The 132,462-nt window shown below is 32.2% G+C and overlaps 5 protein-coding genes and 1 long non-coding RNA gene across 8 annotated transcripts; 1 reads left to right on the forward strand and 5 right to left on the reverse strand.

Moving 5' to 3' along the window:
* Window positions 1-5,637: 5,637 nt before the first annotated feature.
* Window positions 5,638-15,527, reverse strand: LOC143085420 (uncharacterized). The gene is made up of 4 exons (XR_012981334.1): window positions 15,393-15,527; window positions 8,548-8,578; window positions 6,868-6,966; window positions 5,638-6,054 (listed from the first exon to the last, which is right to left on the reverse strand). It is a non-coding gene; the product is annotated as an uncharacterized LOC143085420 (long non-coding RNA).
* A 23,063-nt stretch (window positions 15,528-38,590) lies between these two features.
* LOC143085421 (toll-like receptor 10) lies at window positions 38,591-44,053 on the reverse strand. 2 transcript variants are annotated; one of them, XM_076261750.1, is made up of 2 exons: window positions 43,958-44,053; window positions 38,591-42,081 (listed from the first exon to the last, which is right to left on the reverse strand). In XM_076261750.1, exon 2 carries the CDS (start codon window positions 42,057-42,059, stop codon window positions 39,912-39,914), a length of 2,148 nt encoding a protein of 715 aa, XP_076117865.1. In that variant the 5' UTR covers window positions 42,060-42,081; window positions 43,958-44,053; the 3' UTR covers window positions 38,591-39,911. The 2 variants fall into 2 exon arrangements, with proteins under 2 accessions (XP_076117865.1, XP_076117866.1); XM_076261751.1 differs by lacking the exon at window positions 43,958-44,053 and adding an exon at window positions 43,570-43,754.
* A 5,638-nt stretch (window positions 44,054-49,691) lies between these two features.
* On the reverse strand, window positions 49,692-55,483 carry LOC143085422 (toll-like receptor 4). Its single transcript, XM_076261752.1, has one exon. It carries the CDS (start codon window positions 55,373-55,375, stop codon window positions 53,240-53,242), a length of 2,136 nt encoding a protein of 711 aa, XP_076117867.1. The 5' UTR covers window positions 55,376-55,483; the 3' UTR covers window positions 49,692-53,239.
* A 5,872-nt stretch (window positions 55,484-61,355) lies between these two features.
* LOC143085423 (toll-like receptor 6) lies at window positions 61,356-64,436 on the reverse strand. The gene is made up of 2 exons (XM_076261754.1): window positions 64,314-64,436; window positions 61,356-63,870 (listed from the first exon to the last, which is right to left on the reverse strand). The coding sequence occupies exon 2, from the start codon at window positions 63,846-63,848 to the stop codon at window positions 61,701-61,703; it is 2,148 nt and encodes a 715-aa protein (XP_076117869.1). The 5' UTR covers window positions 63,849-63,870; window positions 64,314-64,436; the 3' UTR covers window positions 61,356-61,700.
* A 6,657-nt stretch (window positions 64,437-71,093) lies between these two features.
* On the forward strand, window positions 71,094-92,431 carry LOC143085424 (kelch-like protein 8). Its single transcript, XM_076261755.1, has 8 exons — window positions 71,094-71,286; window positions 84,066-85,121; window positions 85,447-85,590; window positions 87,234-87,345; window positions 87,796-87,964; window positions 88,364-88,523; window positions 89,360-89,561; window positions 89,980-92,431. Exons 2-8 carry the CDS (start codon window positions 84,143-84,145, stop codon window positions 90,101-90,103), a joined length of 1,890 nt encoding a protein of 629 aa, XP_076117870.1. The 5' UTR covers window positions 71,094-71,286; window positions 84,066-84,142; the 3' UTR covers window positions 90,104-92,431.
* Window positions 92,432-104,185: 11,754 nt separating this feature from the next.
* Window positions 104,186-117,037, reverse strand: LOC143085425 (membrane progestin receptor alpha-like). Of its 2 annotated transcripts, none has more exons than XM_076261756.1 (2): window positions 116,951-117,037; window positions 104,186-105,552 (listed from the first exon to the last, which is right to left on the reverse strand). In XM_076261756.1, exons 1-2 carry the CDS (start codon window positions 117,002-117,004, stop codon window positions 104,542-104,544), a joined length of 1,065 nt encoding a protein of 354 aa, XP_076117871.1. In that variant the 5' UTR covers window positions 117,005-117,037; the 3' UTR covers window positions 104,186-104,541. The 2 variants fall into 2 exon arrangements, with proteins under 2 accessions (XP_076117871.1, XP_076117872.1); XM_076261757.1 differs by lacking the exon at window positions 116,951-117,037 and adding an exon at window positions 110,459-110,560.
* Between the last annotated feature and the right edge of the window lie 15,425 nt (window positions 117,038-132,462).

Consider the following 132,462-nt stretch of genomic DNA (forward strand, 5'->3'; position numbering starts at 1 on the left):
TTTTTAGCTAAATCTACAAATTTTATTAGAAATTATGATTTTTTATTGCAATAGATTAATATGCTACTTGATGCATAGTATAATTACTGACTTATAAAAAAAAAGATAAATACGACATACGACTTATTAAAGAACCATCTTTATTCAAAATTATTTTAATTTCATGTGTACTAGTCATTATATATATGGTTGTTAACTACATCTTTTGAAAGGTTAATGCATCTGGAATGATTAGATTATAAAGCAATACGAATGTCGTTTTGTGAAATTTTGAGACGTTGTCAGCTGAATCTGTATGCTATCAATATTTAAAAAATAATCATATTTAAATGAAATAAAATGACAAAAACTAATGCCGACAACTTCAAATATTAACAAATATGTTTTAAATTGACTGGGATCCCTAGATGTATATCTCTAGAATATATAAGAAACAAATTATCAGATATTGGTATTTTTCATCAAAAGCTTAGGAAGATAGCACTGGGATAAAGGACAAAACTAGTTAGTAGGTTGAAAAAAAAAACTTTTCAAAACATTAATTGTTGATTTAACAAACACGGTATATTCAATTTGTGTCAGTGGTGTATTCCAAACGCGGTTAACTCGTCTTAGTTTTGGGTCTCTAATAAACATGATCGTTTTTATAGGTTACGGGATGCTTAACCAAGTACAAACTGAAGCAATGCAACAAAAAAGATAACTGGCATCAGGGGAAGAAAATAATGACAGATTGACGGAAAATTTTAAATATTGAAAATAAGAGTTATGTTCTTTTTTAATGTTTTATGATAGTTTGCTAGAGGGATTATGCTTAATATGCGCATGCTGAAGATCTAAATCTTTCAAACAGTTTAATTGAAGTCTGGAGCTGTCATGTCGTTAACTGTTAATATCTTATGTATCATTGTCATTTTGTTTAGTTTCCTTTGTTACCTATTCTGATATTGGACTCGGACTTCTTTTAAACTGAAATTAACTGTGTGTATTGCTGTGTGTGTTTTTCTACTTTTTTTTAGATAGCATGAGATCTCACAAAAAAATGTTTAAACAAGACGCATTTTTGCGCCTGTTCCAACTCAGGAGCCTCTGGTCATTGTTGGACTTGTATGATTTTTAATTTTAGTTTATTTATATAATTCAGAGTTGAGTGTGACGCCCACTATCACTTAGCAAGTTCACATTGTTATTTAGGGTCCAGCTGAAAAACGCCTCAGGGTGTGGGATTATCTCGCTGTGTTGAAGTGGCCTTTGGCTGTTTTCTGCTTTTCGGTCGATTTGTTGTCTCTTTGGCACATTCCGCATTTCCATTCTCGATTTTATTATACTCATTTGGAAAATCTTTAAAAAAATACTTTTTCTCACACCAATACATCAACAAAGAGCAAAACTCAAAGTGCACAGTCAGCTATAATGTATGCAAAAATGTAAAAAGCCCCGACCTGACAAATCTTAAACAGTTCAATCGAAAAATGTAATGGGCTGCATTATATACAAAACACAATGTTATAGTACAAAAAAATATAAAATGTACAGCAACAAACGACAACCACAATAATACAGAATTAATTTCCATTCGTTTGATGTGTTTCCGCCTTTGATTTTGTTTTGTTATAAAGAATTTCCGTTTCGAATTTTCCTTGGAGTTTGGAATTTTTGCTATATTTACGTTTAGCTATTACGTTTACTCTGGATCTAACAAATTTCTTGTATAATAAAACGTTATGTTCGAGGTATATGTCAATAGAGAGATATCAGTCCTACAATACAAAAACCCTTAAACATCAAATGTAACAGTTTTATAAATATATTTACCAGCTACAAACTGAGACAGGGATACATGTATATATGGCATAGTATTACTACATGTCTTCTATTGCATTAAAAGTCATCAAAAACAGGAAGATATCACTGGGATAAAGGACAATAAAATTGAGAATGGAAATGGGGAATGTGCCAAAGAGACAACAACCCGACTATATGAAAAAAACAACAGCAGAAGGTCACCAACAGGTCTTCAATGTAGCGAGAAATTCCCGCACCCGGAGGCGTCCTTCAGCTGGCCCCTAAACAAATATATACTAGTTCAGTGATAATGTGAACGCCATACTAATTTCCAAATTGTACACAAGAAACTAAAATTCAAATAATACAAGACTAACAAAGGCCAGAGGCTCCTGACTTGGAACAGGCGCAAAAATGCGGCGGGGTTAAACATGTTTGTGAGATCTCAACCCTCCCCCTATACCTCTAGCCAATGTAGAAAAGTAAACGCATAACAATACGCAAATTAAAATCCAGTCCAAGAGAAGTCCGAGTCTGATGTCAGAAGATGTAACCAAAGAAAATAAACAAAATGACAATAATACATAAATAACAACAGACTACTAGCAGTTAACTGACATGCCAGCCCCAGACTTCCATTAAACTGACTGAAAGATTATGTCTTCATCATATGAACATCAGGCACAATCCTTCCCGTTAGGGGTTTAGTATCATATCATCATAACATATATGAGAGGAACATAACCCGTGTCATGCCAACAACTGGTTTTTGAATAAATGTGTTTAGTTCCGATGCAAAGACCCTATAAGTGAATCAATATTTACGCCAAAATATGCAATCTTTAATGTCCTAACAACAGTATCGTAACTATATCCCTTCTTAATAAGTCTATTCAAAGGTTTTGTTAGTTTTTGAGGTGAATACTGACACCTTTGTGCTTTATAAAGAATATTTCCATAAAAAATTGGATGTGAAATACCTGAACGTATAAGAAGTCTGCATGTTGAGCTATATTTACGAATGATGTCCTTATACCGATGATAAAATTTAGTAAATGTTTTGACTAGTTTGTGATATCGAAAACCCTGGTGTAATAATTTTTCAGTAATACATAAATTTCTCTCGTTAAAATCTTAAACATTGTTACATACACGAGCGAATCGTACAAGTTGAGATATATAAACACCGTAAGATGGTGACAAGGGAACGTCACCATCTAAAAATGGATAATTAACGGTAGGAAATAAAAAATCATCTCTTTTATCATAAATTTTAGTATTCAGCTTTCTGTTAGTGATATAGATATCAAGATCGAGGAAAGGACAGTGGTCATTGTTAGTTTTAGCTTTATTTAAAGTAAGTTCAGCAGGATAAATTTCTTTAATATACATACTGAAGTCGTCATTATTGAGAGCAAAAATATCATCGAAATATCTAAAAGTATTATTAAATTTGTTTATCAGATGTTGTTTCGATGGGTCTTTGCTTATTTTTGTCATAAATTGTAACTCATAGCAATACAAAAACAGGTCCGCAATAAGTGGTGCACAGTTAGTCCCGATTGGAATTCCGATAATCTGACGATATACGGAATTCCCAAAGCGAACAAAAATGTTATCTAGTAAAAATTCAAGGGCATATATAGTATCAAAGCATGTCCAATTGACATAGTTTTTTTTGTTTATTGCTACTAAAAAATGACCTAAAAAAGTTTAAACATATATATTCACATTCTGACTTTTTTAATGCCCATTTAATTAGGTGTGTGAATTTCTTCTTAATGAGAATGTGAGGCAATGTGGTATATAGGGTAGAAAAATCAAAACTTTGAACAGATTCAAAATCACCAATATAAGCATGCAATTTATCAAGTACTTCCAACGAGTTCTTGACACTCCAAAAGTAATTAATTCCACTATTTTCGAAGGGCTTATTTGAACAATTTATTATCAGATTTTTAATTGTACCAAGTGTGCTGGTTAGAAGAATAGACAATTTAGTAGTGGAACAATGGCTTGAAGACGAAATAAATCTATATTTGTAAGGTGTTTTGTGTAGCTTCGGAAGCCAGTACATAGTTGGGACTTTCATTGTATTTGGCGCTGCTTGTAAAGCGGTAGCTAAAAGTTTATGTTTGTTACAGATGTCGTTTTCTGAAAATGGAGTCAGTTGGAATGTTGGTGAATTAGTGATTTCTTTTTTCAGAACCTCAATGTAAAATTTACGTCAAACAATAATAATGTTATTAGCAGCTTTATCGGCCGGGACAAATACAAATTTCATGGCTAGTTCTTTTAGTTTATGTTTGATACGAGAAATAGGTTTTTGTGGTTATTGTTAATAATAAAGTGTTCTTTAAAATGTTGAATACGTATATCAACTATCTTCATTACTGAATTAAAAAAAGAGTCCAAAGATTTTTTGTCAGCTTTTTCCCGTTTTATTCATTTCATACAGTAAGTATGGAGTGAGTCGTGGATGATATTACGAATATATATATATTTGATATTACAAAACTAGTTAGTAGGTTGAAAAAATACTTTTCAAAACATTAATTGTTGATTTAACAAACACACAATTTGTGTCATTGGTGTATTCGGAACGCGGTAAACTCGTCTTAGTTTTAGGTCTCAAATAGTAAATGATCGTTTTTATAGGTTGACGGTATGTTTAACCAAGTACAAACTAAAGCAATGCAACAAAAAAAAGTTAACTTAAATCAGCGGAACAAAAATAATGACAGATTGACTGAATATCTTAAATATAGATAATACGGGTGATGTTCTTTTTATATGTTTTATGATTGTTTGCTAGAGGAATTATGCTTAATGACATAAATCTTTCAATCAGATTAATTGAAGTCTGGAGCTGTCATGTCGTTAACTGCTAATAGACCTTTGTTAATTTATGTATCATTGTCATTTTACTTAGTTTCCTGTGTTACCTATTCTGACATTGGACTCGCACTTCTTTTAAATTGAGATTAACCGTGTGTATTGCTGTGTGTTTTTTAGCATAGCATGAGATCTCACAAAACAGGCTTAAACTAGACAGAATTTTGTTTTGCGCCTGTCCCAAGTCAGGATCCACTGGCCTTTGTAAATCTTGTATGATTTTTAATTTTAGTTTATTTATATAATTCAGAGTTGAGTTTGACGTCCGCTATAACTGAACTAGTACACAATTTTATTGAGGGGCCAGCTGAAGAACCCCTCAGGATACGAGATTGTCTTGCTCTGTTGAAGACCCATTGGTGGCCTTTGGCTGTTTTCTGCTCTTTGGTAGGGTTGTTATATTTTTGATACATTCCGCATTTATTTCCATTCTCAATTTTATTATATTCAATTAGCAAAAAACTTCAAAAATACTTTTTCTCACAACAATACTTCAACAAAGACACAAATGGAAGTTTTTAACGACCTTGACTGGCTATACAGCCCTTGCATGGTCGGTATTCAACAAAGAGCAAAACCGATTTTGCACAGTCAGCTATATTGTATACAAAAATGTTAACGGCCCGACATGACAATTTTTAAACAGTTCAATAGAAAAAAGTAATGGCCTGCTTTATATACAAAACAATATTATAGTACCAAAAAAATGTACAGCAACAAACGACAACCAGAATAATACAGAATTATTTTCCATTCGATTGATGTGTTTCCGCTTTTGACTTTGCCTTGTGGTAAAGGAACTCCCGTTTGGAATATTCCTTGGAGTTTGATGTTTTTGCTGTATCTAGTTATTGTTATTACTCTGGATCTAACATATTTCTTGTATAGTATAACGTTAGATTGTAGATATATGTCAATAGACGGACATCAGCCCTACAATAGGAAAACCATAAAACATCAAATGTAACCGTTTTATTGATATATTTACGAGCTGCAAACTGATACAGTGATATACATCATAGTATAATTACATGTTTTCTATTGCATGATAAGTCTAATTTATTAAATTTAAAAATATACATCTTGTACTTCAATAATCTATAACTACATTTTTAACTAATTCTATCCGTTTTATATACAGCAAGAGTTTAAAATCAGGGCTGTGGTATAGTTATTTTGTAAATTTGTATAATTTTACTTATTAGAATCGTACTGATTTTAATGATACAGGTCAATTGATAAACTGATAAATAAGTAATCCAGTACAATTTTAACTATTTGTAATTTGTCTCCTTCTGTCGATCTTCGGTTAATTCTTCAAATGATTGCTGTGAAACGTACATCATGCACTACTTTATTCCGGTTATGTTGTCGCTGAAGAAAACGAAATCAAATCCATTTAATTGTTGATGTGTATTGGTACGATCTGTGTAATGCATGTTTGCACTGGTTTTTACAAATGCAATAACATGTATTGATGTTAGCATGGTTAGAGTACTTTGACAGTTTTAAACTGTTTCAAACCATAATAGTGACTTGTTTTGACAGATACTACATCAATTATATAAACACATTCAAGTCGCGATTTATTCTACTCGTAATTAGCGTAGACCGAAAAAGACAAGATTGATTAATATTGCGGAGAAAACTTCTTAAATGGTGTCAAATCAAGGTGAGTTTACAGGTAAGATCCAGACAGAAGAAAATCGAAATGGCGTCAAATTTCGAAGGACAAAAGGTAGAGGTTCTAACTGAAAATATAGTTGCAACATGTCAATATTCTTTTAACTATACATATGTACTGGTATTTAATAATATTACAAATTAATTTATAATTGTTTCCCGTTTAAATCATACAAAAGATAAGTCAACAACTTATCTACCGTTGTTTGTGTTTGTTTTTTTGTTTGTTTGTTTTGTTTTTTTTTTTTTGTATGTGAGAGTTATTTTTAGATAGGAAATTGGAGAATCTTGATTTGGTTTAGTCCATGGTTGCCAGTGAGACAACTATTCACCCAAGTTCAATAGCATATTCTTATTTTAATTCATTATTGTTTGAGTAAATAATTGACTGTCCTTTCTCAGAACACTTCAAAAACAATTATTATAAAAGATAAAAGGGGACTAAATTGTGCAATGTTATACCATTTGTGATTTTATTGCAGCATTTATAGAAATTATTAATACCTTCATTTTTTGACAGAGCATTTCCAAATAACAATAACGCTGACAACTGCAATTAGAGCAACGCCGGCAACGCATCCAACAACAATCCCAGCTATTTCTCTACAAATAGAAGCTAAAGGCTTGTGAATGTTTATCACTCTCAATGTTGGTCACGTCCTAACAAGTAAGACACGTATTGCAGGTTTGGAGATATTTTGAAACAATAAAAACGTATATCGTTTAAGTTGATAGTATATAAAAAAACACAAGAAAACTAAACAAGTATTACTCGATTTATTTCACTTGACTGGGCGGAGTTTAACCGATTCGCTCACAATAAACCAGTCCGTCTACAGAAAGGTGTTTTAGGATAAACCCATCAATAAAGTCCAGTCATTGTTTTGTAAATTCCTTTGATGACAGTGAAAGGTGATTAGAAATCAGTAATAATTATAACAGCAATCATTCCTATCACACACATCTTCAAATAGACTGTCCTTATTCAAATTAAAACATAAGCTCCGCCCGATCAGTTGAAATAACATTGGTAATAATGCCTGTATATATTTATCTTTTAGCGAATGAGTTGTCATCTTGATTTCAATTTTCTTATTTGTTCGGTCTCGTAAACGTATTTATGTAAAATATTCCAGGACAATTGAGAGGTGTTTGATGTAGCTTTACATACATTACCCACCCAAAACGGATTTTTTTTTCTTGTGTGGTTTTAATTCCCATTTCAAAATCTGACGTTTTTATACATCCACATAACCAACCAGATTCTAGATCGTATGAATTGTGCTGCCATGGTAGGAGTTCCTATCCATGTTAAACTTTAGATTCTAGACTCCGAGCTCCCGTTTTCGGTGAGTACCACGCTCTTTGCACGTTAAATATCCTTCTCGACAAGCTCTTTCTGAGTGGTTATAAGTGATCGGTTGTTTTGCATAATTATTTCATTTGGGTTTTGGCTTTGATCATATGTTTTTGTGGTTTATACTTTATCTATTTGGTAATTTGGTTTTCATGGTCCAACTTTTGTCTAAAATCTGTTAGTACTTTGATGAGTTGAGCCTTTACAATTATTTGTTATAGTGTGTCCTTTTGTCAACGTATATTTGTTCCGCCTAACAGAAGTTCAAGTGGAAACTTTGTAATAAAATATGTCATTATATCAGTTCCTGTTGGAACAAATATTATATATACCATTTATTCCGTTAGGAACATATACTGTAATATTTGTTCCTGTGGAAATAATTTTCCATAATATATTTTCCATTTTGGAACTTATATTATGAAGGAACTTCTATTCCGTGACACTTTCAGCCGTATTGTTACACAACTGTCTTAAGTTAAGGTGAAGATTGGCGCCATATAAAACGTTCAAATCCGATGTATTTGTTTGCTACTATCCTAAGTCACGAACTTAATGTTTAATGGTTGTCGCTTGTTGATGTGGTTCTCGTTTCTCGTTTTTATATACTTTAGACCGTTGGTTTTCCTGTTTGAATGGTTTTACATTAGTCATTTGTGGTGCCCTTTATAGCTTACTGTCCGGTGTGATCCACGGCTCCGTGTTGAAGGTCGTCCTTTGACCTATAATGGTTTACTTTTACAAAAATTTTACTTGGGTAGAGAGTGTTATACTTTCTCAATATTGTAATATACACACTGATTATACAATTTATCAAGTATGCTTACCCTTTTGACAAACCTTCCTCTTCAACTTTAACTGTTAATGAATAGATAGATGTAAATGAACATTTTATAATGTAATCATAGTAATTTACAATATTCATGATTGTCGGTTCCAACAAAATGTTTTATTTGTATCAATATTTATGACATTGTACAATTAAACGCTAGCAATATCAATACGTAAATATGATAGCAGAGGCTGGAAATGAACATAGCGCGACTGGGTACGTCAAGAAGGTAAGAGCCTCAGGTAATGCATTTACCTGTAATTACGTAAACCCACTTGAAATGACACCCAAGAAATAGGGCACCATTGGTAAACAGGTCAAATAACTATACTTATCTTCTGGTATGCATAAAGATTGAATACAACAAAAACAGGTGTCCTTTAGATTACAAATAGCAATGAACAACCATATTCCTAAAAAGAAAATATCGAAAAAGAAGTATAATAAATGGGAAAAGTATTCAAATAAGAGAGACAAATGAATGATAGTTATAGGGAGTATACTAAAGCTAGAAACAAGGCAAAATCAACTGTAATTAGAGAAAGTAAAAACCGTGAAAAAGACATTGCTAAATCAGCAAAGACAAATTGTAAAAATTTATGGTCATATATTTACTCAAAGTGAAAGTCGAAAAGTGGTATTTCTGAACTTCACGATAAAAGAGTTGGCAAAACGTTTATTGCAAGCAATGATGATGATAAGGCTGAAATACTTGCCGAATTTTTCACAAGTGAATTTACTAAAGAAGATGATGAGGATGAAACTTATTAAGTACGTCTAGTGATGAAGTCTTTCAACCAAAAGAAATAACAAATTACTTAAAAACAGGTCGTTACATACAAACGTTCACCTAAATTGTCCCAGTCAATGGATGAATTTAATATGTCAATCAATGGCCACAGCCACACTGTTTTGAATTTCATTCTACGTCAAAGTCATCAGGGCCTGACCAGGTACATCCTAAAGATTTATATGAACTTGCAGATATAATTGACATTCCACTTTGTATCATTTTCAATAGTTCATTTTCATCCGGTATTGTACCAGAAGGTTGGAAAATTGGTCAGATAACAGTTGTTTAAAAAGGGAGATAAAAAGCTTGCGTCGAACTACAAACCAGTTAGCCTTACAATTATTATATGCAAGAGCATGGAAAATTAATAAGAAAGAGAATTGTTGACCATATGAACAAATACGGCCTATTTAGTGATAGACAATTTGGATTAATTGGGGGACGATCAACAGGATTACAACTATTAAAAGTACTAGACCATTGGACTGAAGTTCTAGATAATGAAGGATCTATTGATGCTATCTACACTGATATTATGAAGGCCTTCGATAAGGTTCCACATAAGCGTTTAATTAACAAGCTAAGATCGTATGGAATTAGTAACCAAACATGTAACTGGGTCCAGAACTTCTTACATGGTAGAAAGCAAAGAGTACAAGTTAATGGAAATTACTCACAGTGGCATAATGTAACTAGTGGCATACCACAAGGGTCAGTTCTCGGACCAATACTGTTTGTTCTTTTTATAAACGATTTACCCTTATGTGTGGACTCTGAAGTATTTATGTTCGCAGACGATACAAAATTATATATATATGAGATATACAAACTCCAAATGATATAGACATAGTTCAACAAGACATAGACAAGTTGTTCAGATGGAGTGAGAAATGGCTGTTACGGTTCCACCCTGATAAATGCAAAGTGCTGCCAATATTCACGACACAAACGAAGAACCAAGATGGGAGATACAAGATGCCAACATATGATGGTTCAGAAACAGCTCTTGAAACTATGGAATGTGAGAAAGATGTAGGTGTAAACATAGATTCTAAGCTTACATTTGACAAGCATATACAAACACAGGTTAACAAAACCAACCAACTAGTAGGACTAATCCGTAGGTCATTTAAGTACTAAGACTACAAGAGTTGTTGTTTACTATTCAAAGCACTAACTAGACCCCATCTTGAGTATGTCAGCAGTGTTTGGAGTCCGTATAAGAAAAAGGATATTGAATCAGTTGAAAACGTACAAAGACGGGCTACAAAAATGCTCCCGAACTTGGAAGATCTATCATACGAAGACAGATTAAAACTCTTGAAATTACCAACACTTAGAAATCGTAGACTACGAGGCGACATGATCGAGACGTACAAGATTCCAATAACATCTATGATGAAAGGACATCAAGTGGTATTTTCACATTAAGTAGTTCAACAACAAGAGGGCATTCATTGAAGTTAGTCAAGAACAGGAGTAGGCTGGATGTTAGAAAGTATTAGTTTACCAACAGAGTAGTGGAAGTCTGGAACAGTTTTCCTGAGACCATTGTAACTGCCAAAAACGTTAAAACATTCGAACGAAGACTAGATAAATATTGGAAAGAACATCCTATGATTTTTGACTACACAGTAGATTACAACTTCACGATCGGAGGTAGCACAGTAATCAACAGTGATAGTGACAGTGAAATAGAGCCAAATATAGAGGAGCAAGCTGATCTCCTGCGTTTGGAAACACTTAGGTAGACTTAGGTAGGTACTGATTCCTTTGTGGTAAGAATACACAAACTATTCGATTTCACTTTATTCTATAGAAGGTTTTTGTTTCTTGATTCATTTATTCAAAAAGGCATTATAACATTTGAAAATCTATCGTTGGCCTAATTTTTTGTACCGCATTTGGCACAACTATATGGATCTTCAGAAAGTGTGATGCATGCATATAAGGGGATGTTTACCCATAAAAAAAACTGGTCTAATATGGTCCAATTCTGGTTATTTCAGTTCCATCATTTCCTCTTTTAAACCGGCGAATTACATTTCCGCCATTACCATAACATTAAAGCGTAACAAACGTTACGTTTAAACTATGATCCCTTGTTTTAGTCGAAGTCCCCTTCTCACTACGGAGAAGAAATATATATGCCTTGAGGAATTAAGTGGTTTCTAATGTTTGCTTAATAAGTATTTTTTTTTTTTTTTTTAGTAATTAAATTTAATATAATATATATATATATTGAAAACGACGAAAATGTTCAAGACAACAACTAAAGACATATTTGTACGAATTATCTATTATATTAACTTGTATAACCTATAATAAATGCGCGCAAATATAAAAACAATTATTCCAAAAGCACACAAATGTTATGAGCTTTTTAAAACGCAGAAACAATCAGAAGGAGCTTGGCCCTTACGGAAAAGATGTTTCACAGATGACGTTGGACTTACAACAATAGTCTTAGTTATAATACCGCCCTCTTTATCTCAATTGAGACATCTCCCGTGAATATGATTTTTATCTCAGAATTTGATTTTGTTGTTTGTTTGAATTTTGTTTTTTTTTTTTTTATTTTGGGAGGGGGGCTCAGTCTTTAGTTTTCTTTTGTGTGTTTCATGAGCTGTTTATTTTCCTCACTTTTTGTTTTTGCACAGTTTCAATGTAGAGGATCCTTAAACTCATGATGTGTGATTTGTTCCTTTAAATATTGTCTTCTGCTTCTGTAGTTCGCCTCGTATCCATCATCAGTATTCTTCCTTCTCATAAAAGATGTCTGTGCATTCGACACTATGCCAAACTTTTCTAACTGATCGTACCAAGAAGGCATACATATAATAAAATTGAGAATGAAAATGGAGAATGTGTCAAAGAGACAACAACCCGACCATAGAACAGACAAAAGCAGAAGGTCACCAATATGTCATTAATGCAGCGAGTAATTCCCTCACACGGATGCGTCCTTCAGATGTTGTCAGTGATAATGAACGTCATACTAAACCTCAAATTGTACACAAGAATCTAAAATTAAAAATAGTACAAGACTAAAAGGGCAGAGGCTCCTGACTTGCATTTTCATTTTTACGGAAAATGACAATAAAACGGTAAATTGTCAGTGTCCAAAACTTTTTTAGAATTTCCCTAAAAGTGAAGGCTGAAAGCCAAATAAAACAATGGCCAAGGATGTATAAGACCCGAAACATGTGAAAAGTTTTATATTCAAAAAGGACATAAGATAATAGCAAAACCCATTCAAGGTTAACTTTGCCTCCAGATTTGGATAATGAATCAAATCGGATTATCTCCCGTCAATCAGAAAAAAATGGTTATCGTTCAGTCATAGATTATTCGTTAAAATGTATTATGTATTCAGTTTAATGGTTCTCTGAATTTGATTTGTTTGGCATTAAGTTATCACTGTGTCTTCCAACGGGTATGGGGTTCTAAGGCTTTTTTTTATGTTTTTAAATAAAGGCAACAGTAGTATCCCGCTGTTCAAAACTCATAAATCCATGGACAAAAAACAAAATCGGGGTAACAAACTAACACCGAGGGAAACGCATTAAATATAAGAGGAGAACAACGACACAACACTAAAATATAACACACACAGAAACGGACCAAGCATCAGACAAAATCCCACGAGAATAACAAATAAACCATCAAAACCAAATACATGAATTTGGGATAGACAAGTACCGTGACACGTCTTATCGCAATGTGAAATTATACTCAATTATCGGCATAAGCCAATTAGCTAAACAGTAATGAAACCTAATTTGAATTTAACCAAATTTGATACATGTATGTCTCTTGATACAAACCACATCAATAATGTCCATTTTAAAAGCATGTTTGATGTGTGTATCTCACTGCTTTGAGATGAGTAAGTTTGTGTTTGGTATAAATTCTAAGAATTTTTTATTGCTGCTTACAAAACGAAGCAGTCCCAATGTTAAATCTTGTATCATGTATCAAAAAAATGTATACTATATCAAATATTAATGCTAGATGTGTTCTTTATTATCAGTGTAAGTAATTTAAAACATGTAGAACAGGATTCGCATATCTTTTCAGAACATCTGAGATCACTCTAAGGTTTTTGGGTTGTTTTTTTTTTTTTTTTTTTTTTTTTTTTTTTTTTTTTTTTTTTTTTTTTTTGTGTTGTGATTTGTGTACTGCTCCTTGTACTGGTGCTTGTCTTTTAGCCATTGCGTTTTCAAATATAGATATGAAGATGTAATAGAATATCTTTTATTTCCATAAGAGGTACCCTCAAGGGGCATAGTGCATATACATTCATGACAATATATAGTTACAAACAATTACAAATACAATAAAGCAAAACAACAAAACAGTATGCTTTAAAAAGTTAGACATTTTAAATATTACTTGCAATATGAGCGTCAATGAGACAACTTTACATCCAAGTCACAATGTGTTAAATGTAAGCAATAAGTATAAGAGATCAAAGTACGACCTTCAACACGGAGACTTGGCTCCCACCGAACAGCAAGCTATGAAGGGCCCCAAAATTACTTTTGTTATAAAAACAATTCTAACAGACAAACTAACGATCTAATCTGTATAAAAACAAGAAACGAAAAACATTGACGAACTATACTAACAAACGACAACCACTGTACAGCAGGCTCCTGAACAGTTTGTTTTCGACTGATAAGTTTGAATGTCCCTGTGATATCTTTCGCCTCTTTTTAAATGTGTGTTGCACAAGTTGGCAAAACCTGGACGATAGTGAGTGAACATGAAATGTTTACGACTACGGTAGCTGTGTTCCCTGATGCTTGAAACCAGATAAAAAATAAATAACAACAAAACATGACATTAGAATTTTCAAAAGTTCCTTAAAGGGATGTGATAATACTGTTTTTTATAGGTATTTTGTGTTGTTGATGATGATAGCCTTATTAACACCATGTTGCTATTCCTTTCTGAACATGCGTTTTACTTGAATATCTTTAAGGTACTTCTTAAGGTCAAGTTAAAGTTAAAAAAAACAGGCAAAAGATACAAAGCACATTTGCAGTTTTCTTACTTGAGTTGACGTACACAACACAATCCTTAATTAAATGAAGTATGATCTTTATTTAAATCATGATTTTGTATAAATGTCTTCTTGAATTAGAATGCATCGGGGTTTTTTTTTTTCGAAGTTTGAGAATCTGAATAACTCTTGACCATTTTATTCCATTTTTACTCCGACCTGACTTAATTTTGTTTGAAAAGGAAATTCTACACCTGTCATATTACTTATGTTATACGATTTTCAAATGCTATAAATATTTACAACTACATTGTAGAAGATAGGCAAACAGCACTCAATCAAACACTTTTGTTTCTTAAATAGCGACATTTTACAACATTCCGCTACTGTCTAAATACAGTCAGTAAAACTATAAGTAGTACACATATTTTGATCTGTATGTATGTCTGAATTTATTGATGTCATGCACTTTCTGTATACCATTTCGACTGCAAAGGTTTGACTTCTGGCACTTGTTTTTTTCCATAGGAAGATCGACTATACATATGTTGTATAATATGGAAAGTCGACCTTCCCATGGATAGAAACACGTACTAGTGCCTGTGGGTTTGGGAGAATAAAGATATATATAAAACTTCTTTATGTTCAATAATTGACAGTTTGAAGGTATCAAAATCTGTCAGCTTGAACGACTATACTCTATTAAAATAAAAACATAATACTCAAAGTTAATCCCATTTGATAACAAAAGATATCGTCCTTTAGTTTTTTCAATATTTGACGGTGGTATTCTAAATGGTAAATCATTTTCGATTTTACAAGCTTCACTTCACTACGTTCGGATTGGAAGTCCGCTTACGATTTTGAGAATATGGAATCAGGAATCCAGACTTGGTGGTATTCAGTATTTTCTTCCATCAATTTTCGTATCTTAAATTCTGTTGGAAAACATGTCATTTTAACAACGAAAACAACTAGAAATCACAACACACGAAGAAAAGCAAAAAATGAAAATATGAATAAATTAATTATAGCTCACCTGTTTCACAATTTGTACCGGTATACCCTGAATCACAGGAACACGTGTATGTCGATGATGTCGGTTCCGTACAAGAGCCACCATTTTGGCAGGGCGTGGCGAAACATGGACCTATTATAATTGAGAGATTTTTAATATGACTATATTGCTGAAATTAACCCGTGTTAAATAAGAATGTTAGGCTTTATTTTACAAATATTATTGAACTGTCCAAAAGTCTATATAAAGTTCTATAGATATCGTCAAATAATAGATCAAAAGAAGAACACTGTACATGTTTTGATTCGTTCTTCTAAGAAATTATAAATTCTTTAGAATTCGTTTCTTTTTCTTTCGAATATTTATTCTATTTGATCATTTTTCAACTATTCATTGATAAGATTTTTGTTATTATTATTACATGTATTAACTATTACTATTACACAGAAAAATAAGGTAAATGAACAAAAAATGGTTAGAGAGATTAAAGTACATGGATTCCAGTCAATATTTGGCTGTGGCGCATTGCAGTGCATAGGCGCAAATTTTTGCTAGATCCAATCTTTCATTTGAGCCAAAATGTTATATTTCATTACGTCATTTAGCATAAAATGGAGAAAAAATAAAATACTCATTGCGACATTGTAAATAAGACTCTATTTAGTATACATGCGTAAATCCAAGGCATTGCTTACGTATCTTGTGTCAAACAACCTCTTGGTTTTACTTCAGTGTAAAAGAAGGACGAAAGATACCAGAGGGACAGTGCTGCCTTTTACGTTTTGTGATCTCGTTTGTTTAGGTGTTATACCACCAATTACTCCCGCAAATTTAGAACGTATAAAGTAGGCCTACTCGAACAAAAAATAGTGCATTTGATGTCATTGTTTACTTAAACTAAATTGGCAAAAATGAAACTTTTGGTGAAAGAGTAATATATTAAGACCATTTTGAGCTAAAATTTACTTGTTGATGAGTTTGCATTCAAAATTGAGGATTAATGCTCTCCATAGTATACTAATTTAAGATTTCCAGAAAACCAGGGGTTATTTTTAGTGGTACCTCTATTCGAAAGACCTTTTCTTTTTTGTATGATTTTAAACATCTGTTGAAAATTGGCATGTAGAAAGCTGATACATGTACGATTCAGGATATACCTGGTTTCTATGAAGGTAAACTTAAGGTAAAATATTTAGAAAGCTGTGAAAATTGTAAAATTTGGTTAAACAGATAGGGACTTTTAATTGGTGGTATGACACCTTTATATTTAGCATTATAATGAAAAGCCTCTTATTGACATCTTGTATAGTGTATAGTGCTTTCATTATGGTTACCACGACTGATATCAGAGAAATATGTTTATAAGCAATCAAAAACTGTGTTTTAGAGTCATTATCAAAAGACTTTAAGTCTCTTTTGAATACTATCAAAGCTCTTATTCTTGTTATCTCTGTTATGATGGGAACGTATTAATTGTAAAAACAACCGTGCAAACACTGAATTGTCACCGCGCTTAAGTACGTCCATTATTCACTTTCCATTATTCAAAATTCAATAATGAATAATGAAATAGTTCATTAATCACTATGCAATGTTAAGTGATGAATAATGAATTATGAAATAGTATGTTTCAGTTTTCAAGTTAAAAAGTGAATAATGTAATATTGTGATACTGTGATACTATATCCCGTATTTCTGAATTCGTCATTCTGGTGTTATCTAACAAAATTAATATTCAAATTAATATCAGAAAATAATCAAAACACTCTTTAAATTTTTTACTTTATTTATTTATTTAGTTTTGGAGGGTAAACTAGTGGGTTTCCCTATCTACATGTATCTTTAACAAAAAATCCTTGGTTGAATGTAAGGACGACCTGAATACCAAAACATATATATATGGCACTCATACCACAACTTCCTATATCAATTTAAAAAAATAAAATGCTTTACGTTGTCCTTTTTTATTTTCACTTTACCTTTGCTGTTCCTGATCTCCAGATTATATATAACATGTCGATTGTGCCGCAATGACCATTAGATGGGTTAAGAAGGACCTAAATGCCAAAATAAATGGGAGACGGATTTATATATTTTTTCCAAACCCATATTTGAACTTCATGTAACATTGTAATATTTCATTCTTGTAATTTTTCATTAATAAATACTGTTTAAACTAACGCATATAAGAGTAGTGCCGAAGGACCTAAATACTTTTTTTGAAAAACGCGTGAACATTAAGAAATAGCTTATTTTGAATAATGGAATGGACTGCTGCGACCCATAATTAAGGAAAACTTTATACGTCATTTGAAAGTCTATTAATAGAGGAACAAAATGGTTATAAACAATATGTGCCGCAATGACAATTAGAGGGGTTATGGAGGACCTAGATGCCAAATTTTGAAGAATGGAATGGATATTTTGTCTAATGATCATTGCGGCACATATTGTTTATTATCATCTTGTTACTCTATTACGAAAGCCGAGAAGGATCATTCATAATTCAGAATTCAAAACTCGCAAATCAAGAAAGATAATCCTGTTTTATTGCAGTTGCAATCCAAACACAACAAATATTGTCTTAATCAGGTTAATTGATCTTATAAAATATACCGTAGATTAATAATATAATTGTGCACAAACAAACATTATAACACTTTACAAAGGATATGCCGACATTTTGTCAGACAAGTGAAACATTTCTTGTTATCAATTTACTCCGGGAGAGAGAGATATCGAGTGTCACTTTAATCCTTATTCGATTGTTTTTTTTTTTCTCTCCTTCTTTTCATGACTTGAGAATCTTTCATAATATAAAAATAAGAAGATGTGGTATGATTGCCAATGAGACAACTCTCCACAAGAGACAAAAATGACTCAGAAATGAACAACTAGTAGGTCAAAGTATGGCCTTCATCAATGAGTAAAACCCATATCACATAGTCAGCTATAAAAGGCCCCGAAATGATAAATGTGAAACGCATATTACAAGAGTAACGAAGGACTTAAATATCGAAATACGCGTGAACATTGAGAAATAACTTATTTTGAATAATGGAATGGACTGTTGCAACCCGTCAGTTCCTAGTTAAGGGGAAAATTATACACCAATTAAAGCTGATTGATAGAGGAATGAACTGAATGTGAACGACATTTGCCACAATGACCATTAGAGCGGTTACGGAGGATCTAAATGCCAAAATACGCGTGAAAATTAAGAAATAGATAATTTTGAATAATGAAATAGATATTTTGAATAATGGAATGGACTGCTTGGACCCTTCAGACTCTAATTACAGATATATATTATATCTCAATCGAAAGCTTATCAAGAGAGGAACAAAAGGTATATAGTCAATATATTCCGCAACGCATATTAGAGGAGTAACAAAGGACTTAAACATCTAAATACGCGTGAACATTGAGAAATCGCTTATTATGAATAATGGAATGGACTGCTGCAACCCGTCAGTTCCTAATTAAGGAAAAAATTATACACCAATTAAAGCTGATTGATAGAGGAATAAACTGAGTATGAACGATATTTGCCACAATGACCATTAGAGCGGTAACGGAGGACCTAAATGCCAAAATACGCGTGAAAATTAAGAAATAGACAATTTTGAATAATGAAATAGATATTTTGAATAATGGAATGGACTGCTAGGACACTTCAGTCTCTAATTACAGATATATATTATTTCTCAATCGAAAGCTTATCAAGAGAGGAACAAAAGGTATATAGTCAATATGTTCCGCACCGCATATTAAAGGAGTAACTAAGGACTTAAACATCGGAATACGCCTGAACATTGAGAAATATTCAATTTTGCATAATGAAATGGATATTTTGAATAATGGAATAGACTGCTATGACCCTTCAGCCCCTAATTACAGATATATATATTATATCTCAATCGAAAGCTTATCAAGAAAGGAACAAATTTAAAAGGTATATAGTCAATATGTTCCGTAACGCATATTAGAGGAGTAACGAAGGACTTAAATATCGAATTACGCGTGCAAATAAAGACATAGCCAATTTTGAATAATGGAATGGACTGCTGCAACCCGTCAGCTCCTAATTAGGAAAAAAATATACACCAAATTAAAGCTTATGGATGGAGGAATAAACTGAGTATAATCGATATGTGCTGCAATGACCATTACAGAGGTTACAGAGGACATAAATTCCAAAATAGGCGTGAAAGAAATAACCAATTTTGAATTAAGAAATGGATATTTTAAATAATGGAATCGACTGCTGCGACCCTTCAGCCCCTATTCATAGATATACCCAATTCGAAAGCTTATCAAGAGAGGAACAAAAGGTATATAGTCAATATGTTCCGCAACGCATATTAGAGGAGTAACGAAGGACCTAAACGTCGAAATACGCGTGAACATTGAGAAATAGCTTATTTTGAATAATGAAATAGACTGTTGCAACCCTTCAGTCCCTTCAAAAAAAATTATACAACAAAAAAGCTTATTGATTGAGGAATAAACTGAGTATGAACGATATTTGCTGCAATGACCATTAGAGCGGTTACGGATGACCTAAATGCCAAAATATGCGTGAAAAAATTACACACCAAATTAAAGCTTATTGATAGAGGAATAAACTGAGTATAAACAATTTGAGCCGCAATGACCATCAGAGGGGTTACGGAGGAACTAAATGCCAAAATACGCTTGAAAATGAAGAAATAGCCAATTTTGAATAATGAAATGGATATTTTTAATAATGGAATAGACTGCTATGACCCTTCAGCCCCTAATTACAGATATATATTATACCTCAATCGAAAGATTATCAAGAGAGGAACAAAAGGTATATAGTCAATATGTTCCGCAACGCATATTACAGGAGTAACGAAGGACCTAAACATCGAAATACGCGTGAACATTGAGAAATAGCTTATTTTGAATAATGGAATGGACTGCTGCAACCTATCAGCTCCTAATTAGGGAAAAAATTAGACACCAAGTAAAGCTGATTGATAGAGGAATAAACTGAGTATGAACAACATTTGCCGCAATGACCATTCGAGCGGTTACGGAGGACCTAAATGCCAAAATACGCGTGAAAATTAAGAAATAGCCAATTTTGAATAATGAAATGGATATTTTGAATAATGGAATGGGCTGCGACCTTTTAGCCCCTATTTATAGATATACCTAATACCTCATTCGAAAGCTTATTAAAAGAGGAACAAAAGGTATATAGTCAATATGTTCCGAAACGCATATTAGAGGAGTAACGAAGGACCTAAACATCGAAATACGCGTGAACATTGAGAAATAGCTTATTTTGAATAATGGAATGGACTGCTGCAACCCGTCAGTCCATAATTAAGGGAAATATCACACACCAAATTAAAGCTTATTGATAGAGGAATAAACTTAGTATAAACAATATGAGCCACAATGACCATTAGAGGAGTTACGGAGGACGCAAAGGGTAACTGGGGAATATAAATATGGTGCCTTTGATCTTCCCCGAAATAAGCCACAATTCGGATAAAATGCATATGGGTGGGTATAGACTTTAAGGTAATTATGATAACCAAAATGACCAATCAGTTAGATTTTGGAACAGTAGAGAGACTGTAATGGTCGAGGAAATTAAGCATCATCCTTATAACTTAAAAATAAAAATAAAAGCATAATCGAAGAAAGCAAACCAGTAAATATTCAGAATTACCTCTTCATCTTTATATGTCCACATAAAGAAAACTGTAAATTTACTTATCACATTTTCATTGTATACACATATTCTTTAGCCTTAATTTAACTCTATTGTAATCAACGACCCATTTTCTACATTTGAAAATGCCTGTACCAAGTCAGGAATATGACAGTTTTTGTCCATTCCTTTTTGATGCGTTTTGTTATTTGATTTTGCCATGTGATTATGGACTTTCCCAATTGATCTTCCTCTAAGTTCAGTATTTTTGTGATTTTACTTTTTTTGGACCCAACTCTGAGATTCAGGTCACAAGCCTATAATCCATTGATTGTTTTTGATTGCTGTCTATATCAAAAAGAAGATGTGGTATTGAGATAACTCTTTACAAGAGACCAAACGACACAAAAATTATCAACTATAGGTCACTGTACGGCCTTCAACAATGAGCAAAGCCCATACCGCATAGTTACCTATTAAACACATCGAAATGACAAATGTAAAACAATTTAAACGAGAAAACTAACGGCCTAATTTATTCACTAAAAAGTAAACGAAAAAAGTAACCACTGAATTACACGCTCCTTGCTTCGGACAGGCACATACAGAATATGGCACGGAATTAAACCTGTAAGCGGGCACCGAACCCGCCCCCTAACCGTATTAATGTCGTATGGTAAACACTATCATAAGAAATCGTACGTTTGTATCTGTATACTCAGCCTTATTTGCATCTGTCGAGTTATTGTATTTTTTTTACCAATTTACCTTTCCGTATACATAAGGATTTTTTTACATGTACAAAATACCTCCAAGCGTGTTTCGACAATACAATGGATATTATGGGTTGCTGTCTGCATGTTATGGTGGTAAATAATTTTTTTAAACATGCATATTGGTTAAAATCATATCAAAGCATAATTAAATACATGCAAAATTAATTGACAAATGCAATATTGTCGCAACGAAGCGTACAGTATAAAAAGGTGTAATGACAACGAAGCGTACACAACATGAAAATAAAAGACACTTTAAAACGTGTATTTTTCTGTTTCTAGATACAATATAAACCTACGATCTTTATTAGTTTGTTAATCTAAATTATGAAATTTTCAAAAATGAATGTTTTAAAAACTATGAGGCACGAGAAATATTAAGTCTTGAATATTTAAAAATACCAAGCACGTTTTATCATCGATATCGTCGTGCGTTATTTTTTTATGTTTGTATATAAAAATGTCACATATTTTAAAAACCTTTTAGTAAGTAATGAGTATTATGACTAAGAAAGTATTGGAACAAAATATCCGAAGAAAAGATATTGGATTTTCTTTAAAAGTATTAATTCTTTACTGTCTGAACTCAGTGGTTCACGGAGTGTTCGATCGAACGCGTCAACGTTCGGTTTCATCTGTATCGGGGTTATATGGGGTGATTTATAAATCATTGTGTTCTCATGTATGCATTTGATACGGTGCATTTGTTATGGATATATTTCAGACTCCATTTATGAAATAAGATCTATAGAACAGAGAATTTAGATTTTTTTTTTGTGTATCAATAAAATGTAGATTCAAATATGTTTCACTTCAAACGATAAAGTAAAACTTCTTCAAAACTTATATATAATGTATAGTTCGGCGTCCGCAAAAAAAAAAAAAAAAGCCAAGGAGAGTGTGTAACTCTTCTTCACAAATACGTATTTCATTGAATCTCGATATTTATCATGTTTATAATTTTTCTAACAATGACATTCTACCTCCATAAGCCTGGAAATGTCATGTCGGGTCACAATTTTAAGATATAAATATAGGTACCATATATTAGTAAATATTATATAAAAATGGCTACATTGTTTTAGACAAACATAGCACACCCCTACCAAAACAAATCGAAATTAACCCCTCCACCCAGATTAAAATTGATAATTTCAAGATTAAAGTTGGAAATTGCAAGATTAAAGTTGATAATTCCAAGATTGAAGTCGGCAATTTGAAAAAAAAAGATGACCCTAATACGCTTTCGTAATAAACGGAATTACATAAGTAAATGCAAAAGTATCTAGATTCTTCCGTTGAAAAACTAAGTTATTATAAGAGATTTGTTGTTGTTTGCTTAACCTCCAGTGGTAAATATTTCATGCATATTTTAAACTTTACGAAAAAGCGATGATTTCAATTTTTCCATTGTTAACGTTCCATTTCAGTGAAGCGACTTTCCAGCTGTAGTAGTATAGGGCTCGGGTTTCCTTTCCTATTTTCTTGAAAGAGGGTTGCTACTTGCAAGGACGCTGTGTTACCAAGGGTTTCAAATGGTAAAGTTGGATATATCCCTATGAAGGTTTAACGGACCCTTTTCCTAGTTTCAATGGGTGCGTGTTCTTAACAAAGTTTCTAAAATAGCTTTCAGTAGTATATTAAAGTGTAATGTGCGATCTTTTTTTGCTTTCGTAAGCACGGGGAATCAAAATAGATTAATGTAGGATTTTTGAGTTTTGAGTTTTGAGTTTTGAATTTTGAATTTTGAATTTTGAATTTTGAAAGATCCTTCTCGGCTTTCGTACTCTACCAATAGGCTTTCACATGGCGTATAAAGTTTTTCTTAATTAGGGGCTGATGGGTCGCAGAAGTTCATTCCATTATTCAAAATAAGCTATAATTTCTTAATGTTCACGCGTATTTCGATTTTTGGGTTTTTCGTTACTCCTCTAATATACGTTGCGGAACATATTGACTATATACCTTTTGTTCCTCTATTGATAAGTTTTCGAATGAGACATAAGGTATATCTGTAAGTAGGGAGTAAAGGGTCCCAGCAGTCCATTTCAGTATTCAAAATATCCATTCCAGTATTCAAAATTGGCTATTTCTTAACTTTCTTTCGTATTTTGGCATTTAAGTTCTCCGTAACCCTTCTAATGGAAATTGCGGCACAATCGACATGTTATATCTTTAATCAGAGAATGAAGAACTGCAAAGGTAAAGTGAAAATAAAAAAAATAAAACGTAGAGTATTTTCTATATATACATGGATGTTTTGGTACATGTATTTAGGTCGTCCATACATTGAACCATGGAATTTCTGTTAAAATAGTAGGGAACCCCGTCCTCCGAAACTATATAAATACATAAAATTAAAAATTACTTAACATTGAGTAGTGAATACTGAACTATTTCATTATTTATTATTGAATTTTGCATAATGAAAAATGAATAATGGACGTACATTTTTACTTCAGCGCGGTTGAAATGTCTCGGAAAATATATTTATAATTTTATTATTGCATGTACTGTAGACATTTCGTGAAAAGACAAGTAATTTTAAATATGATATTAAATAGAATTTCGTAATATAGTTGTTACAATTTCTGTGTTAGTCGTGTATCATGTGCAAATAATTAAGAAGTGGTAATTAAAAAAGTAAATATTCTCACTTAATTATACAAAATCTTACCCGGTAGTGGGCTTCCACATAAAGTTGTTTTATAAAACAATGAAAATAAAGCAAAATAAATTATTAAATGCATCACAACTTTTAACACTGATCTGGTATTTTAGCACTTAACAAATATACTTATAACGTAGAAAATTTCAATCCAGCTGTTAGCTTTTATGGTAACTGGTCTTCCATGCGTGTTATAAGTTTTTTTATAATGTCCAACCAAAATTTGTGAAGTAGGCGAAGCAATCTTCTATTAAGCGGCTTATGTTGTGTGCTTTAAAGAACAAGATGATGCGTGTATTGACTAGAATTGATACGACTGTTATTTTAATATTCATGCATGTGTAATTAGAGAGAAATGTCAGTACATTGTTTTATAAGATAAGTTTCTTGTCTCTAATACGTTTAATAAAGTATTCTAATTTTGTTTTTTGTTGTGTTTTTTTTTTTTTGTCATACAAACGTTGTTATTTGTATCTGAATAGAGCATACATTGTACGATTTATCTGGTTATATGTTTTACAGTACATTCGATCTGCGTACCTAAGATTCAATAGCAATGACGCGTCGGTCACTGTTACATATACAAAGAAGGTACTTATTTAAAAATCATTTCATACAAATTGTCTCGCTGCATTAAAGACCCATTTGAGTCCTTCGGCTGTTGTCTCCTCTTTGGTCTGGTTGTTATCTCTTTTACACATTCCCCATTTTACATTCTCAATGTTGTATAGTACAAATCAAACATCAAACAATTGCAGTGCCGCAATTTAAAAAAAAAGTTGTATATTTGTAGAGAAACAGACACCGGCAATGTCTTTTGCCAACAACAAAAAAATCATTGAAAAAACAACATTCCTTTTCATACAAAAATATTCACAAAAACACATTTTTGTTAATTTAATTAAACATAGGATCATACGAAAGTCTCTCTTAAAATATTGTTTTTAAATCTCATCTTGATGAGCTAGTTCTGTGATGGTATTTAAAGTAATATATAAACAAAGATGTGGTATGATTGCCAATGAGACAACTCTCCACAAGAGACCATGTGACACAGAAATTAACAACTATAGGTCACCGTACTGCCTTCAACAATGAGCAAAGCTCATACCGCATAGTCAGCTATAAAAGGCCCCGAAATGACAATGTAAAACAATTCAAACAGGAAAATTAACGGCCTATTAATTTTATGTACAAATAATGAACACAATTTACATTTTTTGATTGAGTTAACCCTTCTAATTGATATTTTATCGTGTGGTTTTCTATGTTGTGATGTTATGCTATTGTTTCAGAAAAAGGGAGAAGGTTTGGTACCATTAAAACGTTTAATCCCGCTGCAAATGTTTGCACCTGTCCTAAGTCAGGAATCTGATGTACGGTAGTTGTCGTTTGTTTATGTAATTTATACGTGTTTCTCGTTTCTCGATTTTTTTTATATAGATTAGACCGTTGGTTTTCCCGTTTGAATAGTTTTACACTAGTAATTTTTGGGCTCTTTATAGCTTTTTGTTCGGTGTGAGCCAAGGCTCCGTGTTGAAGGCCATACATATACCTATAATGGTTGACTTTTTTTTCAATTATTATTTGGATGGAGAGTTGTCTCATTGGCACTCACACCACATCTTCCAATATCTATATAGAGACCTAATGCACTATGTAACTAATAATATCCCTGTCGTAGCAATGTAATATTAGCAAACATTTACATCATATTTCCTTTTCTTTAACTTTTTTGCAACAATAACTGAACATTTCTATAATAGTATGCCTGTATTTCTAAATTTTGATATATTTGATAATAGTATAACATAAAGGAAGATCCAATACCTCTGTCAACAAAAACCATCTACAGTTGATATCAGACAACATATATTTCGATTAAGAGACACCTGAAAACAGCAATAAATTATGTTCGTGGGTGGGTTTTTTTTCTCCATTTAATACTGCCAAAGGACACAGAAATGCAGACTATTTCTTGAAGACTCGGGATAATCTATCGCTGTCCCCAGTACGATTCATCGACTATATGAAACGATAAACCATCTTCATCCCGTAATTTGCATGAGAACCTTGCATATAGCTAAACGGCTCAAAGTCAATGTGTCAGAAACAATGACTAAGCTGACGACAGTCCGTTGTCAGCACGTGCAACCGGTACACGTGCACTCAGTTAGGTTTGATTGTATCAACATATTAAACCTTATCAACACCAAACATGGTTTATGTCTTGCAAGTTAGTAAATCAACATCATTTAGGTCCGTATCATCCAGCCTTTTAGTTTACCCACAACCAGTTACGTAGATATTGCTTACGCGTGTGATTGGCATGTTGAGTTAAAACAAAAAGAATGTTTCAACCTTGAAATGTGAAACAAGTAGGCCACCTGGAAGAACTAAACAAGCAGGAAAAAATGAGGGTCCGTGACTGTGCTTGTTTTCGAGAAATAAGTCATTGAAAATAGTACTACATGGTTAAACCAGAGGAGTCCTCTAAAAATTCCAAACAAGAGGAGCAAACATCCTTTAGGAATAAAAAAACTAGAGGTTTTAAAGAGCCTGTGTCGCTCACCTTGGTCTATGTGAATATTAAACAAAGGAAGCAGGTAGATTCATGACAAAATTGTGTTTTGGTGATGGTGATGTGTTTGTACGTCTTACTTTACTGAACATTCTTGCTGCTTACAGTTATCTCTATCTATAATGAACTTGGCCCAGTAGTTTCAGTGGAAAATGTTAGTAAAAATTTACAAATTTTATAAAAATTGTTAAAAATTGACTATAAAGAACAATAACTCCTTAGGGGGTCAATTGACCATTTCAGTCCTGTTGACTTATTTGTAAATCTTACTTTGCTGTACATTATTGCTGTTTAAAGTTTATCTCTATCTATAATAATATTCAAGATAATAACCCAAAACAGTAAAATTTCCTTAAAATTACCAATCTAGGGGCAGCAACCCAACAACGGGTTGTCCGATTCATCTGAAAATTTCAGGGCATATAGATTTTGACCTGATAAACAATTTTACCCATGTCAGATTTGCTCTAAATGCTTTGGTTTTTGAGTTATAAGCCAAAAACTGCATTTTACCCCTATGTTCTATTTTTAGCCATGGCGGCCATCTTGGTTGGATGGCCGGGTCTACGGACACATTCTTTCAACTAGATACCCCAAAGATGATTGTGGCCAAGTATGGATTAATTTGGCACAGTAGTTTCAGAGGAGAAGATTTTTGTAAAAGATTACTAATCTTTACGAAAAATGGTTAAAAATTGACTATAAAGGTCGATAACTCCTAAAGTGATCAACTGACCATTTTGGTCATGTTGACTTCTTTGTAAATCTTACTTTGCTGAACATTATTGCTGTTTACAGTTTATTTCTATCTATAATAATATTGAAGATAATAACCAAAAACAGCAAAAATTCCCTAAAATTACCAATTCAGGGGCAGCAACCCAACAACGGGTTGTCGGATTCATCTGAAAATTTGAGGGCAGATAGATCTTGACCTGATAAACAATTTTACCTATGTCAGATTTGCTCTAAATGCTTTGGTTTTTGAGTTATAAGCCAAAAACTGCATTTTACCCCTATGTTCTATTTGTAGCCATGGCGGACATCTTGGTTGGTTGACCGGGTCACGCCACACATTTTTTAAACTAGATACCCCAATGATGATTGTGGCCAAGTTTAATTTAATTTGGCACAGTAGTTTCAGAGGAGAAGATTTTTGTAAAAGTTAACGACGACGGACGACGGACGCCAAGTGATGAGAAAAGCTCACTTGGCCCTTTGGGCCGGTGTGCTAAAAAGCTAAAAATATTGAGAGGTCATGGAGCCCTTTCCGAGATATTTATTTTTCAAACAAGTTGCAGGAAAAGGCTGACTCGGACTTTTACCTTATATATTTTACATTTTACAGTAAATTGTCCATTATATAATGAACAGAGGAAATTATTATTTGATAAAGTTATCACTTTTTGTACTAATTTGAAAGAACTACCTAATGATAAGAAATATTTCTGGCTGTTTACAAATGAGCATTTACCAACTCTCATGTGCCTATTAAATTACATTATTAAAGGCTTAGAAATAAGATCCAGATGTAAACAAAATATATGAAATAATATAACATTTTATTGTTTAATATAATAGTTATATAAAACACGTGTTGTGTTAGGCTCTGATCCTGTCCATAATGTTATAGTATGGTATTAGTTTTCTGTTTTGCTTTTTCCTATCATATTGTGTTGTAAAATGATGCCCTTTATGGGTTCTTGATTAGATTAATAAAATTCTTATCTTCTTATCTTATCTTATATTTGCATTGGCATTATTTGGGTCTCACATCGGAAGAAAATAACTGTAGAAACTGGTTAATTTTTGGTAAATGGCCTTTCATGAACTATTGAAGTCTTATATGAAAACAAAAATGGGTGTTATGGTACAACACATTTTACCCTGTATCGTAGGAAAATAGTCGAATGAGTTCGAATATCGACAAAAAATCCTAAACCCCAAAAGTTTACTCTACAGCTCTGTAGGTTAGTAGTTATGAAAGGGAAACATATGCATCAAATAAAGACATTTTTACAATAAAAAGCAGCCGTACAAGAGATATCTATCCATTACAGATACCTTAAATAGTTTTTATCACTCACAAAGATTAAATCGTGAGCCGTAAAGAGCTTTAGAAATATTAACCTTGACTCATAGCTGAACCAAAGAATACCATGATGAAAGTTTAGTTTTGGCTATTAGTAGTATTTTAATTTCAAATATAAGCATGAACTTCAAGGTTATTACCGTTATACACTCACTCATGAATAAAAAAAAAAATACAGTAACACACTTGCATTTCAAATATCTGCGAATGAACAGTCAAATATATTTTCTTTTCAGATAAAGTCAATGAGCAGTTAATTTATTTTAAGCACGTTCAAAGAATTTACAAATTGATATAGCTTCCTCTGTATTCGATAAATGAAATATAAGGTGAAAGTTTGACAGATTAATATATTCCATAAATTGGACCTTTTGGCACTTTATAAACTATTGAAGCTCCTACCGCTTTCAATAATGAAAAAATTAAATAACAATTTGGGACATTTATGCCTGCGGTTATAATGTATAATCGCAAAGAAAATTAAAAGTTGTTAACATATATGTACTAATTTAATTCTAATATATATAAAGAGTTGTTTTGTGATTATTTAATTATATTTTAGGTGACTTAAAGGTTCATTGGGCTGGGTGTATATAATCTATACATATTTACACGTGTCACTATACTAAATAATTTACTTACTTATAGGGAGAGAGAGAAAAATTCGTTTTTGGTAAAATATATTATATTTTGTACTGTGTGACTTGAAATTTATATTGCCGCCTTGTTTCCTTTATTTTCTTTCTAAATGTCTTATGTATGTTTTCAATCAACCGAAGTATTTGATAACAATAATGCTAACTAGTAACCTGATATGAAAATTAATTTGTTTTTGTTCCTCATAGACATGTATTATCATTGTTTTAATTGGTTTCCCAAATGACAAATATTGAGTGCCACTTGTAAATAATACACGATAGATTATTTATATTAGATCACGTGGTTTAAATTGTTTGATAAAACAACGGACCAGACTTTAAAAAAAACAGTTTGATAATCGGACAAAAAAACATTTCAGTGAAAGTTTTTGGAAAAAGTAAAAATAGATTGTGTCGAAAGTCATCTGTTGTTATCGTCTCTCGTCTCTCATTGTTGTCTCTTTGACACAATCCCCATTTCCATTCTCAATTTCATTATATAAACTAATGTGCCATTTCAAGTAAAAGGAAGTTCTTAGCTCTAAGTAACTTATAACTCAATTGTTACTTTTTGTGAGGGAAAATATAATTTATTCCACAAATACCAGAAACAAACTTTAAAAAAAAAATATCCATATATCAATAGCAATTTAATTACGATTGAGGACACATGTATACTAAAAAAGCAAACAAGCCAACCAAACTGTTTAACTACAACCATTATGAAAATAGCTTTAATGAATGCATCTAAGAAATTCAAAGAGCAGTCACAAAAAGATCTTCATTTCACAATTGATTGAGTGGTAACGTTTTCGTCTGGCGCAAACAATTGTTTTACATTTGACGTCTGGATGACTGCATAATTAATTTGTGCAATGCCTTTTGTATACATCTTATACAGTAAAGAAAGCTCGAGCAGCAATCGAGTAACCTTGATATATGTTTAAATTTCTCATAAATCGTTAACTATGTTCTCGATGTTTTATCTACGAACGGTACAGAACTCGGACGAAAAAACATAAAACAAATAGAGAAAAAATATCGATGAACAGTACACAATGTCCGAAATCAACCATAAGTTGGTCATACCCGTGTATTTTCAAGTTAGAATCTACGACCAGCTTGCATTGCAAATATCATCAGTATTAAAATCATTTTAAAGACTATTTTCAGTTGTTGCATGTCGAATTATCATATAAAACAATAATGAAAATTCATCGCACCTCCAAAATTCCACATCAGAAATGACTGCACTTTCAGTGATAATTCATCGTATCTTTAGTTAAAATGAATAGCATCCAGTCAACAATATCATGGATTCAGCTGCTTTAACTACACTTTTTGGACTTTAATCTTGTGATCATACATTCGAAATTAATATTCTTATTAAATTATGTTAAAACATACATTTAAATCAATTATTTCGTACTTTCAAAAAGTAAACAAACGCAGTTTTTCCCCGTCATCCTTTATTCTACAATAGACATACTCGCATATAAGAGTGAAAATGAACAAACTGGATTCGCACTTTATATACACTGAATCTGTTAAAGAACAAATTCCTGGATATTTTGATAATACTTAACTCACTTATTTGTTATATTTACAAGAAATCTACCCGGAAATGTGTGTTTAATTATAGCCTAGTGTGTAAAGAAGTAAATATCAGTGAAAATACACCTTCGTAATGTAATTGCAGTAATTCCGAATACATTTATGGACCCATTTCACATGTTATAACAGGAGACCATAACATCGTTCGCGACCGAGAGTTAAAATCATTCCTCAGTAAAGGATCTAAATATATTCCCCCGTCAATTATAATTTAAATTGGAATGAGTGTCGTAATATCATCCACGATTCACTGCGTAATTACTGTTTGAAATGGATAAAACTGGAAAAAGCTGACAAACAATCTTTGGACTCTTTTTTTTTTAATTCAGTAATGAACATAGTTGATATACGTAAACAATATTTTAAAGAACATACATGTAGTCATTATACTTTTAACAACAACCATACAAACCCTATTTCTCGTATCAAACATAAACTAAAAGAATTAGCCAAGGAATTTGTTTTTGTCCCGGCTCATAAAACTGCTTATAAAATCAATATTGTTTAACGTAAACTTTACAATGAAGTTCTGCAAAACGAAATCACGAATTCAAAAACATTCCAACTGACTCCATTTTCAGAAAACGACATCTGTAACAATACATAAACTTTTAGCTACTTCTTTACATGCAGAACCAAATACAATGAAAGTCCCAACTATGTACTGGCTTCCGAAGCTACACAAAACAACTTACAAATATAGATTTATTTCGTCTTCTAGCCATTGTTCCACTACTAAATTGTCTATTCTACTTACTAGTACACTAAGTACAATCAAAAGTACTTGATAAATTGCATGCATATATTGGTGATTTTGAATTTGTTCAAAGTTTTGATTTTTCTACCCTATATACCACTTTGCCTCATATTCTTTTTAAGGAAACATTCACACACCTAATTAACTGGGCAATTTTTTTTTTAAAGTAAGAATGCGAATACATGTGTTCAAACTTTTTAGGTCATTTTTTTAAGCAACAAACAAAAGAACTATGTCAATTGGACATGCTTTGATACTATATCTGCCCTTGAATTTTTCTAGATAACATTTGTGTTCGCTTTGGTTGGAGATTCCGTATATCGTCAAGTTATCGGAATTCCAATGGGGACTAACTGTGCACCACTTATTGTGGACTTGTTTGTGTATTGTTATGAGTTACAGTTTAAGACTAAAATCAGCAAAGACATATCGAAACAGCATCTGATACAAAAATTTAACAATACTTTTAGATATTTGGATGACATATTGGCTATTAATAATGACAACTTCGGTATGTATACTAAAGAAATTTATCCTGTTGAACTTACATTATATAAAGCTAATACTAACAATGACCACTGCCCTTTCCTCGATCTTGATATCTGTATCATTAACGGGAAGCTTAATACAAAAATTTATGATAAAAGAGATGATTTTTCATTTCCTATCGTTAATTATCGACCATCTTATGGGGTTTATATATCTCAACTTGTACGATTCGCTCGTGTATGTTACAACGTTTAAGATTTTAACGAGAAAAATTTATATATTACTGAAAAATTATTACACCAGGGTTTTCGATATCACAAACTAGTCAAAACATTTACTAAATTTTATCATCGGTACAAGGACATCATTCGTAAATATACCTCAACATGCAGACATCTTATACGTTCGGGTATTTCACATCCAATCTTTTATGGTAATATACTTTACAAGCACAAACATGACAGTATTCACCTTAAAAGCTAACAAAACCTTTAAACAGACTTATTAAGAAGGGATATAGTTACGATACTGTTGTCAGGTCATTAAAGATTGCATACTTTGGCTTTGATATTGATTCACATACAGGGTTTTTGCATCGGAATTAAACATATTTATTTTAAAACCAGTTGTTGGCATGACACGGGTTATGTTCTTCTCATTACCCCATTACAATGGGGGGCACTTGCAGGCACGGTACATACAAATGCGTCTAAGAGCATATACAATGAATAACGTACAATGAAATAAAATACACATATGACAACATCAAAGTTAAACAAGAATTCTTTTATTAAAACAAGTCAACATTCATGTAAAACATAACAGCATTATATATTAATATAAAATCTCAACATTTAGAGATCACATCAATTACATTGTAAGTTGCACACGTAAATCACAGTTAGCTGAATTTTCTCAAATTGAAGATCTGTAAGTGTACATTTCACTCAACATCATCAAGTGTCAACAAGTTTACAAACATTCGGATCAAGCTTATAAAAATATACACCTAGCAGTATGTTTATTTTATGTAATATATGCATTTTTGTCTTATATGAATCTCCTATTGGAGGAAATAAAGTATGATGATGAGGAAGCAATCAAATTAGCCTTCCATACACTACAAACCAGTAACAGTCTGAAATGGCCTATATCCGTACTCGACTGTACTGATTTTTACTCGACCAGTCTGAATTGGTCTGAATTTTGCTTGACATTACACGACCCCAGTCTTAACCGTACTCGACTGTACTGATTTGTACTTGACCCTTATCTTTGACATTGAAAATAGTCTACAGTAATACTCGACCAGTCTGAAACAGTCTTACCACGTTCTCGACCTATTTTTTTTTAGTATTAACCATACTCGACAAAGGTCTAAACAATACTCGACCTGTCTGAATCATACTTAACCAAATGACATCTACTTTTTTTAACTTTTAAAATAAATTTCTTTTTAACTGACATGACAACATCCACAATAAAATAAAGATATATATATAAATAAAATCAAATTTTTACATCCTTACATGTTTCTAAGATTTATCAAATAGAGAATCAGATTATCTTCTATAATAATTTAATTTTATTAATTTTAAAGTTTGAGAGTTTAATTGAATATAAGATTTTCTTTTACATAAAAACTACACTTATACTGAGGGTACTAAAACATGGTCTCTTTTAATCTTAATTTTCCTAAAAAAAAAATAAAAAACTACATAGATTTCATGGTTACATAGTATAGTAATATAATTATCTTTTTAATGAGGTACATGTAGCAACAGCCAACAAAATCACTTAAATTGTTCAACCCTATATTAGAAATATATCTTTTAATATAATTTGGGATATATTATATGTGATATATATCAAATAAAAAAAAGAATAAAAAATTAAAGAAGTTAATAAAATTGATAAAATTGTTCCTCTGATTAGTCTATAAATTAATACCTCCTGCTTGGGGAAAACTCATGTAACAAATCACACCTGGTCAGAGAGTATTAGATTCTAAATAACATTCATCCAAAATTGCAACATCCTGTACAACTTAAATAGCAAGGCCTTTCGAAATCACTAGATAACTAATACAAGTTTAAGACAAATAGTGTTTTCTTTTTACCTGTGAAACACACGCCAAGTACTGATGTTATTAAATCTAATTTAAAAGTGCATCTTGTATGCCATGTTTTTAATTTTCACAAAAAATATTTAAATCTCAATGAAATCAAGGATTTGTATAGTTAGACTAAGCAGTTGTCTAAACAATACAAATCCTTGATGAAATTAAGAATATTTTTTTTAATTACTGCAACTTTGGAACACATTTCCTTTTTTGAAAGGTTATCAAGGAAGTTTAATTATAATGATTTTATAAATTCATGGTTTTACAAAACAAATGTGTCAATTCTTTGAATTAATTTTAAGTTGCTTTATATTCTATTTTACATGTTTATGAATTTTATTAAAAAAAAAATCACTGCATTATTTACCTTACTCAACTGACACCCTAATTCTATACTAGGCTTAAGTTTAGATGATGATATATCTGAAAGATGTAAACATTTTGAATAACATTGAGAAATTAATATTAAGTCACAATTCAGAATTGAGATAATTTGAACAGCTTGTTTTATTTTTATTTTAAAGGTTATATATATATGGGTTGATGTTTAGACGGGTTGTATATACATTATGTACACAGCCATGTATTACCATCATTGATGGCGATCCGATGGATACATCTGTTGTAGGGTTGTCACTGACTCAGATGTACTTATATCTATAATTATTTTCTGTGACTGTATCTTACATTAGGTTACAAGAGCGCAATTATTCGTAATGCATTTTCCATAGGGTACCACTAGTGTTCCGTATTTTTTTTCTCGAAGACTACACAAACTAGGGAAAATCGGATGGCAGTTCCTGTTAGTACAAATGCCGGTGTTGCATTACAACTAAAAAAAAATATAGGGTCATGCGGCTCAAATTGACTTAAAATGCAGTTGAAAAAAATCGTCTACTTTTTTCGCTTAATGAAAAAGGCATATTTTTAATGGCTCCGACGTGCAGAAATTGAAGATATTTTCTATACTTCGTAAAATGTGAATATGATTTTCGGCAATTTTTAAACCTAATTGGATAAGCTTTCGATTAAATGTAATTCCAATCCTGTATCAACCAATCAGAAGCCGTATAGGATTCTATTCTGAGTACCATCTTGGGGTAAAAAACTTGCCGGTAAAATGTAAACAAATAATTGCGCTCTTGTAACCTATACGGTAGGGAAAAAAATTTCCGAAAATAAAGCGCCCGCGCCAAAAGTCGCGCTGGCGTCTATCTAGATGATATCACATCTTGAAAACATTATCTGATCACTCTCTGAATTTGGAGAATTAGTTTTTGCCCGCCGATCAGGCCTAAAATTGGAACTGATTTTTTCACCAAATACGGTACTGGTCAAAGAGACATGAAGATAATGTTAATTTATTGGCCTAATTTTTCGAAGGTCATCCAGCACTGATCATATTGTCGACAAAACCGTTTTGATATGGAAAAGCTACATCGAATTTTGAAGAATGGCTATATATGAAACCATTTCTTAAAAAAACACGTTTTTGAAACAGACTATAGTTTTTCCAAATGTTGCAAATATGATACTATTTCTACTTTGGCAAGAGAAACTATTCTTGGACTACGATATTCAATGCCAAGATCAATTTTTCTACTTTGCAATTTGACTAAATCGTTGGTATTTGCTTAGGGACCCTTTTGGCCAATTTTCACGAAATTAGCTTTTTGCTAGAATAGCAACTGAGACACGGTCGTTAAGGTTAAAAACCAAAATTTACCTTCAAATTCAAGATAAATACATGCTTTTTCCGATAGAAACAGTAGATATCACAAAAACGTTGCATTCTCTTCATACTTTGTCGACATTCGAGCCCACCCTAGATTCAGATATAGAAATAAATACAAATAGGAAACAGACTATAGCATGAATTCACGTTGATGAAAAGTCCATTTGATCCCGTTTCTCACAATTTCACATTTTTTCCGAGCTAAATGACAATTTTTGATATTTTTCAAAGCCTTGTTAAAAAAAAGTGTCATTTCTCTATAGGTTACAAGAGCGCAATTATTCGTAATGCATTTTCCATAGGGTACCACTAGTGTTCCGTATTTTTTTTCTCGAAGACTACACAAACTAGGGAAAATCGGATGGCAGTTCCTGTTAGTACAAATGCCGGTGTTGCATTACAACTAAAAAAAAATATAGGGTCATGCGGCTCAAATTGACTTAAAATGCAGTTGAAAAAAATCGTCTACTTTTTTCGCTTAATGAAAAAGGCATATTTTTAATGGCTCCGACGTGCAGAAATTGAAGATATTTTCTATACTTCGTAAAATGTGAATATGATTTTCGGCAATTTTTAAACCTAATTGGATAAGCTTTCGATTAAATGTAATTCCAATCCTGTATCAACCAATCAGAAGCCGTATAGGATTCTATTCTGAGTACCATCTTGGGGTAAAAAACTTGCCGGTAAAATGTAAACAAATAATTGCGCTCTTGTAACCATTAATTTGTAGGATCCTTTACTATAGATAATTTAGCTGATCTGTAACAATAACATCTTCATGCCTTATATATCATGTACTGCAGTACGCCGCTAGATTAAAACTGACGTGGAAAGGTAACACACGGCCAGCGAAAGCTCTATTTTTAAGAGCCCAGGTGGTCGTGTGGTCTAGCGGGACGGCTGCAGTGCAGGCGATTTGGTGTCACGATATCACAGTAGCATGGGTTCGAATCCCGGCGAGGGAAGAACCAAAAATTTGCGAAAGCAAATTTACAGATCTAACATTGTTGGGTTGATGTTTAGACTGGTTGTATATACATTATGTACACAGCCATGTATCACCATCATTGATGGCGATCCGATGGATACATCTGTTGTAGGATTGTCATTGACTCAGACGTATTTATATCTATAATTATTTTCTGTGACTGTATCTTACATTAATTTGTAGGATCCTTTACTATAGATAATTTAGCTGATCTGTAACAATAACATCTTCATGCCTTATATATCATGTACTGCAGTACGCCGCTAGATTAAAACTGACGTGGAAAGGTAACACACGGCCAGCGAAAGCTCTATTTTTAAGAGCCCAGGTGGTCGTGTGGTCTAGCGGGACGGCTGCAGTGCAGGCGATTTGGTGTCACGATATCACAGTAGCATGGGTTCGAATCCCGGCGAGGGAAGAACCAAAAATTTGAGAAAGCAAATTTACAGATCTAACATTGTTTGGTTGATGTTTAGACGGGTTGTATATATATATATGTATATGTGTGTAACTGTTGATAAATATGGTGTTGGAGTAATATTATATTTGCAAGTTAAGTACAAGTTCAGACTATTAAGTATGGTTCAGACTACAGCCGATTATTATCAAGTAAAATTCTGACCAATTCAGACTGGTCGAGTAAAAACAGTACAGTCGAGTACAGATATATGCCATTTCAGACTTTTACTGGTTTGTAGTGATAGGTCAACAAACAAACTACCTTCAACAATAGACATATACATACCTAAGTATACTACATTTCAAGTTAAACTTTTTAATCCAAATGAAAATTTTATTTTGAAAATAAATAAAACAGAAACTATCCAAAACCGGATCGCGATCCCAAATTCTTTATTCACGAAATAACATAAAGATATAAATTAAAAATAACACACACAATCACAGACACGTGCACAGTTTTTGAATTAGGAGAATCACACAAAAATGAACATGAGGCGGGGAAGAACTATGTTTTTTTATTTACATGTATATAAGTCTAACAACAACCTTCCCTTCTCATTTTCTGAATATTGATCAGTTGGAAAACAAAATATACACAGATGAATGTTATACAGTTTTAATGTAAATAAACACAGGAAACACGCTTTGTTCTATATCTTTGATACCGGTATAACAGACAATATCTAACGAAAAGTACGAGCACAAAACAAATAAATAATAGAATGTTATTATCAAAGAATGCTCATAGTTTCAGAAATATGTATATTGGTTCTTCAATTTTCAAAGCTTTCTAATATTTTGCTTTCATTGAAATCAGGTATATACTAAAATGTACATGTATCATCTGACTTAATGTCAATTGTTAACCAATGCTTGCAGTCTTGTCGTGAATCACGACCTTTGGTGTTCAAGTACTACTAAAAATAGACCCTAAACATAATGTATTAAAATGTTGTATAATTGTATTTCAAGAAATTTATACATATTATTATAATATATACATATATACCAGCAGGTGATTGCTCACCTGGGCAATCGGTGGAATATTACAGGATGCATCAAGAAAAGCTTGGTTTCTTGGTGTAACAATGTAACAAGCATATTTGATGAATAAATATATTATGTTGTTAAAAAAAAACAAATAGACCCTGGTTCCCCCGAAACCATGAATAAGTAAACTATGTTGTACTTAATTCTAATTCATAGCTGAGTAAAATTTGGTTTAAAATTTACCTGATTTTTTTTTCTTCACAAAATATTTTTTTTTCTTATGTGTTAGTTAGTTCAAGTAAACAATGACATCAACATCACTATTATTGTCAGGGTATGCCTAGTTTTACGTTTTATATGGCAGTGATTCAATTGGTAGTCTGACACCTACACCGTAATAACCGTCACTGCTCCTCTGAATTTATTTTATACACACCCTTCGTAACCAGTACTCTTGCTGGTTTACAGAATCTTGTTCAATACCAACAATTCTTTTTTTCTCGAAATTTAAATGTAAAAATTTAATAAAATCTTGTAGTTTTATTTTGAACTGTAAAATCGGACAATTGTTATTTAGCCTACAAAATACCAGTTTCAATACTGAATGACAACATTATAATTATGCCATTATCAATAAAACAATAATGAACATTGTGAAATCATGTTTTCATCATAAAGACCCTATATGTGTATATAAATCTGGTTAACTTTATAACCAATGAATGATACCTTTTCCCTGGATAAAGGTTTAACAAAAGCGAACTAATAAGTTCATTTACATCATATAAGTCACTGCAAACATGTGAATGTCGTATGATTTAGAAAATGTACACTGCTTTTTTTTTTAAAGTAGTCTATTGAACATCAAATTCAAGGAAATGGCAATAACCAACATAAATGAAAAATTAAGTCGACATATTTTCCATGGACATATTAGATGGCCATGGGTGGCACACTAAGTGGTCTTCTAAGAGTATTCACCAATGCTTGCCAAAACAAAGCTTCTCCTATGCCTTTCTTGTAGCGTAGATACGGTGTTGTATGTAACAAGGACCTTATACCACTGGTCATGTGATACGCATCAATCGCCTTTAGCATGATTAGAACACATGCATCTTTTCCTTGTCGACGTCTTCTTTCTTGAACATAATCACATTCCCATTGGCACCAATCGCTACTAGCAAAATCATTACTCATTATGATCACAACTTTCCACGATTTGTTCATATATTTGTCTATATTTTCTGTAATTGGGACTCCCGGTTCAAATTCACGGTGATGAACACATAACTTAATTTGTTCATGTTCCATGCGTTTGATGAACTCACTATGAACCCATTCTCTATCAGCATCGCAGTACACTACAAACGCATGGAATTCAAAATCATCACTATTGTTTAGACGCAGATATCCCAGTTTTCGAAGTCGATGCAATCGCATAATATAGCAATAGTTCCTTATATAGGTGTGACACTTGTAAGCTAGTAATATTACAACTATCACCACAAATGTAAATGTTGACAAAATTGTTGCGATTACTATAAACAGATTAGTTGGTTCACAACTCTTTGGCGTTGGATTGTATTCAATAACTAAACGACCTCGCATTTCAGCTGGAAAATTACATATGTACTCTTGTGGAAAAGTCAAAGACAAGTTTACTTTTGTTGTTCGAACCCAGTTTCGAAACCACATAAGGTCACATGTACAAGTAAATGGATTCTTTGCAAGGTTCATTTTTTCTAGTTGGTATAAAATGTTTTGAGATAAAGATGATTTGTTAAGTGTATGTATCAAATTATTTCTTAAGTTTATATACTTTATGCTGCGCATATTATCAAAAGTTTCTGGCGCCCAAGAACTTATAAAATTTCCCTGAAGAATTATTTTCTCTAATGATGTCAAGTTTCTAAAAAAATTAGGATGAAGTTCTGTCAAACATACCGCTTGTAAAATCAAATATTTCATCTCATCCAAGTGAGCAAACATCAGACCTAGTGTAGTTTTGTCAGACGGCAGATAGTTATTCGTTAAATCTAAAAATTGTAATGACGGCGTGTGTTTAAATATTTGTTCTGCATTAAACCTAGAATTATTGTTGTTGGTCTTGTCAAATCGGAAATTGTTGTATCCAAAATGTATACTGATTAATGACGTGCTGTTGAACGCGGTAGGTTCTATTGTTTTTAGCTGATAATTAAATTGAAAGAACACATGTTTTAATTGTGGTAGTTCTGAAAAGGTATTATTCCTTAAAACCGTTAATCTATTGGCATGTAGATTTATGTTCTGCAATGATGGCATACAGCTGAAACATTTTGGATATAAATAACGTATAGCATTGCCGTTCAAAATCAGACTTCTAAGCTTCGGAACTTGGCTTCTTTTCATTTTATTACAAAAAGTTGGAATGCGAACAAAATCATTCCTTGAGAGATTAAGTTTTTCGACCAATAATGTTACATTATCGTCAAGAATTAAATGTATGATATTATTTTCTGATAGGTTGATGGTTTTTAGGTTTTTTAATTCAGTATACCAATCAGGGAACTTAAAGGTAGCCAGCTGATTTTCTTCAAGCGATATGGTAGTCAATTGTCGTAGGCTGATTGCCTTAAAAACATCAAAAGGAAACCATTTCCAATAGTTTCCATACAAATGAATTTTCTTGAGACGCGTTGTATTGACGAAATTCAACGCTTTTTTCAGACTAGTTGCATTCAAATATTTTTCATCTGAAATTGTCAGTGATTTTAATGAAACAAAATCCACAAAGACGTCATTTTCAATATAATTTATAGAATTTCCAATCAATTTGAATTCTTGGATATTATTTTTGGTAATATTCGATACAAACCATCTAGAAAAATCGACATCACTGAAATTGTTATGGCTTAATTCTAATCTTTTAACAAATTTTGGGATGCGTGGAACATAATCGAGTCCTGTACAAATTGCACTTTGACTGTCGTTGTTACACGTACAGTGTGATTTGGGAAAAAAATCGTCTGCTGTGTTAATTCGTGTATTCACTGTCTGCAGAACTGATCCAAACAAAAATATCAAATGAAATTGCCTCATGATCACGTGTTCTTAAAACAATCTGAAAGCAAACATGGTCATATATATATCTGTAGTAATTGATATCTGAAGTATTTTAAGCTCTTATTATGAAATCAAAAGCAAAAGAGGTTTACAAAGTAATAAAATAATCACATACATCATAGTATATTAGTAATCCATTAGAAACTTAGTGAGCTTCGCGCGCAGCAATTGTACATGTAACTGGAATAACTGAACAAATTGTTTTTGAAATAAATAATTGATGAAAGTGCCAAGACATATCTGGACTAAACATTAGTCGATGGCATATGTGATTTTATGGAATTTTGTATGCAAAGAAAAAAAAATACATAGATAAATAGAATACTCATGAAAATAAGATAGATATTCTATAATTGCACTTTGAATTCAATTTCATGAACAATTAGCGAAATAATCTTGTTTGAAAATGACATTTATTGAAATATTTTCGTTTTAATGATGATTCACGTTATAAGGTAATTGAATTTATTAATTGGTATACCTCATATTGTGTCGATAGATTGAGTGAAAAATAAAGTCAAAGTGGCTGTATAGGATTAACATATGCATGTAGACGACGTTCCGATATAAAATAAGTGTTCTTTCATTATTTATACTTATGCATCACTGACATTTAAATAATTTACACAACAAACAAAATGAAAGAGATCGAAGAAGATAACATTTTCCCTTATTTATTATATATATATAGACTATGAATAAACGGAGATAAAACGAAGCACCATCTTACGATGGTTATGTATTCAAACTTGTTTGCTATGTCCGTGTCCTAAGTGGCGTTTATGATTTCATTGATTAACCCAACCACATTATGCATGTGTCTGTCCCAAGTCTGGATCCTGAAAATAAGCGATTGTTGTTCGTTGCTGTATATTAAATTATTTAAACTTTTTCTTTCCTTATTTTGTACTTACATGTAAATCAGGTCGTTAATTTCATGTGTGAAACAATTTACATACATCATTCGGAGGGGCCTTTAGCTTACTATGCAAAATGGGTTCTGAACTTTATAAAAATTTGTAAAGCGGAAGATTTTATCAAGCTTTTTTCAAAAACATGCTTATTATCAAATGCTGTGCGGTGACCTATAGTTGTTAACTTTACGTCATTGAGTATTGTAGATAGTTGTCTCATTGGCAATACCAAATCTTTTTATTTTCATATTGATAACACATAAGTTAAACGTGTGCAAAATGAAGTGTTAATTTATAAATACATTGTCTTCTGACTTCAAGTTAGAATCTATCTATTTTATATATATTTTTCAAATAATAATAATGTTACCGAAAATATTCAGTTTTCACAATATAACACAGATAAATAATAAAAAAATCGGCAACAAATTGAAAATGCATGGTTTGTTTTGTTAGCTGTATACATATATGCATGGTCCCGATTTTTTTAATATATATATATATATTTTTATACATATCAAACTGTCCATAATTATGAACTGATTTTGGTCGAGGTAAAATGATTTGCCTACCTTAACTCAAATGTTTGTATCGAGTACAGAGACTATCAGTAGTCTGAATCAAATCCTTTTTCCAGTAATAAGAACAATACCAAATTATTAGTGCAATTTGTTGATGCAGAGGTAGTCTTCTTATCATAATCGAATTCTAGTAACACAATTAATTAATTGTTGGTTAATTGACATCAAATGGCACAAACGCATTGCTGTAATCACTTTGAAATTGATTTCGTTAAAATAGTCAAAAAAAAATTATGATTGATTTATGCCCTAAACATCACAGAGAATATGGAAAATATTTTGATAATATTATAAAAAGACGTATTTAACAAAATTAATAATTACTTTAGATGCTATATATGGCTGTTGTTTTTTCTGATAAGCAGCTAAAAATACGTACGGTTTGTTCTTAATATAACTGTCCTATGTTTATCTTTCAAAGACCGCTAGTATCCAATGTGAATAATTTTTGACGAATGTATGGACTCAATATACGTAAGAATTAATAACATAAATAATATAGATAAAAATCGCTTCAATTTAAAGAAATACTTCCTCATTTAAATGATATAACATTTGTTTAAAAATAAAACACTTATTGAATTTTTGAGAAAGATAGAAAAACGATTGATCTGCCCATCATTTCGTTAGTTTAACAGATTTTCTGTAAATGCACATTCTGAAAATGTTAAAATTATTCGAATCACTTGTTTTTTTTCCACCACAAAGAGTTTATTATATATGGCCTCATTCACATTTTGTAAAACTTTTTTCATTGAGTGGTTTTCAATACATACATCTACGAAATTGATTCGACCATTCAATTGTCACCGTTCGATTCTAGCACCGAACCACTGTTGAGCCTTCGGTATGGGAAATGCGAGTCGATCGATTTGCCGTGCTAAATTGTAAACCAAGAATCGTTGACTTATTTTTAGATGAGATAAAAAACTGTATAGCTCCTTCACTATTCTCTGCCAGTCGAAAACTGCCAACAGGAAACCCACTTATTTTGAACAGGATTAATAATTAGCATAAATAGTTACTTATACATGCGAGTAGCAACAAAAATATATGATGTCAAACAAGAAAATAAATGCATTAGACTGCCTGATGGTTGGAGTCTCTAAAAAAAACTTGCACCAATTTCTTAAAGAGCCATCGGTTGCAAGGTAAAATGTCAATTTAATTTCTACTGTTATTCAACATAACGTCGACGTCGTTTCCCATATATGTTTAAATGACGGTTTCAACAAACGTTTTATACGAGAACTTGCATTATATTATTTCTTATTCGGAACATATCAGTATATCAATCATACGCGTATGGTCATAACCATGTCTGTATACTCATATGGTCCGACAATACACGTATGGTCGGACCATATTAGTATTAGAATCGTTTATATATTAACGAGTCGGACTATATGTGTATTTAGACCATAAAGGTATTTTTCGAATAAATTGTAGCTTTCGTAGGAACACACAACTCATGCTACGAACCAAAAACGACTCAAGTCACCAATCGAATTTATTTATTTATTTTCATATATTATGGGCAGTTTTTTTTTTTGTTTTTGTTATTTCATCTTCGCATGCGTCAATTTAATGTGACTTTCTCTAGGCTGTCGACTTTTTCTTTCGTAAGAAAAATCACAACGTTTGAGACATATACCGTTTGGGTTTTGTACCGTTTGGGTTTTGTACCGTTTGGGTTTTTTTATTAAATTTTTCCAGAGACATATTTATTTTGATTCTGACTATATTTCACTTTGTACGATCATGTCTTCTCGCCGCTAGATACATACGATTTTAATGTTATTCTTGAAGGAAATTCAATACTACTATAACTGTTGATGGAAAAACGAAAAACGGCATTGTAAAAATCCCAAAGTAGAGATGTAAAACTAAAAGAAAATTTTGGAATAGAAACTTATACGTTAAATTAAATTTGAACAAAACTGAACGTTCTTTCCTGATATAAAACTTGAGAGAAAGTACTTTAATAATATCTTAGCTGGCAATGCATTTCTAAATATGGCAAACGATGAAAAGATTATCTTTTTTTATGACAAACTGTCCTAGAAAGCTGGCTATGTATGGAATTTGATGCGACTGTCATACAAGTGAGAGATTTAGCGCTGTAGAACCAGGTTCAATCCAGCGTTTTCTACATTTAAAAATGCCTGTACCAAGTCAGGAATATGACAGATGTTGTCCATTCGTTTGATTTATTTTATCGTTTGATTATGCCATTTGATTAGGGACTTTCCGTTTGAATTTTCCTCTGAGTTCAGTATGTTTTTGTTATTTTACTTTTTAATCATACAGTGAAAGCGTTCCAGCATAGACCTGTAGTGTTATATACATAAAAAGCTTGATAAACAAAATATTGCAAATTCAATTCAAAATAAAATCATGTAGTTGGCAGAAATGAGTGTACTCGACTGTAATGTTAAAATGTAAAAAGGTTGCTTCACGGTCAATCTGAATATTCTCCTTTTTTATTCATTAAACTAGACATTTACTAAGTATATCTGTTAATAATTTCATTTTTATTTAATTTTCGATTATTCATTATGAATTAACAATTTTGAATGTAGTTTAATCTTTTTTCATTATTTTGTTTGAAATCAGTGATAAAAGAAATACGTTTTATGATTACGAAAATGATTTTTTAATTGTGTATACATATTTCTACTTTCTAGAACTGTTTTTACTGTTATTAAACATGTCACTATATAACAAAAAAAAATTTCTGACTTTCTTTACGTTATTAAAAAATAATCAAGAAATTTTAAAAGACACTGATCTTTCAGTTATCCAGACCATACGCGTATTGTTCGACCATATGAGTACCTACACATATGATCGTGACCATACGCAAACGGTTAAAATACTGATATGGTCAGAAACAGTTCCAAATAAGTATAACGTGTATTGTATATTCTTATATCGTTTGTGCTCTCTTCTGTAGCAGTATCAATGACAATTCGTGTTGTAATGATACTAATAGAAGGCGCGTAAAACATCTAAAACAAATGGCAGTCGTTCAGAGGAATCTAAAATTAAAACGCAATACTAGTATACAAAAATCGAACTGCATTTCATTAAATCTAAGGCAAATGTATTGTATTACTAAGCTCACAATAGATTCAGAATAGAATTATCAACTATAATTAAATCTTTAACTAAGCATTACAGAGAAAATTGAAATTATTAGTATACTTTTTTTTTTATATAAGTGTGTTTGTTCAGTCACAACTATTACATTAACTTGTATCCTGCATGAATACAAACGTTTGCTACTGTTTAAATAAGAATGTGAATCAGGGACAAATAAATGGGTGATTCCCATAATACATTAAGCAGTAAATACTTCACTTCTAGTATCATGCAAACATTTTAAAACCCTTGGCTGTGTTGTTTTTCATTGTGGTGTGAGAACATTATGGAACAGCTGCATGGCTATCATTGTCTTCCGAATAGTACAACTAGATGCAATTCTTTAATCGCTGACAAAACAACCATCAAATTTACCTTTTCATATTACTGGATAAAACATTTTAATTTACCCATCTTACATATTTTATCGGGACGACTTCGATTGCACTATAAATAATGAATTAATTACAACCAGGAAATATACATGTATTTCATATATAAAATGAAGATCATGATAACACATTTATTTATTCATTATATAAAAAAAACATATTACAAGAAATAGTATATCAAAAATATAAAACTCAACGAAAATTCATAACGGAAAATCCGTTATCAAATGGCAAAATGAAAAGCCATCAACATATCAAATGAACTTATAGCAACGTATTTGGTTGGGTTTTTTCAGCAGTCTAGTCAAGGAAAATATATGGCAACGGGTTATTTAACAACAACTTCTTTTGTTCGCCGTTTAAAATTCTAATGAATTGTGGATAATGAAAATCAAATAAACTAATTAATTGACAACAAAAGACATGAACAACCACTCATGTTCAATGAATTCGAAGATGACATGATAAATATACGAAGACCTTATATAAGTGGGTTTTTTTGGTTTTTTTTTTGTCATTTTAATTGAGATAATTTAAGTTATTTCATTAGAAAAAAAGATAGAGTTTTAGAGTCCTTAAGGGTTCAATGCAAAGCTGTGCATCATTCCGCGTGTTCGTCAACCAATTGTCACCAATGTCATTTGGTGTATGATGGAAAGTCATCTGCAATCATACCAAATCCTTTTTATTTTTTATCTTTACTTATTGTCTATAGCTTTAATTACATACAATACTAGTATCACTCAGTAAGTGGCTGGATGGATGAAAGTCAGACCTGTCTTTAGTATTTAGCATTACATGTCTATTGAAGAAGCAATCAAATCAGCACACTGAGTTTACACCAAAAACTCTTTTCAATTTCAATTGTTTAAAAAAAGGTTCGATTTATTTTTTCAATTTGTACTTTACTTCTTTAATTGACAACAGTGAGGTATTTTTAGCGTACATTGTTATTGAACATGTTAGCAGTTTTATTTTGATACTTTTATTTCATCTTGTAATAGTATTAAAACTTTTGACTTTTCTACACTTTACACAAGTATTCCACATTCCAAACTAAAAGACAAATTGAAAGACTTGGTATTGCTTTGTTTCATAAAAAAGGAATAGCCAACGTAGATACAAGTATCTTGTTTTAGGGAGGGATAAATCATACTTTGTAAAGGATCACTCTGATTCAAACAAAAAATTCTCTGAAACTGACATTATCAACATGCTTGATTTCTTGATTGACAAAATATTTGTTACGTTCGGAGGACGTATTTTTAAACAGACTGTCGGCATTCCAATGGTAACAAATTGGGCCCCTCTTCTTGCCGACTTGTTTCTTTATTACTGTTAGGCTGACTTCATGCAGAAACTTCTTAGGAAGAAAGATAAGAAGTTAGCGATATCCTTTGACTCTACTTTCCGCTATATAGAGGATGTTCTTTCACTAAATAATCCAAAATTTGTTGACTATGTGGAACGCATCTATCCCATGCATTGAACTAGAAATAAAGGATACTACAGATACAGTTAAGTCGGCCTTATATCTTGATTTACATCTAGAAATTGACAATGAGGGTCGGTTGAAAACAAAATTTAACGACAAAAGAGATGATTTCAGCTTTCCAATTGTGAACTTTCCATTTCTAAGTAGCAACATTCCAGCAGTACCTGCATACGGGGTCTATATCTCACAATTGATACGATATTCTCGTGCTTGCATTTCCTATCATGATTTTCTTGATAGAGGGTTGCGGCTCATAATGAAGCTATTAAACCTAGAGTTCCAAATGATGAAGTTGAAATCATCCCTTCGTAAATTTTACGGACGCCATCACGAGTTGGTTGACCGTTATGGAATAACCGTTTCACAAATAATATCGGATATATTCCTTACGTTGTAACTTCAACCCCCTACCCTTTCATGAATGTGACCTACCGAATTAGACTATATACCGGATTTGTTATTACATAAGCAATACTACGAGAGCCACATGATGAGCAGGATCTTCTTACCATTCCGGAGCACCTGAGATCACCCCTAGTTTTGGTGGGGTTCGTGTTGCTTATTCTTTAGTTTTCTATGTTGTGTCGTATGTACAATTGTTTGTCTTTTTCATTTTTAGCCATGGCGTTGTCAGTTTATTTTCGATTTATGCGTTTGACTTTCCCTCTGGTATCTTTCGTCCCCCTTTTAAGGACTCTAAAACATCGATTCATTAAAAAGAAGACACTATGGAGCATACTGCATAGGACAACAAAGCAACAAATATCCATAGGTCAACAAACAAACTACCATCAACAATAGACATGTACATAACTGGTCAAAATTTCAAGATCTAAAACTTACTTGTAAATAAATTAGATAGAGACTACCAATCCCCTGACAGTAATACCAAATTCTCAATTGACAAAACAATTTTAAGATTTAATCAAAATCAAGCACAACACAATTTCTGACGTGAGAATAGCACGCCTAAATGGACATGTTGCGGTCTGGAAGTATGTTTTTATATATTACTAGATACCCTCCTCCGACCCAGATTCTTTTTAATCTTGCTCAGTTGGACAACAAAAGATACACAGAAGAAAGTTATACAACTATAATCAAAACAATACAGGAAACACGCTTTGCTTTGTGATACCGATATGACATACAACAAAAATACAAAGTACAAAGTTAACACAATAATAATAGATACACAGAAGACAGTTATACAGTTATATAATGAACAATCAATACACGGAAATGTGTTACCCTGTGATATCGGTATAACAGGAAATAAATAACAAAGTAAAAGTACAAAATTTAAAAAATATATAATAAATCGTACCAAGGAATGCTCATAGTTTCGAAAAATATGCTCGAGAATGTACTTTTCTGGTATGATGTGTTACTTTCACAGCTTTCTTAATCTTTTAACCAAAGTTTTAGTTCATACAAATCATATACTAGTATATCCTAAATTATGAACGCATCTCATTTATATATGCAAATTGCCAACCAATGCTTAAAGTCTTTTAGTGAAACAATACCGGTCAGAGGTCATGATCAACTTCTATTTAAAGATATCTCTGGTGGTTATTTTATACAGAAACGTTATCAACAGTACTAGCACTGGTTGACAGAATTTTGTTTAATGTAAAAACAAAATTTTCAAGTTTTAAAAGTAAAATGTAAACTGAAACTGAAACATTGTAGTTTTATTTAAACTGCAAAAAATCAGGGAATTTGTATTCAGTTACAAAATACCAGACTCATTACTAAATGACAACAGTATATTATAAATAATATCAATAAAACAAATCTATTACAAAGTTAATGCTTAGGAACCGTTCAATATTTATCAGAAGGATGGGCCGGTGCATTCTTAATATTGTTTCGTTATTGCCCATCCTTTTACATTCTGAAAAAAAGTCCTTGCCCATCTAAAAAAATCTATAAAAAAAAGTCCTTGCCCCTCTAAAACTCTAAGACAATAAAAAAAATGATCTAGGTTCTTTTTTTATTTTTAAGTTTTTAAATTGTTATGTCTTGAAATCAAAGAATAGACTTTATACAAAATTTTAAATGTGCTAGTTAATTCTATATGTATATATCTATGTGTGTAACAGAACCATACATTTTATTGATTTTCAAAACCAGTATGAATATACATGTACAGATTTGATTTTATATGTACAGCCTCAAATACAATATTGATTTAAAATAAAGGAAATAATCTAAATTAAGGGACAATAACTCTTGGACTAGTAAACATATTATCATATACTGAATTACTTATTATTGTCTTAATAACAGAACATGTTTATAGTTCAAATATCAATGTCCCTTTATCTATTCTGCTTTTCAAAAAAGAAATTTAATATGGTCTTTTTAAGCATATACAGGAAGATATGTTTTTGACTTTAATGATGCAGCCTTTTTTGACAGCTTAACACAAAACTATAACACAACCTGGCATTCTTTAAGATCAATATATAAATGAGATAGCTGTACATGTATATGAAAATCTAAGTTGATTTGAAAAAGTTATAAAAAAAAATGAAAGGTGACCATCTGAACTTAGTCTAAACTTAAAATTGTAGCTTTTTTCAACCTATTAACTAAATCCATAAAATTACAGCAAAAAAACAAAGTACTAAACAGCCTGGCATTCAGTAAGATCAATATAAAAATGATATAGCAGTAGAGTTTTATGAAAATGCAAGTTGATTTGAAAAAGTTATGAAAAAAATTAAAGATGACTATCTTGAAATAACCAAAATCTGAAAATTTAAGCTTTTTCTTAAACCTTTTTATTAAATCCATAAGAATGACAGCAACACACCAAACTACCAAACAACTAGGCATTCTATATTAGATCAATATATAAATGAAATAGCTGTAAAGTTTTATGAAAATCCATGTTGATTTGAAAAAGTTATAAACATTTTTAAAGATGACTATCTGGATTAAGCCTAAACTGAAAATTTAAACTCTTTTTTTTTACCTTTTTATTAAATCCATAAGAATGACAGCAATACAACAAACTACCAATCAACCTGGCATTCTGTAAGATCAATATATAAATGAAATAGCTGTAAAGTTTTATGAAAATCCCTGTTGATTTGAAAAAGTTATAAAAACTTTTAAAGATGACTATCTGGATTTAGCCTAAACTGAAAATTTGAACTCTTTTTTTTTTAACCTTTTTATTAAATCTATAAGAATGAGAGCAATACACCAAACTACCAATCAACCTGGCATTCTGTAAGATCAATATATAAATGAAATAGGTGTAGAGTTTTATGAAAGTCCATGTTGATTTAAAAAAGTTATAAAAAAAAATCAAAGATGACTATCTATTTTCAGCCTAAACTTAAAATTTGAGCTTTTTTTTTCTTACCTATTAATTAAATCTATAAAAAAATTTAACAGCAATACACCTAACTACCAAGCAACCTGGTTTTCTATAAGATCAATATATAAATGAGATAGCTGTAGAGTTTTAGGAAAATCCAGGTTGATTTGAAAAAGTTAGAAAAAAATTTAAAGTTTACTATCTGAATTTAGCCTTATCTAAAAATTTGAGCTTTTTTTTCTTACCTATTACTTAAATCCATAAATTTTACCGCAATACACCAAACTATTAAACAATTTGGTATTCTATAAGGTCAAAATAATTTATAAGATAGTCTGAACAGAAAATTCTAGCTTTTTATTCCTTAATTAAATCCGTAAAATTGACAGAAATGAGCCAAGCTACCAGTTTGGTGAGACATGTTTTGAGCGTCCGCAAAAGAAATATCCTACAAACCAATAAAATTGATAGCAAAATTTTTCCTATAAAATATGTTCTGGCCCATCCACTAAATATTTAAAAAAAAGTTCTTGCCCATCCAAATATTTCCACAAAAAAGGTGCTTGCCCCGCCACATTTTGCACCGGCCCATCCATCTGATAAATATTGAACGGTCCCTTACGGGCATACAATACAGTTACAGGGGAAGTAATGACGTTGCTAAAGTAAATGATTATTTTCGCGACGTCAAACTACGACTTATCGGGAAAAGATTCAGTTTTCGACTGATTTTTATCATTCAAACTTATTTAACTTGGAAACGAGTTCATGGACCCCTTGGTTTGATTACGTAACAAGATAAGGTGTGTAAATTTTCATGAAAACGTAAATAGTGCAATTTTTTTAATTTGATAAATATACAGCAAAAAATGATGTTTTTTTCTACAATCATGAACATTTGATAAACATGAGTTATTTCTGAAGGATTTTAGGATACTTATAAAATACAGAAACTACAAGTAATTTAACAAAAAACAATTTGTGTTCATCTTTTAAAACAAAAAAGTTATGGCTTTCTTTCGAAAGGGAAAATACGGTCACAAATCTGAATTTTGAACAAATATACAAAATTTCTACCTCATTTTACTCAAAAAGGAGTACATGAAGGTACATTTTTTATTACATATTTGATTTAATCAGGTAAAAAATAGTCTATATGGAAATTTTCATCAAAATGTAAATACGGGATCAAAACTGTATCGTATGCCTTTAAGGAGTCAAAGGAACGTGTTATTCACGGAAATGGCAATTAACAACAGAAGATGAAAAGTTGTTACATTTTCAATGAACATATTAGATGGCCATGGGTGGCACACTAAGTGGTCTTCTAAGAGTATTCAGCACTGCCTGCCAAAACAAAGCTTCCCCTATGCCTTTCTTGTATCGAAGGTACGGTGTTGTATGTAACAAGGATCTTATACCACTGGTCATGTGGTACGCATCAATCGCCTTCAGCATGATTAGAACACATGCATCTTTTCCTTGACGACGTCTTCTTTCTTGAACATAGTCACACTCCCATTGGCACCAATCGCTACTAGCAAAATCGTTACTCATTATGATCACAACTTTCCAAGATTTGTTCATATACTTGTCTATATTTTCTGTAATTGGGACTCCCGGATCGAATTCACGATGATGAACACATAACTTAATTTGTTCATTTTCCAGTCGTTTGATGAACTCACTATGAACCCATTCCCTATCAGCATCGCAGTACACTACAAAAGCATGGAATTCAAAATCATCACGATTGTTTAGACGTAAATATCCCTGTTTTCGAAGACGATGCAGTCTCATAATATAGCAATAGTTCCTTATATAGGTATGACCCTTATAAGCTAATAAAATTACAATGATCACCAAAATTGCAAATGAAGACAAAATTATTGCGATTACTATAAACGGATCAGATTGTTCGCAACTCTCTGGGGTTGGATTGTATTTAATAACTAATCGACCTCGCATTTCAGCAGGAAAATTACACGTGTACGCTCGTGGAAAATCTCGGGACAAGTCTACTTTTGTTGTTCGAATCCAGTTTCGGAACCACATGAGGTCACATGTACAAGTAAATGGATTCTTTGAAAGGTCCAATTGTTCTAGTTGGTGCAATATGTTTTCAGGTAAAGATGATTTGTTCAGTGCATGTATCAAATTATTTTTTAAGTTAATATACTTTATCCTACGCATATTAGCAAAAGTTTCTGGTGTCCATGAATTAATGAAATTTCCTTCAAGATTTATTTTCTCTAAGGATGTCAAACTTCTAAAAACGTTAGGATGAAGTTCTTTCAAACCTACCGCTTGTAAAATCAAATATTTCAACTCTGCCAAATGGGCAAACATCAGACCTGGTTTATTTTTGTCAGATGGCAGGTAGTTATTCGTTAAGTCTAATTGTTGTAATGACGGCGAGTGTCTAAATATATGTTCTGCATTAAACCTAGAGTTCTTGTCAAATCGGAAATTATTGTATCCAAAATGTAAACTGATTAATGACGTGCTGTTGAAAGCGGTAGGCTCTATTGTTTTCAGCTGATAATTTAGTTGAAAGAAAATATATCTTAATTGTGGTAGTTCTGAAAAGGTATTATTCCTTAAAACAGTTAACCTATTGGCATCTAGATTAATGCTTTGCAATGCTGGCAAACACTTGAAACATTTTGGATATAAATAAGGTAAAGCATTGCCTTCTAAATTCAGACTTCGAAGCTTCGGAACTTTGCTATTGTTCATTTTATCACAAAAGTTTGGAAAACGAACGATATCATTCCCCGAGAGAACAATTTTGTCAACCAATAATTTGACATTATCATCCAGAATTAAATATATGATATTATTTTTTGATAGATTGATTTTTTTTAAGTTTTTGAAATCAGTATACCAATTAGGGAACACGAATTCATTCAGTCCATTTTTTTCAAGCGATATGGATGTCACTTTTCGTAGACTGATTGCCTCAAAAACATCAAAAGGAAACGGTTTCCAATAGTTTCCATACAAATTAATGTTCTTGATACGCGTTGTATGAACGAAATTCAACGCATTTTTTAGACTGGTTACATTTAAATGTTTTTCCTCCGCAATTTCCAATGATTTTAAAGAAATAAAATCCACAAAAACGTCATTTTTAATATATTTTATAGAATTTCCGATCAATTTGAACTTAATGATATTATTTTTGGTAATGTTTGATAGAAACCATCTAGAAAAATTGACATCACTGAAATTGTTATGGTTTAATTCAAATTGTTCAACAAATCTCGGGACGTTTGGAACGTAGTCGAGTCCTGTGCAGGTCGCGTTTTTCTGTTTCTTGTTACACGTGCAGTGTGATTTGAAACACAATTCGTTCGTTGTGTTTATTCGTATATTCACTGTCTGCAGAACTGATCCAAATAAAAACATTAAATGAATGTGCCTCATGTTCACGTGTTCTCAAAACAATCTGAAAGCAAACATGGTCATATATATCTGTAGCAATTGAAATGTAAAAGTATGTTGCGCTGTTTCGACAATGTCAAAAGTAGCAAAGTTTTATATAGAACTCAGAAAATCACACTTAAACAAATCGTGGTATTTATCAGATACCAATTGCGATGCTCACACAACAATCACGCATGTAGTTGGACTTCTAAATAATTGGACAAAATGTGTTTGAAGTAAATACTAAAGGAAGTGTCATGAATAAATGGCCTATACATAGGTGGTTGGTATTTGCGATTTAATGAAATTTTGTATGCACTGAGGACTATTTGAATTGTATTTGAAAATCAAACGATGTAGCGCTAGCATTTTTGCATATACTTCCAGAGATATAAAATCAATTTATATTCAAAATATTGCATATCTGAATAGAAAACACGAAACCTAGGATAATTTTTTTTTAATTGCACTTTGAATTTGTATTATTCGAAAAATGGTCTTTCAAATCTTGAATCAAGTACTTGGTTCCGAAAAAAATATATCATTTTACATACAAAACAAATCTGCCATAATGATCAACTGATTTTAAGGACTGATCTTAGTCAAAGAATTTCCATAATTACATTCAAATGTTTGTAACAAGTGCCAAAAGTCTGAATTGTTACCTCATTTCTAGAAATTGGAACAATTCCAAATAGCAAGGGCAATTTGCTTTACGTTTATTCATTAGTTTTCTATGTTGTGTTATGTGTACTATTGTTTGTCTGTTTGTCCTTTTCATGTTTAGCCATGGCGTTGTCAGTTTATTGTCGATTTATGAGTTTGACTGTCCCTCTGGTATCTTTCGTCCCTCTTTTGTTGATGCAGAGATCGTCTCTTATTATCAAAATCCAATTATGCTAATGATAAACAATGGTAACACAACTAATTTGATTGTTGGTTGCTAATTACAAACGTCCAATTGCACAAAAAGTGATGTGACCACTTGCGTTAAAATACCTAGTCAATGAATATGCATGCTATCAGTGATTCACCAATTACAGTTTACGGTCTGATTTGAAATATCCTATACACGCAAGAGAACGAAGAAAATATTTTGATAATATCATACAAATATTTTAATGTACGAATAATTATTTTAAAGGGCTGTATTTTTTTCATTAATACCAAGCTAACAATTGAACATACGTACGGTTGGTTCTTGATACAACTTTCCCTCTTTTTATCTTTCATATACTGATGTGAATATCATTCTGAGGCAACAGGAAATAAATTAATGAAAATAAACGCTCAAACTTTAGAAAAATACTTCCTCGTATTAAGTGATAAAAAATTGTTAAAAAATAAAACACTTATTGTGTCTTTGTGAAAGATAGCAAAACGATCGATTTTCCCCCATGTCCTTATTATTGGTTCAACAGATTTCCTGTAACATGGTAAATTCAAACTTCTAAAATTCAAAGTTCAAAGTTCAAAACAATCATAACACTTGGGTGTTTCCACCACCAAGAATAAACAGCCTGAATTTGAATTAGCACAACTTTTGGGATTATTTTGTTTTCAATATTATATTCATCTACATCATTGATTTGACCATTCAAATATCACAGTTTTAATTCTAGGGCCACTACTGAAACCTTAAATAAGATTGATATAATCATTCAATCTATTCAAAATATAGAACTTGGTTTAACTTAGTGTGACAAAATCCGAGGTTTATAATTTAATCAGATTGAATAATCATTTAGCTTCGTCCAAATACTTGTATGCATTTATGTATTACTGAAAAATTATAACACCGGGGTTTTCGATATCGATTTATGGTATACTACTGTTGCCTTTATTTATTTCCAATTTGGAATAATGTATATTGTTTATTCTTACGTCGTTTGTGTTCTCTGTTCTATCATGGCCTATGCCGTTTGTGTTTTATTTATATTTGTAAAAGGCGCGTTAAACATCTCAAATGAATGGCTGACAGTCGTTCATTAAAAAAAAGCAATATACAAAAATCGAACTTCATATAATCAATAAAAGGCAAAGGAATTATATTACTAAGCTCACAATAGATTCAGAATAAAATTGTCAACTATAACGAAATCTTTAATATTGCATTACAGAGACAATTGGAGAGCGAGAACGTTATGGAACAGCTGCATAGCTTCTATTGTATTCCGAATAGTACAACTAGATGCAATCACTTAATCGCTGACAAAAGAAATATCTTATTTACATTTTCATATTACTGGATACAAATATTAACTTCACCGATTTTACATATTTTGAACCGGAGGACTTTAATTATATTATAACTAATGAATTAATTACAACCAGGAAATATGCATGTTTTTCATATATAAAGTGAAAATCATGATCTAGAGATTAATTGATACATTTATTTCTTCATTAGTAAAAAAAACATATTGCAAGAAATAATATCACAAAAATAGTGAACTCCAAAGTCCATTATCAAATAATTTAATTTTGGATGTAACCCGTCTTCTGATTGGCTGACGTTATTTTGTTATGAGCCCATAGACATAATTTAGTCATGTGACCGTGACGTCATCAACGTTTTTTCATGGTTTTCTACGGTTTAAAATGGAATTTAGAATTAAATTATAAGAAATGACTGTAATATTTTTTCTGTCTATTCGAAATAACATAAAAAATGTGGTGCACACTGTTAAATAACCCGCTACGCGCGTTATCCAGTGTGCACCAAATTTTTAATGTTATTTATTCATAGACAGAAAAAAATATTACAGTCATTCATTAAATAGCAAAATCTTAAGCCATCAACACATAAAATGAACGGATAACAACGTATTTGGTTGGTTTTCTCAGCAATCTAGTAAACGAACATATATGGCAATGGGCTATATTTAACAAAACCTTCGTCACTTCGAATTCGCGGTTTACAATTCTAACGAATTGTGGAGAATGAAAATCTAATAAACTTATTAATTGACAACAAAAGATTAGAACAATCTCTCATGTTCAATGAAGATGGAATGATCAATATACGAAGACCGTCTATAAAAAAAGAAAATTGGTTATTTTGATTGAGATAATTCAAGTTGTTTCATTAGAAAAAAGATGCAGTTATAGATTCCTTAAGGCTTCCATGCAAAACAATGCATCATTGCGGCGTGTTTGCCAACAAATTGTCGCGAATTGTGTCATCTGCAATCATACCAAATTCTCTTTTTTTTTCTTTTTTTTTTTTTTTGCTTCTTTAATATATCTTTAGTATTGCATTGCAGAGACAGTTGGAGAGTGAGAACGTTATGGAACAGCTGAGCTGATTGGCCATTATGACAAAAGTGTGTCAGAAATCATATCTGATATTCTTCCTCATTTATAATAACCTTCCATCATTACCGAACTGAACAAAGAAATAACACGACGGGTGCCGTATACGGTGTAGGAAATGCTTACCCTTCCTGATTTCACTCCCGGTTTTTAGTGGACTTCGTGTTGTTTCTTATTTATTATTTATAACTGTTGATGTAAATATCCTTTGGTTTTATGAGTCTTTGTTTACTCCTTGGTTTTGATTGTTATTGTCTACAGCTTTACTTCAATAAAATACTAGTATCACTCAGTAAGTGGCTGGATGGAAGCCAGACCCGGATTTAGTATTTAGCATTACAGGTGTATTGAAAAAGCAATCGTATCAGCAAACTAAGTTTACACCAAAAACTCTTTTCAATTTTCATTTTTTTTTAAAAAAGGTTGGATTTATTTTTTCGATTTGTACTTTAATTCTTAATTGACAACAGTGAGTTATTTTTACCTTACATTGTTATTGTATATGCAATAACTTTTATTATTCATCGATGCATTAAAAAGAAGACACTGTGGAGTATACAAATATATGACATGCAGCAACGCAAAAACACAAAAAACAATCCATAGGTCAACAAACAAACAACCTCTAACAATAGACATGTACATACCTGAACAGAATTTCAAGATCTAAAATAAATCAAATAGAGACTACCAATGACCTGACAGTAATACCAAATTCTCAATTGACAAAATAAGATGTACACAAATCAAGCACAAACACATTTTCTGACTTGGGAGAAGCACACGAAAAAGGACATGTTTCAGACTGGAAGTGTGTTTTATACATTATTAGATACCCTCCTCCAACTTAGCTTCTGTTAAATCTTGCTCAGTTGGACAATAAAAGATACAAAGAAGAAATGTATACATCTATTATCAAAACAATACAGGAAACACGCCTTGCTTTAATTATGATACCGATATTACATACAACAAGAAAATACAAAATAACAAAGTTAACACAATAATAATAGATACACAGACACAAAAGACAGTTATAGATTTATAAACAGTTATATATATATATATATATATATTTTTTTAGATTTAAACAGTTATATATATATATATATATATATATATATATATATATATATATATATATATATATATATATATATAACTGTTTAAATCTAAAAAAAGTATTTTCTTCACCACCAGTCATGGCCTTCAGAAGACCTAAAAACATCCGTGACAAATTAGTGACATCTGTATTAACCAAGCAGCCTAATCCATCGCCCGGTTGCTACAAACAATGTGGTCGAAGGAATTGTTTGTGTTGTAAAGCTGCCAATACAAGCAGTTCTTTCATCAGCTCCGTTACTAATCAAAATTATACCATCTACTCTAATTCCAACTGTAAAACGGAGAACTCAATTTATATATTAACATGTGACACTTGTGGCATTCAGTATGTGGGAGAAACAATGGACAAATTTAATATTCGGCTCAATAACCATCGTTTATCGTACAAAACCAACAAAAACTGTCCTCTCACAAGACATCTTCGTTCAACGAAACATCCTTTTGATAATGTCACTTTCCAAATTATAGAAGTCAACACCGAATGGGACACCACGGCGAGAAGGAGAAGAGAAAACTTTTGGATCCACCAACTCCACACTTTAGAACCTGATGGTCTTAACGAAAAAGACGAAAAAAGATACAGGAAAGATAAAGAATAATTTAAAACAAAGCATCGTCCTTTTTATCCCGTAATATTGGCCAATGGACGTTGCTAACTTCAACTACCAATTATGTATTTTTAAGGTAGCTAAATCCAAGTGCAACATGTACATTGAGCTGCAAAATTTTCTTATTTTCAAGGCAGTTAATGCAAGAGGTCATATACATTGAGCTGCAAAATTTTCTTATTTTGAAGGCAGTTCAGTGCAACACAGACGTTGAGCTGCAAAAGTTTCTTATCATCTACATCCGATTTCACCTGGATAGATGCACGCTTGATAAAGCTAGTTGGTCTAGCGAAATATTGCGTTTATTTTCATCATTTTGTAAATATTTAAACATTCTTATATTTACATACTAAATAGTGTGTTAAAATTACATTGTTAGGCAATCTATAATTTTATTTGTGTAATTGAATTAATCTCTGTACTGATTAATCCACACTCCCATAGATTTGTATGTCATGTGCTGCTATTTATAGGCACTTATATATAATATATATATATATATATATATATATATATATATATATATATATATATATATATATATAATAAAAATGCAATACACGGAAATGCGTTGCCCTGTGATATCGGTATAACAGGAAACAAATCACAAAGTAAAAGTACAATTTTTTTTAAAATAAATCGTACCAAGGAATGCTCCTAGTTTTGGAAAACATACTAGAAGAACTTAATTTTTCTGTTACGATAGAAATCATGGTATATGGGTGATATATCGCCAATTGAAAACCTAAGCAATCATACTTTTTTAATTCTCGCAGCGTTCTTAATCTTTTAACCAAAGTTTAAGTTCATACAAATTATGTACTAGTATATCCTAAATTATGAACGCATCTCATTTTATATGCAAATTTTCAACTAATGCTTAAAGTCTTTTAGTGAAACAATGCCTGTCAGAGGTCAACTAATACTTCAAATAATCTCTGATGTTTATTTCATACAGAAATCTTATGAACATTACTAGTACTGGTTGACAGTTTTTTGGTCAATATAAAAAAAAATCCCAATTTTAAAGGTAAAATGTAAAATGAAACGTTGTAGTTTTATCTTAAACTGTAAAACAACAGTGAATATGTATTTACTTACAAAATACCAGACTCATTACTAAATGACAACAGTATATTATAAATGATATCAATAAAACAAATCTGTTACGTACAAAATGTTAATGTTAATGTTTAAGGAGTCAAAGGAACGTGTTATTCACGGAATTAGAAATTAACAACAGAAGATGAAAAGTTGTTACATTTTCCATGAACATATTAGATGGCCATGGGTGGCACACTTAGTGGTCTTCTAAGAGTATTCAGCACTGCTTGCCAAAACAAAGCTTCCCCTATGCCTTTCTTGTAGCGTAGGTACGGCGTTGTATGTAACAAGGACCTTATACCACTGGTCATGTGGTACGCATCAATCGCCTTCAGCATGATTAGAACACATGCATCTTTTCCTTGTCGACGTCTTCTTTCTTGAACATAATCGCATTCCCATTGGCACCAATCGCTTCTAGCAAAATCATTACTCATTATGATCACAACTTTCCACGATTTGTTCATATATTTGTCTATATTTTCTGTAATTGGGACTCCCGGATCAAATTCACGGTGATGAACACATAACTTAATTTGTTCATGTTCCATTCGTTTGATGAATTCACTATGAACCCATTCCCTATCAGCATCGCAGTACACCACAAACGCATGGAATTCAAAATCATCACTATTGTTTAGACGTAAATAACCCCGTTTTCGAAGTCTATGCAATCGCATAATATAGCAATAGTTCCTTATATAGGTATGACCCTTGTAAGCTAATAAAATTGCAATTATCACCAAAAATGCAAATGAAGACAAAATTATTACGATTACTATAAACGGATTATTTGGTTCGCAACTCTCTGGGGTTGGATTGTATTTAATAACTAATCGACCTCGCATTTCAGCAGGAAAATTACACGTGTACGCTTGTGGAAAATCTAAGCCCAGGTTTACTTTTGTTGTTCGAACCCAGTTACGGAACCACATGAGGTCACATGTACAAGTAAATGGATTCCTTGCAAGGTACAATTGTTCTAGTTGGTTCAAAATTTTTTCAGGTAAAGATGATTTGTTCAGTGCATGTATTACATTACTTCTTAGGTTAATATACTTTATGTTACGCATATCAGCAAATGTTTCTGGCGGCCAAGACTTTATGAAATTTCCTTCAAGACTTATTTTCTCTAAGGATGTCAAATTTCTAAAAAAGTTAGGATAAAGTACTTTCAAACCTACCGCTTGTAAAATCAAATATCTCATCTCATCCAAATGAGCAAACATCAGACCTACTGTAGTTTTATCAGACGGCAGATAGTTATTCGTTAAATCTAAAAATTGTAATGACGGCGAGTGTTTAAATATGTGTTCTGCATTAAACCTAGAATCATTATTGTTGGTCTTGTCAAATCGGAAATTGTTGTATCCAAAATGTATACTGATTAACGACGTGCTTCTGAATGCCGTATGCTCTATTATTTTCAGCTGATAATTAAATTGAAGGAAAACATATCTTAATTGTGGAAGTTCTGAAAATGTATTATTCCTTAAAATCGTTAATCTATTGGCATGTAGACTTATGTTCTGTAATGCTGGCAAACACTTGAAACATTTCGGATATAAATAAGATATAGCGTTGCCGTCCAAAACCAGAATTTGAAGCTTCGGAACTTTGCTTTTGTTCATTTTATCACAAAAGGTTGGAATACGAACGATATCATTCCTTGAGAGATCAATTTTGTTAGCCAATAATTTAACATTATCATCCAGAATTAAATATATGATATTATTTTTTGATAGGTTGATCTTTTTTAAGTTTTTTAATTCAGTATACCAATAAGGGAACACGAATTCAGTCAGCTGGTTTTCTTCGAGCGATATTGTTGTCACTTTTCGTAGGCTGATTGCCTCAAAAACATCAAAAGGAAACAGTTTCCAATAGTTTCCATACAAATGAATTTTCTTCAGTTGCGTTGTATTTACGAAATTCAACGCATTTTTCAGACTAGTTGCATTCAAATGTTTTTCGTCTGAAATTGCCAGTAATTTCAAAGAAATAAAATCCAAAAAGACGTCTTTTTTAACATATTTTATAGAATTTCCGATCAATACAAATTTTCTGATGTCAATTTTGGTAATATTTGATAGAAACCATCTAGAAAAATTGACATTACTGAAATTGTTATGGTTTAATTCAAATTCTTCAACAAATTTCGGAAGGTGTGGAACGTAGTCAAGTCCTGTGCAGATCGCGGTTTTCTGTTTCTTGTTACATGTGCAGTGTGGTTCGAAACAAAATTCATCTGTTGTGTTAATACGTGTATTCACTGTCTGCAGACCCAATCCAAACAAAAACATCAAATGAATTTGCCTCATGATCACGTGTTCTCAATACAATCTGAAAGCAAACATGGTCATGATATCTGTAGCATTCATAATTGAATTCAAATGTTTGTAAAGAGTGCCAAAAGTCTGAATTGTTACCCCATTTCCAGAAATTGGAACAATACCAAATGATAGGGTCAATTTGTTGATGCAGAGTTCTTATCAAAATCGAATGTTATGCTAAGGACAACCAATGGTAACACAACTGATTTGATTGTTGTTTGCTTTTTATAGACGTCTTATCGTACAAATAGTGATGTGATCACTTGCATTAAAATACCAGGTCAATGAATAGTCATGATATCAGTGATTCACCAATCACAGTTTACTGTCTGATTTAGAATATCTTAAACACTCGAGAGAACGTAGAAAATATTTTGATAATATCTATAAAGATTTTTTTACAAATAATTATTTTTATTATTATTTCCAAGCTAGATTATTGAAAATACATACGGTTGGTTCTGAACACAACTTTCCTCTGCTTTATTTCATATACTGATGTGAATACTGTTCTGCAGAATTCCCAAACTTAATATGCATTTGTAATAAGGGCAACAGGAAATAAATGAATACGTTAAACTTCAGAGAAATACTTCCTCGTCTAAAGTGATAAAAACAAACGGTATAAGATAAAACACTTATTGTGTCTTTGTGAAAGATAGAAAAACGATCGATTTTCCCAATATCCTTGTCATTTTTTCAACAGATTTCCTGTTACGTGGTAAATTCAAACTTCTAAAATTCAAAGTTCAAAACAATCATAACTCTTGGGTGTTACCACCACCAAGAATAAACGGCATTGTTTGGATTTGGCACAATTTTGGGAATTATTTGGTTTTCAATATTATATTCATCTACATCATTGATTTGACCTTTTCAAATATCACAGTTTTGATTCCACCACTACAGAAATCTATTTTTCATTTACACTTCCGGAGCACCTGAGATCACCCTTAGTTCTGGCGGGGTTCGTGTTGCTTATTCTTTAGTTTTCTATGTTGTGTCGTGTGAACTATTTTTTGTCTGTTTGTTTTTTTCATTTTTAGCCATGGCGTCATTAGTTTATTTTCGATTTATGAGTTTGACGGTCCCTCGGGTTTCTTTCGTCCCTCTTTTATGTGTATTGCGTGATAACAGTAATTTCAATTGTATGTACTTATTGATCATATTCACGGAAGTATTCGACTTGGTGCATTTTTAATGATAAAGTTCCGAGAACATTTTCGTAAAGTTAAAGATATTTTCTTTTGATAATTCATACAGATTAAGAAAAGATGATAAAAATAAAAACTTTGTTTTATTGTGCATTAAAAGAGGGACGAAAGATACCAAAGGGACAGTCAAACTCATAAATCCAAAACAAACTGACAACGCCATGGCTAAAAATGAAAAAGACAAACAGAAAAACAATACGTCACATGACACAACATAGAAAACCAAAGAAAAAACAACACGAACCCCACCAAAAACTAGGGGTGATCTCAGGTGCTCCGGAAGGGTAAGCAGATCCTGCTCCACATGTGGCTCCCGTCGTGTTGCTTATGTGATTACAAATCCGGTAAATAGTCTAATTCGGTAGGTCACATTCATGAAAGGGAAGGGGATTGTAGTTACGACGTAAGGAACATATCCGATATCATTTGTGAAACGGTTATTCCATAACGGTCAACCAACTCGTGATGGCGTCCGTAAAATTTACGAAGGGATGATTTCAACTTCACCATTTAGAACTCTTGGTTTAATAGCTTCCTTGTGAGCAGTAACCCTCTATCAAGAAAATCATGATAGGAAATGCAAGCACGGGAATATCGTATCAATTGGGAGATATATACCCCGTATGCAGGTGCTGCTGGAATATTGCTACTTAGAAATGGAAAGTTCACAATTGGAAAGCTGAAATCATCTCTTTTGTCGTAAAGTTTTGTTTTCAACCAACCCTCATTGTCAATTTCTAGATGTAAGTCAAGATATGAAGCCGACTTAACTGTATCTGTAGTATCCTTTATCTCCAATTCGATGGGATAGATGCGTTCCACATAGTCACCAAATTTTGAATTGTTTAGTGAAAGAACGTCATCTATATAGCGGAAAGTAGAGTTAAAGGATATTGCTAACTTCTTATCTTTCTTCCTAAGAAGTTCCTGCATGAAGTCAGCCTCATAATAATAAAGAAACAAGTCGGCAAGTAGAGGGGCACAGTTTGTTCCCATTGGGATGCCGACAGTCTGTTGAAAAACACGTCCTCCGAACGTTACAAATATGTTGTCAATCAAGAAATCAAGCATCTTGATAATATCGGTTTCAGAGAATTTTTTGTTTGAATCAGAGTGATTCTTTACAAAGTATGATTTATCCCTCCCTAAGACAAGATACTTGTATCTACATTAATTTGTGTTATGTAAATGCGTTTATATATGTTGAATGTTATATATTATTTATAATTTTAATAAAGATATTGACAGATAATTATAATTGTATGTATTATGTTTTGTAGGGCGTTTAGTTTTCAATACATTGAATACGTCTGGTGCCAATAATAAAATTTTACTGGATTAGTTTTGTTAGTCACATGACTCCCCCCCCCCCCCCCCCCCCCCCGTTACAATAATAGGAAAATTTTTATATATATATAGCTCTTAGAGCTGATGTTTGTAATTATATTGCTTATATACCGACTCTAAATAAATATGTATGCTCTTATGTCGGCTAATGTCTATAGATACAATATGATTAAAATATACTTTATACTACATGTGCAGAGATCGATATTTTACCTGATTAGATTGACGTCTATAGATTTCATGTTAAAAGTTCAGAATAACGGTTAACAAAAGTTAAAGGTCAGTGAAATTGCAATCATAGGCGGATCCAGGGGGATCTTGGGGGCCCACCTTCGACCCTTTCGTGGGAAAAATTTGGTTGATATTTTAGGGATCGAATTACTGCAGCATGACTGGAACGCACCCCCTTTTTATGTCAGTCAGCGGGCTCGCCTATTGAAAAGTTCCAACTCCGCCACTGGCAATGCCCTTATAAAACCAAGTGTGAAGAAAGAATGTGTGGCAGATTTTTCTTTGCGGTTGATCAGTGTTGGGGATGAATTCCATTTTTTTTAAATGTTCTTTTTTAATCAGCTAAGATGATGTTTTACCAAGTATGTGTTTTTATACTAACTGTATCATTACATCAGCAAACAGAGCAGCTTATGTTTAACAATTTTAATGTAGTGCCACATTTTAACATTATTTCTGACTAATTTTACTGTCAAAACTCGACAGGCACGTACAACGTAACCCTAGCGAACGACCTAGATATTGAATTTCACTTCATGATTTTTTATCACATAGTATGCGATGCCCACCATCTATCCCAGTTGAGTTTAAACAACGACATCACAGACTTCTGATACTTCTCGTTATAAGTGGTGATATTTCACTCAACCCAGGACCAGCTAAACATTCATGTGGTCACTGCCATAAAGTAGTTGCGAAAAACCACCGTGAAGTATTATGTGAGGCTTGCAACTACTGGTGGCACATTAAATGTGCCAATATTTCACCTACCAGTTACAATGATCTATGTAACTCTGAAGAACCGTGGTTATGCAATGACTGTAATTCATTTAAGTTTACCAATTCATTTTTTTGATATTTTCTTACAAAACTCTACATGTATGAACACTAGCAACTCATCGTCATCTTCAGAAAGTTCAGGGTCTGACATCTTCACTGAACTTAGAGAAGCTAGGAAAAAGCATATAAACAACTCTCATATATGCCATTTAAACATTAACAGTATGCGGTACAAGTTTGATGAACTTAAACCAATTCTACTTGATAAAATTGTTGACTGTCTGATTATTTCTGAGACCAAATTATAGACTCTTCTTTTAAAGACTCCTTATTTGAAGTCGATGGGTATAAACTACAGCGAAGAGACCGTACTGACCATGGAGGAGGTATAGCTACTTTCATGCGAGCTGACATACCAGCCTGAAGAAGACTTGACATTGAATATAAGACTCTTGAAAAAATGTATATGAGATTACTCTGGATAAAACTAAATGGTTAATTTATGCTATTTATCGTCCACCATCAATGGCGAATAATATTTTTTATGACTCCATAAATATACTATTAGATAAAGGTTCCAAATTTATAGAAAATTATTTGGTTATTGGTGATCTTAACTACGATTTTATGGTTAAAAGCAAATCACAAATATTGGAGGATATATGTGACATTTTTGATCTGTCAAATATAGTGAAAAAACCTACATGCTATATGAAAGGGTATGAACAATCACTTGTAGATGTTATTCTTACAAACAGAACAACTCTTTGTTTCAAAACACTGAATTTTAACAATGGTGTTAGTGATTGTCATCATATAATATCTACTTTTATAAAAGGTCATACACCTAATTGTGTAAACAGTAAGACACAATACAGAAGTTTTAAATCTTTTAATGTTGATAATTATATTAATGATCTTGATAATATAATTTTTTGACATGATTCAGATGAATGTATAGATGATATAAATTTGGTATATAATGATTTTGAAACAAAAGTCTCTGATGTGATAAATTGTCATGCACCAATGAAATACAGATACCCTCGAAAAAAACTCAGTACCATATATGAACAGAGAACTAAGAAAAGCTATTTTTCACAAACAAATGCTGAGAACAAAATTTGAAAAATACAAAACAAGCAAAACTTGGGAAGCATATAGAAGACAAAGAAATATGGTCACAAAATTAAAAAGAGAATCAGTGAACATTTATTTTCAAGAAAGATGTGCTGGAGGACAAAAATCAAAACACTTTTATAGCACAGTCAAACCATTTTTATCTAAAAAAATCTATCTGTAGCCAACAAAAAATTGTACTTGTGGATGATAATAAAATTTTAAACGACACTAAAGATGTCTCTGACAACTTTAATACTTTTTTGTTAATGTTGCCAAGACATAGGCAAAGGTACTATTTTTAAAGAAAAAACACATCCTAGTATTTTAAAAATTAAATCTCACATACAACATGATAAATCGTTTGATTTTAAACCTATACATGTTGACACAGTAAACAAACTTGTGAAAAAGATCAATATAAAAAAAAGAATATCATCTAAACTACTACGAGCTGGTGCACCAGTACTCAACAAACACATAACAACATTAATAAATAACACCATAGACTCCAGTGAGTTTCCCAACAGACTCAAAGAAGCTCAAGTTGTACCATTACATAAAAAGAATGATCCACTGGATAAAAAGAACTATAGACCTGTGAGCATTTTACCAACAATTTCAAAAGTCTATGAAATGGTTATGTCTGACCAGTTAACTGAATTTTTTGAGAATATATTTCATTCTTTTTTGTGTGCATTCAGAAAAAGTCATGGATGTCAGACAGCTTTGCTGAGACTCCTTGAAGATTGGAAAACAGCTTTGGATAATAATATGTACATGTGGCAGATATTCTTATGGATCTTTCGAAAGCTTTTGACTGTTTACCTCATGATATTCTTTTAAGTAAATTATCTGCCTACGGTCTTTCTTCTAAATCAGTGAAATTACTTCAAAATTATCTTACATATCGTAGGCAACAACTCAAACTTCAGGGAGTACTCAGCAGTTGGGCTGACATCCAGAAAGGGGTACCCCAAGGCTCAATCCTGGGGCCCCTATTATTTAATATTTTTATAAACGACATATTCTATTTTATTGAACATGGTACATGTACCTTGTATAATTATGCCGATGACAATACTCTGTCTTATGCTGACAATGATTTTGATAATTTATTATGTACACTCGAAAGAGAAAGTGCTGTTTTAATTGACTGGTTCAGATTTAATTGTATGCAGGCAAATCCTGACAAATTCCAAGCCATCGCAGTTGGAAATAAAACATTTGCAAAAAAGCCTGTTTTTAATATACAGTCAGCAAAATTATCCTGTGATGAGATTGTCAAACTTTTGGGTATTGATATTGACTATCAACTTAATTTTAATCACCACATTAAAAATATTTGTCGTAAAGCATCCCAACTACTGAATGTTTTGAAGCGCATTGGCTGCTACCTTACTAAATTGAATAAACTGACAATTTTCCACACATTTATTTTATCTAATTTTAATTTTTGTCCTTTAGCATGGCATTTTTGCAACAAAAATAACACCACCAAATTGGAAAAAAATCAGGAAAGGGCTTTACGATTTATATATGAAGACTATGTTAGTTCATATGATGAACTACTTTTACGAGCAAACTTAAGGTTCCATCACTGAAAATAAGACGTATGCGTAACATGGCTATTGAGTGTTTTAAACTTTTATATAAATTGTCACCACCATGCTTACATGATTTAGTTGTTTTGAAAGACTGTAAATATAATTTTAGATATTCTAATATTGTAGATATACCTAGGGTTCGGACATCAACCTATGGTAAGAACTCTTTTAAATACACAGCCGCTGTTTTATGGAATGATCTACCTGATGATTTAAAAAAATTGCTAATTTTAGTCAGTTTAAAAATATTTTAAAGTCATGGAATGGAAATGACTGTAAGTGCACAGTTTGTGCAGACTTTTAGTTTATATATTATGCAAATTTATTTACCATCTATATAGATCATATCCCATTTTTTTCAATTTTTATGCTACGCATTTTTACCAGCTTTTATGCCTAGTTTACACTTATATGCTTTTAGCCTTAATACCTAGCTTATGCTTATATTCTGCTTTTAGTGCTTCATTTTTGTGCTGTGATATTTATTGCATGTGTACTATATTATGTATTGTATTGTTATAAATGCTGTACTGTTAAATAATGTCTCATATGTCGGTTAAAAGCTCATGTTTGTCTATGTTTTATATACCATGCCGACTCTAAATAAAGCTTATTTATAGCTAAGTGAAATCCATTTTTTTACATTTGTTCTTTTTTAATCAGCTAAGAAAGTTATGTTGTCTAAGGCTAAATTACTACAGAATGTCCATCTTATTTTAATTTATACATAAGTGGGGCGATATGTATGACTTATAGATATGCAATGGGATTTTACCCTTTTAAATAGTTTGGCGAGTTGTAATCAAGCTTGGATTAATATATTTTTAATGGGGCGAGTTGGTGAAAAAAAGGGCGAGTTGGTGAAAAAAAGGGCGAGTTGTCATAAATTCGTCACGAAATAAGGGGACGTTACTGCATTGGAAATAAGGGGACGTTACTGCATTGGAAAATAATGCACCTGCTCATCGAACTATTTGTTTATATTTTTGTTAAAGGGAAATGAAGTTTTCTTTACTAGTAAATGTCATCTTCTTGATGAAAGTTTTTTGGAGCATCATACAAAAATCTGGATAGTGTCACAGCGTGCACAGTTTCATATAAAGCAATATATAGCTTAGTTTCATAAAGGTAGAACCAGTAAAATTATACACATTAGGCCAACTAAAATTAATTAGTAGATTTTCATCCAAATTTTTGAAAATAATGGGGCGGGTGGGAGGATTTTATTTTTTAAATTTTATTTCATATGAAACCCTTTTGCATGTTTTGTGACGAGTTCTTCATATATGCAAGTGTAATAATAAGCTTATATCATGTATTGTTAAGGTCGTACAGTGACCTATAGTTGTAAATGTCTGTGTCATTTTGGTCTTTTGTGGAGAGTTGTCTCATTGGCAATAATACCATCTCTTCTTTTTTATATACACAAGTATGAGGAATCTTACATAATTGTTCAAATCCTTAAATAAATATACTTAACCTATAGCTGTACAATGTAACCTATGGGAATGCAACAAGAGTATAAATCTCAATAACCGAAAATTATACCATAGTTATCTATGGTATAATTTTCACAATTATACCATGGTTTTGATGTGAATGATTTTCGAAAAGAAAAACAAAGATGGCAAGACCTAAAGGAGGCCGCCTGAATTTTTAATTTGACATATGAACAACAGAGTCAATGTGGGGCCACTAAGCTTACTGCCCGCTTTGCACCAGCCGAAATAAATGAATGCCTAGGGTGGGAATCGAACCCACGTACACCAACTCCGTTATCCCTATATTTTTAAATGAACAAAAAATTGTCAAGAACAAATTTAAAAAAAGGTATAAATGTGTTAAAATTTAATTATCAAATTATACATGAAAATATAAGTTGAATTTCGGTGATTCAGAATCTGATGTCTATTTAGATTGTAGTCCCATAGCTTCCATTGTACAGCTACATGAATATATTTGGTAAAAGGGTTTAAAATTGCCGAGGTACATTTTTTTGGGGGAGAAGGGAGCGGAAGGCACGCCCTTTTCGAGGAGCTTCATGTATGGTAGATGCGTAGTCCTTTTTTTAAATATAGTTTTAGCTTAAATGTTGACTTGCTAGACCCCTCCCCCTTTAGAAATCCTGGAATCTCATCCGATTTGATATAAATCTAAACTGTTAACGAGGTTGCTTAAGTAATAACACTTATGTTTGAGAATTAAAAATAGATGGGTTCCTTTAAATGAAGCTGAACATAGCAGGTTAATTTAAATGGAAGCTGAACATTTTGAATTCCGTTAATTAATGCGTCGACTTTGGCTTCTGGTACAAATTAAAACGTCGAATTATTCATCCAAACTAGCTTACAGATTCTTGAGATTCAAATTTCCACAGAATTATAAAATTTATCAACAATAAAAATTTAAACATTTCGAACATTTAACATTTTGATAAAATAAAAAAATACACTAACCCTTTGCAGTTCAACTTTTAATCTGGGGTTCCGGAAAACTTTTTAATTATCTCTTGCAGCCATATGCAGAACATCCAATTTCTTTTGTCTGTAACGTTACCCGTCACCAATGTAGATGTGCATCCATCGCTGTCGAAAAATCTTGTCTAACTGATGTTCCCGCTGTTTCAGAAGCCCGTGCTTATTTCAGAAAGTAGGCGGAGCTTAATGTGTAAGGTCCAAAAAGGGTAATTCGACTGATTCTTATTAAAGTATTTTTAAAGTAAACTAACAAAACTATGTGAAATACACATTTTTAAACAGCAATATTTGCGATAGGTTAAAACAGATATTTCATATTTTTTGGATAGTTTTGTGGTGTTTCATAAATTATACCATAGCTTTTGTTGAAACCCCTCGGCAACCTCACTCGACTTCGTCTCGTGAGGTTATTGCCGGGAGTTTCAACAAAAGCTATGGTATAATTTACGATACACCACAAAACTATCCAAAAGATATGAAATATCTATAACTTAGTGCCAATGAAAACGCAACACTTTTGTTTTTCCAAAAAATCTTATAATTTTTATTTAATTTATATTAGAACTTTGTATAGCTGGTTAAAAATGACTTTTAAGACAATTTTCGACAACTTTACGGTTGAGTGATTTTTGGAACAAATGCGAAGTAAGGGTTATTTTGAACGAACAAAAACCCACTTCACCGCTTTTCAACATACGCACCATTTTCACGATTTTGTCATTTAAAGATTGGCTAATGTCATGAATTTTCCCGCCCTTATTGTTAGGAAACTGCAATAAACATCTTAGTAAATGCCAGTACTTTCCGACAACCAGCGACATGCAGTTTTGGGCATGATCCAACGAAGCCTTTCACAGTATACAATTACGAGAAGACTGAAGTTGTAGCCTCTACAATAACCCAAATCATCCACAAATTCAACCAAAATGGATCATTTAATGATAAGCCACATCCCGGGGTACAAAAAGCAAGAAACGCTCAGCAAGACCGATACATTTGGCCTTTCACATATCCGATATCGACTATGATGGCTGTCCAAAGGTCAAAGAGTTCAATGGTGGTCACGGTAGAACCTTTGGAGCAATTCAGTTGAAAGCACCATTTGCGCAGAAATTGTTTAAGAGCACCACAATCTTTCCTTAGTGACATTTAAACGGCCGTCTGGCGTAAATATCGAATTCTGTAGACCAAAAACCATCCATTTTGTACAAAAAACGTCAATGGTGGTTACATAGACATTTGGCACCCGCCTTGGCTAAAAGTCATGCTTTTCGCCGGATTTTGGTCCGATCGACCAAATTTTGCATCAGATTTGACATGTTTTAGACGATGAAAACCACCTCCAATATCATAAAGTCAGCTTGAGTTTGCTTTGCGGGACAAGTGGAATAACATTCCTCGGGATAACATTAAACGTCCGGGATGATCAATTCCACGGCGCTGTCGAGATTGCGCTGCGCCACGGGGTTGTAACATTTTTTGTTAGGAATGTTAGTTAATGATTCGACATTGGATGTTTCGTTTACCTATTGCGCCCGAAAGATGACAATAAAACATTTTTGTTTGATATCGATCTATTGTTAAAATAGGTAATTTTCAAGAACAATTTATTTTGAGAGATTATCATTTCTTATATAAATTTCATTTTTGAAAAACCAAGTGTTGCGTTTTCATTGGCACTCAGTATATATCTAATTGTGGCTTTAAAAATTTAACAACAAAAACGTGTGAGAAATACTCTCTTCAGACTTCAGTTAGACTACCTACACCAAATGTATTTGGGTTTCTAAACAATGGTTTGTATTCCCATAAAATAAAGCAAATGCATTGGTAAGCAACACAATTATTATGAGTACAGAATCAAATGAAAACTCAGAGAGAGTCGAAAATAATAGGGTTGGTACTTTATATGCAAGATGAAAATATAATTATCATGTAAAACATGAACTTAATAATAAAAAAAAGTTGTTGTTTAATGACTCTTTTTGGGTGTATTGGAACATTTGCTGTTTTTTTTTTAAATTTTAAATTCAATAAACGGTCATAAATCTGACAAGTTCGTGCTTGTATTTCAATATCTATAATCCAGTCATGTTTTCTGTATCAATGGTTTCCACGAATCTTGCACTTTGGGTATCATTTACAGTTTAAATTTCCTGAGACAAAGTCATTGCATAAATAAAAAAGTCCGCAGTTTTCTAATCACAGAAATTTGTGTCATACCGTGATTTGCAGTCTTGGAAACAGCGTGTTTCTCTTAACACCAATATTTCACGTCATTCTCGTTATCAATCTTCACTCTTGGAAGATGATGTTGTCATCATAGAGCAGCGGAAAGGTCGACTTAATTATTTTTGTAAGATTTACTTGAGGTACAAAACCGAAATTTGAAACAGGAAGCTTTGAGGATGAAACGAAATTTTAACGGTTACCGGTAACGGGAATGAACGAAATCCGGAAATCGTAAATTTTATAAAATAAAAAAATTCGGGGCGGGATGATTTCAGAGGGGCGGGCGGGGATGAAAATCTATCAATTAATTTTAATTGGCCTTATCGCTACTCCCGGCTGCTTGAACTTTTGACGGATACAACAAACACTTTTCCATTGTGGCTTCAGATATTTTGTTTTATGACGTCAAAATATTTCGGGAACCTGTGGGATATCCAGTAATGGCGGACAAATAGCGAATAGGCAGCAACCATTTGATTTTCTAGGGGGGGGGGGGGGGGGCTTAGTCCAAATAATTATGATGTCTGGCAAGGCTATTTTATTTTTTTTCTGGGACGCCTTCCTACAAAAAAAATAGCCTTGCCAGACGTCATAATTATTTGGACTTAGGGGGGCTATGGGTTTTTTGGAGAAAAAAAGTTTGTTTCCAGTTTTGAGAGAAAAAAATAATTTGTTTTTGATTCTGAGAACAAAAAATTGTTTGTTTCACCCTCAGCTGCCACTATATGTAATGCTAAAATTGAATGAAAAAAAATATTTTCCAATTTTAGCCTACTTTTCCTTATTCCCAAAACAAACCCAACTTCATCCCCTCGTTTCATAAATAGCACGTTTTCAAATGTAAACAAAACTTAGCTAGAAAAAAAGAGCAAGTCCACATACAGACAGATATATAACTCTATAAGGTTATTACAGAAAATAACATAGATTTGTTACTGTGGACTAAAAAATCAAAGAACTGTGATAACATATGTATGTTACATGTTTCAAAGGGACAATATACATGTACATCATTAGTTTAGTAAAAATGTATACAAGATCAATTGATATTACTATTGTCTTGATGTATACTTAACTACAGAAAGATATATATAACAGTTCATAGTTTGTCAATTACTATGAAAGTACACCTATGTTATTACAGAAAAAAATATGCCTGTAATAACTAAAGGGTGTTATCACAGCTACTCTAAAGCATTTGCTCAGACATATATCATGCTTAATTACAATGTATTGTACAAAAAAATGTAATTCATTGTAAGAAATAATGACAAGAGCATGTAATGATTCTGCGCAAGCTTTCCAGTAATTCCCAAGTGTCTCATATAATAAGTTACATTCCGTTAATAACTAAGTCTAGTTATTACAGCTAAGTCTATCTCTAAAAAGCCTTGTCTCATCGATTTACCATGGTTAATCAAAAATGTATTAATTTAATTTAAAAATTAGTTATTAGGAATAAAGAGTAGACAACTCATGAAAGTATCTGTAATAACACATGCAAGTTATTTCCTGTAATCATTGGTGATAACCGTATAGAGTTATATCCCTGATACACAATTGTCAGATGTGATGTGACGTCGCTATGGAAAAAAAATCTATGGAACGCAGTTTGGGCCAGATCTTATAAACTATAAAATTTAATTCAGTTCAATTATTGGAAAAGTAATGCCCTTAAATATTGTTACCGTGACAGATTAATATTGAAAACAGCTGTGACAACATCTTATTACATAAAAGAATATTAATTGGTTCAATAATTTAAAATCATCTAAAACTAATATTCAATGCATATTTTTGTTCTTGAGTGATAATTCCTAGGATATCGGTTCATTGATGAGGCTAAAATTCATAAAAAAAATATGTTTTCTAGAGACAAACAATAGTTAATTGATACTTTTCTTCAATTTGCGTAACTATCGAGAACTGATGACGTATTGCACACAATGTCAAAATTGAGCACAATAACAGATGTTATGATTTTTTTTATTTACGCAATCTTGAGAAAATCGTAAGAATAATAGATAATGAATAAAAGTATCTACTAAATTAACACAATCAGCTTTGACCACATTTATTTGAAGAACAGGTCCTACGGAGCAAAAGTGTGTTACACTATCGAGAACACTAGGATAGTCCAAATAAAAAAATTTACTGTGATTTTGCATCTTTTAGTGTGAAATTAATGATTATAAACAAGCCATAAACTTTAAATAATTCCATGTTTCCATAAATTTCAAGAATATATATACCATACATTTGTAGAAATATCTGAATAAGTATTCGGATCACCTGAACTTGGCGACCACAATACTTGTATAATTAATGTACAAGTATTGTATACAAGTACATGTACATGATGTACATGTATTGTCCTACTATTGTCCATATAAAATATAAATACATATACACATGTATATAACATGTATAAGTAGAATGTTATTATTACTGCATATATTCAAAAGTATTAATTTGAAAATAGACTGGATACTGTTCAGTGATGTGGATACACAAGTTGTTGAATGCATCTTATGTATTCTTCCCCAATCGGTCTTGCCACATTCTTACATCTAGATAGCAATCTAGTGCTTCACTTCAAAACTCTTTCATTCTTTTTAATTTCTGTTTTGTTTTGGCCCAGCAGGATTCAATGGTTTGTGTGTGTACGCCTGTTTCTGGTATTCATAATATTATATTATGTATTAATTTAAGTATGTTTCTTTGTATATTTTCTTGTGTAATTAATTGAGTGTTAATTTAAGGTTGTACCTAACACTTTCTTTCTTTTCTTCGTATAAGCTTCCTATTATAAGGAACACCCCTTGACGGGTAATATTAAAATATTAAAAAAGGGGGAAGAAACAGGGATAAAATATATTACATCAAGGTAAAATCCAATGGTGGTGCGCTATACCAGTGAATTGTAGAAAAAGAAAAAACCGAATCATAGCATATAAAATATAAAATTATGTACATAAAAATGATAAACCGATCTACAGAAGTCATATAACTCAAATAATTAGTCAATCATTTTACCAGCAAATAGCTTTCTTACAGCTTTATAACAATGAATATTTGCTACAAAACATAGTGATCTATATGTACAGTAACATTCATGATAATTTATAAAAGTTTATCTACTATTTCACTTTTTCATTGTCTATGTTTCAGCATCCATATCTTAATGATAACTGTCAGCCGTCTAACTTTTTCAGTAGAGATATTCTTTTGTAATGAAGCTTGAAACAGAAGTGTCTGGTAAACGTTTCTAACTTAAGAATTAACTCTTCTTTGAATCCAAGTTGTTTCATATATTTTGTACAGTCCAATACAAGTTGCGTAACTGCTAGTTTATTGTTAAATAGCAGATCCCATGTTCCAGGAGGAGAGTTTTCAGTCACAAGTTGTTTAATTGGTGTGAAGTATTCTTTTCTCTCATTGCATAGAACAGGACACTGTGTACAGTCAGGGGACTTACTTAAACAAGTGATTTTCTAAATCACTGATTCAAGTAACATTATTTCCATAAAGGTTGGAAGTTAGAGTTGTCTTTCTTTAATAATCACCTATTTAAGTAGTACAAAATAATCACTAGAAGAAGTGATTTAATATTAGTGTAGCTTTAAATATAGAATACTAATGATCCAGGGACTAATTATGTTTCTAAACTTATCAAAACCAACATCTGTGTTGTCTAGGATGACCAGGTCATTTCAGGTGATGACCTTGTACTGAATCTAGGATAATGACATAAAAATCACTTGTTTAAGTATCAGACCTCAATTTCCTTCCCAAAAATCACTTCTTTAAGTATCATTCTTTTAATAACCCCCACTAATTTCAACACCCCCGAACAGTGAATTTTTTATCGAGAACAGTAGAATTTTATTACATAATCTGAAAGATGAAACCTTGAACTTCACAGGAAAAATACTCCCACTGCTGTGAAAAATCTTTGAAGAAAGTATCAGTTCATTATGTAAAGCAATTATTATAGCATTTTTTTCAACTAAAATAGAATTTTCAGGTAAATGATAGCATCAAAGGCATAAACCTTGCTACTTAAAAGAAGCAAAAAGTTCATATTTTTTAATTTTACTAATTAAAAGATGTTATTTAAACCTATGTGTTTAAAATTTTGAAAAAACTACAAAATCCCAATTTGTGACAAAACCTTGAATTTGCTACTCAAATAAGTGATTTAAAAATCACTTATTTCAGTAAGTCCCTTGACTGGTGTAAGAACATGCAAGATATCCTCTATTTCCCTGTGGCATAGCAGGCATGTGGGGTCAATCGTATATTGGCTGAACTTGTGTTTGTCGGCTTGCACCATGTAAGTCCCTGTCAGCATCCTTACTTTAGTCGAGGCTTTTCGAATCTCTATCAGATTCTGCTCTACTGAGTCCCATACAGGATGAGTTGAGTTTGCATTGCCAAAGTTGAGGTTTAAGAATTTTAAAGATGACATTTGGTGAGCTTCCTCTTTGAGTCTGAGGGTCCAGAAGGATGAGATTTCTGTTTTTACTAATTTCTTCCAGGATAGTTTTGATGGAATTGGAATGTTTTTGTCAAAGATATCCGGTAGATTATATTTTGCTAGTAATAAGGCAGTTTGAGGGAGATAACTCTGTAAAATCAGCTAAACGTTTTAATTACGTTGTGATGTAAAGGGAATATTAAGCTTCTCAATGATCAAAATTCTTGTTTGTCAAACTGCTATATCATGTATATAACCAGTGTAATTTTTCTGACAAAACGGTTGGTTCAAAATTTTTGAAATTTTTATATACATTTGTACTTGTTAAAGTGTCAAAGTAAATACTTTGTCAAAATTTTATGAAAATTAAACGAGCCAAATTAATTTTAGTGAAAGTGTTGGGTACCACCTTAAGGAGGCTCGAGGGTATAAAATTTTCAGATAAAATTTAAACATTTGTTTTTCTTTACTGTTTATTTCCTTTTGTAGTTGTTACTTTATCATATGGTACAAAAATCATTCAAAACAATCAATTCGTGTTGGCCCCAGATGACTTTCAAAATGTATACATCATTGAAAAAGTTCCAAATGATCTCCCGTTGATGGAAAAATGCCATTTTTTGGCTCTAAAATTGAAATATCTTTTTTAACTCATTGGTGACCTTTCTTTTTTAATATAATTTCCATATGTATAAGCTGTACTTAAACTAAATTATTGTAAAATTTTAGCGATTTCTGTAATAAATTTCTTTTTTTTATTTCGATATTACCTTTATTTCTCCTATTACTTCAACAGAAAAAAAACCACCTTTACAAAAATGTATGCTTCTTTCGAAGGCAGATTGTGAGCGCAAATGAACGGTGACCCCACTTTTTTATTTTATTTTTCTATTAACTATAAGATAAAGTTCATTTATAGAAAAATATAGAGAAATCCTATATAAATGATTTAGACCCGCGAACCCCCTTAAGTATGTTTGAGTTATAATGTCGATGAATAGAAGTATAAGCAAAAGTCTCAATTTTGATATCTGACAAAATGCATTAAAAAAAAACACCAACAAGTTGTAAATAAAACACATATACATGATATATAGAGATTAATACATGGCCTTTTCCATATCAGCCTGGGTATCATCCCGAGACCCCCATATCAGCCCGAGACGGAGTCAAGGTGCTGATATGGGTCGAGGGATGATACCCAGGCTGATATGGAAAAGGCCATGTATTAATCACTTTATCATATACTTCCGACAATAGTTTCATGTAAGGCAAATAAACAAATGCAATAACTAAAACAGTCAAAAACTTTATAAAGAAAATAAATTATGAATCAAATATACTATAATTGTCCAACAACAGCATCACTACCTCCTTATATATGTATGGTAACATTTCCTATAGAGGCATTTTGAAACATTGAAAATTTGAAAAGTTTTATGATCATTATAACTCTAAAATGATTCATAATTGTCAATGGCATTTGTTAGCAAGTACTATACTATCCCCATAAAAGTTCCCATAAATTTTGACGTCGTCATAAAAAACATCTGACGTCACAATGAAAAAGTAAACAACCGATACCGGAAACACCGGAAGTAACTTGCACGAGAGGCACTATTATGGGTTTTCTTCACGAGATGCACCTGATATGGGTTATCAGCCCGGGTGGGAAATTATGGCTTGTGTACTTCCGGTCATTACACATATGCAAAAGCTATCATATCAATGCTAAGTATATGATAAATGAAAATAACAAACCCTATTGATTTTTTTTTTCAACACTACTAAATTAAATACATTAATTATACACAAGTATTGTTGACAATACTAGTATGCCAGTAATGTGTTCGTCAAGTTCAGTTGATCCATGTATTCAACTTCAATGCCCTGAATATTAATGTTTTTCAGTAGGGCAAACAGACCCAGGGCGAACATGTTATTACGTCAGACGGACCCGATACCTTTTAGTATATATAACAAATCATGCAAATGCATAATGCGTAAACAAAGTGTATAAGAAGTAATAACATGACAAACAATGTAAATATAGTACTATATATTTCATGTATTTAAAAACACGAAATCATGAGGTCCCGAATTTAAATAAATTGAAATCCTGACATCCCAAAATTCTAACAAAGAATTCCCAAATTCCGAAAGGGTCAATCCCAAAATCATGAGCTTAAACACACCCGATTTTGGAGTCCCGATAAAGGTCCTATCCCCCCTCGCAAGTTAAAATCATGTTAATCATGATAATAACCATCTACAGGAATATTAAAAAAAACTTTATAGATAAAATTTATTTTGTAAACAAAAAACATGGATGATTTGTCTTCACAAAGTATGGCCAGATGGCATTATGTCTTTTTAAAGTATGATTGATATGTCCTATGGACATCATTTCTTGCATATCTCATAGCTTCATAATTGCAAGTGAACAAATGACACAGAAATTATTTACTATATGTCACTGTGGCCTTCAACAATGAGCAATGCCCATACTGCATACCGGTAGTCAGCTATAAAGGGCCCCAAAATGCATGTTATCTATGTTTATATCCTTAAATATAGGTATTTTTAACTTTAACACCCTTTAGTACAAATATATCAAAGTGCACCCTAAGACAAAAGCTGAATGGTGAATATGGTACTGTGAAATAATCATATCTACAGATATGAATTTAGACAACAAATTTATCCCTGGTGTAAGTTCGAATCTGACAATTTTATATGAAAATTTTAGCATACTGTGAAAAATAAATTTTGAAAGCAAACATTTTTATATTATTTGAAAAAGATTGAAATTTTGAAATTTGTTATATTTTTTACAGGGTGTACAATGTAGGGACCTGGCCATTTTTTGGTAGAACTATAGGTAGTCAAAGATAAGACATTTTTAATCCAAAACAGAGAATCTGAAATTAATCAAATTTGTAGCTAGATGTTGTGAGCATTATTATTAAAAAAAAGTTTGTTTTAAATTGAAATACATGGTAGGTAGTCAAATATAAGAAGTTTGTAATCATTGCAAGATACCAATGGATACAGAGAAATTAAAATCAAATAATAAACATGATAAAAGTGGTGCTCAATTTTGCAAGTCTGATGTCATAGACATGATAGACAGTTCTACTCAATGTGGGAAATTAGCAAACTGATCCAGTTATTCCGTTCATTGAAAACATGCTAACTATCAGTCAGGGGACTTACTTAAATGAGTGATTTTCTAAATCACCGATTCAAGTAACATAATGTCCATAAAGGTTGGAAGTAAGTGTTGTCTTTCTTTAATAATCGCCTATTCAAGTAGTACAAATTAATCACTAGACTAACAATTTAATTTTATTGGATCTTTAAATATAGATTACTAATGATCCAGGGACTAATTATGTTGCTACAATTATCAGAATCAACATCTGTGTTGATAGGATGACAGGGTCATGTCAGGTGATGACCTTGTACTACATTTGTACTAAGTCTAGGATAATGACATAAAAATCACTTGTACTTAAAAGTATCATACCTCAATTTCCTTCCAAAAAATCACTTTTTTAAATAACATTATTTTAAAAACCCTGGTCCCACACTGATTTCAACACCCCCCGAACAGTGAAATTTTAATCGTGAACAATAGAATTTTATTACATAATCTATAAGATGAAACCTTGAATTTTACAGGAAAAATACTCCCACTACTGGGATAAATCTATGAAGAAAGTATCAGTTCATAATTATGTAATGCCATTTTTATAGAATTTTTATGCCCCACCTACGATAGTAGAGGGGCATTATGTTTTCTGGTCTGTGCGTTTGTCTGTTTGTTCGTCTGTCTATCTGTTCATCCATCCGTTCGTCCCGCTTCAGGTTAAAGTTTTTGGTCAAGTTAGTTTTCTATCAACTTGAAACTTAGTACACATGTTCTTTATGATACAATCTTTCTAATTGTAATGCCAAATTAGAGTTTTGACCCCAATTTCATGGTCCACTGAACATAGAAAATGATAGTAAAAGTTTCAGGTTAATGTTTGACCCCAATTTCATGGTCAACTAAATGTAGAAAATCATAGTGTGAGTGGGGCATCTGTGTACTATGGACACATTCTTGTTTCATTTAAAATAGAATTTGCAGCTAAATGAATGCATCAAAGGTATAAACCTTGCTGCTTTTAAAAAAGAAGCAAAAAGGTTTTTTTTTCAATTTTATTAATGAAAAGATATTACCTAAAACTATATATGTTTAAAATTTGGGTTAAACTACAAAATCATAATTTGTGACAAAACTTTGAATTTGCTACATTTTTGTACTTTTCAAAATAATTGTTTTTTTAAAGACAGCCATCAGCTTATCTTGATTCTGAGAAATATACATCTGTACTACATGTAATTTGTACTAAATGGGGAGTAATTGATATTTAAAGCTATTTTGAATGAGAATTATGTTAATTTATAGATCTAGGAGGATTCAGTGCTTTACATGTACAGGTAAAAGATACATAACATGTACTTGTTGAAAATCTGATTTTGTTTAATTGAATGTTAATTTTAATCAGGGTTGTTATCTCATCAACATATATCATGTATATACATTGTATATGCAACACTTGTTTTCACATGCTATTATATCATTTATATCATGTTTATATATAATTATTGATTTTACAACATGTGATAAATATTTACACAATAGTTGAAAGTTTTCTTTTCTCTTTTAGCTTTCAAGATTGGAGCACTTTGCCTAGATATATAATGTTTACAATTCTCTATAAGACAATTGGTAGACAACCTCAATATGGCAGAGCAACCACCTTTACCCAAGAGAATTGACAGTCTTTCTGAGAAGTTGGTACCACCTATTCCACCAAAGCCAGTCTCCAGATCACCATCAAAGCGGTTGAACAAAATGGCCACTTCTGAAAATCTTGCTGCTGACTCCGCAATGTCTCAAAATTTTGATGCCAAACATCACTACAAATCTTGTTTTAAAACATTTCAAGAATTTTATAAAAATGGAGATTTGTTTGATATAGAATTAAAAGTTGGAGATACCAAATTTAAATGTCATAAAATTGTGATATCATGTGTCAGTGAGTACTTCAGAGTCATGTTCATGTCAGAAATGTCGGAAAGTCGACAAAAAATTGTCACTATTCATGACATCGAGGAAAGTGCAATGTCAAAACTCATAAATTTTGCATATACTGGAAAAATAACATTTACAATAGAAACAGTGCAGCCTATTTTGTATGCTGCTTCCATACTGCAGATAAATACTGTTATTGAAGCATGTTGTCAGTTCATGGAGAATCATCTTCACCCTACTAATTGTATCGATGTACACAATTTTGCCGAACAGCATAATCACGCAGAACTAATGAAAATGGCTGACCATTACATACTTGACAACTTCAATGATGTTGTTGAAACTGACGAATTCAAAGATATGTCGTTCAATCATCTTGAATGTCTTGTCAAGTCTCAAGATTTAAATGTTACAGATGAAACACAAGTTTATGAAGCTGTCCTTAAGTGGGTCAAAGAAGACCCAGAAAGTCGTAGAGATAATATGTCCAAATTGTTATCACATATAAAACTAGCATTGTTAAGTCCAACCTACCTTGTGGAGAATGTTGCCAGTGAAGAATTAGTGAAGAAAGATTTAGATTGTAGAGATTTACTTGATGATGCTAAATCTTACCAGATGTCCTTGGCCAGCCTGGTATCCAAGGTCAGACCTTCAGAACAGACCAGACCTAGAAAAAGTTGTGCAGGTATAGTTACATGTTACACACTACATGTATTTCAAACTCTAATTGAAAAATCTGATATAGATTATAAATGCAGAGATGTAATGGGAATTTTATTTTTTTTTGTAGAAGGGCGTGTTATTTAATAGGAATTTAGTAGGAACTGAGTTGCTTTTTGAAATGTGAATAACTAATTTTTTGTTTTCTTTCTCCCTAAGCATGTCAAGCTTAATTAAAAAAAGGATTGGCATTGGTTACAATTCCATTATTATTTTCTGAATATTTATTTAATAAGGTATTAATTTATGTCAATGTATGTACACTTCAACTTTGGAGATTTATATTTCAGGTGTTCTATTTTGTGTTGGTGGCAGAGGTGCTTCTGGAGATCCATTTAAAAGTATAGAATGTTATGATCCTAGAAATGACAAATGGTTTGGTATCACAGAGATGATGAATAGAAGGAGACATGTGGGTGTTTGTTGGACAGGAGGTGAAAAGATTTATAGTACCTATATAAGTTATACATACATGTAGCTCTAACTAGATCTGATTCCTTGTAAGATATTGTAAGGGTTTTACTTTTGGTCTTTTTTGGTTTTATCAGCATTTCAACATTTGATTAAGTTTTAAGTGTTTTAAATATGTGTGCCTCCAGCATCACACTGACATTACTTGTTCAGATGGAAAACTGGTGCAGTAGATTGGTTTATATTATTATAGTGTTCAGAAATTTGTTATTTACATCATTTTATTCTAAGTTTGATAATATTTGATTAAAATTCAAAGTTAAATACTTGGTACTGATTGTATGTCCTATATTCAGCTCTCCTTACCAAAACAGACAGCAATCAAACTATTGGCATCACATTTGTTGTCCTTTACCTTTACAACAGATCTTCTCTGAACCTGTTGGACCAATTGGAACCAAACTTTACCACACCATTCCTTGCATGATCCTTGGGGTATCTTATTAAAAAAAACTTTGTCCAATTATATACCACTGCCAACATACATTGTCATCAATGCTAAAAGATAGAACATAGGGGTAACATGCAATTATTGTCTAAAACCTGATTACCTCGAAAACCATTATAGATAGGGACAGACAAGTTCACTCTGTCATGTATGTCATTAATCTACACTACACTCCTTAAGCTTGATACTTAGATTAAGTTGTATATTTTTTTTAACAGAACAACCAATCAATGAATGGCTTTATGTTCTTTTGGCATTCGACACAGTATCAGTGTATGCAAAATTGTTAGATGAGCAATACAAGCTGTTTTAATTTTCTTTCTATCAATTAAAGGTTTCACATTTAATATATATATATATGTGTGTTCAATATTAACATGTGACACTTGTGGCATTCAGTATATGGGAGAAACAATGGACAAATTTAATATTCAGCTCAATAACCATCGTTCATCGTACAAAACCAACAAAAACTGTCCTCTCACAAGACATCTTCGTTCAACGAAACATCCTTTTGATAATGTTACTTTCCAAATCATAGACGTCAACACTGAGTGGGACACCACGTCGAGAAGGAGAAGAGAAAACTTTTGGATCCACCAACTCCACACTTTAGAACCTGATGGTCTTAACGAAAAAGACGAGAAAAGATACAGGAAAGATAAAGAATAATTTAGTACAAACCATCTTCCTTTTTATCCCGTAATATTGGCCAATGGACATTGCTAACTTCAACTACAAATTTTGTATTTTCAAGGCAGCTAAATCCAAGTGCAACATATACATTGAGCTGAAAAAGTTTCTTATCATCTACATCCGATTTCACCTGGATAGATGCACGCTTGATAAAGCTAGTTGGTCTAGCGAAATATTGCGTTTATTTTCATCATTTTGTAAATATTTTAAACATTCTTATATTTACATACTAAATAGTGTGTTAAAATTACATTGTTAGGCAATCTATAATTTTATTTGTGTAATTGAATTAATCTCTGTACTGATTAATCCACACTCCCATGGATTTGTATGTCATGTGCTGCTATTTATAGGCACTTATATGTGTGTGTAGATATAAGATGATGTGGTATGAGTGCCAAGGAGACAACTGAAAAGTGTGTAAATATATAAATAATAAAAATTATACCATTTTATTGACAGGTTTGTTGTACTCTGTTGGAGGACATGATGGAACTAAACATTTGAATACTGGTGAAGTATTTGATCCTAAAACTAACAAATGGTATAATATTGCTGCAATGACTACTCCCAGGTAAGGTTTCTGTGACATAAGAAATTTTTTTTGGATTTTATTGATGGATTTATACAATAATCATAATAATGTTACAATTACAACAATAAAAAAAGGAAAGGCATCATACAAGAAAATTATTTGTACCGTTGTCTATTGACTTAAAACTTTGGCAAAGTTTGCCTGTAAAGAAATATAAGAAGACGCCGTATGTGTGCAAAAAAATTACTAGTGTAAAACCATTCAAACAGGAAAAACAACTGTATCTATTTAAAAAACGAGAAACACTTATGAACCACACCAACAACCACTGAACATCAGGTTCCTGAATTACGACAGGTGCAAACAAATACAGCGTGTTTTTCCCAAATTACCAATTAATTATTTCATAAAATAAACATCTGAAAACCATATATGTTAATTTACAAAGCAAAAATATGAATTTGTATTTATGTCTTTTCTTATTTTCAGACGTGGTATTGCCCTAGCCCCTATGGGAGGAGCTATCTATGCTGTAGGAGGTTTAGATGACACCACATGTTATGACACAGTAGAGAGATATGATCATGCCTGTGACAAGTGGACATTTGTATGCTCTATGAATGTCAGACGAGGTGGTGTTGGAGTCACATCATTTAATGTTAGTTCTTTGTACTTGATTGTTGTACTGAACATGCTTGAAATACTTGCCACAGTACGTTAAGCAACCTTCAATAAATCAATCTTTATTATAAATTTACATAAGATTTATTTATGAAATTACCTTAATTTATTTCCTATAAATCTGCATTATTTTCAAATAATTGTCATTGGCAGGACTTTTATAGTTTCCATTAAAGTAAGATGATTTTGAGCTAAACATATTGTATAAGCACATGTATATTGTTGATATACATTCCAAATCTCTTTTCATTGATATTTGTTATTTCTTTATTATCCAAACTACATTGTACTTCTTATACCCTTGCAAGTAAGTACCCAAGAAACATATAGTTTTACCCTTGTCTATTATTTAATCCAGCTTTCTTTTGTTATTCAGTGTCATCTATATGCTGTTGGAGGTAATGATGGTACATCTTCATTGGACAGATGTGAGAAGTATGATCCAATCATGAACAAGTGGAGCAGTATAGCTAACATGGAAAGACCCAGGGCTGGTGCTGGTCTCTCAGTTCTAGAGGGATATGTTTATGTTGTTGGTTTGTAAATTACTGCAATTTGAACATTTTCCTTTTGATCTATTCTTACTGCCTCATATTTTTAAGATCTTAGACATGACTTGATACTCGGAAATATAATGGTGTCATGTATCAGTGCAGCGCTGTTAGGTGCTTCAGTCTGTCTGAATCAATTTATCAATTAGATGCACGTGACTTCATTCATTCAACAGAACAAATATCCCAACTTTTTGTAGGCATAAAAATAATTTTTTCTCTAACATTTTCATTATATTTACTTCATATTCTCAACCAAAAAATCATATACTTACGACAAATTGCAGATAAAAAAGAATAATGGCATTTTATTTTTTGATACTGTCTTCATCAGCTCCCATGATATTTTTGCTGAAAATTTCTCAGAAACAAAAATACCATTAAACTACATTTCTTGGCTGATCAAGTTCAAAGGTCTAGTGTGAGATATTGTTATCATTTGGTGTTCTTGACCATCTGCCTGTAAACTTATACAACATATATAAATATATTTCATCTCAGAAACTTGAAGACCAATTGAAATCTAAATAGTCTTTTAGGTTTACACATTAGTTCTTGGTGTAATTTTGCATCAACAAACATGTTGACTTCCATCACAAATAATAGGACCTGGGGGGAAATGCTAGTAATTTTCTCATATCTTGGAAATCAAAATAGATAAAAACAATCTGATTGAGGTAAAAAAAAAAATCAAAAAAACAAGATAATGTCTAATCTCTAGTGGTGTCAAAATTGTAAGACGACCACTATTGAAGTTAACTGTTTTAGGAAAAACAATAATATTTGGTATCTCTTTGAATTGAATATGTACTATTTTTTAGGTGGATTTGATGACAGCTCCCCTTTGAATACATGTGAACGGTACAACTGTCAAACAAACAAATGGGAGAGGATGGCTGACATGACATGTGCTCGAGGAGGAGTGGGTGTGTCTACTATGGCAGGGAAAGTGTTTGCTGTCGGTGGCCATGATGGATTTAATTATCTCAGTTCAGTAGAGGCATATGATCCTATTAAAGATAGGTTTGTAACTTTTAAACTAAGCAATTTTATCTGTAGTGTTGGATAAAGATATTTCTTTCAAGCCACAATTGTATTCCTATTGTACCTGGATGGGTGTTTACATTTATTATATAAGACTTATCACTAACTACCAAAATTGTAAGAATCATGTATGGAAGGTCCTTCATGTAAATTAGACAAAAAAGATGATAGCCCATAGTTCACCAAACCAAATAGGAAAGAAAGGATTTGGGATATCCATCCAGGACACAAAATCAGTATGTGCACACCAAAAAACACAAAAAGAAATTTACCAAAACTTTTTACTGTCTGATTTTTGGCCTGTCTACTAGCAAACAAGCACTTTGTATTTAGACAATGAATCAATTCTTAAAAAAGGTATAATTATATATACATTTTGTACTTCTATATTTTGTAGTTGGACAACAGTTAGCAATATACAACAGTGCAGGGCTGGAGCAGGATTAGCTTTTAGTGAATGCTCTCCAAATCTATTAATGAACTCTCAAGTCGACACCATAGAGAAGGAACAAGGGTACTAGGACATGTTTATTGTATTGAGAGTGATTTATTCTGTGACGCATCTGACTTAAGTTTTAACAAGCTTGCTCTTTGTTTGAAAACTCAAAGCTTGTTTCTATTTTGAAGCATCTCTATTGTTAAACTGTAATTTGTATGTACTTTTGCATTATTTTCTATTTATGTGGTATTTCTTTTGAAAGACCAAACTTTACTTACTAACATTGCATATGAAGATTTGTTTTTAATGGGAGAATTTATTGAACATTTTAGATGTATTTGAAAGTCAAATCATGTTTGCAAACATTTTTTTCATTGTGAATTGTCATAGGTATTCCAGGAAGTACTGTGGTTATGTATGTATTCGTTCACATGTTAACATTTATTTTCCCCTACGCACACAGTCAATGGGGACTTTAGGTTTGCTTTTTGTCTATTCAGTTAACAATACACATACCAACTGGTTTTACATTTCTTATGCATCACTTCTTTGTTAATTCTTCCTGCTTCACAACTTTAAAATTAGGTTCCTCAAGATCAAGAAATAGTATATGAAGAAAAAGTTTGATTTGTTTAAGTAATTTTTCGGTAACTACTGATAAATGGACTTATTTTTTGTCAAATTTATTTCACCTTTGCAATAACAGCAGCAATCACATGTGAGACAATATTATTAGTTGATATCTCAAATGCACTCTGCAAAAACAAAATGACTTGAATACAAAGACTATTCAATCAAAATAGGAAATTTTAACACATGTAGTCAGTAACTTTATTGTCCTATCTTGCCAGCTGTGTATTCTAAGCAGTTTTTTTTTTTTAAATTTGTATTGTACTGTTATTGTTTATGTTTCAATAATTAATAAAGCCAAGTTTAAAAAGTTTGGAAATCATGCAAAAGGGCTGTCTATATTAAACTCTGGTTACGTGTTCAAACAATCCAAACATTAGTCTTGCTTTTTTTATCTCAAATCTGGTTTCTTTCATGACATCTGTTTTTTTTTTCCCAAAATAAATCAGTAAATTTACTGAACAATGCACAGAAATAAAAATGACTGCTTATGATTGTTATACTGTCCAGTTTGGTAGTAAACTAGAATGTTTTGGTAAATATAAAATTATCATTCTTATCATGTGATTTAAGTTATGATGTCAGAGATTGTCAGTACACATTAAATGTCCTCACCACACAAACACAAACTGTTGTTTCAATATTTTGTAGGATTATTTAGCTATTTATTAACCTACGCAGTTTCTTTTCTTACTAAATGAAGTCATTCACAGAATATATACTTTTAATTGAAAATCACTTTCTTAATTGAAGTTGTCAACAAGATATAAGGTTAAAATAATAAATGAATATTATAAAATGGTGCTATATATATTCATGTAAATATTTATAGGCATATTTTTAACAAAAAATATCCATCACACATTGAATAGGTTTTTTTATGAATATTTCATGTTTTTTTCATAAAAAGCTGGACTATGCTTTCACTAAAAGACAATTTTTTTTACTAACATTTTATGTCACACACAGATTTGGAAAAAAAGGTGGATAGCAAGATGTGTTTTGTGGGCAAAGACTTGATATTTTGGATACCTTTTAAATTTACCAAACTAGATAGGCATAATTAAAACTCAATTAATAAAATTATGGCTACATGTATCATCATCAGATGGTTGTGTTGACCTTATACCTATAGTCTCTAAATTTTAATGAATCTCATATGTATATACAAACATTTGAATAGACTTTTTGTCCATTATCCAATCAAGGATAAAAAATGCGGATTATGTTAGTTTACCAGTTTAACTTTTCTTTTACGTTTGTTAATACTGGGCTTTTTTAACTGACAATGCAGTACAATGCAGTATGGCCTTTGCTTATTGTTGAAGGCCTTATAGTGACCTTTGTGTCATTTTGGTCTCTTGAAGAGAGTTGTCTCATTGGAAATCATACCTCATCTTCTTACTTTATACATAGTTAGGTTACTTTTTCGAAGTAATTATCTAGCTGTCCACACACTTAAACAATATTTCCTTTTGCTATTAGGGCCTTTCAAAAGAGCTTCAAAAGGAATGCTTCAAAATGATTGAAGGTATACATTTTTTATGAGCTTAACTTTACTTATTCTTTACTTAACAGAATGTCAACCTGCTGTTAAAAATTACTAATGCATGTACCTATTTCTCAGTCTCGTAAAAATATCAGAGAAGTATCTTGTACATTAATATAGTGTGTTATATCCTTTAACTACTTTCAATTCAAATTAGTAAATATGACTCAACAAACCTATGGAAATTTGAAAAAAAGGAAATCAACAGTCGTTTATGCATAGGCAGATTCAGGGGGGCAGGTGGCCTGGGACCCCCCTTTTGAGAAAAAATTTGGTTGCTTATATGGTGAATCATTGAGGCGTGACGGAATCCTTCCTCCTCTTAGGCAGCCAGTGGGCCCCCACTTATGAAAATTTCTGGATCCACCATTGTTATGGTAGATTCATATTAATTGTAAAGGTAAACAGTAAAGTAAGATGAATTTGAATGAGACACAGTAAAATCCAATAAATTTCAGGTATTTACCATATATAATATAGACACGTGAATTTTGATAACACACAAGTTATATTATTTAAGTTAATCAATGTTTATTTTTTTCAGAAAAAAATTGTGAACATTAATTTACATGGAATTAAGCATTGTGCTTGGATTTTTCAAAATTTTTAATAATTTTAAGTTTTAAATTTCATTTCAGGTAAATAATCACTATGAAAAACTTTGTTATTTTATATGTGCAGGAAGATAACTAACATTATTATATCATTATCTTTAGAAAAACATTAATTGTGCAGTCATTATCTGCATTGTAATTAACATGTGAATGAGATGGTTTAAAGTAGTATTGTGTAATGCTTGTATGTTTGAATTTTAAATAAGGATTGCACTTCAATCTGACCCTACAGTTGTCTAAACAATATTTTACAGAAATACAGGGGTAATAAGTATAGGGTGATTCCAGGAAAAGGTATATGAGGAAGGGGCATTGGAAGGCACTTGAATTATTTTTGTAAAGGTGGGGGCAGTTGACTAAGTTCGAAATGTGTGGTCATGTATGTGAAGTAATATGCAATTGTATTGATGATGGGCATGAAAAATCCGTATTGTTTTGGACAAATATACCAACTATGATTTACTTAGCACATTCCATTTGAGTCCAAATCAGTCAATGAATTCGATAGTGTGAATGATGTAAGGGCAATGAATAGAAACATGAAGAATTCTGTTGTTACATTCTTGTACATTTTTGTTATTGGTGTTTGTGAAAAAAACATATTTAAACTGAATGAAATATTCATATTTAATTGATCTCAATGATGTGGTATTTAGATATTATGTATATGGTGAAGTTAGATATTGTTTGTTTGTAATTTTTCCCATGGCTATGTTTATATTTGAGCAAAAATGACCATTTCAAGAACTCCATAGGAAAAAAATACAACTAATTTGAAGGAATATTATAGGTATAGTAAGTCATGCATAGTATGAGAAAATACTAGGGAATCATTCATACTTGTACATTTTTGTCATGTAGTTATATACAATGGAAGTCTTTTGAATAGATTTTAAATCTTCTTCCATCAAAGCCTAAGAAAACATTTGCGAACCTGATATTATCAGTTTCACCAAGGTAGACAACTTAAATAAAGTAAATATATTATTGAAGATTTATGAAAGTATTGATTTATGATACATGTGGCAATCTTTGTTTCCTTTGATGGTTGTATGTTTAAATCTCTGATTTTAAAAATAAGAATTTTCTGAGCTGTCAAGATCAATAGAATATCTAAGTATATTAGAGATACACTATTTTGGTGCAATTACAATTTGAGCAAGCATATTTTAAAGATGCTTTGAACTTCAAAAGAAAAATACAAAAGATCTTTACATACCATTAAGCCACCCTTGTCCATGGGTTCACATCCTATTAAACCCTATTGGACGTATCATTGAATCAACTGAAGGCATAAGCAATCAAGGTTATATGTTGTTCACATAGTATACTATAGGGCTTAAATTTTACTTAATATAAATAAAATGTACCCAGTATGTAAAATGCATCTAAACTTTGGAAAACGTAATCTCTCTTTTTACCTGTATTTTTTCGACAGGTAAGAAATGTTTTAATAACTGAGAGATTCCTTAAAAGAGAGTAACAATGACTATGTATTTAGAAGAGAAAAAAAAATCAATATCTCAAAAAAAAGTTTAAAAAAAAACCACCATATACTTTATTCTTCCTTATTTCCTCCATTACACAGGATTTCCTCAGCTTTACATAATTCAAATATTATAATGTCATGAATATCAATTATGGGAAGAACCTGATATTGGAATCTGAATTTCTGACTAAGATATGAATCTGGGTTAAAAAAAAAAAGATGGCATAAAACAATAACAACTGGACTTTTTCATCATTTTTAATTTCTTTCATTTTTGTCAAAAATTCATTGAATTATCCTTGTTGCTTGATGAGGAGAATACATATTCACAAATTTCACCAGGAATTGTGAATTAAATAACTATTTTATAAATTGTTATGGTTGTGATTTTATTGTATGTTTGTAAGTTGATTGAGATATGTATTTATTTATTTTGTGATATGTGCAATATTTTACATTGTATTTTGATTTTGTATACAAGCATGAGTTGTAACATAGTTCTTGTAATAAATATTTCATTCATTGAGATGTGTATGCATTTTATTTTCCAATTATTAAGCCTTTTAAGAGGATATTAACTACTGCTAAAGTTGTATCTTGTGCAACTTTGATAAATATGAACAAAGCAAATGAATGTTAGAAATAATGAGTTCATATTACGACTTTCTCAAATTTTCCATTGATATTTGATTTGTGATAATTTCTAAAGATTGAACCTTTCTTGTGATAATTTCCATATCATGCTTCATGAGTAAAATGAGATTTTCTCTGACAGTCCAAAAGAAAGAGAATATATGATATTTTTCTTCCTTATTAACGTTGGATGATGGTGACAAACAAATCTAAAACAATGATCTTCAAACTTGAGGATGTTTCTCCCTCTTTTTTGAAGAACCATCAATAACCTTTAATTATTTCTGAGAATTATTATACAAGATCTCTAAAAATGCATGTAACATGGTATATTCTTGTCCTCAGCCCATTCAAATTCCCTTTTCAGGACACAAATTTAGACAGCTCTAGTGTCCTTTATTCAATCCTCACCATATTTTAATGTAGGGTTCCACATTCAATTTATTTCTGTCCCTATCCAATATACCCTCATTTTCCAGTGGCAGCCGAAATTTCCCCGACCATCATCCCTTATGGCCTCTATTATGACAAGACCTACCTATTGTGTTTATTGTATACTTGTTCTTGTCCTGAATATGCATGAAATATTTGCCACTGAACATTAAGCAACCAACAACCAATCAATTTATTTTCTAAATTGACAATACATTTTATATTCAAATCAGATGTTAAAAGAATTATGGGACTTTTTAAAATTATCTTCGACTACAAAATTTAATATGTCTCATGAGGAATCAATAATACTTTCACAAAAACCTTTTTGACAGAATGTAAGGCAAGTTCCCTTTCGATTTTGCTGAATGGTCTTTCAATATTTATCAGATTTTAATGCACATTTGGCAATGTTTCATATGTCTGATGATAATTCTAGATGGCTTTCACCAAATCAGTAGACTTTTCAGACTATGTCACCACATGCACTAATAAATTTCAGCTCTGTTTTGATTTTGACATTTTTCAGATGAGTTCCACAAGAGTTATGGGAATTTTTTTTTAATTTTAGCCTGAAGTAGAATTTCTCTCATCTAGGGGATAGGTAGCTGTGTTTATTAGTGAATCACTGAAATATAGTTTCCAATTCTTCTCTGGTCTATGAAACTATTTACAAACGAGCCATGAAAAAATGCAGATAAATTTATGATCAACAATAGATTTCTAATAAAAAAAAGAATTGAGTATGCTTAAATGAAACTATTTCAAATTTTAAAAAGATGTTAAAAACTACTACCACAGTTTGATTTATCACATTTAAAAGTTATCTCCCTTAATTTGGAAAATAGTGAAAATTGAGATATCTATCCAAAATGTTAGGTATGGTTTTATAAATGGCTTGACAAATTACTAGATGCCAGACAACACTTGTTTATGTGCAAAATTCACATATGATATATGAGAGTATACATTTTCAAGTTTTTTAAAACACATTTTCCTATACGAGGTGTATGCCCACAAAATATGCGTGAAAAAAAAGAAGAAAAAAGGTTTCTTCTATTTATTGGAGAAGGGGGACATAATGTTCTAGTATCATTCCTTTGTCTTAATCTGCTATATCATGTACACTCTTTTATATCTACTTTGACTTGTCTCATGATGTATGATGTTTTGTATGGGAGTGAATTACTATAGCGCTATAGGATGATCTGAAGTGTCAATAGAACCTGCACGTGACCTTGATCGTTGACCTCATGCAAATGTTTTTTATGGCTTAATTCCTTTATTGCACTTGCTCGTTTGTTCATAAGGGCAATATATCACCACTCATTCAATAATTTGTTGGGAAATTTAAAACACTGTTCAGTTTTTACTCCTCAACTATATATTTTATTTGTAGTCATATGAAGACCATTCTAGTGCACTGCTGTTAGTTCTGTGCAATTTTTCACTGTACAGCTCATACCATATATGCATATGAAGTTTGCTATATATCTTCTTTATCGACATATGAAAATACCGTTCAATTGCACCATAAGTATTGTACCCGAGGGCTATGCCCTGTTTTCATATGTTGAGTGTAAATTTTCTCAAAACCGTTTCAGAACCGCACTCCTACAGTTGTATATACATATAATTTACTAAGCGCTATATTTCGCCATAGGTGTTGTTTTTTCAGCTCATGTTTAAAAATCCTCATATCTCAAGTTGTTGAATATCATGCAACCTTCTCAGAACCCCAACCATAAACAATATATTCTTCAACTATACAAGCTTTTTTATGTGCATCACAGATTTTGGGAGTCATGATTTAGTTCACTGAAACAGTACTCATTTAAAAGACGTCCGTCATTTAGTAATAACTAAATTTGTAGAAAGGTTTCCGTCTGAAATGGAAATGTATTTATATAAACTAAATCAATTAGTTATAAATACCACTTCAGTTTTCCTACTGTCAACTTTCCATTCATATGTTATTACTGTACCCCTGAAGTGTCCAGCCTCAGTCGTTTAGATATATCAGTTTGAAAATGTTTTTTAATGACAATTTCTTGATCTTAACAAGGACGCCCGTTTTCCCCGAGGGTATCACCAGCCCAGTAGTCAAAACTACGTTGTCGTGTGTCTTGTATCTAAAGTTTCGATGTCATCTTCAACTTAAGACCATGTGTTTTCAGTAAATGCAGATATTTTCGGATGGTAAGTATGTACTGTGTAGATGCAAGGTGTTGTCTTTTGGGATTATGATACAACGCTCATCTCAGATTGTGGAATATTCAGCAACCTTCTGAGTTCCCTATTCTTAAACCATGTATATTCCAATTTGTCATGACAAGACATATTTGTACATCATATGTTTTGACGCTAGGAGCCATGCATTTTTATGCTAATTTCTATAGCATATCATATCGGATCTTCTAATGTTTCCGCAAATATCCAACAAGTGTTCCACAAAGAAATGACAAGGTATTTTTAGTGCACCACAGATTTTTGCCTTTCTTTTCCGATGTGGTTTCCAAGCTGAAAGAGGAGGTACAAAAGTTTTTTTCATAATCTAAATAAATTTTATACGAATGCTACTTCGGTTTTCCTATTGTTAAATTCCCAGTATTATGTCGTTACAGTACCCCTTAAATCTGTCCAGGCTCTACTGTTTACGTACATTAGTTAGAGAAGATATACGGCATATTCTTCTAATGACAATTTCGCAATCTAAAGTTTCCATGACATCTTCAATTTAGACAACATGTTTGCAGGTCTTTTAAGTAATTTTTCAGATAGCTGTGCATTGAGTAGCTGCAGGCAATATTTACTGTTGAATTGAACACACTGGCCACATCTAACTGCACATTAAAAAGTTACTCGGTAATATAATGAACGTGTGCCACTTAATGTCCTTTGTTCTTGGCTGATTTCTTTTAAATTTAATGACACGTCATATTTTGCGTACTAGTAGCTAGAATGCAGTGATTTTCTGTTGTATCTATTTCAACGAAAGGATATAAAGTACTCACACTCAAGCGAAAATATAACACAAGGACAAACCTTTAACCATACCCGTCCTTATTGCATAAACATGCCTCAAGGAAGGTTATTGGCAATTATAATGAAAAAAGTAGTATAAACTGTTTGAAACGTAGTAGAAGATGGAAACGGTGAATTTGTCACAAAGACACAAAGCATCCCACCAAAGTACAACAGAAAACAGATCAAGGCCACCAATGGGTATATTACATCATTGTACATATCTTAATTAGCCGACTGGATTTTAACTTTATGTGTGATCGTGGTGATATTACATGTTATAGTACTTTTAATAAGATACATCATCAGTTGTACAGTTTAAGAAGTATAAGATACCAGGTTTCTTTAAATGTGTGCACCTTTTTGCCTTTTATGCGGGTATGTTATGTTTTTTTTTTATATAAAAGTTAAGATTTCTTGTTACTTTTAACTTACCAGTAATATCAATTGCATGTATGAGAGAAACATAGCTTAAAAATCAATATGTAATAGAAACGTCTGCTAGCTTTTTCACAAAGGGTTTTCTTTACAAAACATTGCCATCCTGTAATGGTTAATGCATAGATTTAGCTGAAATAACGATGACAATTTTAACTCTTTACACACTTTTGCCTTACATTGTCATCCTGTAATGGTTAATGCATAGATTTAGCTGAAATTACGATGAAAATTTTATCTCTCTTTCCAGACTTTTGAATTTTCGGCGACTTGTACCAAGCATCCTTCTTACCAGCAGTATGTAACACAATGCTTCTCGCAGCAGTTTGTAAAATGTAAGCCATTCTAATTGTTTGATAAGGTGATTCAATTTATCTTATCTGTCCAATGAACTTTGCTATTAGTTGTCGTCCGTCGTTCGTACATATTTTCCAGATTGTTTTCATTTGATATCACTTCACCAATTTGTGGCAGAATCTTGGGATGACTTTGTTATAGCTTGCTTGGATGAATTACTGGTAATTTAAGAAATAATAAATTCGACATATTCGTAGGCAAACATTTGGACTTGATGTTGAAATATGTAAACTTACCTTTTCAATTATTCTATAAATTTCCTAGCGACCAACACCATTAAAAAGTCCATTTTAATCTCCAGCGTTTTCCATACAAAAAAGAGGTAAATAACAAAAATACTGAACTCCGAGGAAAATTCAAAACAGAGAGTTCCTAATCAAGTGTCAAAATCAAGTGATAAAACACATCAAACGGATGGACAACAACTGTCATATCTGACTTGGCACAGGCATTTTCTTATGTAGAAAATGTTTGATTGTACCTGGTTTTATAGCTAACTAAACCCTTTGCTTGTATATTACAGGCGCTTAAAATTCTAGTATATTCCTATAAACCCTTGTTGACATTGCAACTTTAAATGTTACGACACGCACTATAAAGTGTAGTAAAAAAAAATACTATTAACTTTAAAACTATAAGATTTTGAAATAACTTTTTAGTCGATTTTACGGAAATATCATTATGACATTATGTTTTCCAGAGGAGCGATTCAGGCTCTTTGATGCTTTTAATTTTGCAACAACATTAAACCCTCAGGCTATGCTGCTATTCAATTGACGATCAAATACTAGTAGTTATTTTAGTTTTTACCTTGCCATTTTATCAGTTTATGCAATAATTGATTGTGAAGTGAGCTCAATCAGTACATTATTTTTTAACGAGTAAGAGATTTTCTGGTGTCTTCATTGGTTTTCATGGTTTGCATTATCCTTAGTTGTTTTCCACTTCCATGTGAACATTGACAGTTTTGATTATTGTTTATCCCTTTCACTTCACTTTTCATCTTTGAAAATATCTAGATATCTTCTTATCAGAATGGGACAAATCTTTTGTGATACGAAATTGGATTTCTCAACATCAGTTCTTAATTAATCTTCAATGTTTGATTTTCGACTTGTCTATTTGGGCTCTTTTCAAAACATGCTGACTTAATGACAAAAATAAATACTTTTTTCAAATATATCTAGTCTTGTAACCTTGTGTTATTGCTCTTTTGTAGGTTACGTCTGACAGGATGGATCGCCATTGGGTACAACTGAAATATATGGAATATGACAACAACAAAAATACAAATATTTGCTTGGGTCTACTGTGTATTCAGATTGTTTGCTGTCTTGCGAACAGCATTCTCTTTCCATATTCAAATTGTATTTTTTCATATAATCTTATCAAAAAACAAATGCCTCTAAGATATATAAACTGGTTCTTTACTGTACTACATGTACAACATTTTAAATTTTGCTTTTATATCAATTCATTAGATTTATACACTACTATATTCTATTTGCGCGATTGAATGATACAATACCTTCTTAAGGTTAACAAATCATTCTTTGTGAACCGCACGAAATCCAAAATCAAATATATCGATGATGATGATATCATCAAAATCCAGGAATAGTTATCGACAACAAATTTGTGGAGTTTTATTGGTTTGATATTTCTAATAACCGTTATTTCAATATGTTCTTATTGTGCACCCGTACCGACCGATTTGTTTCTTGGACTACCATGAATCAGAAACAATTTTCACTCAAAAACTTTGTTTACATATTGCAAAGTTCTCTACTCATATTTTAAGAGGTGTTGATGATGACTGTCCTATATCAATCAATAACCCATGTTTCAGTAAATGATTGTATCTCATATATCCCTGTGAACTATCTGATAAAGGATCGATGCTACCAAAACTAGAAAACTAGAAGAACTGGTTCATTCCTTGATGTTTTTTTTCTCGATGTTGACACAAATGGACTTCACACTAGAAGCTATGACATACGTGCATATTGCAACTTTCCATATATCTGTAGTAGCATACCATCTGCCTTGTCTTGTGTCATTACTATACCTCAAGTGATATGTTACGCTCGTTATGTTTACACAATACGGACTTTATTATCAGGGGTGTGCTCCTGTAACACAAACTGCTTTTACAAAGTTTTGTGGAAGGAGGACTGTTATGTTTACACAATTCGGACTTTATTATCAGGGGTGTGCTCCATTAACAAAAACTGCTCTAACACAAAGTTTTGTGGAGGGAGAACTGAAATCGAAGATAAAATTTACGGTCACTATCACAAATTTGTTGAACGGTGCAAAATGGTTGCGTATCATCAGGCGTTCGTTTGTTGTGGTTTATCATTTGATTAGGGACTTTTCATCGGAGTTCATTATTTTTGTAATTATACTTCTTAGTTTTAAGTCTTGTATATTTAGAAACCAGCATAATCGTATAATCTGTAATTTTACCGATTGTATACTCTTCCCGATCCCGTCATTCTGACTGGATGTGGATTTGCATACAGTGAATAATGGATGTATAACAGAAGACATGGACATTGTCTACGCAGATAAACTCGCTCCTGTTTTGAATTTGGTGCGTTTCATTTAGTTTTTGTTTAATTGTAACCTTCGTTTGCCTTATTCATCTGTTTATGAGATTTGAATTACGGATGCCTTAATCTCCCCCTTAACTGATGCAATTGTCATATAAATGAGCGGTTTAACGCTATAAAACCAGATATAATCCACCATTTTCTACATTTGAAAATGCCTGTATCAAGTGAGGAATATGACAGTTGTTGTCCATCCGTTTGATGTGTGTTATCATTTGATTTTGTCACTTGATTAGGGACTCTGTTTTGAATTTTCCTCGGAGTTCAGTATTTTTGTGATTTTACTGTTTTCAACTTATGGGAAACATGATCGCGATGAATAGATGAAAGACAAATAACCAGTCTAGATTGATCATTGACCTTTGTATGAGATTTAATTAATGTTACACAACAATCAATATGCATTGAATGCTTTACACTTTGGGATGTTTTCTATGTGTTACATTAAGTATCCATATTTTTCAAAAAACATATAAATTTATATTGTTAAAGATATTTGTTTCGAAAAATTGTACATAACTAAAAAGTTAATACTTTTGATACACGAAAACTTATATATCATTGCATGTAAACATACCAATAGCTAATGTTAACGTTCTTCGTGTACTTTATAAAAAGAGGCATTTCTCTTTTTATCTCTTATGTTTTGATATTACATGTTTTGCATTAAATAATTGACTATCTAAAGTTTTCTTTTTTTTTATAAATTCAGACAAGGCAACATTAACATGCGTGTAAGATATATATCCTCTACCATTTTATAAACACGAGGATAATTATAACTTGAGGGTGAGCACAGTAAAGAAGTAGAGCGATGCTATGTTGTATACTCCAATGGTAAAATAACACATATCTGAGTTGATGACAGAGCAGAATGAATCCCGAGAAAATATTGTAAACATATGTATATGTGTATATGTTACTTGAATAATAAAACTGAAGATAAATGATACTTTCTTAACATTTTCGTAAGCATCGTGGTATGAGTTATATTTCCTACGAATAACGGAACATGTTGGTAAGAAGAGTATGTCCCAAATGTCCATCTGCTACAGTTGTCTTCTGTAACATATACAATAGGTTTTTTAACATAGTTTTAGAAGTCGTAATTTATAACTGTTTGAATAAGGGATATGTTATACGATTTCTGAAAATCCCAACTTACCATCAGACAGGCTACATGTACAAAGATGTAAACAACTAAAGGTCATTCAACAATGAGCAGTTAAAGATGTAAACAACTAAAGGTCATTCAACAATGAGCAACACAAAGACTAGTATGGAATAAAGCCAAATGTTTCAAAAGACTCAAACATTCTTATTTATGTTAAAATGATAAACAAATTGATATCACAAATATCAACCGATGACAATCAATGAACAATAAAGCGCAAATGTAATGACAGTTAATTTGAGGATGCGACGGTGCCACAACAACTACTCATATTAGACAAAAACACAAAATACCGATCTAAGCTCGAGCCTATTAACATCAAGTTAAACTTAATGTCCATAATGTTTGAAAGTTTAAAATGTATATCAGTTCACATCCGATGGATTCACACATACAATATGATACACATGGAACCATATTTGACCTGTCTACACAGTTATCAACTAAGTACCATGCCAACGCTGTAAAATCGAGAAAACAAATGTTTTTAATACAGTGATATGGAGCAGTAACCATATGCTTGCTTCGTTTAAATATTTTTACAAAGGAACATACGTTGATTACAATTCAGTAATTATTTGTTCGGCTTGATATGTAATATTTCATTGTTTCAAATTGTCATCTTTACCGAGCAGAGAGTGCCATGTTAGGAGTGTATTCATCGACACCGTAGATATCGACATCTTGATAAGACTGAAACATCCAAATGTTTTCAAGGGGCATTCAAAGTTGTGATTTTGACATGTTTATGACATGTAAACAAAAAGTATGCATTGGTGATTGCTTAATGCTGCATAATCGCAAAAGAAAAGGCGTAAACAAAAAGTACAAAAAGGAGATAAAGTATCTCGCATTTATATAAAAATTCGGTATTCAGTGCTATTTTATTTTCTACCACTTCATCGAACTAGATAATATTTTTCGACCCCAGAAACAGTTCAAATTACAAATTTAAAACGCAAGACTCGTCGAGCTTTTAAATATTTAGAATCTAACTTCGAGAGTCGAGAAATGTCGTAATACACGAGATTTGGTGGTAAAATATGTTTTTTTAATGAAATGTCATCAGGCATGTAGCCTTTTTTCGTGACGTCACAAAGAAAATTCAGAGACAAGTAAGACTGAACTCCAACAGGCTACCCGTTAATTAAACGAATAAAACCAACAGGCCAGGAAATAGATAATTCGGTTAACATTTAATCGGGTAACTGTTTGCTTAGGCCATAGGATCTGTTTTTCAATCAGATTGAGAACATGTTTTATTCAGGATATTAAGTGTTATATAAAACTAACTGTATTGCATGTCTGTGTAAATACTAATTTTATTTCATGTCGTTCCGTCTATTTGCTTAAACGTATAAAATCGTCGTTATGACCGATTACATAAGAAACAAATAAATAATTTAATGCATAGTTAATAACAAGAACGCAAAGCTAAGTGTTAAATATAAGTGCATGGACTGTGCGCTAGTTTATGCTTCATTTGTTTTTATGGTAGAGTGAATTGAAATTGACGATATTAAAAAAAAAATGTATCATAGAAGGCGACAGAGAAGATTATCATATTACTCTCTTTTATCTTTAGTTGGAAGGAACCTTCGGATAACCAATAATGATATAATCTGACATATGGCTAATAAAAGTGTTGCAAGTATCAAAAAATTTAGGTCTGGGTTTCCGTGATTCGATTTTCGATGTGTTATTTCGAAATGAGCGGTGTGTATTTGAAGTACTTGTGTCGCAGTAGAAACTATGTGAAACCACTGATGACTTTGCCCGAGAATATCGAAAGCACCCGGCAAAATAAGCTCCGGTAAATGACTTCCAAAGGTGAATCCCTGTAGTACAAACATAAGGTAAAGTACAGAAATGTAATTGAGTGATGTAAGACTACAGTTGATATCGTAATAACATGTCCAGTAGCGATGTCCTACAGGAATAGTTACCACAAATCCATACAAAATGAAAACTCCTACGACAGAGCATTTTCTTTTCAATGAGTTTTCGTCCAAAAACACTTTGGTAGCGCACATGGTGAGACAATCGAACCAGGCATAAAACCAAATCAAAATAAACGTAGGTGCTTCAACATTTTCGTATGTTTTGTCGTCGGAGAACGTATACAAGGCAAGAATTCCGGATCCAAATCCGTACAATGATGCTCCGACGTAGTCAAACAAAAACACGGTATAGTGAATATTTGGCGATTTGGAATGCCATATGTGAGCTATAGTACTTACACCAGTTGACACAAGGCAGCATATACAAAATACAAGTATTGGCCAAGATCGCTTATCTGTCCAAAAGTCATAAATAAATGCATATCTTGCAAGAGTTGACCACAAAATAAAAAAGGCAATCAAGTGTGTCCATATATTGAACGTTTCGTTGTGGATATAAAAAATGCTCTTTGCATAGTAAAACCAGCTTTGGTTGGTTAATCTATATCCTTTAAGGATACCCGGTTCTCGGAAACATGGTGGTGTATTTGAAACATGAAGTGTGCGTTGTGGTTTCCAAAATTCAGATGCTATCTTCACGCCACTTGTTGCAAGGCCTTTTGCTAAATCCATGATCTGAAATTATATCAATTACTTCGTTAAAACGCTTTTACTCTGCATTTGTTTCAACTTAGATACACATGGTTATATATCAAAATAAGGAGATGTTGGATGATTGCCAATGAGATAACTTACCACCAAACAACAGTACAAATTAAGTGGTATACATTTGTAGATATAATGGATAAGCGTTGATTTTTGAAAAAGAAACCATGAGCCCGGATATTTTGAGTAAGGAACTACGGGCTCATTTTCAAGAATCAACGCTTATCCATGGTATCTATATAACAGAAAACATGTACATTGTTTTATTAGAATTAATATCTTTGCTGTTGACTCCCGTTACACCTTAGAAAACATGTACATTGTTTTGTTAGAGTGTTGACGACAGTATTCTATGAGTCACCCGCCACGACAATTCAAGGCTTATGGAAGTTAAACGTCATTGTGAGAAACACGCATTTTTAACTGTTCATTTGTTATTACGTTGTACTGCATGTTACACCACTGTTGCATGTTCGGTATGGGTTTTGGCCCAAGCAAACATGTTAACCTGGTCATATCTGTATATTAGGCTGTCCACAGTCAGGAGTCTATAGGGAAAACGGTAGTATTTAATTTTCCCAGCATTAGGTTGGCCTTTTGTGTACCCAAGACAGGGCGTAGGAAGTCAACTTAAGAGCGCTGTGATTGGATGTAAGGGTACAATATATTTTTTATTTATCTATGAATAACTGCAGTGTGTATATTTACAATATAAATTTTGAAACTTATTGAAATATTTTCTAGAGAATTATTCGAAAAGACTTGCAAAATTTCATAAATTTGGTGCAAAATGACGGTGGGCATGGATAACATAAACAAGCACCGTTGGAAGTTGGTCATGATACTATTTGGCTTTAATTTTTAAAACACAATAATAAAGTACTAACACAACATATTACTGTTTTATTCAGGTTTTTATCTTAAAAAGTGGTAAATTTAGAAAATGTTAACATTATCTCCTATGGCAGAATAAATAGTACCGTTTTCCCTCTAATTCAATGGTTGTCGTATATTGCAGTACATTTGTATATCTTTTTTTCGTTTATAGTTTTTTTACAGGAATCATGTCATTATTTTTCTCGTTAGCATTCCATTGTTTGACATTTGTCATTTGGGGGCCGTTCGTCTCTGCAATCTGAAAATTATCTAAATTAATTGGCAATTTTACTACACCTTTTTATTTTTATAAAGTCGAGACTCCTTCTCTCCTTATATCTTATTTTCAACGCTTGTGTTGACATAAATGTGTCAACAACTGTAAAATATTGCAGGTTCAATACGAATACAAGCTTCATAATAGGATTTAAAGAAATAAAGTGCATTCGTCTGTACTAGGAACAGACAAAAATCCCAGACACATCCTACTTAATTTTTTAAGAAGTTTTAAGTCATCATTTGAAAAGTGAAAACAATATTTGAAACTACATATATAAAATTGATAAAATATAAATTGATGAGTGCCTATAGCCTCGGTCACACCTTACCGGATAGCACGAACGGACGCCTAACGGATGAAAATAAAAGTTGTCCGTTGACAAAATTGTTATCCGTTGGGAGTCCGTTGATGTACTGGCCGAATAAAACGGACGTTTAACGGATGCATAACGGACACACACCGGATATGCAACGTACGAGAAACGGACACGTACCGGACAGAACGGATGTCGAACGTACATCCAACGGACGAGTACCGCATAAAACGGACACCTAACGGATGCGTACCGGATAAAACGGATGAACAAGATATACGGAAAAATCAAAGGCGAGTCCCCGACAATAAAATACATGTGAATCGAATAAATATTCAAAATGTTTCTGTGTAACTGGTTTTGGTTTGTTCTTCAAAAATTCCGCCAAAGAGCAGTGTCTGGCCTGAATAAGAACTGCTTGATAGCGAAGGCGTGCCTATACTCTAAGATCGATTATGAATAATAAGAATTCATGAACCTTAAGAAATCTGCCATACCAATAATTGGCATTTCTAATTTTTTAATTGGCATTTATCCGTTTCAGATCCGTTCATCATCCGTTTTATCCGTTATACGTACGGTAGAAGTCCGTTTCTCATCCGTTCAACATCCGTTTTATCCGTTAAAAGTCAGGTAGAAGTCCGTTGGTGAATTTATCTTCCAGACCTCCAACGGATGTATAACGGACACGTAACGGATACAAAACGGAAACGAAACGGACGAGTACCGTACAAAACGGACGCATAACGGACGTTCGACGGACATTTTATCCGTTGGACGTCCGTTCAAAGTTTTGAACATGCTCAAAATTTTCCACCGGACAGAACGGACGTCGACGGATAAAACGTACGCTTAACGGACATGCAACGGACATGGACGGACGTCTAACGGATAAGAACGGACGTCTAACGGACATGAACGGATTGAACAAAAGTTATTTGTTAGGCGTCCGTTCGAGCTATCCGGTAAGGTTTGACCGAGGCTTATGAGACAACTCTCCATCCAAGTAACAATTTATAAAAAGTAAACCATTATAGGTCAAGGAACAGCCTTTAAAACATGGAGCCTTGGCTTACCTTATTACAATAAGTTTTAAATTACACTTTATAAAAGAGAATTAAAAACTGTTTGTACTTTAGTAAATTTAATTTATTCGAAATTTGTATTAAAATACTAATGTAACGGGTCTTTATTTTGTACGTTTTGTACCTATTCATTGTTTCGGATCTATGTATCCGGGATCGTAATCAATATTGCCTGTTGGCATAGGGAACCAGCTATTTTGTAACGTTTATGTAGGTCACAACTAAGTCTGTTTAATGTTCACATTTTTAATCTTATACATATTCACATAACAGTACATGTATAATATAAATATATAGGTTCGCAATTATAATTTCCAATTTAACTTGTTACTTCAAATTCAATAAGACAACTTGTTACTTCATTAGGTCTTTCCACTTTTCCGTTGGTTTTCTTCTGATTATTATTTTTTTTCTTCCGCCAACTTTTTGTTCCTTCGCTGTTTTTTTGTTTCGCAAGATGTCGCTTAGACATATGGTATATGATATCGTACAGTTATTACACTTTTGTAACTGACACCGCGTAATCAAAATCTTTTCAGTGTAAGAGTTATCTCCCCAAACACTGTTTTTCTTGTTATCACTTAATATTCGCAACCGTATAAGAAACCGACAAATTTATTTTACCAAATTGCTCGTTATATCCTCAGGATGATTTGATTTATTTTGACCGAAGCTATCCGGAGACTCCATATGAGAGTTATCCCCCTTATGTATATGATATAAGTGATATGCATTTCTAACTTGTAAACCGTAAGTGATAGAGACCTAGGGTCTTTTGATTTCAGATCCTTGGTCCAAAAACTTGAAAATAAGGTCAAGGTCAAAGGTCAAGGTCATATTCTAAATTTTGATTTTGGCTTATTTTCACTCATTTTCATTAACCTTATAAGAAACCGACAAATTATTTTTACTAAATTGTTAGTTGCGACATGTCGTAACTTAATAATTTTGGTTGAAAGGGTTCGTATAGACAATAAATGGGAGTTTTAGCCCCTATCATATCTAAAATTATGTGTAAAGTGATATAACTTTATTAACCATACATATTAGAGACCTAGGGTCTTTTAAATTGAGATCCTCAGTTGTGACCTTGAAATTGAGGTCAAGGTCATAGGTTAATTTGACGTTTTAGATTATGACCTTTGCTTAAAATTCATATCTATACATCATAAAGCCATAGGAACTGACATTTTAGACTGAATTTTAATATTTTCATATCAAAATATATTCTTATTGGTGGAAAGACCTTCAAATGTTCTCTGAACAATTGGTTTTTAATTGTCATCTATAATACAACTGACCAGTACATAAAGTTTCTCAAAGGATCGGGCTATACACATCTGCTCTTAAATTAGATCAAGGTGGCTCGGGCCTATACGAAGTTTCTATCACTGAGAAGTGCCGTATTTTTTGTTATTTTAATCTTTATAGAGATTGAATCAAATCGATTGTAAAAGATTCGTTACATTGTTATTAAAACAAAAAGGTCAAAACAACATTACAGAGTGTTTTGTTTCAGTACATGTTCTATGTGCAAAAAATCCAAATTTAGACAAAATGCCATCATAAGCCTGGAAGTAGCTTGGCTAGTCACACACATATGCAAACATTAATTTTCAATTCATTTCCTCCCAAACATTGATTTTGTTTCTATCAATTAAAATATAAGTTACCAAAAGATATTAAAGGAGGGTTATTTTAATTTATCTTTTAATCTTTCCGTATTCGTACTTTCATATTCCTGGAACTTTTTTGAAAAACTCTTTTAACTGACTGGTTAAATTAGCGAGTTAAACTATCTTTCAGTAACTGTGCAAGTACCCTTTATGTTTGTGTGTGTGTGGGGGGGGGGGGGGGGGGTTCTGGGTTTTTTTTTGTGTATTTTTTTTTTTACTTTTGTTTTTATGTTATTTGTTTTGTGCCTCGTATCAATCTATTGAGTAAAGCCACTTTGCAAATGATTTTACAGCTTGTTCTTATGTTGTGATGTTACAGCACTATCCCACGTTAGGAAGAAAAGGGGTTTGAGAGCGTTCACAAACATATTTTGTGCCTTTTCCAAGTCAGGAACATGTACAGACTAGTTATTGGTTGTCGTTGGTTCATGTCATTCATATTTGTTTTCTTATAAAACAGGCCGTTAGTTTTCTCTCTTGAATGCATTCACATTTCTACATCGGAGCCTTTGAATATATAGACAAATAGGAGTTTGTTTTTTGTCCCGGCTGGTAGAGCTGCTAATAGTGTCATTATTGTTTGACGAAAGTTTTATATTGAGATTCCGCAAAAGGAAATCACGAATTCACCAACATTCCAACTCACTTCATTTTCAGAAAACTTCGTCTGTAACAAACACAAACTTTTAACTACTTCTTTGCAGGCGGAGCCAGATGCAGTGAGGGTCCCAGCTGTGCACTGGCTTCCGAAGCTACACAAAAAAAACTTACAAATATAGATTTATTTCAAAAGTGGCTGATCTGCAGTTACATTTGATGTTTCTCCAGATTAACTACATTTTCGCCTTAACCATCGAATACCTGAGAATTGCCTGGTAGTGCATACAAATCGTTCTTGATGTCTATAAATAGTTTGCACATGCGCAAAAGTGTGAAATACATGTGTATCATAACCTTGAAAAATGTTATTAAACCAATTCATAAAATCATTAGAAATCCAAAAACACTAATTCTAATGCAATTATTTTGTAACAATTGTTCTGATTGGATGACAGCAAGCGTAAAATTCTCTATCTCCTTGTCTGTAACTAGGGAAGCCGACATTTTGAATTTCGGAATGTATTGACATGCTATTTCTACAATAATAAACAAAAACACTCACTTGTTGCGCCTAAAAATCTCCTTTTTATCAAATTTTATTACATTTTGAAGCGGCACAGAAGCCATAAAACGCCCGGTGTTTATGTTTGACGCCGGAAGCATAACTATGACGTCACCTAGTGTAGGGACCAAAGAAGATAACATTTTTTCGCGGAATTTTCTTTAATGAAGATTTTACACTGAAATAATGATTGAAATTTAATAATGAACTTGTTTTGCATTAGAATAGAGATAACTGTATTGTATTTGAAGCTTTGCGGACGTCCATCGGTAGTTTTACTGTCGCAAATACCCGTTTACCTGTCTCCGCTCCGCGTCGCCAGGTAAACTAAATTTGCGACAGTAAAACTACCGATGGACGTCCTTAAAGCTTCAAATACAATACAGTTATCTCTTAAATATAGTTCAAATGTTTTTGAAAGAATTTTGTTACATTTTCGCGCATGCGCAAATACTGGATATGTCAAATATTCATTTTTAATAAATATGTGATGTAAGGAAGGTAGCCACGAAACCTGGTAATTGGTTTTTACTAAAAGAAGTTCAAAGAAAAGTTTTCCAGAAAAATCAGTATTTTCAAACTAAAGAAAACAGCCATTTTAGAAAATGGCCGTGGCCATCTTGAAATTTTTTTTTTTTTTAATGGCCAGCAGTTATTTCTTACAAAGTATATAATAATGATGCTTTGTGGTAATTTTCATGCTTGTATCATCATTTGCACAATTCCCTCGATTTTGCTTGCTAATATCTTCCACTAATCTTCAAGCCAATGTTCCACTACTAAATTGTCTATTCTACTTACTAGTACACTTGGTACAATAAAAAACCTGATAATAAATTGTTCAAATAAGGCCTTTGAAAATGGTGAAATTAATTACTTTTGGAGTGTCAAAAACTCGTTGAAAGTACTTGATAAATTGCATGCATATATTGGTGATTTTGAGTCTTTCAGAGTTTGGTTTTTCTACCCTATATACCACTTTGCCTCAAATTCTTTTTGAGAAAAGATTCACATCCCTGGTTGGCTGGGCATTTGAAAAGTCAGAATGCGAGTGCATGTGTTCAAGCTCTTTTGGGTCATTTTTTGGTGGCAGTGAACAGGAAAACTGTGTCAATTGGACATGCCTTGATGCTGTATATATGCGCTTGAATTTTTGTTCGCTTTGGAGATTCCGTATATCGTCAGGTTAAAAAAAAAAACAGTTGTTGGCATGACACGGGTTATGTTTTTCTCATATATTTTATGATAGTATGATACTAAACCACTAACGGGAGGGATTGCGCCTGATATTCATATGATGAAGACATAATCTTTCAATCAGTTTAATTGAGGTCTGGAGCTGGCATGTCAGTTAACTGCTAGTTATTTATGTATTATTGTCATTTTATTTATTTCTTTTGTTACATCTTCTGACATCGGACTTGGACTTCTCTTGAACTGAATTTTAATGTGCATATTGTTATGCGTTTATTTTTCTACATTAGCTGGCGGTATAGGGGGGGGGGGGTGAGATCCCATGAACATCTTTAACCCCGCTGCACTTTTGCGCCTGTCCCAAGTCAGGAGCCTCTGGCCTTTGTAAGTCTTGTATGATTTTTAATTTTAGTTTCTTGTGTATAATTCGGAGTTTAGTATGACGTCCATTGATTTATCACTGTACTAGTATACATAATTTTTAAGGGGCCAGCTGAAAGACGCCTCTGGGTGCGGGATTTTCTCGCTACATTGAAGATCCATTGGTGGCCTTCGGCTATTGTCTGCTCTTTGGTCGGGTTGTTGACGCTTTCACACATTCCCCATTTCCTTTCTCAATTTTAATTATACGGTGTTGTGTTTGTCCATTGTTGAAGGCCTTATGTTCGCCTATGCTTGCTAAAATCCACTTGATTTGAACTCGGGTTGATTGTTGTCTCATTGAAAATCATACCTATATTATATTTATGGAAGTATCAATAAACTTACATATTAAACTAGTCAACGGTTCAGATAGTCATCACAATATGCGTTAATCGGTATAATCTTGCTTTTTCATCTCAGATGGAGATCATTTTACGTCACAAATATTTTACGTCACAATTTATTCCGCGAAATTTAATTCAAAGAAGATAACGTGCGAAGGGCGTGATAGCTAAAAGTCACAATAGTCTGACAGCCAATATTTTTCAACTCTTTTAAAAATTTAAAAGGGTCAGTGTAAGTCTCTCTCGCAATTGATGGAATACGCATAGTGGCCATCTAAAACTTGAAGTGAGACGAGAGTTTTTATCGATCAGTATTGAAGGCCTCACTGTGACTTTGAAATGAAAAAAAAACCCGCAATAATCAATGCGCGTTTTTCTTTGCTTTTATGTGTTAGACTGGTTCGCCTGTCTAGATCAATGTGCATATAACATATTTCATATATCAAACGAGAAAACTATAACGGCCTAATTTATGTACAAAACAATGAACGAAAAACGAATATGTAACACATAAACAAACGACAACCACTGAATTACAGGCTCCTGACTTGGGACAGGCACAAACATACAGGATGTGGCGAGGTTAGACATGTTAGCTTGAGCCCAACCTTCCCATTACAGCGTTTGGTGTTTGAATAACACTGTATACACTTAAGTATCACACGAAAACGTTTCACGAATGTTGCGAGGGGAAGATGCAGTAGCTTGAATAGTTCATATGGTGGTGCGTTACCCCCAGGTTCCCATAAACAATTTTTTTAAACGTAATGTGATTATGAGTATGAAAAATGACTGCAGGGAATGTCATAATTAGATAATATAATACTGATTACAGAAATTTAAGATGTTCATAAAATTGAGAATGGAAATGGGGAATGTGTCAAAGAGACAACAACCCGACCAAAGAGCAGACAACAGCCGAAAGTCACCAAATGGTCTTCAATGCAGCGGGAAACTCCCGCATCCGGAGGTGTGCTTCAGCTAGCATCTAAACAAATATGCATACTAGTTCAGTGATAAGGACGTCATAATAAACTCCGAAATATACAGAAGAAACTAACATTAAAAATCATGCAAGACTAACAAAGGTCAGAGGCTCTTGACTTGGAACTGGCGCAAAAATGCGGCGGGGGTAAACATTTTTTTATATCCCCCCCCCCCTAATACCTCTAGCCAATGTAGAAAAAACAAATTCTTTTTGTAATAAAGAAATGTTATAATCAAGTGCCCTCATTATACAGTGTTCGTCCGTATTAACACTCAGTCATACCGATAGACCAATTTTGCGATGCCCAGATGCCTAGATGATAAACAATCAATAATCAGTCAAACAATCCAAACATATTTAAAGCGCATAACTTATTTATAGGTTTTAGAAATATATAAATAAATTATGAAAAAATTATTGTAAAATAAAATAAATTGAAAAAAAATTGTTGTGCTGTGTTGCGGAGTTCTGGGAATCTTATGTGGCTAGGTGTTGATTAGAACTACAAAGACCATAAATAAGGTGGTCTCATTAAAAATGTCATGGTCCGGTAATTGCTGATTTTTTTCAATCAATTATTTCCATACATGTAGGTTTTACACGATTGGGACAATTTGCACTATGATTATATGATTCAAATCAAATGTTTTATATGCATTGTAACCATGAGCTTAACTATAAACCAGACAGCCTAAACAAACCATCAAATCCGTGAAAAACTTTTGCTGGAAACCAGGACCACAACAACTCTCATAACTGGCGGATCTAAATAAGTGTGTGCTGTCTGAACCGACGGAACACCGGTTTCAGAGAATTCCGGTGATGTGTTTACTGAGTTACATATTCAACTCTTTGTTTCTAAAAATGGTAGAAAACTGAATCTTTTTGAACATTTGCCAATATTTCCTTGAGCTTAGTACATGTTTAGCCTTGGTGATTGATTGTTGTTTGCTAAACGTCCAGCCGCAGTATAATCGGTATACATATGGGGAATAACATATATGGGGAATAATATATAAAGTTATAGTCAATGATACAGCAACTAAAAGACATCTAGAGGGCAATGATATTAAATTAATTATATTAATTATGAACATCAATTAAGTCAAGTCTTTACCTGAAATGAGAAGTAACGTTTTATTTCATACATGTACTAATAATAAGTGAAGAGACCAGAGAATTCTAAATGGTCATCCCGTTTGATTGTTTTTCACTTAGTCTAGTATTTTTTTGGGCCCTTTATTCATGTAGTTGCTGTTTTGTGTGAGCCAAGGGTCCGTGTTGAAGACCGTTTACTTCTATAAATTGTGACTTGGATGGAGATTTGTCTCATTGGTACTCATATCATATCTTCTTATATCTAGTCAATTCATCGATAAATGTTACACGGTCATCCATGCAAGTTCTGGTTACTTTAAAGGGAAGAAAAGAATCATCATAGGTATTATATAAGTATTGATTAACACAAAACCCCTTACATAATTATAGTTTGGATACATAATTTATAGGTTATTCTGTAGCTCTTGTCTATATCAATAAATGACATATATAGCGTTATTTAGAAGTAGACTTCCCTTGCCGGCTTTCTCATATTTCTCATTACTCGACAGAATTATTGAAAGATTGGAGCAATTATAAACAATTGTATTATGAAAAGGAAAAAAAAATAACAACTTGAGGTTATTGGAACGGAAATCAATATAACTAATATCAAAATAAAAGGATATTAAATAAAATTCTCTTGTGGGATCATTTATCATTAAATAGACACATGCGATATCTTAAAGTCGAGTAAAAGTCGTTTAGACTCTAGAGGTCAAAGGCCGATCAAGTATAGAGAATGGAAGGCAGATCATCATCAGAAAGCTGCATGTGAAAGATCTTAAGAATACGTTTGTAAATACAAAAATGCGATAAAGCAGAAGAACACGCAGCGAATAAAATTTTAAAACCTTATTGGTACAGTTAAGTTACAAACCAAGACCCACAGTTAAATAAGTAGAGGGATATAAATGTTAATTAGACACCAACTTATCAGCATTTAAACAGAGGACATCTACAGTGAGAACATACAGTTCTCAACAATAGACAAAATATACGATAAATCCAGCTATAAATCGCTACCTTTAAAGGAGAGAAAAAAATAATAAAAAGTTAAACAAAATCATTTACAATGTCCTAGTCCAGTCCTAGACTCAGTGACAACAAAAAAAAACCCTGAAAATTAGTCACTGAGGTCAGAGCTGGACTAAAAATGTCAAGCCTGAAGACAGGCACATTTCAATGCGGTGGAGTAGATTGATATCAGCCACCACTTGTATCACGATAATTGGAATAACAAAAAGTGCATACAAGAATGTAAAAGAAAGACGATTAATCCAGGAAACGTTTTGTTTGATAATACCATAAGCGGAAATGTAGTCTACAGAATAGAGTAATTAGCATTGCCAACGAAGACATTGTCGAGTTGACTCAAAAGAACCGTTTATTTAGAGGAAGATCATATTAAAAAAAAAAGCAAAATGCAAAACGGCCTATTTTTAGTAGGGGTGCACACTATAAACCAGCTACAGGATAAGCAACTACTATTATCATGAATGTGCTTTGTGCTTCAAAATAAACATCCTTTTACAATTAGTGATTACATTTTGTTTATTTTCACTGAAGGAGTTTCGCAGTTATTATCAATAAATGACTCCGAAGCCGCGAAATGGCCCGCTAACAGCATGCTTGCGAAGAGCAACAAAAATAACGACAATAAAACTATAAGGAGACTACCAAATTAGTCAAAACATGCCAATACATATACTCGTTGTTTTGGGCTTCGCTTGATAGATGGCGGAGGGTTACTAGAGTTCGTTTTCGTGTAAAATTCTTTCTTGCACAATCGTAAATTTCTTGCTTAAAAGATTAAAATGTGTTTCCAAGCATTGTGTCATCAATGTATTTCTGTATTAAATAAATATCAAGAATGTTAAAAAAAAAAATGTCCAAAATAGTAAATATTATTGGAATGGCACTACCTACCTCTTGTGTGTAGTTTCCCCGATATATAATAAGATGATTTGCTGAATAATACATTTAGTACAACACATAGGATACATGATAATCAAATAAATATCGGATTATTTACTACACAAAGTTTGTATTATTGGGTATATAGATCAAATGCTATTTATAGAGGAAATACACAATAGCTCTATTATATTCAATACTATTAATTTATAATGTAATCGATACCATCTTACTTTGGTCGGGTTTCTGCTTCCGTTTTATGGGTTTCTGCTTCCGTTTTATTATCTCTAGTTACAAACAATTATGTGTATGGTAAGTAACTGTCAATTTCATATATTTTCATTTAAAACATAATGTCCATAAATGGGGCATAATAAATGGGGCATAAAAATCAGAGGTTCATCTATATCTATAGATATTCAATTTGAAGATTCTGAATTTTAGGGTGGACAAATTTAAGAAAAAAATCAAACCAATGCTATAAAAACAACCGTACACTGACTACAAGGAACAAATAGCCATCAGGAGTTAAAGGATCTCGTTTAATTGGCACTGGACGTTTATAACACTGTGCATGCAATGCCTATTCGAAACATGTCTGTCCTTGATTCGTCTTACTGCCAACCTTTTAGATATGAAATATAAACATCAATGATCCGAAGGCTAGCTTTTATTTTCTTCACGTGTTTCATATTTTAAAGGAAACAAAGAAAAAATTATCTACAAAGCATTTTGAAAAAAGGATAGTAAAATAAACATCAATTGATGTTACTACATGATGTTCCTATGTAATGGTCATATTATGCTCTATAACGACCATGAATGGTAAGTAGTTTGATTTGAGTCAAATCATCTACGGAACAACATTCATGTGTGAGGGGATTAGTTTTTTACGAGCCTCGTATTCAAGAAATAATTTGTATTTAAAACTAGAAGTAAAGGAGTCTTTATCTTATGAATATCTGAAACTTGGTTATTTTGCATGTTGTCAAATTAGATTTTCCCCAAGAAACATTGTTCAGAATATATGGCATAAAGTTGTATATGTTGTAACTTATTTGATGTCAAAGAGCACATTTTTCAAAAGCATTGGTTTTTTTTTCTTCTCATAAATTTGTCCATCCTTAAATTCAGAATCGTCAAATTGAATATCTATAAATAATGAACATCAGATTTTTTTCACTCTTACTTTGATAATTATTGTCTTCTTCAGCATTTGTTTGAATTTCTTATTCGATCATGTAATTTGTTTTTATTTCTTCTATTAAAACGATTGATTTTCAAAACTTCTTTCGTCCATTTTCATGCTCTAAAAACTAAAATAAAACAGGACACTTCCAAAATAATACATTTTGCTGTATAATTAGATCATTCTACTGACGAAGTTCTTGACTTGATAAGGTGCATTTGTGGTGTGACATCAAAAGTTATGTTAAGTACTCAATCGTGTATGTGCCGTGCGCATGACTTTTAGTCCCATACAGTTTCCCAGTCAATGGATCGATTCCGGTTCTGATAGTTAATCTATCCTCAAGATAACATTGTATGTTTTTTTTTAACAGTTCATATATATGTACGTCTCAATTTTCAAATAACTCCTGTAACTTATCTAACAGTTGAAAACCTCCTATGCCAAATGACTTCTGACAGTAAATTTGTTTTTTTTATATCGATTCTAAGGAGTACAGCCAGTAACCATTTTATACGGCCCGATAAAGAGTTTTTAGGCTTTTTTTGTTGAAGTATATGATATGTTTATGCTTTGCCTAATGTATAATTTTTGAAAGTTTGATAAGAAATATTATATTATATCCATCTTCTTCATATATAAGCCTGAAACAGGAATAGATTTTCATTCTTATCAATTTTCTAGAATGTTGTCACCTTTTCAAATTGTTTTATAATTTCAGACGTGACGCTGCACTTTCCCATTAAAATATTGAATGACAAGTAAAGAATATGATTTGAAAAATATTTGTGGGTAAGGGGTGGCGCCACGCGCACGCTTCATTTTTTCAGAAAACTACATAAAATCAGATTTATACAAAATTGACGCATATTTATGTCGTCACAAGTTCATCAAGGACATTCATGAAAATCTTCTTCATTAAACAAAACACTTAACCAGGTTAACATATGTATTGATAAAATATTCATAACATTATGACAGTTAAATGTTTCATATTTAGCTTTCCAAACTTTTTGTTTTGTCGCCAGGATCATGAGCATACCAAATCTTATTGATCCAAGATCATCAGCATGCCAAATCTTGTTGATTCAGCATAATTGAATTAGGTAATTCATAGAAGAAGGTTAAGATACCTTTTTCCAGAAATATTTAAAAAAAAAATTGCTATTAAAAATGAAGTGGCCTTGTTTCAATGCTATTTTCTGTCTTCTTATATTCTTACGTGGTCATTGCATGGAATAAGCATGTCTCTAAATGTTTTCTCATTGTAGCAATATCTGTAATCTAAACAAATTTTTAAAGATAAAAAGGCTTTTTTTTTATATGTACATGTATATGGCAAGCCAAAGTGGACAAAAAGAGCTATTTTCTAATATTAAAAAATGATTTTCTAATATTAAAAAATCATTTTCTAATATTAAAAAAGCATTTTCTAATATTAGAAAATCATTTTCTAATATTAGAAAATCATTTTCTAATATTAGAAAATCATTTTCTAATATTAGAAAATCATTTTCTAATATTAGAAAAGCATTTTCTAATATTAAAAAAGCATTTTCTAATATTAAAAAAGCATTTTCTAATATTAAAAAATAAGGTACTTTTTAATATTAGAAAATGCTTTTTTAATATTAAAAAATCATTTCTTAATATTAGAAAATGTTTTTTTAATATTAGAAAATCCTTTTTTAATATTAGAAAATCCTTTTTTAATATTAGAAAACCATTTTTTAATATTAGAAAATCATTTTCTAATATTAGAAAATCATTTTCTAATATTAGAAAATCATTTTCTAATATTAGAAAATCATTTTCTAATATTAAAAAATCATTTTTCAAAGCGTCTGAATGAAAAGTAATAGCGTTTTATGACGTCATTGAATATAGTACGCCAAGTGACGCCACTGTACTAAAGACGGTTTATAGTCTACATGAGTATTTTGATTTGTCAACATGCGGCTTAAACTTGCATTTCCAAAGTTTATTTCTTTGATGTTGTCTCCACGGGCATTGAAACAATACACACGATATTGGTGGATATTTCATTATTTGAACATCATGATACAACCTTGTGTTCATTTTTATTGGAATGCGAAACTATAAACAGAATGAAAGTAGAATGGAGTATCCAAGGATCAGTCCTAGGACCCCGGTTTCTTTGTGTTTATGTAACGATATCGCCTCGTCTTAATAATATTAGTGTTGGGGTTGCAACTAGCACATTTACATATATACAATCTATAAACTTTAAAAAGTGGCGTAATAAAACAACGTCGTTAATATTTAATGCAAAAAAGGAATATTACCAAAACGCCATAACTAGTTCCAAAAATAGTAAAGAACTTTGGAATCATATTAAAGAGTTAAATCCAAAAGAGGATAATATTTTTCCACCTAAAATGCACTATGAAAATCAAACGGTTTATAACAACCAAGATATTGTAAATACTCTTAATGTTCATTTTTCATCCGTAGCTGAAAAACTTATTGGAAATAATACTTCAGATATGGATTTTTCTATGCTACAAAATTTTACTAGTGAAAAAATAAAGAAAACTGAAAATTTTCATTTAAAACTCATTTCCATTGGAGAGGTGTGTTCTCAACTAAAACATCTTAATATTAATAAATCCGCAGGTTTAGATGGAATAGGTCCCAAATTTTTAAAGTTAAGTGCAGAAATAATATCCCCATCATTAACTTTTTTAATAAACAAAAGTATAACTTCAAATCGTTTTCCGCAAAAATTAAAACTTGCAAGAGTAACTGCTATACATAAAGGAGGACCAAGAGATATTCCCTCAAATTATCGTCCAATTTCTATTTTGAATACCATATCTAAAATTTTCGAAAGACATGTATGTACACAGTTATATGAATTCCTTAACAATAAAAAATTGTTACATATCGCCCAGTCAGGTTTCAGACAAGGTCATTCCTGCCAAACAGCGCTAACTAAACTAATTGACGAATGGTTAAAATATTTAGATAATGGAGAAATAGTTGGTACAGTGTTTTTAGATTTCAGTAAGGCTTTTGACCTTATTAACCATGCCATACTTCTAGAAAAGTTAAAATTTTATCATATCGGAAAACATATAATAGATTGGATAAAATCATATTTGTCTGACAGACAACAAGAAGTCCAATACGCTAACATTAAATCTGATAAATCGTTTGTAAAGTATGGAGTGCCTCAAGGTTCTATTTTAGGTCCGCTGTTATTTTTAATATATATAAATGATTTACCACTTCATGTTAAACAATCCAATATGGATTTATATGCTGATGATTCAACATTGCATTTTCATGATAAAAACATTGAAAAAATAAACAGCATATTGCAAAATGATTTAAATGCTATACAATCTTGGTGTAACAATAACAGTATGAAAATCAATGCACAAAAAACTAAGTGTATGAAATTGGGTTCAAAACAAAAACTTAAACAACTATCAGAATTATGTATTACCGTCAACGAAACATGTATTGAGAATGTCCATTCTTTCAAATTACTTGGAATAGACATTGATGAAAATTTAAGCTGGGAAGATCATGTTGATCGTATATGTAAAATTATCTCATCTAAAGTATCACTTTTATATAAAATTAAAGTATATTTGCCAATACACACAAGGCAACTATTTTATAATGCATATATTCTACCATATATAGACTATTGTAGTTCAGTTTGGGGAAATTTATTACAAAAAGATTCAGATAGAATCATAAAACTTCAAAAAAGAGTAGCAAGAATTATACTGGAATGCGATATTTCTATTCCATCTAATTTCATGTTTTCTTCTTTAAAATGGCTATCTTTTACCAAAAGAATAAAATACCAACAATCAATTCTAATGTATAAAATTGTAAATGGGCTAACACCTGATTACTTAGCAATACTAAATATTGATGATGTGCAACGCCACAACTTACGATCTGTCTCTAATAATGATCTTTTTGTTCCAAGACCAAATACAAATTTTTATAAAAAATCTTTTCATTATTCTGCAACCAAAGTATGGAATAATTTACCACTCGAAATAAAGAAATGTCCTAATGTGGAATTATTCAAGAAACATAGTTATAATCATTTTCTTGAAAATTATATGCAAGTCAACTAATTTGTTTTCCTCTAACAAAACTATATCAAATATTGTCATTTATTACCCTTTGTATATTTCAATGATTGAATTGTGTATATACTAGTAATATATATTGTATATTAATGTATGAATGTATGAATGTTAACTGTATGCATGTATTTTGTTTGAGGGCCTCAATGAAAATTAGACTATTTCTAATTGAGTTACCCTCTTTAAATAAAGAATTTATTATTATTATTATTATTATTATTATTATATGCTGAAGGTCCACACTAAACAGCGAGACTGTATGCGGATGATGCTGTTGCCTGCTTGACCACTTACTCGGGCAATCTCAGACAACGACTGCTATGCACGAACTACAAGAAGTCCTAGATAAACTGCCGAAATGGGAAAATGCCTGAGATAGAATTTTAACGGTTCCAGCCAAATAAAAAATAGAGGTCATCATTTACAAGAGATTGTAAAGATGGCCTTTAATGTCTTTCTTTGTACATTTACATACTCAGCTACATGCATTTGTTTTATAGTTGCTTTATAAGTATTGATCTCATTATAGACACTTGTTAATAATTTTTCTAGACATAGTAAATTGAATTTGAATTGAAATAACAATTTTCTTCTCAATTTGTATTTCTTTTCAGATGTACAGGTAGTAAAACTCATTAATTTATTTCAACTCGCTCACTCCAACTCGCTGCGTAGCTTGCATATATGCTCAGATGCTCAAGCATCCACATCATTTTAACAATATAATTGCATGTGTTCGCAGCAGATACACAAGGTGTTATCTGAATATAACAAGGGCGATGATACGAAAATAGCGTCCAACCACATCCAAAGAAGTATCATGAATATAGGTGGTCTTTCCTTTCAGATCAATTAGTTTATCAGTTTAAACAAGATGGATAGATTGCAGATAAGTGTTTTTTTGTAAAATGTCTACGTCATAGCGCTAAATTGGCTACCTCAAGCGTAGAGAGTGATGGTACGTAGACTTGCAGACATATTTGGTCGGTTATTGAGCCAAGCGGATCGATGACATAGCAACGTTACTAGTTAAAACAACTAAACTATCATATCCTGGTATCGTTTCCTGTGACACGAAAGACGACGGGATAAAAACTATATTTGTAATGGAGTGTTTTTATTCTTGGGCAGTATGGGCTTTATTCGTTGTTGAAGGCCGTACGGTGACCTATAGTTGTTAATAAAATTGAGAATGGAAATGGGGAATGTATCAAAGAGACAACAACCCGACCAAAGAAAAAAACCACAGCAGAAGGTCACCAGTTAATATCTGTGTCATTTTGGTCTTTTGTGGATAGTTGTCTCATTGGCAATATGATATCACACCTTCTTTTTTTTTTTATCAATACCCTTTTCCATCTAGGTACAAATATCAATTTTATTTTCAATAAAAGAACAGAGATCCAATGTCCCCGCATTGCACATACTTTATGACGGGGATAGGAGGGGTTCTGATGCAAGTTTATTCTTATTTATTTTTTTTATCTCGAGAGAATATGAGCTTCATGATAAAAACAGTGGGATTTCCATCATAATATATATTTTATATATTTCAATTTCCAAGGTGCATAGTTGATTTATGTATTTGATCAGGATTATTTTCGCAAATGTCAAAGACATTGCTGATGATATATAAGTTTCACAAAAATCGGTAAAGAATTGATCACATGACACTAAGCGCTAATAAGACCAGACAAACCGACGTAAATTCCGAGAAAGTAGGGTCACTTCGATTCCTATATTCAGAAGTTCCATATACAGAAGTGCCGTTGTGCTCTTACAAAAGTTTGCAATTTACGAGTATTTTAGTGCATAATAAGTGATTTTTGTGAAGAAAAGTATATACAATATACTTCAGATACATTTGTGAAGAACAATCAATAGTAAATAGCAGTTTAATGATAGAAATGGATCAGTATACACAATACTCAGTGTGTGGAGTTAATGGAGCGAGTCCGGCATTCTTACAGGAAAATGTAAACAATCAATTGTCCAGTAATTCATCGATGTATCAACACAATGGTCATGTGAGTAGTGAACTATTTAACAATACACAAAGAAAAAGAAATTTGTCATTTCAAGACGCATATTACATAGAAAATTCAAGTGACAATAAAAGAATGAAACCGACAATTTCGAGCGCACCCATGATTAACGAGACGTCCCAAAATAGAATAGAGACCTTGATCTTACAATTGTCAACAAACTTATGTGATGTGAGTCAAAAACTAGAACGTCGCATAGATGAAATGGAGAATAATTTTGAACGTAAAATTACAGAAAAACTGTCAGAGAAAATCTCGGAAATGATCGACACAAAACTAAAACAGAAAATTGACACTGTGCGAGATGAGGTTAAAACCGATATGACAGCAATGCAAGATAAAATACAAGCGCTGGAAAAAACGATGAAGGAAACAAACACTGTAAAAACTGAAAGTAACAACAGAAATAAATTTGTCATCAGAAATCTCATATACGACCAGACAGAAAAAGATAACAATGTCGTCACAATTAACAAGGTACAAGGACTTCTTAAGGACGGGTTAGAACTTCAGGACATAACACTTAAATCAGTGCACCGAAAAGAAACAAGAGGCCCACACCCTGGCATTGTTATTGTTGAAACGAACAGTTATGATGATAAATCTAAAATTATGAAGAACAAACGCAAATTGAAAACTGTGAAGAAATACGAAAATATTTACATAGACAATGATCAGTCATATGAAACAAGAAACTTACAAGCCAGTTTCAGGACAGTTCTGAGAGAAATGGGCAAGGAGAAAGATTACAAGATAGTTGGCAACCGTCTCGTCAAGAAACAACAATAGGAGTTACTGCGGCTTGGAGTTTGGAACGCACGGGGATGGTCACTGAAGACAAACGACAACTCGCAGTTCCGGAAACTGGTGCTGGAGTATTCAAATTGTGATGTGTTTGCCGTCACGGAGACCTTTTTACGTCGTGACGAAAATTTGGAAATAAATGGTTTTAAATTTTATGGAAATAACAGAAAAAATCTTAACAGAAATGCTATTAGGGGATCCGGTGGAGTAGGATTACTAGTGAAATTAGACCTGTTAGATAATTTTGATTGCGATATTTTGAGTTCAGAATATGAAGGAGTATTATGGATTAAACTTAATTCTAAAGTGAACGATGTATGCTTCTGTATAGCAGTTTGCTATTTGCCACCCGCAGAATCAACTAGGTCACTGGAATCGGATGTATTTTTTCAAAATTTGTTGAAGGATATATATACATACCAAAATATGGGTAAAATTATGATATGTGGCGATTTTAATTCCCGTGTTGGATATAACTTAGATTACATTGAAGGAGTAGATTTAATTAAACCCCGAACAGTTGTTGATGCTACTGAAAATCATCAAGGAGATGTTTTTATTAATTTTCTATGTGATGTAAATTTTGCCATGCTAAATGGCCGTTTTAATGATAGTGATTTTACATGTATTTCTGGATCTGGTAGATCCGTAGTGGATTATATATGTGTGCCTTATGAAGATACCGAGTCTATTTTAGATTTTAAAATTATGTCAATGTCAGATTTAATCGCTGAAATTGGTTACGTCCCGGAGAAAATACCAGATCATTCTCTTTTATACTGTGATATACACGTGCCTATGTGTGATGATAAATATAACGAGAAATCAGACCACACGTTCAATCAACGTCGGAAATATAAAGTGTCAGATATTCCAAATGATTTTCTAAATACCGAAGAGATTACAAGTAAAGTGCACGAAACCATCCGTAATATTGAAAATTCGATGAGGATTACAAAAGATGTTCAGAATGCATATGACAGCTTTCAATCGCTTATTATTTGTGAAATGAATAACAGGTTACCAAGTATTAATTATTCAAACGGAAATATGAAACAGAAAAAGTCTCTATACAAGCCGTACTGGAATGAAACTTTAAGCCGACAATGGGATCAAGCGTGTATAGCTGAAAAAAAGTGGTTAAAAAGTAAAGGATCGAATTCAGTGAAGCGTTATCTAAAAGAGGCATTCTGCGCAGAAAGGAAAGCGTTTGACCGTCTCAATCGTAAATTCAAACGTCGGTACCAGCAAGAGGAACGTCAAAAATTAGAAGATAAACTATACTCCTCGAATCAACGTGACTTTTGGCGATCGATAGGTAAAGTGGGAATACATAATGAACGCTCAAAATGCATTCCGTGTGCAATTGTTGATGATAACGGGGTTGTTAAAACAGATAAAGCAGCTGTTCTTGACCGGTGGAAATATGACTTTAAAACTCTGTTCTCGTCCGACAATACAGCTCAACTACCTACAGATAGCGATAACGTTGACACTGAAAGAGACGTATCTGAATTAAATGCGCCAATTACAAGAGATGAAGTATTACAGGCCGTGATCAGTGCAAAAGACAGAAAAGCGACAGGAATCGATGACATTCCGGCCGAAGTGTTGAAGAATGAAGTATCTGTAGACTTACTTTTCGAAATTATAAGTGGATGCTTTCGTATGGGAAAAGTGCCATCCCAATGGACAATGGGTGTTATAAATCCGATATTGAAGCCGAATGCAGATGATAATCGTAATCCGTTAAATTATCGCGGAATAACATTAATTTCAGTACCATGCAAGATTTATTGTATTATATTAAATCTAAGACTCAGTCAATGGCTAGAAGAAAATGACTGTTTATGTGACGAACAGAACGGGTTCCGGAAAGGAAGAAGCTGTGAGGAACATATTCACTCCTTATTTTTGACTCTAAACGACCGAAAAATATCGCGTAAATCAACATTTGCGTGTTTCATAGACATGAAAAAGGCTTTCGACACGGTAGACCGTATATTACTCTGGTATAAGTTACAAGCGTTGGGCATCCGTGGTGAATTCTTAAGTGCAGTTCAATCTCTTTATACAGATGTACAATGTACTGTACGGGTTAACAGTGACAATACCCCGTGGTTTGACGTTTCTAGCGGTGTGAAACAGGGCTGTATACTGTCTCCCACGTTGTTTTCTATTTTCATAAACGATTTAGCCAGCAAAATCAACGATCTAAAATGTGGTTTACAGATGGACAGCTCTATGCTCAGTGTTTTATTATATGCAGACGACATAGTGTTGCTGGCTCCTGATGAAATTAGTTTACAGCGAATGATGGATACGGTTACCGAATGGTGTGAAAATTGGAAGTTAACTATAAATGGTGATAAGACAAAAGTTGTCCATTTCAGACCTTCTACAATGACAATCTCACGAAGTACATTTTCTTGTGGTGGTCAATCGATACAGTTCACAGACTCGTACAAATATCTAGGTGTGTGGCTTGATGAACATATAACGTTTCAAAAGAATGCAAAAGAGCTCGCAAAGTCAGCTAGTCGAGCTCTTGGAGCGGTATATGGAAAAGTGATATCAGCCGGTGGTGTGACCCACAGTGTATTTAGCAAACTTTATTCAACTATGGTAGAGCCTATACTCCTCTACGGAAGTGGAATTTGGGGCTTTAAAAACTTTAGCCAAATCTCGACCGTGCAGAATAAAGCATGTAAACTCTTCTTGGGTGTAGGAAAACACACTTCGAATATAGCGACGCGAGGAGATATGGGCTGGACCTCGACCAAGACTAAACTAAGAAAATCGTGTGTACGCTTACTATGTAAACTTTATAGACTTGATGAGAATCGTCTCCTAAGTAAGATTTGGAGATGGTCATCCAGAAGAAGAAAAGGTTGGACTTTTGAGGTGAATAAAATTGTAGACAAGGTGGATAGTAATATTGTTGTACAGGACATTGGCGTTTCTGTGAACAATGCAATGCAAGTGGTCCATGAAAAACTCATCAACTTAGACAATGTAGAATGGCGAAATGAACTTTTAAATGATAAAGGCAACCAAGTAAATGGAAACAAACTTCGTACCTATCGACTTTATAAAGACAATGTTAATGTTGAAACATATACCAGAATAAACATTCCAAAATATCAGAGACGATGCATGGCAATGTTTCGCGCTGGCTCGTTGCCGCTAGCCCTGGAGACCGGGCGTTACTCCAGGCCGCCTACTCCGCTTGAACATAGACTTTGTAGATACTGTGAATTAGATGAAATAGAAACAGAAAAACATTTTCTAATGACATGTCCATTATATTCAGATTTGAGATATGACTTTTTACTCGAATGCGTTAAATATATTGAAAATTTTAACAGTATGAGTTTAAATGATCAATTTGTTAATATCATGAACTGCGAAGAAATACAGCAATATTTTTGTAAGAGTCTGCATAAATTCTTTTTACGTCGAAAACTTTTCACTTTTAACTAGTGTTAAAACAAGATTAAGGTTAACCTGATTTTTTTTCTTTAATTTTAATTTATAACTTTATCATGTTTATACTGAAGTATTTTTATTCAATGGATTGCAATTTTATTAACTGTGATAGATCTAGTAACATTATTTTACTTTATTTTTATTCATTACTTTTTAATCGCCAAGTTTATTTTGTTTTTACTTAACAGATAACGTATTTGTAAATTAGTGTTAATACAGATTTTTATAAGAATTTAGTGTAAATATAGAGTTTTAAAAGTGTCTCATAAGTCAATTTTATGGCTGGGTATTGATTGAATGTTTTATGTGATGATATGTATATTGTGTACTTTATTATGACAATCAATATGTGACACTATAATAAAATAAATTTATCTTTATCTTATCTTATCTGTAATTGGTTTGTTTTTGAGATGTCAAATATAAGACTGGGTGTGACACTTTTACATCAAATATTTCTGAATTGAATGATTGTAGTTTCGAGAAAAACAATGAAATTCTATTGGAATATATATTGCTGGGTACTTAGTATTTTGAAATCAAACAAAAATCTAACAAGTGTCGGATTCTAGGCGAGTTCACATGCACACAGGGAAAATGTCCGGAAAAAAAATAATTTTCTGCATAAAATGGTCCCCATAAAAAATAATTGTCTTCTTAAAAAGGTCGTTGACGGTTTCGCATCCACATCATTTATACCCTGGCTACGTCACTATAATAATATATCACAGTATTGTTATGTGGTTGTTGTTTTATGCTTCATAAAATGTTTTGGAGTTGAGCATGACGTCCATTTTCACTGAACTAGTGTACACATTTACGTTTAGGGGCAATCTGGAGACCTCCTCCGGGTGCATGTTTTTATGATGACCCATTGCAGTGGCGGATGCAGGAATTTTCGAAAGGGGGGGGTGCTAGCCCAGGGCAAAGGGGGGGTGCAAACATATGTCCCGATTGTCCCGATTCAAATGCATTGATCGGCCAAAATAAAGGGGGGGTGCGCACCCCCGGAACCCCCCCTCTGGATCCGCCACTGCATTGGTGGTCTTTATCTGTTTTCTGCATTTTGTAGGGTTGTTTTCTCTTTGACACATTCCCCATTTCCATTCTCAATTACATTTTGTAAAGTTTTGTCAAATAACTAATTAAAATGATGATACGCAGCTTTTTATCTCGCCCAAAGTAGAGAATTAAGAAAGTTCAGGCTCCAATTATGCATGTTTTTAACTCGATTTGTATACTTGGTTCAGTGTACAGAATTATTGTGAGAAGAACATACGTATGTTCTTCTCACAATAATTCTGTACACTGAACCAAGTATACAAATCGAGTATCTGTTTGAGTGTACGAGTTCACGACAACAGCAAATGTGCTTGTAAATAGAAACAATGAAAACAGGTACATTCTTGTGACAGTGTCAATGTCAAGAGAAGAAGTCGAACTGGTTGCTAGAGTTATTTTTAAGGCGCCTGTTTGCTTGAGTCCTACCCATAAGTTGTGTTAAAGAGAAACACAAATGAAAATACTTTAATACAGAAACAAATATTGTTGTATCATGAATGTGAAATTACAAATATAATCGCTTATTTAAGTAGAACATATGTATACATGGCTATTTTTGAATGATTGGTAGTTATTTGTTTGTATTATGTCCAGTGGTAAATGTTTCATGACTTTATTAAGGCGGAAACTCCGATGAAAATGGATGTACCACCAGAATGATATCGAACTTAGAATTTTCGAATTATTCTTAAATCACATTTTGTCAATTTTTATCGAAGTTTTAAACTTACAAAAGTCCTTTTTACATAATTTTTTTTTATCACTGATTGAACAATTTTACTTTATATATCAATAGTATAAACTTAAACTCGCCAATTTTCGAGTTTCATTTAAGAATTTAATGCTTCTTTTTGTAACTTCATATTGGGGTGTACAGTTTTGATTGTATCCGAAACCTCAATACGTGATCATTATTCTTTATGATGAGAGACTGCCCTGCTGTTGACATTTCCTCTTTATAGTATTATCTGTTTCTGTAATAAACTCCACAGAAAGAGTAACTGTAGTTCAAATAACTCGTCAACGATACTACAAATGAGTGTCGGAATTAGGGCAGGCGGGAAGGAGGTATATTTGCATCCATTTTCCCTATGCTTTGTACTTTTTGTCCATTACTCCCTCCATAATATTACTATTTTAGCACCTCGTTTTTGGCCCATTTTTCTATTCTTTATACTTTGGCTATTATTCTCTTGTTCTGTAAACCTCAATTCACACAGACCAATGGGTAATGGGTTGTCGGACCAATGGGTAATGGGGTGTCGGACCAATGGATAACAACTGGATAACCAGATGCTCCGCAGGGCGTAGCTTTATACGACCGCAGAGGTTGAACCCTGAACGGTTGGGGCAAGTATGGACACAACATTCAAGCTGGATTCAGCTCTAAATTTGGATTGTGATTAAATAGTTGACACAGCATAGGTTTCTGACACAGAATGAATGTGTTCTAATGAACTTAAAATTTTTGTTTTCTCTTAGAGCAATTCACTATGCTGTTGAATATAAATCCTCTCAAAACAAGAATGTGTCCTCAGTACACGAATGCCCCACTCGCACTATCATTTTCCATGTTCAGTGGACCGTGAAATTGGGGTAAAAACTCTAATTTGGCATTAAAATTAGAAAGGTCATATCATAGGGGACATGTGTACTAAGTTTGAAGTCGATTGGACTTAAACTTCATCAAAAACTACCTTGACCAAAAACTTTAACCTGAAGCGGGACAGACGGACGGACGAACGGACGGACGAACGAACGGACAGACGGACGGACGGACGCACAGACCAGAAAACATAATGCCCCTCTACTATCATAGGTGGGGCATAAAAATGTTTGAAGAAATTTTCTTTTTTATTTATGAAATTTCAAATGAGAAAAATTGAACACAATTTTTTTAATCACATCCCCCTTTCCCTTATTCCAAAACTAATCTCAATTAAAATTTCTAATGGAGTTTGCAACAATAACTACTCATTTAAATACATCATAAAATATTAAGATGTAAAAAAAACTGCTTGTTATCACTGAATGTTATTTATTATAATTTATCAGTTGGTAGTAAAAAGTGAATATACATTGTATATTGTATATAACAAAGATTTAAGTTGATTCTGGACAAAGAAAGATAACTCCAATTAAAAAAAATCTTGCTATTGCACAATATTTTGCAATTAGATATTTCTTGCTTACTATTCTGGACAAAGAAAGATAACTCTAATTAAAAAAAAATTTGCTATTTCACAATATTGTGCAATTAGATATTTCTTGCCATTGCGCAATACTGTGCAATTGAAAAGACTTGCTATTGCACAACACTTAATATAATAATTTTAGATCCTGATTTGGACCAACTTGAAAACTGGGCCCATAATAAAAAATCTAAGTACATTTTTGGATTCAGCATATCAAAGAACCCCAAGATTTCAATTTTTGTTGAAATCAGACTAAGTTTAATTTTGGACCCTTTGGACTTTAGTGTAGACCAATTTGAAAACAGGACCAAAAATGAAGAATCTACATACACAGTTAGATTTGGTATATCAAAGAACCCCATTTATTCAATTTTTGATGAAATCAAACAAAGTTTAATTTTGGACCCCGATTTGGACCAACTTGAAAACTGGGCCAATAATCAAGAATCTAAGTACATTTTAAGATTTAGCATATCAAAGAACCTAACTGATTCATTTTTTGTCAAAATCAAACTAAGTTTAATTTTGGACCCTTTGGACCTTAATGTAGACCAATTTGAAAACGGGACCAAAAGTTAAGAATCTACATACACAGTCATGACAG

Source organism: Mytilus galloprovincialis, chromosome 8 (assembly GCF_965363235.1).
Source record: "Mytilus galloprovincialis chromosome 8, xbMytGall1.hap1.1, whole genome shotgun sequence".
NCBI classification, from domain to species: domain Eukaryota; kingdom Metazoa; phylum Mollusca; class Bivalvia; order Mytilida; family Mytilidae; genus Mytilus; species Mytilus galloprovincialis.

Excerpts from the sequence above, each read along its gene's own strand:
- LOC143085421 (XM_076261750.1), bottom strand. The coding sequence starts at position 42,059 with ATGAGGCAATTTCATTTGATATTTTTGTTTGGATCAGTTCTGCAGACA.
- LOC143085422 (XM_076261752.1), bottom strand. The coding sequence starts at position 55,375 with ATGAGGCACATTCATTTAATGTTTTTATTTGGATCAGTTCTGCAGACA.
- LOC143085423 (XM_076261754.1), bottom strand. The coding sequence starts at position 63,848 with ATGAGGCAAATTCATTTGATGTTTTTGTTTGGATTGGGTCTGCAGACA.
- LOC143085424 (XM_076261755.1), top strand. The coding sequence starts at position 84,143 with ATGGCAGAGCAACCACCTTTACCCAAGAGAATTGACAGTCTTTCTGAG. Across the intron at positions 85,591-87,233 it reads GGGTGTTTGTTGGACAGGAG|GTTTGTTGTACTCTGTTGGA; the intron begins GTGAAAAGATTT and ends TTTTATTGACAG. Across the intron at positions 87,346-87,795 it reads GCTGCAATGACTACTCCCAG|ACGTGGTATTGCCCTAGCCC; the intron begins GTAAGGTTTCTG and ends TCTTATTTTCAG.
- LOC143085425 (XM_076261756.1), bottom strand. The coding sequence starts at position 117,004 with ATGTATTATTCAGCAAATCATCTTATTATATATCGGGGAAACTACACA. Across the intron at positions 105,553-116,950 it reads GGGGAAACTACACACAAGAG|ATCATGGATTTAGCAAAAGG; the intron begins GTAGGTAGTGCC and ends ATATAATTTCAG.